At 40.4% G+C, this 141,624-nt stretch overlaps 13 protein-coding genes across 21 annotated transcripts in view; 8 read left to right on the top strand and 5 right to left on the bottom strand.

Annotated features, from left to right (window-relative positions):
- The window catches only part of shank3a (SH3 and multiple ankyrin repeat domains 3a), a 222,227-nt gene extending 222,132 nt beyond the window's left edge, over window positions 1-95 (bottom strand). For 5 of the 8 annotated variants that reach the window (XR_009925324.1, XM_062421367.1, XM_062421366.1 and 2 more), the window contains exon 1: window positions 1-94. This exon is cut by the window's left edge. The gene's annotated coding sequence lies outside the window, so the exon portion shown is untranslated. The other 3 variants (XR_009925325.1, XR_009925326.1, XM_062421368.1) reach the window with 2 other exon arrangements.
- Window positions 96-25,907: 25,812 nt separating this feature from the next.
- Window positions 25,908-30,762, top strand: arsa (arylsulfatase A). The gene is made up of 8 exons (XM_062420877.1): window positions 25,908-26,165; window positions 27,278-27,518; window positions 27,682-27,900; window positions 28,124-28,293; window positions 28,567-28,691; window positions 29,018-29,145; window positions 29,238-29,340; window positions 29,435-30,762. The coding sequence occupies exons 1-8, from the start codon at window positions 25,933-25,935 to the stop codon at window positions 29,728-29,730; spliced, it is 1,515 nt and encodes a 504-aa protein (XP_062276861.1). The 5' UTR covers window positions 25,908-25,932; the 3' UTR covers window positions 29,731-30,762.
- A 1,890-nt stretch (window positions 30,763-32,652) lies between these two features.
- Window positions 32,653-61,835, bottom strand: mapk8ip2 (mitogen-activated protein kinase 8 interacting protein 2). Its single transcript, XM_062421267.1, has 14 exons — window positions 61,771-61,835; window positions 48,456-48,561; window positions 41,191-41,430; window positions 41,018-41,096; window positions 40,399-40,602; window positions 37,344-39,564; window positions 37,020-37,228; window positions 35,673-35,748; window positions 34,816-34,988; window positions 34,609-34,718; window positions 34,369-34,491; window positions 33,806-33,876; window positions 33,617-33,715; window positions 32,653-32,725 (listed from the first exon to the last, which is right to left on the bottom strand). Exons 1-14 carry the CDS (start codon window positions 61,833-61,835, stop codon window positions 32,653-32,655), a joined length of 3,849 nt encoding a protein of 1,282 aa, XP_062277251.1.
- Window positions 50,416-53,330, top strand: LOC133981702 (gastricsin-like). The gene is made up of 9 exons (XM_062420526.1): window positions 50,416-50,471; window positions 50,636-50,777; window positions 50,889-51,006; window positions 51,337-51,455; window positions 51,895-52,094; window positions 52,195-52,311; window positions 52,433-52,580; window positions 52,956-53,054; window positions 53,175-53,330. The coding sequence occupies exons 1-9, from the start codon at window positions 50,416-50,418 to the stop codon at window positions 53,328-53,330; spliced, it is 1,155 nt and encodes a 384-aa protein (XP_062276510.1).
- A 1,857-nt stretch (window positions 61,836-63,692) lies between the features above and the next one.
- LOC133982141 (zona pellucida sperm-binding protein 3-like) lies at window positions 63,693-65,950 on the bottom strand. Its single transcript, XM_062421072.1, has 8 exons — window positions 65,517-65,950; window positions 65,267-65,385; window positions 64,967-65,070; window positions 64,660-64,834; window positions 64,450-64,567; window positions 64,271-64,353; window positions 64,029-64,186; window positions 63,693-63,819 (listed from the first exon to the last, which is right to left on the bottom strand). The coding sequence occupies exons 1-8, from the start codon at window positions 65,922-65,924 to the stop codon at window positions 63,755-63,757; spliced, it is 1,230 nt and encodes a 409-aa protein (XP_062277056.1). The 5' UTR covers window positions 65,925-65,950; the 3' UTR covers window positions 63,693-63,754.
- A 7,639-nt stretch (window positions 65,951-73,589) lies between these two features.
- LOC133981465 (zona pellucida sperm-binding protein 4-like) lies at window positions 73,590-76,267 on the top strand. The gene is made up of 8 exons (XM_062420156.1): window positions 73,590-73,943; window positions 74,106-74,290; window positions 74,379-74,476; window positions 74,689-74,846; window positions 74,928-75,120; window positions 75,218-75,425; window positions 75,765-75,840; window positions 76,078-76,267. Exons 1-8 carry the CDS (start codon window positions 73,637-73,639, stop codon window positions 76,179-76,181), a joined length of 1,329 nt encoding a protein of 442 aa, XP_062276140.1. The 5' UTR covers window positions 73,590-73,636; the 3' UTR covers window positions 76,182-76,267.
- A 2,113-nt stretch (window positions 76,268-78,380) lies between these two features.
- Window positions 78,381-89,341, top strand: chkb (choline kinase beta). The gene is made up of 11 exons (XM_062421008.1): window positions 78,381-78,936; window positions 80,443-80,551; window positions 80,760-80,873; window positions 81,551-81,684; window positions 81,786-81,890; window positions 83,573-83,631; window positions 85,299-85,386; window positions 85,543-85,651; window positions 86,837-86,931; window positions 87,053-87,134; window positions 87,286-89,341. Exons 1-11 carry the CDS (start codon window positions 78,437-78,439, stop codon window positions 87,340-87,342), a joined length of 1,452 nt encoding a protein of 483 aa, XP_062276992.1. The 5' UTR covers window positions 78,381-78,436; the 3' UTR covers window positions 87,343-89,341.
- Window positions 89,342-90,294: 953 nt separating this feature from the next.
- On the top strand, window positions 90,295-92,799 carry LOC133982089 (kelch repeat and BTB domain-containing protein 11). 2 transcript variants are annotated; one of them, XM_062421006.1, is made up of 8 exons: window positions 90,295-90,332; window positions 90,413-90,601; window positions 90,715-90,899; window positions 90,979-91,330; window positions 91,483-91,628; window positions 91,759-91,913; window positions 92,018-92,175; window positions 92,297-92,799. In XM_062421006.1, exons 1-8 carry the CDS (start codon window positions 90,297-90,299, stop codon window positions 92,477-92,479), a joined length of 1,404 nt encoding a protein of 467 aa, XP_062276990.1. In that variant the 5' UTR covers window positions 90,295-90,296; the 3' UTR covers window positions 92,480-92,799. The 2 variants fall into 2 exon arrangements, with proteins under 2 accessions (XP_062276990.1, XP_062276991.1); XM_062421007.1 differs by having other exon boundaries at window positions 91,793-91,913; window positions 92,297-92,420.
- A 745-nt stretch (window positions 92,800-93,544) lies between these two features.
- On the top strand, window positions 93,545-103,138 carry cpt1b (carnitine palmitoyltransferase 1B (muscle)). Its single transcript, XM_062421616.1, has 19 exons — window positions 93,545-93,559; window positions 96,341-96,493; window positions 96,662-96,801; window positions 97,030-97,201; window positions 97,297-97,398; window positions 98,561-98,698; window positions 98,784-98,861; window positions 99,095-99,202; window positions 99,371-99,455; window positions 99,812-100,007; window positions 100,113-100,298; window positions 100,403-100,508; window positions 100,594-100,710; window positions 100,814-100,978; window positions 101,109-101,243; window positions 101,770-101,922; window positions 102,057-102,170; window positions 102,309-102,401; window positions 102,514-103,138. Exons 2-19 carry the CDS (start codon window positions 96,353-96,355, stop codon window positions 102,637-102,639), a joined length of 2,355 nt encoding a protein of 784 aa, XP_062277600.1. The 5' UTR covers window positions 93,545-93,559; window positions 96,341-96,352; the 3' UTR covers window positions 102,640-103,138.
- Window positions 103,139-103,275: 137 nt separating this feature from the next.
- sephs1 (selenophosphate synthetase 1) lies at window positions 103,276-109,507 on the bottom strand. Its single transcript, XM_062420516.1, has 10 exons — window positions 109,398-109,507; window positions 107,832-107,954; window positions 107,620-107,716; window positions 106,353-106,456; window positions 106,072-106,179; window positions 105,778-105,932; window positions 105,571-105,661; window positions 105,341-105,440; window positions 104,838-105,050; window positions 103,276-104,632 (listed from the first exon to the last, which is right to left on the bottom strand). The coding sequence occupies exons 2-10, from the start codon at window positions 107,925-107,927 to the stop codon at window positions 104,418-104,420; spliced, it is 1,179 nt and encodes a 392-aa protein (XP_062276500.1). The 5' UTR covers window positions 107,928-107,954; window positions 109,398-109,507; the 3' UTR covers window positions 103,276-104,417.
- Window positions 109,508-111,555: 2,048 nt separating this feature from the next.
- On the bottom strand, window positions 111,556-115,506 carry bend7 (BEN domain containing 7). Its single transcript, XM_062421487.1, has 10 exons — window positions 115,443-115,506; window positions 115,169-115,255; window positions 114,478-114,555; window positions 114,038-114,391; window positions 113,643-113,759; window positions 113,200-113,552; window positions 112,464-112,571; window positions 112,190-112,307; window positions 111,960-112,073; window positions 111,556-111,641 (listed from the first exon to the last, which is right to left on the bottom strand). Exons 2-10 carry the CDS (start codon window positions 115,230-115,232, stop codon window positions 111,556-111,558), a joined length of 1,392 nt encoding a protein of 463 aa, XP_062277471.1. The 5' UTR covers window positions 115,233-115,255; window positions 115,443-115,506.
- A 903-nt stretch (window positions 115,507-116,409) lies between these two features.
- Window positions 116,410-123,329, top strand: prpf18 (PRP18 pre-mRNA processing factor 18 homolog (yeast)). The gene is made up of 10 exons (XM_062421255.1): window positions 116,410-116,567; window positions 117,233-117,310; window positions 119,362-119,463; window positions 119,545-119,658; window positions 119,925-120,071; window positions 120,312-120,380; window positions 120,669-120,809; window positions 120,902-120,973; window positions 121,080-121,235; window positions 122,353-123,329. The coding sequence occupies exons 1-10, from the start codon at window positions 116,502-116,504 to the stop codon at window positions 122,431-122,433; spliced, it is 1,026 nt and encodes a 341-aa protein (XP_062277239.1). The 5' UTR covers window positions 116,410-116,501; the 3' UTR covers window positions 122,434-123,329.
- A 3,507-nt stretch (window positions 123,330-126,836) lies between these two features.
- si:dkey-234i14.6 (uncharacterized) lies at window positions 126,837-135,187 on the top strand. The gene is made up of 5 exons (XM_062421181.1): window positions 126,837-127,718; window positions 130,024-130,200; window positions 131,759-131,968; window positions 133,614-133,827; window positions 134,313-135,187. Exons 1-5 carry the CDS (start codon window positions 127,233-127,235, stop codon window positions 134,489-134,491), a joined length of 1,266 nt encoding a protein of 421 aa, XP_062277165.1. The 5' UTR covers window positions 126,837-127,232; the 3' UTR covers window positions 134,492-135,187.
- The last annotated feature ends 6,437 nt before the right edge of the window (window positions 135,188-141,624 follow it).

Here is a 141,624-nt window from a genome sequence, read left to right as displayed (position 1 = left end):
CTTCAGTTACAGTTGAAATATGCAGCTGGAGTCAATTTTAGTGACAGCTGAGGTCTAATTTCAGTGCTCATTTAGCCCAATACTACTGCAATACTGCACTTAACACACACAAACACACACACACAATTTAAACCTCCCACAGTGGTTGGCCATAAGTTCACTGACCGCAGGGTATTTCGCAGGTCTCCACCCCATGTTTGTAAGAAATGTAACAGCAGTGAATAACACGTAGGGGGTGGGTGGGTGTGTGTGTGTGTGGGGGGGGGGGGGGACTGACTCTCACCCCAAAGTGCTTGTCTCATCCATGATAGGAAGTAGAGACAAACAGTAATTTCAGTTCAGTTCAATTCAATTGAACTGAGATATCCATTATTTTATAGATATCAAAAGAAAGACTACTGACAAAAAATAATGAGGTGTCAAATAGTAGGCATAATAATCGAAGCTTGTGAAGTGCAGTTCTATATCGTATAGGCTACGTCTTCTAAGAGCTATCGCTGTTGGGTTTATCCCTCGCGCACCTGCGCAGTCCTGAGAAAAAATAGTCAACGCCCACCCACAGGGGGCCCCACCTACACGGTGTATAAATACCCGTGTTGACCTACAATCAGCTCCCATTTTCTTTCAGCCACCAAGCTGCAAGTACTTGAGAAACTATTCTACAGAAAGAGCCCTTACTGACATCTCCCAAAGACCAATACATTGCTCGGTTGGCAGACCGGATCCACAAGTGTGCCTTCCAAGCCTCTGCTGCGACGAACAACACCGCCCTGCTGGTTTCCAGCATTCTTAAGATTGCAGCAGATCCTCTGATGCATCCTGAACTGGCCACGGAGCTGGGCAACGCGGCCAGCGCTGCCCTCACTCTCTGAGCTTGTCCCGCCGTCTGCATGGCCCGGCAGGCTGCCTGGGCAACTATGCAGCATCGTCGCCTGTGGCTGGACCAGACTCATATCCCCGAGGCGTCGAGACATGAGCTCCTCGAGGCTCCAATCCATCCGGACGGATTGTTCGGACCTCGTTTTCGAGCCATGGTTGATTCTATGAAAGCCACGTCGGAGGAAGCCAAGGCTATCCGGCGTCATTTCAACTGGAGCGAGCCGCCTGCGCGCCAGCAGCGCTTTCATGAGCGTTGCCCCTATAGTCCCAGCGGCGGCCGGTAAGACACCGAGCAGCGGCGGAGCCGGAAGCGACCCCCTGCAGCTTCGGGAGCGGCGCCTCATCCACCGGTCTCCTCCTTCACACCGGTGCCGGCCTTCCTTCCCACTCTGCTCGGCTGGTCGGCAGGCTTGTAGATATATGCTATGAATTGGCCACTGCTAAAATATCAGATAAGGGGATTAATTACTTTTTTGTTTGTTTCATATAAATATGTGGTCCTATGTGTAACAATTTGAAAGCAGTAAGCTTGTTGTGTAATAAGAATGCATCCCAGCTGGAAGACAGTTTACCCTGAAGTGTAATTAAATAGGTAGATTCTTGATGTGTGGATGAAGAAGGAAACCAGCGTTGACTCGTCCCACTTGTATAGGTTAAAGGTTTATTATTAACAGGAGATCGGGGTCAAACATTCAGTCAGAGCCCTGACCATCCTGTGTTAAACGATGCAGAACTAACCATAAAACCCCCACAGGATGTCTGGTGATTGTGTAGTTTCAGAAGAAGGGGGTCACATGGAAGTCACTATTGCGCCTGTTTAAAGGAGGTCACAGGAAGGTCACATATCCTGGACTGTGAGAAGATGGAGGATGGAGTCAGATCAACAGCCAATCAGGAGACGACAACACCTCACACATTACATCAACATTCTGTATTTTTGTATAAATGGGTCAGGGAAAGGATAGGAGTCAGACTTCATGAACTGACACACACTGTTGTTCATCAGGGACCGGAAGATCTCGACCCAGAGCTCTGTATGTTTTATTCATTTACTGCTAAATAAAATAGCCTGTGAGACCGCTCATCTTCTCCTATCCTTTCATTTAACGAACACACGGACTGAGCTAACACATAGGGTAAGATTTAGCAAGTAGAATTAGCTCAAGTCAAAACAGGCTCCACGGAAATGCCCAAAGGTTGGCCACTCGGGCTACGGCTGGGCAAACCCTCCCTCTGAGCCTCCGAAAAAGCAGAGCCAGAGAAGCTGACTTGTTTGGGGGACGTGTGTTAATGTTGCCGTTGATGCTGCTACTGCGGCTAATGCTGAATGTTTTGAAATAAAACGAAAACATCTTCTCCTAACGAGCAATATCCTACTGAACAAACAACCTACACCTGTCTCTGCTGATGCAGCTGTGGTTACTCACATGTTCCCCACACAATGCGAGCCAGCTCTCCCTAACCTGCTGGTTAGCAGACAGCTCAGCCTCGACGTTTTAAAGCACTACACATCCTCTGTTGGTCAAACAGAGTTTTCCCCAACACGTGCTTCTAATGGCAACCTGTGTGACAATTATCTTGCTTTCGGGTCGGATCCCCCGGAGGGCATCAGGGCGCATTCCACCAGGGGAATCACGTCCTCCACAGCCTAAAGGTGCGTTCAGACAGGGCGCGATGAGCGCGACAAAAATCGCGCCACAAATGAGAATCTGTCGCGCTATCGCTCAAGTTTCTACGCCTGACCATTTTGTGACCATAATGTAAAATTTGCGTCATCGCGTGTGACCCGAGACCGCCCATTCTCACTAGATAACAACAACATTGCTTCTTCAATCATCAACCATGGCTGAGATCAATTACTCTTTTCTCTCATATGTGTCCCTGAGGCTCCTGACCCAGCAAACACATAACGTTCCGGTGACCTTCCCAAAACGTTCCCAACAAGTTTTCTATTGAACATTCCCTAAAGAACATTTTAAGAACGTTGTATAAATGTTAGTGTCTAACGTAACATTCCCAAAACGTTCTAATAACCAGATGAAATAACGTTTTTATAAAGTAATTTTTAGAATGTTCCCCTAAAGTTCCCATTTGGTAGAATTTTGGGTAACCTTCCCACAACGTTCTAAGAAAGTTCTATAAATGACGGTTTTTATATAAAATTCCTAAAACGTTCTAATAACCAGATGAAATAACGTTTTTATAAAGTAATTTTTAGAATGTTCCCCTAAAGTTCCCATTTGGTAGAATTTTGGGTAACCTTCCAACAACGTTCTAAGAAAGTTCTATAAATGACGTTTTTTATATAACATTCCTAAAACGTTGTAATAACCAGATGAAATAACGTTTTTATAAAGTAATTTTTAGAATGTTCCCCTAAAGTTCCCATTTGGTAGAATTTTGGGTAACCTTCCCACAACGTTCTAAGAAAGTTCTATAAATGACGGTTTTTATATAACATTCCTAAAACGTTCTAATAACCAGATGAAATAACGTTTTTATAAAGTAATTTTTAGAATGTTCCTCTAAAGTTCCCATTTGGTAGAATTTTGGGTAACCTTCCCACAACGTTCTAAGAAAGTTCTATAAATGACGGTTTTCATATAACATTCCTAAAACGTTCTAATAACATGATAGTTGTAACGTTATTTGAGGGTAATTTTCTAACTTTCCCCAGAGGTTCCTGCACCAAGAGAAGTTATTGCACATATGCCATACAAAAATAATAATAATACAAATATTGCACCATTCCCCACAATATAATCATATTTACAATCGCCTCCAACTGAACACCACAAAGACAAAGGAAATGATAGTGGATTTCCAAAAGTCCAAGCTCCTTTTTCAGCCAATTCGTGGGGTGGATATTGAGGTAATGCTAACCTACAAATATCTGGGAGTTCACCTGGACAACAAGTACTGGTCCCCTAACATAGATACACTTTACAGAAAAGGACAGAGCTGCTCTTTTTCTTAAGGAGGCATCATATCCTTAGACATCTACAAAAATATGCTGCAGATGTTTTTACCAATTGTACTGTTCTATGCTGCAGGGGAGGCAACATAAAACAGAAAGATGAAAGACAGCTGGACAGGATGTGGTGGAGCAATGCACACACAAAGGAAGTTGGAAACCATCTTTTCGGAACTCTGACCATCCTCTTCATAGCGCCTTAGTGGAATGAAAGGGATGAGGCAGAGATCCACTGATCCAGCTACGTTGCTGAAAGATTCTGGAAATGTTTCATACGAACTGCCATCAGAATACATCATTTGTTTTGTTGAGCTACAAAGCAATTGAATTTGCCTTCGAGAATCATTGAGTTCTATTCTATTCTATTCTATTAATTCCTCTTCCCCTCCACCTCACACACACATCATCATTGTATCAGTTTGATTGAAAAAGTAAAAGAGAATTGTTACCTATTCAGTATATGGCAACATGTAACTTCCACCCAATGGCATCAGCTGATACTCTATGTAATGAATGTGATTTGGGTTGTACGTGATCCCTGAGGGTGGATGGGGGCAGCACAACAATGTTTTTGCCAGCCCTCTGGTCATATTTTGTTTGTTTTAGCTTTAATGGACAGGTTGCCATGTAATGGATAATGCACAGTAAGGTGGTCTCTCTTGGGGTGGCTGTGGCTCAGGAGGTAGAGCGGTCGTCCTCCAATTGGAAGATTGGCGGTTCGATTCCCGGCTCCTCCAGTCTACATGTCGATGTGTCCTTGGGCAAGACACTTAACCCCTAGTTGCTCCCGTTGCTGTGCCATCGGTGTATGAATGCAAGTGAATTGTTAGATTCCTCCTGATGTGCAGGTTGGCACCCTGCGTGGTAGCTGCCATCAGTGTATGAATGTGTGTGAATGCGGTGAATGAGTTGTAGTGTAAAGTGCTTTGAGTGGTCGAAAAGACTAGAAAGGCGCTATATAAGTACAGTCCATTTACAATTTGAGGATAAAAATCCTGATGTTCTAATAACCTTCTCAGGGAACATCATAATAACCTTCTGGTAACGTCAGGAAAACTTGCAGTTTTAACTTAGAACGAACGTTTGAGAGAAAACATTCTGGTAACCTTCTTAAAACGTTCTATTAACCTTCTCAAAACGTTCTGGGAACATCATAATAACCTTCTGGTAACGTCAGGAAAACTTGCAGTTTTAACTTAGAACGAACGTTTGAGAGATTCTGGTAACATTCTGGTAACCTTCTTAAAACGTTCTAATAACCTTCTCAAAACGTTCTGGGAACATCAAAATAACCTTCTGGTTACGTCAGAAAAACTTGCCGTTTATACCAGTATACTACGTTGTGTTGCAACGTTAAAAAAACGTTCCTACAACTAAAAAAAAACGTTCTCATAACGTTTTGAGAACGGAAATTTGTTTGCTGGGGAGGCTCTTCCATTTCCTGCGACACACATCAACTGACAAAAACATACGTAAATTAAATTGAATCTATGCCGGGAGAGTCAGCTGTTTGTTTTTTCTTCTTCTTCTGCTTCTTTTTCTTCTTCTGTTTAATGGCGGTTGGCAAACAACAATTGGTGCATTACCGCCACCCTGTTTGTTTTTTTTCTTTTTCAAAAGTTTATAAGGGAAAGCCAGCTGGGCTATACGTCATGACGTAAGTGACGTTCGGAGAATCTCAACGCTGATAGGCTATCACGGCACGGCGTCACGCAATGTCGCCGCAAAAGTTCCAAATTTTCAACTCGAGCGATGGACGCAATTTTCCGCGTCACCGCGAGCGATTTTCGCGTCACCCGGCGTGAATTTGCGTCTAATCGCGTGTTTGCATTGGCTTAACATGTAAACTTGTGGAGCGACATCGCGTCATCGTGCCCTGTTTGAACGCACCTTTACATGCCTGCGACCCATGCTGTTTCCTTAAATCCAACAGCAGCGCTTCGCTTTGTCGTGGACATCAGGCACCGGGATGCCTGCGACCCATGCTGTTTCCTTAAATCCGACAGCAGCGCTTTGCTTAGTCGTGGACATCAGGCACCGGGATGCCTGTGACTCATGCTGTTTCCTTAAATCTAACAGCAGTGCTTCGCTTTGTCGTGGACATCAGGCACCGGGATGCCTGCGACCCATGCTGTTTCCTTAAATCCAACAGCAGCGCTTTGCTTAGTCGTGGACATCAGGCACCGGGATGCCTGCGACCCCCTGCCGTTTCTTCACTCCATCCGCACCACTTCAATTCGGCCAGGATGTTTGATGTCAGCGACCCCGCCGTTTACTTGATCCAACCTTGGCTCCTCGCCTAGTTCGACAGCAGGCAGCTTTTATCAGGGACATCCGGCTCTAGTTGCCACAGCACCCTGCCCTAGTCAAGGCTCCTGGCACTGAGGGCTGCCAGCACTTTGCTTCAGCCGGGACATTCGCCACTGGGATACCAGCGCCCCCGCTGTCTCTTCATCGAGGTACCAGGATCACCCATATTCGACTACACTGATCCCTGCAGCTCATTTCAGCAGTGACACAGGGATGTCATGCCCCCAAGAGCCACTCCCGCAACTTGAGCAGACAGAACCAGCTCAGACCACCCCCTTTCACACGTCTAACGTTACCTACCTGTCGTTCTATCCTGTCACTACGACCATTTCATTATCAACGCCCCTTTCACACGTTCAACGTAACCTACATTTCTTTCTATCGTCACTCCGTTGATTTCATTATCAAAGCCCCTTTCACACTTTCCACGCAAACTACCTGTCGATCTATCTCGTCACTTCGACCATTTCATTATCAAAGCCCCTTTCACACATTCCATGCAACCTACCTGTCGTTCTGTCCGTCACTACGACCATTTCATTATCAACACCCCTTTCACACGCTCAACATAACCTACCTGTCATTCTATCTCATCACATCGACCATTTCATTATTAAAGCCCCTTTCATACGTTCAGCGCAACCTACCTGTCGTTCTCTCTCGTCACTTCGACCATTTCATTATCAACACCCCTTTCACACGTTCAACAAAACCTACCTGTCATTCTATGTCATCACATCAACCATTTCATTATCAAAGCCCCTTTCACACGTTCAACGTAACCTACATGTTGTCCTATTACATCACCATAACTATTTCATTATCGATGCCTCTTAGAGCCTCTCTTCATCTCCGAATTCAGACAAGCGCCTAATCATTTCCGGCTATACCAGGACTTTCTCCACGTATCATCGTCACACCATTCTTAAGATCCGCTCAGTCTTGGTGGAGGTTTCTGGGGGTCCTCGCTGCCCAGGTGCTGCAGCGGATCCTTCATTCGGCCTCTCGACACCGCATCAAGAACAAAAACGATTCATTCAAATCGTGTTAATAAATTTGTCAAGCGTATCTCATTGGTGGTGTGGTCCTTGCTCGTGAATAGACAGCCATTAATCTATAAATAACAACATAAAAACAAAAAGAGATGGTGGTGGTAAGAAGAATAGGGTAAGTATATTATAAATGTCTATCTGTCTATATGTCTATGTCCTACTGGTTGTCTCTTTTGTTGTGGCAGGAAGTGACATATTTATCAGCCAACACTGCACATTCTTTCTCTCCCCAAGACCGAGGGCTCATTTTTCCCTTTCTGCCGGACTTCAGAATTTGGAGCAATTTTGCAAAGAATTTCTCCTAATATTTCTGTAGCTTTGACATTGTGTTAGAAAGTGTAATTCTGTCTCTACAACTCCCTCATCACAATGACAACACAGACAGTCCTCTCTGGACAGCCAGGGCTGCCAGCATCTGCGCTTCTCTATTGCCAGACTACAGTTACTCAGTCTGTATGTTGTCAGTGTCTTTCTCAGTTTCTTATCAGTTACTCTGGTTAGATAGCCACAGTATACTGTCTGTTTAGAGCCAAATATTTTCTAGTTTATGTAGTGAGTGTATAATATCATTCCAATAAGTGATATATTTTTCTTTTCACTTTAGTTATAATTTGGTTAGGTTTGGCTGGGGTGTGTGACGTGAGGGTGAAAGTTCAGCCAGCTTCAGAACCAGTTGGCTAAAGGGACTGCTTTCTAGGTTCAACTCTTGGCAGGCAAGGGCTTCATAATGGTAACAGGCAGAGTCACTTTTTAAAATGGCTTCAGAGTTTTATATATATTTTTTGAATACGTAGAAGTAAAGGATATTGGTCTAATTCATGCAGAATTTGGGTTTTCTCTTTGCACCCAAACTCTGCAAGCAGGATTTCAGTTGTATTTTCATCCCATTTTTCCCAAGCATTTTGTAGTAAGGGGGCCCATACCTCATTACCATACAATGCAATCAATTTTGTAACTGGTTTAAATGTTTTGAGCTATATCCTAATTGTAATTTGGATTTGGACTGAATGCTTGATGGCATAGAAAACCCATTTTGCCTGGTCTTTGATTTCTTTCACAGCAGAGCAGAAGTGTCCTGTTGAACTAATTTAAAAACATAAGTATAGGTATTGGTTCTATTTAGGTCCCACTTATTTTAAATGTTGGGACATTTCTCTGTAACCTCGATCTTTTTGGAAAGTGATAATTTTGGTCTTTTTCATGTCAATCATATCAGTCAATCATTCTTTGAGGTGACTCCCCTTAGTCATCTCTCAGCCAATGAGAGGCAAAGCTTCACCCCAAGCTTCATGTCTAGAGAGAGAAACACAATATGAAACTGAGGAGGCGATTCTTCATTGTGAGATCTAAATGCTTATTTTCGAGCTGAGAAAATATAATGAAAAATATTAGATCATGCTTGTGGTTTGAGGGTTATTGATATTGCTCAGTTATCAGTTAGTGGTATTAACATCCATTTTTCTGTATTATGTAATTACTTTCCTACTGAGGAAATTGATGTGGGTGTATAAACCACACAAAGTCATAAGGATGCAGACGCCTCTAGTACAAGTTAGAGGCGTTTATACACTGTTGAGTAAGCTTAAAAATTGGCAGAAGCTTTGAGAGTCATTTCATTCATACACATTGTCTGATCTCTGTGTGTGTGTGTGTGTGTGGGGGGGGGGGGGGTTGAGTGTGCACATCTGTGTGTCTGTATCACACGCTGGGACATGATCATTTCTTTAATCATGGAAGGATTCTCACAGGAAGAGGCTGTAATGTAGCCAATTACTCTACACTCCACCATTAATGATAACAGATATTAGATTGGGATGTAGCAAACATTGGAAGCACATCCGTCACAGTTGAAACACAGAACTGCAGAGTAAAGAATACACTGCAGTATAAATTCCTTATTCATTTCAATCTAAATGAGTAGTTTCATTTTTGGGAAATATATGCTCTCTTGCAGACTTAAGTTAGAAGATTGATACCACTCTCATGTGAATGCTAAGTATGAAGTGTGCCAGCATAGCATCAAGACTGGAAGCATCTTACCAGTCCTGCCAGTCCCTGCTCAGAGCCAAGAAAGAGTATTGTACATAACCCTTTCTAAAATCACATTGTGTCATTTTTACAGTTAATTTTTTCTGGACTAAACAAACAAGCTACAATGTGTTATTAGATAACTTTAGAAGTTCTACTGTTGTATATCTTTACCTTTGAACAAAGTCAGGCTAGCTGTTTCCATCTTTATGCTAAGTTAAGCTAACCACCTTCTAGCTGTAGCTTCATATTTAGTTTACAAACGAAAATATGAATCTTCTTTTCTTGTTCTTTGTAAAAAAAAAAAATTAAAAAAAAGAGCAAAGAAAAAAGGAAGAAAAAACCTGTTGATGATATAGATTAGGTTGAAGCCAGGGGTTGCAAGGTGTTTAGCAGTAAACACTCACATCAGGCATGCCCCAGTGCAACTTTTTAAACTGTTATTATAGACCCTGTTAATTGCACAGATGCTGTTAATTGCTAGACATTTTTCTGTGTGCATTCGGAATAGCATCTTGTTACTCTGCTGTGAGATTTAACAAACTGTCTCCTGGCTTGCTAGTGACCAGAGAGATAGAAAGTCATTAGTGTTTCTCTCTCTATATCTCCTCAGTGCTTGAGGGAGAATGTCATTAGCATCGCTCCCTGTGTCTGACAGGGAGTCAAAAGAGCATCTGGCTCTGTTCTGTTGGTATCACATCCTCTATCACTCATCCCCCGAGGCCCTCAATAGTGCTGTGCCATTGGCTAACCTAACTGCCATTCATTAGACCAATCACAAACGTAGAGGTCCTTAGAGGTTTTATTTAGGTGGTGGAGCATGTAGGTCAAAGAGAGCTCTTTTTTAAAAATGTCCAAATCTTTTTATTGAGTTGTTTGCAGACACGACAAAGTCAGTACAGAAACTGTAGGACATGATAAGCTGTCTGCAGTAGAAAAACAAGGAAGAATACCACCCAAACTCCCACCGCCCCATGTTGGTCATGACCACAAAAAAATTAAAATAAATTTAAAAAATGAATCATAGTGTGGAATCAGAGGATGGAAGCTCCTTTGTTGGTAGGAGGCTGTAATACTCACAATATTTGCAGGGAAAACAGATGTACAGATCTAAGATTTTTTTGATTACCTTCATGACTACATTTCCAGCAGCCTGGGAGCCTTTTGCTGAGAACAGAGGGATGGATTCACGCCTGAAATTACTCAGTCACTTGTTACTGTGTGAGAGCAGGAACATGTATGTAAAATTATAAAACCACTCCCAAAATTTGGCCATAAAGTTTGACAAATTTCTGAAAGTGATGCAAATTTCAACTTTCAGCTGTTCAAAAGACTAAAGTATAAATTTTAGACACTGAGAATTCTCTCAACTCTTAAGTTTTGAGATTATAAGAAGCAAACCTTAGGAGCCAGGAGACGCCTGTACCTTCAAGGGATCCAAACCACAAGCTTTCTTCCTTTCTAAAACAAGAAGGGATGCTTCGTTCTACCATATGACAGGAGACAAAAACCAACATCTTAACTTTAAAAGTATTTTTTCTGACATTAAAAGATACAATTAGGAGCCAAATCCTTCCTATGGTTGACCAGCTGCCAACCAATGGCTACCACAATTTCCTCTGGCTTTAAACAATTATACCAAAAAAACCAAAATGGTGTTCAGATTCTTTTCTTGGCACAGCTTGTAAACTTTTGTATGTTGTTTAAAGCTGCAAAACATCACAAAGAACAATAATATATATGCAAAGTACAAACAGTTTGATCAGCAACAGGTTGAACCATCGAATATATAAGATGCTACTTGTAAATGAGTTAAGGACATTACACATCACATTAAAGATAGGTCCCAAAGTAGAACTGAAATGGGGCTACTGTGATTACCACTAGACCATGGGAATATCCACAGATTTTTCGTGAAGGTGAAAAAATTGATTGTTCCTTCCATTTTTTTCATCCAACAGTTAAACTTTTGACTGAATTATGTGTGGAACCTTGCATCTCCATGATTTACACTACTGTGTATCTTTCACAGAAATTAAAAAATAATCTGATTGTGTCTGAACATTACACACATAAGCAACAACTTTAAGTTAAGAACTTTTTTTAGTCCTACTGAGTCTTAATTGACAACATATTGAAGCAAGACTTTAACAGATGCTACATGTCCACCTAGAATTCAGCTATGCAAATACTGCTGGCGTTAAATGACACTGCTGAGGTTTAGTATATTCTGCAGGATATTCTCTATATTCTGCAGCACCCTCCCTCCTTTTAATCAAAGTAGCACTTAATTTGCATTTGAGATAACAGATATCCTCACATGCTGTACAGTTAGTTAATCTCTCTACTCTAGGATACACAAATTCAACACATTTAATACTTATAATGATTATGGTGATTTATACCCTTATATTTACACAATATACAGTCCAAGGACAAAAAGAAGCATGTGCTATAAACATCAAAGGTGGAGTGGATCCTCCAGTTGCTCTTATCAGGGTGCACCGTACTCGGCAGTACTAGAACACCAGAATAAAGCTCAGGGCAACATATTTACTGCTAATGCATGTTACAATGTAGCACAAACACACTTTCATACAGCAACACACTGATACCCTTACTCACGCTCAGTGAGAGTGAGTAAGGGTGGAAGACATAAGTAAGTGAGCAGTGGTGGATGCATGTGTGTTTTTGTGTCTCTGATGTTCTGATTGTCACTGACTGCCTGTCGCTGTGGGCCCAAATTGTCTCAGCATCCCACAAACACTCCTGGCAGCTCCCTTATAGTAATGACAGCCTCATACTCTCACCTTTGACAGCACACCCACTAACAGGCACAGAGTGACTCCTGTTTGTCAGCTGTGTGCTATACTGTAGGTGCACCTGCGGCTCTGTGCTTGTGTGATCGACCTCTATGCTCCACCCAGCACTCTGGCTAATTGAAACAGATGGAGGAGTTGAGGAGGGCGAGGAGGAACCCCGAGGGCAGCGGTGATGAAAGGAGAAAAGAGGCACAGAGCATGTCAAGGCCATCAGGAGAGGAGCCAGAGAGAACCCACTCACTTTCCAAGCACATGTAAACAAACACTATTTAGTAACAGACATTTCTTAATGAGCTATCCTGAAGGGGTGAGACATATAACACAGATAAACATTTCTTTGGAAAGGGGAGCTTATTGCATGGGCGTCGAAGTGGGGGGAGAAATTGGAATGGTGTACCAGGGCCCCAAGCACGGGGGGGCCCTGGGCTTTTGTTTAAATATATCAGTTATAAAAAACGACGTCATAAATATTAAACTAAAATCAAAGTTGCAATGAAAGTTCAATAATAAGGTTGCTTTAATCAAATTAAGACTGTCTGAGACTACCTGCACCCCCTTGCAAAAATGCAGAATGGTTCATTCCGCCTGGTAGGACTCGCTAACGGTTGTTAACTTGTTATATACAGTCTATGGTTGTTAAGCGACTCATTCCTACACAGTGCTCTATGCAGTAACGTGTCAAAGAGTAAATTAGGCTGCCAGAAGAGGAAGTAGAGAGGAGAAGGAAAGAAGCAAAGACTAGGCAACCAGATGCTTACGTTTTTTTCAAGGAAAGGTTAGTTCAGCCCAAATGTTAAAGCCCATTATGATCGATGAAATACCAGGTTTTAATCAGACCTCCCATGATTGGCGTGAGATCGCATCCCAATCTGCTGAAGGGGGGGAGGGGGCGTGTCAGGTGTGGCGTGAGAGTGTGTGAACTGCTTGAAATGCGTGAGACTGCTTTGAATGGAGACAACACATTAACACATCCAAGCTCACCAAAATCAATAGCCCTCTTAGGCTAAATAGACTTATAACAGTTATTATAAAATTTGTAACTATTGTAGCAGCCTACTCATTTTAAAACATGCTAAGCAGTTATTATTGATGATATTGATGCTGATAATAATTTAAAAATCTAGTTAATGGCACAAGTAACCTATCACATAATACAGCAAATGTCCATTGCCTGTTAGCAAATCTAAATCTTAGCTTTTCAATCAAAAGTCCCTTTCAGAAACAGTGGCAGAAAGTGGATCAGCTACTCCATTCTCCTCTACTGCAGACTTGAGTGAAGGTCATAATGACTATTGAGTCATGGTCTGTTTTTGGATGTAGAATTTTTTTGCCGTTTATTGTTTATTAAGGATCCAGAGTTTAACATCATCACATCACAGCAATGTTAAGCCATGTGTGGCATTATGGAAACCTGTTTACATTTCTTTTGAAAGTAAAATCTGACTGACTGGTGAGTCTTGTGTGGTTGTATATTATTGTACAGTAGCCTTAGCAATTTTTTTGAAGTAACCTAGGAAGTAAATTATAACAGGTGTGTTATAGTCTACTTTGGGGGTCATTAATAGGCCTTGTGATCTCCAATACTGTGAGCTTAAACTGAAAACAACACAATTCACAAACCACAGTAAAACAACTTAAGGGTAGACTACAGTGTGTGTGTTTGGAAGGCGGCGGGGGGGGCCCTTCAGGAAGCTTATGTATGGGGGCCCAGAATTTGGTGCTACACCCCTGGCTGATTGTACTGATTGATTTTCATCATAAATTGCTATTTTAATTTGTTATTAAATTGTAATATCACATATAGCATGTGAGGTTAGTAAGGGCCAAAAAGGTTGTAGTAAGTAAGGCTGTTATTAAAGACAGTACAGCCTGTACGTTTCAAGTTCAACTCCACAGAGCAACTTGGGAAATTGATAGAGGGAAAGTAATATAACAGCTGTACTTCTCATCTCTACTTTCTTTTCTATTATACTACCACCTGTGTTTGCCTTAAAAAAAAAAAAATTCTCATTTGGATCCTAACACTGTTTCTTTTCTGCATCCACATCCTTTAATCGTGACACTTGCTGACAATATTGCTGTTTTTGTGGGGAATATATGTTTTCTTTTTGTGTTATTACTTTGTTTTATTTTTATTATTCTGCTTCTTCTTCTCTTTTATTGAAATTACTTGAGTACTGCAAACTTGTGGGAATATATGCATGTATCCTACTCTCTTAACATTGTTGTATTGTCACTTTCAGTCCTTTAAAATGTGCGTTACTTATTTGTATTACTTATTCTTACAGGGACCATGTATTGTTTCAAGCTTCTAAATAGGGTGTTTCCTTTAATAGTCTGCTAGTTGCATGAGATGTTCATATAAATGAAATATTACATGTCAAGCTGAGCTTGTTTGTAGAGCTTAATATAAATATAAATAAAAAATCTCTTTACAGGCCCAACACATCAACAGGTTTTGACTCAACAGGTTTTGACTCCTTAATTTAAAAGAAAAAAAAAAAACCTGAATAAAACTTGGGAGAGGACATTAAAAAAGATATCCCCTCTTAAGTTGGCGAGGGATGCAACAGGATGTGCAGTTGGGTAAATATGAAATAAAATGAACTAAAATGTTCATACAGTGCACATTTGGTAAAAATACAGAATACAAATATGGGGTTATAACTCAACAAAAAGATTATAATATCAAACATAAATCAAAGTTAAATCAATACTGTGTCTTCATATAAATGTGATATATCTTAGAGTGATGCACTCAGTGCTACATCAGCATGCACTTGGTAAAAGTTTGGAATAAAACACATATAATATAATGATAATGCATTAATTTAAGAAAAGAGACTATTAAACAATGTAATTAATTCATCCTTTGCTCTGTCCTACCTGAAGAGCTGGACCCCAAACACCAGGAGGGAAGAACACTGCTGAATCCCAACAGCAATTTTACCTCAGAAATATACAAGAAAAAGTACAGAATGATTCTGTCATGAAAAAACAGCAAACTACAACCACCTCCATGAAGAAATATACTGTAACTGTGCTTCTAAAAGTCTAGAAATAACTTGATTCCCCTGCAGCCTTCTAGTCAGACGCCTGGGCAAATGAGGCTGCTGCTCTCAGGCTGTCGACCCAACTATTCAGTCTGTTCCTCTGCGCGTGTGTGTATGCGTTTGTGTGTGCGTGTGTGTATGCGTGCGTTCGTGCGTGTGTGCGTGTAAGGAGGGTACAGCGGCCCCTCTTTGTTGTCCATGGTAAGAGGATCCTGCTAATGAAACAATACCTGGCCATTCAAACAGAGACAAACAGACTTAACCGATCTTAGCCAGACTAGGATAGACAGAGCAGTGGGGGGGCTGACTGAGTACCTCCTCTGTGAGAAAAAGAAGGAGGCAATTTTTCATCAACTGGCCAGTCAGTAGCTATCAGTGTGTGTGTGTGTGTGTGTGTGTGTGTGTGTAGGTTTCATCATGTGGCAGGTTCAAAGGTCCTTTTTTGGGGAGTCAAAAGGGATGATATGGCTGAGGGGGTCTGATGGAGATGAAAGTGGGAATAGGAAATGGGGCAGATAGAGTGAAACAGATGAGATGATGAGTAAACTCTCCCTCTCTGCAGAGGTAATCCACACCTGCATTAATAATTGAGGAATGCTCTCTCTCTCTCTCTCTCTCTCTCTCTCTCTCTCTCTCTCTCTCTCTCTCTCTCTCTATCTCTCTCTCTCTCTCTCTCTGTGTGTGCCTGAGAGGAATCCTGCCATTGTTTATCTATACTGTGTGTGTGTGTGTGTGTGTGTGTGTGTGTGTGTGTGTGTGTGTGTTTCAGAGGAATCTAGCCATTGCTTATCAGTACTGTGCAGTAAATATCTTCACCCTGTATTTTTTTCTGCATTGGAAGTCAGCAAAATTCAGTTTCTTTGGCAACTTGCCAGATCTGAATTAAGGGAATAAGAATTTAATTCTGATAATTACCACTACCAAGCTCTGGTGTGACATCTTTATCAGTGCAGTTACACCTCACAAAGACACATTACACAACCACACATACACATACACACACACATTCACATAAGCTTGCCCAACTGTCCTAATATTCCGCTCACTCTCCTACCTGAGAAGGGCAGTGCTTGTCACTCATGTCAATGAGATTTCTGGGTATTTAACAGTCTGTGAGTCAATCCTCTTCAGTGTCAAATTGATCTCATCTCAAATTGAGCCAAAAAAGACAATTTACATATTCATGGTGAAATGGAACAATGCTGACTAAATCTGATGAGGGTCACCTTCAAGGGAAGCCACCACTGATTTCAGCTGATCAGTGTCAAGTGCTATCCACACAGACAGAAGATGGCAAAAGGAGAACAGTTAATGGGATGTCAGTACACAGCCAGCATAAAAGCTTATCTTTTACTTGCAGCTGTTATATGTTCTCCCTCACAAATGGAATATTTAGATTTTTTTTTTACTAATTTGAGCACTAATGTAATGTGCAGGAGTCTTTCAGTTATTACTAATAAGTACAAATTAACTTTTATTTCTATCCTTAGTTTTGCCTTTTGTTTTTAATTCACTTTAAACCAATATACCACTTACCGCACCACTCTCAATAGACCTCTTTGGATATGTTTTTTTCTTGCGCGTCTGTTATTATACTATCATGACTTTATCCCATGTGTGACTGTTTCATTTTGTTAACAATTTTGTTGGTGATGACAGCTATTGATCATTCTTGTTTGAAATTGTTGAACATCAGCATATTTAAACAGAGAGGGTTTTGTACATAAATGAAAGGTAATTCATTTCAAGTGTAGGAACCCACTGAAAGGGCATGTGATGAGGGGGAATGATATGTTTAGATAACTTTTATGTTAATGTAGCAATCAAATAAGATTTAGCAAGAAAGTGACATAAAGGTGTCAAAGAGCACTTTACTAAGCCCAACTGCTCCTTTCAACAAGATATTTGTCTATATTTGTAATAATTTGATTTGACTGTGAGAATAACAGTAGCCAGAATAAAATGACAAACTTCCTTTTTGGTTACACTGTCATTTACATTTCCTCTATTTCTACAGAGAGGATGAAGGTGAGTTCAGCATGTGAATGTGATGGTGGGTAAAGTCACACTTGAACTTTGACTTCCATACCAGCTGGAGTTGTCTCACTCCAGCCAGTGCTTAGAGTTATTTCATGAAAAAGTGAAATGGGCAGCACTTTCAAGATCTATGAGACAAATGAGAAGCAGCTTCAGTGCTGAGAGACAGACAATGTAGAAAGACAAGGAATACCTTTTATCGAGTGTGACACAGAGAAATGGGATCTGGGTTTGTGGCCGATGGAATGTTAATTGATTCAAGGATCTAGATGTGCTCTGAGGTTAACCCCAGGAACATTGTTGCGTGGGAGCTGATATGCAGTGTGATAGCTTAAATACCCATTTGACAGAGAGCAAGATTCAGCTCTGTGAAGAGTCACTCCTCAAGCTGATGTGGCTAATAGCTTGCCATGCTAATTCACAGTCAAAACTGTAATTAGACACTTTGTATTGTGATACTTGTTAATTATTTTACAGCCCTTCCCTGCCTCCTCACCAAATGAATTCCATGTGATTAAACCAATCTGGCACTGGAAACAGTAACAAGGATGATGAGCGGTACTGTACTGCACTAGAGTTTAAGTCTGAACACAGACCTGAGCCTCATTATGCAGTTGAGAAATTCTAATACTGAAATAGTAGCACTTCATTTTAATCATCCATTTAGTGTTAATAAGCAGCATATTAGCAATTAATAAATTGTTTATAACAAACATTAAAAACATTCAAGAATTATTTTAAGTGTATAACTGCTTCATAAACATAAACAGTAGGCATAAAATCATATTGTCTATAGATATGAAATATGACAACTGAGCAAATTCTATCTGCTGATTAAAACAAGAGATGTGGTTGAAAGCTCAGGGAGACCGTTTTGAAAACATTAATCAACAAGTGTTTTAAAAATGTGTATGAACAGTTAATAAGTGTTTATAACTAGGGCCCGATTGATACTGAATTTTTGGGGCCGATGCCAATACCAGTATTAGGTAAAAAAAAATCAGATATTGAAATATGGATAATATTTAATCATGTACACAGAATATACAAGTAAACACACAATGTTTTTCCAATGACCCATCAAACACGTGACAAAGATATGTAATGGAGGCAGGATATTTTACAGCAATAATCTTTATTGTGCTATCTATCTATCCTTTATTATCTGTTTATACACGAGTTAAAGATGCTTCATAGGAAATGTTATTACAAATTATTGATGACAAATACATAAATAAAACTTCTACATTTTCCTCATCTGCACTCGCAAAAATATTTTAGGAAGACATACTGTGCATCTGCATACTGTGATTCGCGCATTCAAAATAGCAGACATTCTGAAGTCTCCTACCTCTACATTTGTTTACATATTATCTCCTCTCAGGTTTATCAGATCTTCCAAGTACCCAGGACGAGCTGCAGAGGAAGTCACGTCTATCAAAGCTGATCAAGATAAACTCTTAAGTGGGGAAATAATCATAAAGTCAGCTCATGCGTTTTTGCATCCATTACTGTTTGTGGCTCCAAAGTCATTAGGAGTGATCTGGTCGCATACTGTAACTGAGCAGAGCACTGAAGCTGCTAATGAAGGACCTAACAATCTTGTTTACATCTTCTACTGTAACATATATTCTGTTTGCGTTTATCAATGTTTGACATCAGTTTGCTCTGTTCACTGAGTGATAAATTGTGTATTTGAATAGATGTATGTATGTTTTCTTACACAGAGGTGTGAATGTGTGATTGAACAAAATGGCCCAAAATCTGTAGCACAACAACTCAACTTGAAAGAAAGTACCAGCTTGAGCAAGGTAAGTCAAAATGTATTCAACACAAACAGTGCTCAGTGTTACTCTTTTTAATCAGTCACAAGAAGCAGGGGGAGGGGTACTGGTGCAGCTTAGTGGGTCGGCTGTGTCTGTTCCAATAACAAATGATGACAAAGCAAAATTCAAATTGGAAAATGAAAGAAATTACCATTTACTTTCGACAGCAGCATTTGCATGAATATGGAAATGTACAGTAGACGTGGGGAACTGGTCTTTGTGATTATACACTTGTGGCAGATGATAATAAATTCAGACAGAGTTGTTTACAATCACGGCTGAGAGTTTTCTGTCCCTGAGGACAAGCAGAGCCGCACATTTCAAGGTGAGTGGAACAGTGGATTTGGGGAGCGGAGATGATAAATCACAACACCCAACCACACTTTTGGAATTTATCTAACCACATGTAATCAGAATATTTTAAGCTATGCACTTAGCATTCACCAGTTATCTCATATCTCAACAAATGCAGCAGAAACTCAATTTTGAGTGTGTGTCATTTTACCCGTGCCAGGCCCGTTCCTCTCGAGTCATCTCTATGTATCTCTCAAGCCCGCCTGCTTGCATGACGAGAGCAGGGGTGAGGCAGGAGTCAGCCTGAAAAAGAATAAATCACTTGTGCAGCAGCTTTGCTGTGTGGCAGCAGATGACAGCTGGAGGGTATGGCAGTGGGCATGAGGGCCACTCAGACTGCCTCCCTTTATAATATTATCAGGCAGTTGTAGAGGAAATGGTTGCAAGGGCAGGTCATGCTTACCTCCAGTAGTCCATCATAAGAAAGCAGGGGCCACACGGGGAAACTGTGTATGTGTGTGTTTGTGTGTGTGTGTGTGTGTTTGTGTGTGGGGTAGTAAAGACAAATGACAGGAACACTCATTTTGGCCATAATGTCTCTTGAGTATTCTGTGCATAGGTTATGTTAAATGGAAGAGAACATTGGCTCTATGTTTAGTACAATAAGAGCTTCGGTGTGCGAGCCGAGAACGTCGACAAAAGTGCATATTACCCCAGCAGGTCTTCAAACATTTATGAGTTCTTCAGCTCATGTTGCTCCACAAAGGCCTGTTAGATTTCATTGCATAAGTCTCTGCTGTTCTAGTATCTACAGTATTGTGCCAATGAACCTCTGTTTATTTGCCAGGATGTTTTCTATCACTGCTCCCTCAGCTCACAAGCCAGAATCATGGAAAGGACTGGTTGATCCCTGCTCATACATTCAATTGTTGCAAATTGTTCTCATACAAATGCCTTGAGCAAATACCTCAGGCCATTTTCATAGTATCACGAATGCAATCTTGATACCTAAGTGAAATTAAACTGTTTTATTGTTAATATTATACTGACAAATAGGTGTAATAACTGTTGTTTGTCAGAATGAAGTGCTTTAAAGTAAAGTCTATTACACCATAGGATAAGAAACACTTCTTTATTTACAATCTCCAAGTTGACCTTATTCATCTCTACATCTTATCTTAGGAGTAACTTCAAAGATGTTGTGGTCTATGCTGCTCAAAATGAATTTGCATGACGACAAGATAATAGCAGGCATGCTCATTTAGAGATGATCTGCTGTCAGGGCAGAGCTAAATCAACGATTTAAGAGCTGTCCATGGTTCTGAATTATCCATTGATTTATCCTCATGCCTTCTTTTCTCTTTCACTCTCTCTTTTTATCCCCTCTCCATTCCCTTATCTCTATCTATCTATCTATCGATCTATATATCTATCTACAGTATCTATCTATCTATCGATCGATCTATCTATCTATCTATCTATCTATCTATCTATCTATCTATCTATCTATCTATCTATCTATCTATCTATCTATCTATCTATCTATCTATCTATCTATCTATCTAACTATCTATCTATCTATCTATCTATCTATCTATCTATCTATCTATCTATCAAGCAATTTACAACAAAGCAGAGACAGTATATGATTATATTATTCAAATGTCCGTAGAATTAACACTGAATGCTGTAAATACAATGGAGCATTGTTTACTTTACAATAATATTTGGTAAAATAATAAACCAAACATAACTGTTCATTTAAATAAATAATATGTTTAAAAAAACATATTTCTTTGTAGAAATTACCTATTACTGTAGTTAAAACGCAGAAAAACTGTAATACAAAAAGCAATATAATGCGGTTTAAATGACAACATGATAGTTTGTAGATTTTGAGGGAAATTTACGGAAAAATTCAGTTAAATGACTTACATTGTGGCATGAAATTTCTTATAATTTTATAAGATCTTATATCTTATATATCTTATAATGAGGCTTTTGCGGTTAAATAAGGTTGTTTGTTTGTTATTTTTCAGTGAAATAGAACAATAAACGACAACTAAGATCAGGCGGCACCCTTCTTTGTGGTACTCCGGGTACTCCAGCTTCCTTCCACAGATTACAGTTTTGGTTAATTGGTCATTGCCTGTGAGTGCTCTCTGTGATGGACTGGTGACCTGTCCAGGGTGTACTCTGCCTCTCGGCCAATGATAGCTAGGGTTGACTCCAGCCCCTCTGTGACACTCTAGAGAGGATAAGCAGTATGGATTTTTGATGTAAATTGGTTTAATAACATAATGGTCATGCTAATTCAGCAGAAATCCAATGTTGAATTTACTGGATTAAAAAGTAATTTTATACCATTTTAAACAGTTTTTTTTTTTTACATGTTGTTATGTAAAGATGGTTACGGTTTGGCCGTACTTTTGACAGAATTATTCTGGCAACCACAGCTGCCGGTTTTTTTCTGTAAAAACGACAGGACTTTTTTTTACAGTGTATTATTGTTCACTAAGAGAAATGACAGAAAGAGGTAAAGTATTAATGGCTACCTTCATGAAGACATGAAAGACCTGCTTTACTCAGCTTGGGGGGGAAAAACTGCAATTTACCATGCACTGCAGATACATATCAACCCTCAATTGCCCCATTACTGCTGAATGTATTGTGCAGCATAGCCTGAGAGATCAGATAACAGAGATTGTCTGTGGAACTAATGGTGAAAATATGACCGAATGGAGGTTGTTTCCCTATGAAGTGTATTTTAATAGGTAGATTCTTGATGTGTTGATGAAGAAGGAAACCACCGCTGACACCTCTCACCTGTATATTTTAAAGGTTTTATTACAAAAGAGAACAGTGTCAAACTTCCAATCTGAAAGAGTCCCTTGTGCCGATCTGAGACTCTCTCCCTTCCTCAGCCTTAGTTGCCCCTTATATAGTACCTTATCTCTAAAACAAACATCTTCTAAACAACTGATCAGTCAGATAAAGACAGCCCCTGACCTGACTTTTCACCTTTAACCTAAGCACAACATCTGTTTCAAATATACCAGGACACCAAGAGATGACTCAGATGTCACATAACAAGGGACAAAGGCAGGTTAGATACCACACCTACAAAGACATTGTTAGGAGCAGACGCATCTACAGAACTGTGATCCTTTGGTGCCCACTAGTGCTAAAATTGATGTCTTGCATTTTTTGGAGCTGATTTACACAGACTTGTGGTCCACAAACACTGCAGCATTATCCTTCACAGTTTCACTCACAGGTTCAGACTGTTAATATTGTGAGAAGTGCTAAACAGCAAACAGAAGACGTGAGAGAATGTTTTCCCCACAATGGCCTATGGGTACTTATTTACTGTAAACTGGCTCACATCCCAGTTATTACCTGCTGTGCTTTCTGTAAAAACCAACTAGCAGCTTGCGCAGAAAACTGTGAGTGTGATATGTTATTCATAAAAAGTGAAGGAGTTGAGGAGAGAGGGGACGAAGAAACTAAAGAAGAAATACTTTCCCTGCAGGTGTAAAGCTGGTTTCCATCTCTCCTGTGTCTGTCCTGAGGGAGGAGAGTGATGTGATGGTGAGATTCATTTTCCCCATCAGCTCTACAGGGTTGTGTTGTACCACCCCTCAATCTGCCTGAAGCAATATCATTACACACACACACACACACACACACACACACACACACACACACACACACACACACACACACACACACACACACACAACAAACAGGAATGCACAGCCGTCCCACAGGCTATGAAAGCAGATGTTCCAAACAAAAAGATACTCAAGAGTCACACACATACACACACTTTCTGTCAAGGGACATTAAATCAGATGAGTTTTACTGGCAGGACAATCCATCTTATACAAAGATTTCAATCCCCAAAAATGCAGCTACACCATCCTGAGCAACAGTCAACAGAACATGGCAACTGATGCTTAGCAAACACATTCACATGCCACACACACAGACAGAGGTGAAGACCTTTTTGTAACTTAAGCTGCTTCAAGATCTTGCTCTGTGTTTGTCACTGACCACAGTTTTCATTTACTCACAGGAAAAGGTCAGAGCAGTCATCTTTTACTGAATCACAGTGCAGACAGGGCTGCTTAGCACACAGACTGTCATTTATCTACAGTAGCTATCCTCATTTTTCTCCATGAGACAAGCTAGCCTATTAGATGGGCTGTCTGGGAAACACACTCACAAGTCATTAGTGGTGGCAAAACCTAAACGGTCATCATCATAAATGATTTGCTCCTAATGATGGTTGCTTCCAGGTATTCACATTACAAGCTACTGGACTAATGATTGCTTCAGCATTTACCTGAACTGAGCACAATGCCCGGAAAAGAACATTTGTGGTTTTAAATTAATGACTTTGCAATTTACTGTATCAACACGGAAAATCAACACCGAACCAGCAAAATGAGGAACACCAGTGCCCCCCTTCAGCACCATGTTGTTCCCTGTAGAGATGTTTCTAGGGCTCAGGTTTCAGAAGATTAGATCAAAGAAGCTCCTGTGGCACTGTAGTTCCTCAAAAGCTGTCAGTGATCACATTCTTTTTTTTGGCTTTCCTGCATACAAACATTTTCATTCTCACTTATCTTTCATGTTTGCATACAGTACGTATATTTGTGCATGTGTGTGTGTGTGTGTGTGTGTGTGTGTGTGTGTGCGTGTGTGTGTGTGTGTGTGTGTGTGTGTGTGTGTGTGTGTGTGTGTGTGTGTGTGTGCTTTTCAGTTCACTAGGTTAAATACTTAACATGCTGCCTTAAGCAGTGAATCTGCTTCTTTCCTTTCCTCCAAGGTCACACTGCTGGCTGAAGCCTATATACACAAATGCACACAACTCAAACACACACAGCTGTGTGAAAACATGCATGCATCCCATAAAATATGTGCAGAACTTCAATCATAACCAATCATCCATGGATGGCTGGGTGAGTGTGATTTTCCCAACGCATAAAAAAGAGCATGAGGAGCCAATTGGCAGAGAAACAGAAAACAGCTGATAAAATTGAATCAATAGTTGTGGAGCATCTGCCTTTTTATATTCCTTATCTCAATTCTCTCTTGCTCTTCTTCCCTCTCTCTCTATCTCTCTCTCACACACACACACTCACACACACAGTAGGTCTGAATGTAGGTCAGTCCTGTAGAGAGATGTGAAAGTGAATAGTAAATCAAAACTATCTATCAGCCGGTGCCACAGCAACGCTTCCCCGAGGCAAAACAGCAGTGCTGGACTGCACACACACTAAATGACACACACGCGCACATGCACGCACACACACACACGCACTGGTGTTTGTAATGAAAGGTACAGTGGATGTGTTGCATTATTCATCAGGACCAAAGAAAACAGCAGCCATTATCTGAATCCCAATAGCAGGACACTCCTCAGTGAATCCGTTTTAGGTGTCAGTGTTACTTTACATAAAATCACGTGGGAGTGAAGCATTCTGGTGTCTAAAATTACATGTGCTTGGATTTCAGTTTATTCTATCCACTCATTCTCTTTCTCGTGCACTTATACCGCGCTACCTTATTTAAATGCAGTTAGTGACCTCCTTTCTTTCCCAGTCCACCTCAGTGAAGCGGGTCTCTGAGAATAAATAAATAAGTAAATAAGTAAATAAATATATAAATACGCCTGGCATACTGGAGTATAGTTTATACATTAAAAATCAGCTGTGATGTCTATTTCTCTGCAAAACTGCACCAGTGATTCATTTGTCTTCTTGTTTGCGTAATTGACTGTGTGACGTGTCAGGTTGAATCAGTGGCAGTAACCAAGGTTATAACAGAGGACATAAGCTCAGCCGCAGGCCCTCAGACTAACAACTTCAGTCAAGAGGCAGACAGTTGGGCAGATGGGCCCAATACAAAAAACAGCTCTAGATAATCTGGACAGCCTCTGTCAGGGTGCAATCAGAGGACGTCTGTATGTTTTCCATCTATTTTATATAAATACAAAGTCAATACAAACTTTTATGTTTGAAGCTTTTGATGTGCAGTTGAGATTCTGTAATGAGTAAAATGCTTAACACGAACTTCGGCGTCCTCATGAAATGTCTCCTTTCCTTCTTGTCTGTCAAAAAATATAAGCATGAAATAACACAGACATGTTTTGAAGTCCTTTACTCATGGTGACACAATTACACCTCATAAATAAAGCTCCCATAGGCCTATTTTCACTTATTTTAAAACCACTGTACCGATACAAACCCCAGAGAGAAACCCCAATCTATTCATCTATCATATAGAAGTGTTGTTTGTTTGTTTTTTTGGCTACTTTTTCAAACTAACGATTGTTAATGTTATTATAAAGACTACACCTGTGCTGTTCTTGCTTTGACCATATATGTATATGAAAGCATAAAACACTTACACACCAACTGAATAAAGTATCATAGTCTCTTACAAAGTCTTCCACATTCATTTTTTTCTTGCTAGTTATGTGTCATTTGTAATATGTAGTCCAAATAATGTGTTAGACTACATATCCCAGTCAACCATGACGTCACCCATATGCGTCGGCTTCCGGAGCGAACACGTGACGGTTTGTTTTGGTTCCTCTTTTCTCAGCACTGAGGCACTGAGCTTCAGTCTGATGTGAGAGGAAGCAGAATGGGGCACACCCGCTTCGCCTTTCTCAGTATTTTGTTTTTTAGTTTGCTTTTTTGCTCCTGTGCTGCTTCACCGCCGAACTTCGTGCTCCTTTTCGCAGATGATTTGGGTTTCGGAGACTTGGGATGTTACGGACACCCCAGTTCACTCACTCCAAATCTGGACCGTCTGGCAGCTGCAGGACTCCGCTTCACAGATTTCTACTGTACCAGTCCCGTGTGCAGCCCATCCAGGTACTGTAGTGTCTGTAATACATACTACAGACTGACTCTGACTGAGTTATTGTCAGTATGTGACAAGAAGAGTCAGGATTAATCTCTACTGGACAAACACATCATGTACTTACTGCACAGTAAGTGCAGTAAGTACCCCTTGAATCCTAATACTGGACAGTTAAACATACCTTAAAGTGGTTAAACCCCTTAATCAGAGTCGGATTTAAGGGATCTTGTTTGTTTAAAACAACAACAACAACAAAACAAGGGCTAGGACAAATATAAAAATAGATGTATAACTGTTAGATGGGTTAATTATGGGATAACTGTGACAGGGAATTACATATAAAACTGAGAGTTAAAAGAGAAAGCACAATAAACTAACACCTCAGCCTGCACTTTTTCGGTAGTGTTTCCATCCTTCTTTGTTTGATATAATTTGTCATGATTTATCTGTGCACTCTTTTGTTACATTGTTGAATAAAGTAAATGATTTTTTTAAATGTGTAAGAGTAGACTGAGGAACTGTGAGTAACATACTTTTCCCACGCATTTTATTCTTATTATGCATCTTTCTGGGGGTCTAATGATTCCTGCTTCCTAGCATGTATTAATTCTTCAATAACTTTTTGAAAGATGTATCAGCAAAACTGTGAGCCGTTATTGGAATATTACACAACAGGAGACGGAGATAAAGTGGTTAATATAAACTCATTGTTAATAAGTAGACATTCACTCATTTGGTGTATGTGTGTGTGTGTCTACGTCGGAGGATAAAGAGGATATATTTAGAGATGTAACTGAACTGTCTGAAGTCACTTAATTAATTATATTACTGTTCATTACACAAAAACCTCTCAGTGCCCAAAACACTAAATGTATCACAAACCTGTATATCAAGCTCAACAAACAAATGAATGCTACAGTTTCCTGCAGGTACAATGTTTTGTAAAGGAGTAATTTGTGAATTTATTCACGTTTAACATTTTTAGCCACATTCTTTTAATTGTCCAGTTTCTATTGATCATGACACAGAAACCTAAACACTCAGTCTGTGCACATTTATACATTCTCTAGTCATTGTGACTTACCTTAATTAACAGTCTTGTTTCATTACAATTGTTTTCCAGGGCATCGTTGCTGACGGGGCGCTATCAGACCCGCTCAGGTATCTACCCAGGAGTGTTGTATCCAGGCTCAATAGGTGGTCTTCCCCTGAATGAGACCACCATTGCCGAAGTACTGAAACCCCTGGGCTATACTACTACTGCTGTAGGGAAGTGGCACCTGGGAGTTGGATCTAATGGGATGTTTCTTCCAACCAAGCAGGGGTTTGATCAGTACCTAGGGATCCCCTACTCCCACGACATGGTCAGTGCGGCTCAGTTTGTTCCAATATGAGTTTCACAAATCAGGTTTTGAAATGCTTTGATTTTTGTTTTCCTTTATTTAACCAGGAGAGTCCCATTAAGATCAAGAATCTGTTTTTCATGGGGAACCCATTTTAATATCTATCTCCCTGTTCCATTCCCAGGGCCCGTGTCATAACCTGACTTGTTTCCCTCCAGATGTTAAGTGTTTTGGACTATGCGATGTTGGCACGGTAATGGTCCCGCTAGTGTACAATGATGTCATCAAACAGCAACCAGTCAATTTCCTGGATCTGGAGAGGGCTTACAGTGACTTTTTAACCAATTTCATCACTACAGCAGCCAAGAAGAAACAACCGTTCTTCCTCTACTACCCTTCCCATGTAAGCAAAAAAACCCAACAATAACACACTTGTTGCAACATCAAAGCATTTCTTTTGGGAAATCTTTGAAAGTGCTAAAAATGTATTTTTAAAATGTGTAGCACAAGTCCAAGTGAGTTTTTTCAGAGCAGGAAAATCCAGGTTTTTTTTTTTTTACATGCTCTAGATACATCATGGTAACATAGCAGAACATGGTAACACCTTCTCCTCTTTCCTTCTTCAGCACACCCACTACCCCCAGTATGCAGGTCCACGAGCAGCCAGGCAATCTTTGAGGGGCCCATTTGGAGATGCACTGTTGGAGTTTGACAACACCATTGGAAACCTCCTAGAAACCTTGGAAAAGACTGGAGTGATAAACAACACGCTGGTCTTCTTCACATCTGACAATGGGTTGGTTTGTGTAGCTGGATATATGTGTTTGTATTCGCAGTTACTTTCATTATTCGATTTAATCATTTTATAAAAGATAGAACTAAGGAATAATGTTGGCCTTCTTATGCTGACATTTTAATCTCCCTCCACAACAGCTGTGGTACAGTTCTGTTCAAAGGTCAAGTTACATCACATCTTTGTCCTCTTGTATATTAGATTTATTGACGTCTTACTATATTTCATTTATTGCCTTTCATGAAATGGTGTGTTTATTCTTATATGCATGCATAGGCCTGAACTGATGCGCATGTCCCGTGGAGGAAATGCTGGCCTTCTGAAATGTGGGAAAGGCACCACATATGAGGGGGGCATGAGAGAGCCAGCCATTGCCTTCTGGCCAGGGACCATCCAGCCAGGTCAGTACACTTAACACTCAATAAACATCACAGCTGACACAATCTGTCCAATGAATCTGTTTCCCCATCCAATAAATGTGTATTTCTAGAGGTAAAGTTAGTTTCCCCTTTCAAAGATGATACTGGTGGTTTTAGTCACATTAAACTTTACTGCTGACCACTTTCAAAAGCATACCATACACTTTCACACTGATTTAATACATTCAGGCCTTCACTGGTCTCCTTTCATTTCAGTATGAAAATCAATACGGTAATAAAGTGAAAGGAGACTTTCAGTGATTGCTACTGCTTGCTTTTCTTTGTGAACTGCATCTGCATGTCTTTAGGTGTGACTCATGAGATGGCCAGCACTCTGGATATCCTACCCACTATCGCAAGCCTGGCAGGAGCTAAATTACCCCAGGTGCAACTGGATGGGGTTGATATGACAGAAATCCTTCTCAAAAAAGGACCGGTAAAGTCAGCGTACCTCATACTCAGTGGAGATTGCAATATAGTGAAAATCAAGCTGATGTTTTAATTTTCATGTTTGATTCTTGTTTGCAGAGCAAAAGGGAGACGATGATGTTCTACCCAACAGATCCCAGCGAAATGTATGGCCTGTTTGCTCTCAGGCTAGGGAAGTACAAGGCTCACTTCTACACACGAGGTAGGCTTCATATGCAGAAGTTATTGAAATGTCAAGATCAAACATAATCACACAGTCATAACTGAGATGGTTGTTTATGTTTTTTTTGCATCAGGTGCTACCCACAGCGGCACCACCCCTGACAAAGACTGTCCGGTATTTGCAGTCCTCAAGGCCCACGACCCCCCTCTTATTTTTGACCTTGAGGCTGACCCCTCTGAGAACTACCCACTCCCCTTGGTGGGAAGACCTGACCTCCAAACCCTACTGGAGAGGATTAAAAAAGTCAAGGAGCAGTTTGAAGCCTCCATGGTGTTTGGAGAAAGTCAGATATCAAAAGGAACGGACCCGCAGCTGGAGCCTTGCTGCAATCCTCAATGTAGCCCCAAACCCACCTGCTGCCATTGTTGATGGGACAATGGAGGTACTGCACTGATATTTCTCAAGATTGCTCAGTGAGAGCACTAAATGTTGATTTTGTAATGGTCTAATGATGCATCGCTACTTGTGGACAGTTGCTTTAATCATTGTTCATACTTAAAAGTTCTGTGACATTGCAAATAAACAGTTTCCTCAATGAGGAACATGAATATAAACATAATTTTTAAAAGGGTTAATAATGACTTAATTTACAATGAATGTGTAACAATGTACTGTATATATTTTTACTAGTTCTCCTTTACATGTTTTACTATGCACAAATTAATAATCATAAACATTTGAATCAGTTTATGGCATTTCATCTGAAAATGTTTTACAGATCATTTTAATTACAGAAAACAATCAAGAGCAGATATGAACAATAAAGACAACAGTAAAGGTTTTGGACATCAAGCATATATTTTATTCATAAGACCAAACTCATGACAATGCAGAGTGATTTTTTTTGTCATTTTTTCTTTGTTTTTTCCCTTGAATTTTACAAGTCCTTGCTTTTAAAGATACAAGATAGGATATGTTTTGTTCTGTCACATACTGTTTTGCTCTAGGTATACAGTGAAGAGTCTTGTTAATGTAATAAAGTCAAAAGTTTGGTTTAATTGTTAATGTATGTTTCAGCGACTATATGGGAATAGATCATCCTCAGAGGTTGTTTTTGTGTAGCTGTGTGGAAAGAAGGATTTGAACTAGGCTGTAACAAGATAGAAAAACATAATCAGAAGCAAAGAGATACAGATCAGAGATGGCTCAAACTGTTGGAGCTCAAAGGCAATTACTATAATTGGCAAGGCGCAATAATAGTTTTCCAACGGCAGCTGACTCAGTCACTATTCAGCTCTAACAGCAGATTGGTCAGTGGTCTGGTGGGTGTGTCTCACACTAATGATGTCACATCTCACAAATGCGCCCTAAATGTGCTGCTGAAGCCTATCTGTAAAGTTATGTAGCTGGCAAGAACCCAAATTTCACCTGTGTGACAGATACCTTGTGTAAAAACATAAGACACTGAAATAAAATTATTGCATATCACAGACAATGTTAACATGTTTTGTTTTTGTTTGTTTTTTTAATCGTGTTCTTTTAGAGGGATTCTGTCTGGTTGTGATCTTTTTTTAAAATTTATTTTTAATTAATGTACATATTCATTTCAATAACATACTCAACATAAAAGACACAGCACTATCTTAGATTCGCTATTGTATATACATGATCTAACTGACAGCGATACATATGTAGATAACACCCTACCCCACTCCTGCCGTATCAGCTTTCAGTGAACACTGAAATCCTGCAGATCTGAGGTGTTTGTTCTGGTGGACTGTGACTGAAAGCAACTGAACGAGATGGCAAACAGTGTCTGAAGGAACAATGGGGTTGGAAAAAGCCTGAAATATCAGATAACAGTTAACTGTGGTAGCTGCATTTTTCAAATTTTCCCCCTCCCCTATATATGATGTTTTACTGAAAGCTATGGTGTGCTACAATAACCCCAGAATACTGTGGGTTATTGTGTAACGTGAATGATGCTCAACCTTTCACCAGATTAAATGCAATAAATAAATATGAGAACATGTGGCCATCCCTCCTGCCCATCATGCATAAAAAACGCGATCAAAGTCTAACCATTTACATAACTATAAAACCTCCCTTTTATTAAAGGTTTGATTTCATTGTGATACCAGGACCAAGTATTAGTAGGACGCTCTGATTTGAAAGTAGGCACACTGCCATACAGCATTACTGACACGTGGCTACTGCTGTTTGTTAATCCTGTTCCTTTTCCCTCATTGAAACTTCCCAGTCAAAAGAAAACGGAGGCTAGGACATCACTAAAAAGTAGAGTTAAACAATCAGAAGGGTGAGAATATGGCTTTTCAGAGGGCCTTTGCTTTCTTTGACCTGAAAGTCACATCAATCATAGCAAAGCACACAGCAAACAGTTGAATCATTTCCTATGAAGGCTCCCTGTGGTGGAGGCTAGCGAGCAGTGCAACTTTGAGGACTGAACAAAGGTAAAAAGCTTCTGTCATATCATCCAAATGTACTGACAACTGCTGCACACAATCCAAATGGAATAAAATATCTGTGGGGCTGATGACATTCAAAGTTCATTCCAAGTCAGTACAGCTTTTTTTAAATCTTTTTTTTTACCTGCAGTTGCTCCTTGTCAGAGTGTTAATACCCACAACAAAGCTGAGAACAAGAATACCTCCATCAGTCTCAACTTTGAGTGTTTCTTAATTAGTCTGGATGAGGCGCCTGTATGTCTACTCTCTATACATATATTTACAACACACAATACGTCTTGTACGCGACAGAGGGGTAAGCTCGGACCAAGGACAGTTGACTGTACTCTCTCTACTTTGCTCCAATGTCACTATCAGTAGAAATCAAATTAGCAGTTTGTCAATATTGAACAAATACATATTTACAGTTAATTAAACCTCTTAATTCTACACCATTTCCTAACTGATTGTTGAGCTGCTTGCCATTCACTTGGATATGTGTATTTCTTGGTGTGTCTGTGTGCAGTAATCCTACTAGCCATGCATTGAAAAGTGAAACAGCAGTAGTAGGTATATTGTTTTCATTTTAAAAGAGGAACCTTTAAATAAACAGGTGCTCAGCGTCTTAGTTTTATATCATAGAAAAAGATCAAAGAAACAGGCAATCAATCCATCGAGAAGATGGAAATAAACAAAGGGGGAGAGAGATGAATGAAATCAGTCAAATGCCTAGCATACTGTAGAAATTAAGATCTCAGTGTCAGAGGGACACAGAAAAGTATTTTACAATGAAATGGAGAACCCTGCTGACAGTGCCCTCTGGTGGCAAACTTGATGAACATACATGAGCTGTAGAGGAAGAAGGTGGTCGTCATGGCAACACTTCTTACTCTAGGTAGATGTCCTCAGTGGGGCAGGCATACTCCAGATGTTCCTGGTAGTACTCCTGGAAGGCTCGTCTGCAGAAAAGACAGCCAGACAAGAGCATGACTAAGGATCTTTCTGCTGGCTAATAGAAAACAATTTACCATACTGAACCTTCAGTTGGTGACTGATTTACACTATTATCATTTGTTTCCAAAGATATATCTAGTTAGTGCCTCTCTCACTGAAACAAAGAGGAGTTTTGTTGGAGCAGGTGATAGTTTGCCTATCCCATGGTCTGCTGCCTGCATTTGCTCTATCCAGAGACTGAATTATCTGCATCTTTAATTATTCAAACCCCAAATGGCTGATTCAGACATGACTAAGTCTGCAATCATTATTAAACCTTACACTCACACATACATATGAAAGGATGGTATGCAAAACCAAATGGATGACTGCTCACTTTTCTAGCTACAGTTGAATGTGATTGGTGGAAAGATGCTTTGATTCAGGTCTTCGACATTGACGGACTACAGCAGTAAACTGTAATTAAAGATTACATGGATGGTCCAGCTAATTATGAGGTACAGCCGATAAGTGAGCATTGTTTCTTATCTAGTTTAAGGGCTGCTAGTTCTTTGAGCATATTGACATTTAGCAATTTAGAGTGTGTTGACTATTAAAGAGGAGGAAATTCTGTAAAATAATCTGGATAAATTAACTCCCTGCATTTAATCTGAGTGCTGTCTCAGATGCAGATATACATTTCAGGTCCCACGTTAACAAGATGACCAAAACATACATTTCTCACCTTAGAAACAAAGTATGACCATTTGTAAATCAAAAAGATGCTGAAAAACTGATTCATGCCTTAGTTTCAAGACGATTTGATTACTGTAATGCACTCTTGACTTGCCTTTAGTCATTCCTCTGTCTTAGTATATACAATATTTACTGTTGAGTAATTTATATATATGACTCACCCAACACACTCTGCTACAGGTCGCATTGACTCCTGGGATACAAATACATGGCAAGCAAATCTGTTCAGCATTGGGTGTTTAGTGATGAAGCCAAAGTAGCTGCAGAGAGAATAAAACAATATGATGCACAGTCAGATGTTAGATTGTACACTTGTAACAAGAGGGCAGAAGATCAGTATGTTTGTTTACCAATTGTTCCTTGGATGGCATCCGCAGAATGAGATGTTCTTCATCTGGAAGAAGTGACTACATCTGTCAAACTAAAAATAAAGAGAGATGCGTAGACAGACAAGAGGAGAGGGATTATCAATTATGGCTTCACAATCTCTACAACATACAACAACCTCTATCCATACACTCTTAGTTGTACTGGAGTTTGGAAGATAATTGTGTTTTATGGAAGATTTTTATGGATGATTTGTTATAGTCAACCCTGTTCCCTGTTTTTTTTTTTTTTTTTTTTTTAAATTTCACCTGCAAGCATCAGGCCTGCTTGACTCCACTAGTCTTTTGAACTACTGCTGAGTGAAAGAAAATATTTTATAACCTGCAGCACAGAATGGAAGCACATCTAAAAATGTGCATCAAGTACAAAGGAGACACATAAAAAAGAGGATACCCACATAAAATGTAACACTGCTCTGGAGGTTTATTCAATTTTTTTTTTTAAATTGATATTAATTCTCGATAGAGCATTAATTAAATATTTTAACATTTTAAATGGATGAGTGAGTCAGTAACTCCTTGCATACCTCATCGAGAGAGTCATATTCATCCTCCAGGCTCATGATCAGTTTAACTCCTTGCAAGCTAATCTCCAACTCACACAGGGAAGGAGGTCGCACGTGCACTGTCCGTTTCCTCGATATCGCAATCTAACAGAGAAAATACTGCCATATTACATCGAAAACCATTTCATGTTGCACATACAGTATATGCTTTTGTCTGTTTTGTGAGATTGCGCACGCCTTGTTGTTTTATACTTTGCTTACCTTCTGCATGGCGGCGCACAAAATGCCATTGCCTTGGTGATAAGGTACCTCAACAGAACCCAAGAACTGAACGCTGAAAGTCTCAATCCATGCTGGATTTCGTTTCATTCCTAAAGGGTGTAATGTGGACACACACATACCAACATGAGATGTTTCTATGAAACAAACAGATTCTAGTCTCAATCAAGTCGGAGTCTCATCACTCACCCAACAACTCCTTGGACTGGCCTATGACCTCTTGGGCATAGAAAGCAGGGAAGATTCCCCTTTCCCCTGTTCGCATATTATAGCCTCTGTACCAGTAGTCATCCTCTTCCTCCTCCACATATAGAGGATCATCCACATCCAGCTCCAGCTCATCTGCATGTCTGGGAATGAACCTGCAGAGGGCAGCAGAAAGTGAGAGGAAAAACCATCTCTGTCGAACATAATGTCCTTACATGGTATCCCTGCAGCTGAGTATCATATAGGTTTATTTGATTACAATGCATCTGTTTGCATTTTAGGTGACTCCCAGTGGAGGGCAAAGAGAATGGAGTGATTTAGGAATTGACAGAGAAAGATGTTGGGTGGGTTGAGGGAGACAAAGAGTGATAAATGTGGGGGCATTATTACTGAGAGAGGACTGTGGGATAGAAAATAGCGCATGTAGCTTGGTTACAGACATAGGTGGTGGATGATCTGATCATTAGGCCACCTAGCACTTCTTGAGCTCAGCTGTACCTTGGACATTTACACTCCTCCCTAACATCACCACAGATTCACTGTTGCTGAATGACCCTTAAAGCACACTAAAATACATGAAACCTTGAAGGAATATTTCACATGTTGATCTACACAAGACATTTTCCCAAAGACACAAAAGGGTAATTAGAAAGTTGGAGCAAATGATATTCACAAGTTAATTCACGATACATTTTTTACATCTACAACAGCAAGTATTACTTTCTTTTATCTACTCTTCTCTTATCTTTTATTATTAATCAGATCTGCTTTTTGCTGATGTTCATATAGCTTCTACTATTTTTCAACTGTGAAAATGACTATATGGAGGGTTGTCTTACCTGTATACAGCCCTATGTGTCTGGTCCCTCTCTTCTCCATTAATGGTGCAGGAAAAAAGTCCAAAGGATTCTGTGCCTACATGGCAAACAGACACCAGTTATACTGTCTCAGCATCTCAAAAACTAGTAAGTAAAACTGAATTCCAAATTAGAGAAATAGCACAGTGACCTTTGTCCTTTCTCTGACCTGTTATTTGTTGGGGTAACATTACCCATCTAAACGTTTTATGTGGAAGTCTTAATGAAGACTAATTGGATTTGTCAAACAAGAAATGGCAATAAAATCCATTGTAATGAACCTTTCATTATGTAAATCACCCTTCATTAGGGATATGAATCTTGAAGAGCACTGATTGATGATGGATGTACTGGGAAACAGAGCCATCTCATAGGTCTCGTGTAGGGCTGGGTAAAAAAAATCGATTTAATCGATTTTGGATCATGAGATCGATTTTTCCCATGAAGTTTTTTTTTTGTTTTAAAAAAAAATGTTTTTTTTTATAAAGCTTTATTGGTTGGCATCATTTACATCATGTTTTGAAACAGAAGTAGTAATATGAAAATAGGGAAACAAACAGATATACAATGCCAGGGGTTACTTTAATAAACAATGCCTTAATGCAGTTTGCAGTGATGGAATGTTGTAGTTCAAGTACACTTTCACTTGCAATTCCTTTCTAATTTCAAAATTGCACTTTTGAGACTTGTGACAGTTTTGTTTACAGCTCAAGTTTAAACTGTCCAATTTACACGTTTGCACTTAAAACCTGTTGTTTAATGTGAAGAGAAAAAATAAAGTACATTTGTATTTTGTAACACATTTGAGCCATTTTCATTATTTAAGAGCAGATTGAATTGAATTGAATCGAATCGACTCGTGATTAATCGATTCAGAACCTTATGAATCGAAATCGAATCGATTTAGGAAATGGCCACGATACCCAGCCCTAGTCTCGTGTGGGCTCCCTGCCAAATTTAGATCACATGGGGGATGAGTTGAACCTTAATACAGTATACTGATACAGTAATGCTTATAAACTTTGAATGGATAATTTTAGCAATAATTCTGCTGGGCTGTAACATGTAGGGTATATCATTTACATAGTCTTAAGTTAAAGAACTAATTTGACATTTTAGTTAATACTTTCAGGCCAATTCACTTTCTTGCCGATAGTTACATGAGAAGATCAATACTTCTCTCACGTAAAAAGTGGTATCAATCTCCTTATCTAACTTTCTACAGTAAAGTGAAGATGCGTATTTCCATTCCATCTCTGATTACAAGTACATATTTTTTACTTTGTTTAGTAGGCTGTAGTATCTGAACAGCCCTTGTGTTTGACTTACTGGAGGAGCGGGATGTGCTGTTGACAAACACATTTAGGAACTTCTTTGAAAATGGGAGGTCGGCCTCAGGGGATGAGTCCTCAGAAGAACTGAGGAGTTCTGGCCTCACCTCCTCTTCATCGCAACCATAGTTCACCTTTCCTGTTCCCAAAGGCTCCTCATCACATAGCGTGGAGAGCTCACTGTCATCGCTCAGAACCGAGGTGCACCTGCGAGGGCAAGATTTGTCAGTCAAATTCCAACTTAAAGGTAGGCATCCATATCTAAAACTGCTTGAATAACTAATAGAAGACATTTTATTGAAACATTATTGCCACAGCATACCTTCTGAGACTGACTAGTTCAAGTGTAGTATTCTCATCGACCACTAATGTGTACTTCATGGAGTCATAGGCCAGTCCATCATCTTCATTCGGCTGCCTCAGCGCCAGATCTTTCTCACACAGTGGAAGGTCATGGTCAGACAAGGGATGGTCTTGCACACTGGAATCAATGGGTGGTGAACTGTCAAGCTCTAAGTCACTACCCCTGTAGGACTCTCTCCTCAAGCCACCCATGAATGGATAAGAGTCACCGTCTTCCTCCTCCTCCTCCTCATTGTCTGTGGAGTAGGTGAGGCTGAAGCAGCGGTTAGTCTGAGTTGTGGGTATATCTAATGTCAGGCTGTGTTTGACCTCAGTGATGCGCTCAAGAGAGGCCATTGAGCGGCTTGTTGGCCTGGGTTCTGTCTCTCGTCCTTCATCCTTGTCGCTAACCACACTCTCTGTAAGGCTTGGTGAGTCCAGATCCTTTCTCCCCATCATTAAGTCATTGTTTGGCTCTTCGTCTTCTTCCTGTCTCCTGGCGTTCTTGGATGGTTTATCTGAGAAGTTCTTCTCTGAGTCTGTGGTCCCCCTCCCGTTGTTTACACAGTGCTCCAAAGCCATTGGGGTTATGGCGTCACCCGTAGGGTTACTCATATAGAGAGAGGGACTTTTCGATGCTCCTCCACTTGAAAACTCTGCACTCTTCCACCTGTCTCCTGGCTCTGTTCTTTCCTCTCTTATCCCTTCACCGTCCCTCTCTTCTCCCTCTGATCCATCCATTCCCAGTTTCTTCCCTTGGTAATCATCACTGAAACCATCTCCATCTCCAATGTCTGAGGATGGCGAGATGGTATCTGACACAGACGCTTTCCTCTTGAAGCAGTCCTCGGGACAGCTGATTGGGTACGAGCCCTCTGAGATCATCCTGTTGACCAGGTTGCTAAGCAGCCAGGGTGAGTCTGAGTTTTCACTCAGGTCATCTTCACTTTCTGATTCTGAGTCTCCTTCGCTGGTTCCATCATATTCATCGGCACTAGGCATTAGCCTGGGTCCCACTGGCAGGTAGAAGGAGCGTTTGAAGCTCTCTAGGCTGTGGTCTGGTTCTATCTGCAGCACCATCTGTCTGGACAGACTGTCCTCACAGCGCTGGGCTGGAGGCAGAGTCTCATCTGGGTCAGCCTGGTGCTCGCAGGACAGATCATCATCCACATTCTGTAGCCCCATCAGAGCTTGCCCATCATCATATGACTCAGGGGGCAAGATAGGTGAGTCAACAGGAGACGGAGTGGCAATAGTGGGTGAGGGTAGAGGGGATGGTGAGGGCAGAGGAGAACCTTCTTTGATTGGGTCAGGCTGGCCCAGGAAAAGGGACGCTTTAAATCCTACAATACCACTGTCCTGCTCTAACTCTGTATCTGGGTCCAGTTCCTGATCTGATGTAGGTGAGCTGGCCTCCTCAATGGAGTTGGTGAGGTGAGATGAGCGTCCGCTGCTACTGTCATCACTGGTCAGATCTAGCTCTGTCTCTGAAATAGAGGAAATCATGTTGGAGACCACGGTACCTCCACAGGCAAATGCTGCCTCCAGTTCCCCTTCAATGTCAGAATCAGAGCCTGGAGAGCTGAGGTCCTTGTCCTGGTCTGAAGTCATGTAACCTTGCTGGTTCATATCTGCTATCCCTGGGTCTGAAGAAGGAGAGGTGGAGTCATTAGCAGCTGCCTCCATTGCAGACACTACTGGAGCATCAGAACTGTTGGACTGGTCCAGAGCATCTGAGCGGCTAGAGGACACGTAGCTGGAGAAGGAAGCAAGCTCAGAGGGTTCGATGGAGGGAAATTCCACATATGATGACTGATTTTCTTTACAAACCATATCATAGGTCTCCTTACACATGAACTCCACTTCAAAGTCCTTCTCCAGTTCCTCATCAGACAAGGGTGTGTCAGCACCATCGTTGGCTCCCATGGGTGCAGTGGATGACAAGCAGCGACTGGTTCCATCTGGGTCTAGATCATTCTCTGGCTCCATACCTGACTCACTGGTGATCGTGTAGGTGTCAGTGGCACGCCGGTTTGAGTGTTTGTGGTTGTGGTCGCTGTTGAGGTCATGGTCCACTTCTGTGTCCGAACACTGGGAATGCTCGTCTACAGAAGGTACTCTGGTTGTCTGGATTGTAGGGTCAGCCTTTTGTTCAGTCGCATCACCAGATCTTGGGTGGGACTTATGTTGACCAAATGAGCCTGGGAACATAAAAGGTGTGGAAAAACATGAAAGTGCATGAGAAAATGAGAATACATCATGACATGAAAGATTATGAAGCAGATGATGCAGATAAGGCTAAAGTAAAACTAGCTGGAGAAACCTATTGTGTATAATTATTGTGTAATTTAACACCAGGCTGAAAAGCAGTGTTTCACTTTGGTTGAAAGCTTCAGGTCGGTTTTACTTCTGACCACAGTATTTACCTGAGAAAGACCTGTAGTTGGTTGAAATGTTGCAAATAAAGTATAGGGAATTCTGATTCAGTATGTAGTTAATATTTGTATCTACTTGTGACCACACCAGGCCACACTGATGGATTGGGTTGGGTGTGGTCAGAGATGTGCTCTATTGCATGTGTAACCACACCCAACATTGATGTCAATGCGGTGCACCCCTGAGTGCGCTCCACCATCACCACAGGGGGTAAAAGGTTAAACCACAGCTAAAAATAAGATTTTTAGTTGGTGTTAAGTTACTCTTAAAAGGGAGGATCAAAAGGAAGAGCATAACAACAATAAATAAAGAGAAAATCAAGGTGCAGGAATTTTTCTTAAGTTCATAATCAGTTGAACAAAAGATGTAGAATGAGCAAGCTTGGGAAACTGTTCTTCATTAGAGACATAATAATTTGACTCCCTGAATAATACAGTCTAAATTGGTTTATGAAAATTAGTATAACAATGTTTGCTGAACTTTGTATCATAGAACAAGTCTAATTCATATCACTTCACACAAATTTCACATCACGGCACGACACGACACAGATGTTAATGAAATGAACTCTAATCTTGCTGGGCTGGCCTTTTCGTTACCGTATTCGAGCCTCTCCCGCCTGTTGCCCTCTATGTCGCAGAGGAGGGGTCTGTGAGGGGACTGGGGATTCCCGCCCTCCCCTGTCTGTTTTGGTGGGGTACCTTTGCTCTGGGACCCTGGTGTCTGGGAAACTGGAGAGGCCGGGCACTGGCCTGTCACATGGCTACCATCATCCAGACATGAATGGGTTGGAGTCAGACGGCCTGGAGGTAGAGTAAATATTTATTTTCTACGGTGTAGTGCTTACTGATTTTAAATAATAACTAAAAGTAGGCATTTTTTAGGCAACAAATAACATGCCCATGTGGATCTGTGTTATATTATATTATATTATATTATATTATATTATATTATATTATATTATATTATATTATATTACATTATATTATATTATATTATATTATATTATATTATATTATATTGAGTATACCAATCATGACATCCCTAGCTGATTCATTGTTGTCCAAATTAATTAATTTATATTGTAGCTCTGCACTAAGAGAAATAAGTTGTTTTGTGTGTGATTGACAGACATATGAATACAAATACAAACAAACAAATGAAAACATACCCACAGTCCACACCTACTTAATGAAAGAAAACTAATCATGTTCTCACCCTGTGAGGTGGGGTTGCGTAGAGACTCCTGCCAGCTTCCTTTCTTTGGGGACAGACTGCTGTTGTTGTTTAGTGAATCCTAAACAGAAGACAGACAGCAAAAGATATGCAACAAGCTCTTATGGGTCCATTATAAAGACAGATGTGTGTTTCCACTGGAGCTTCAGGCTTACCTGTGACACAGCAGTGGTGAGATTTAACGTGGTGGGTCTGCTCTTTAGAGTGCCAAGAGTAGGAGAGAGAGGAGGGGAGGCAGAGGGGGACGGTGGCGCATCAGGGTCAAGCTCTTCATCTTCTTCCTCTTCCTCCTCATCGTCCTCATCTTCATCATCAATCATCTCAAACTCCTGAAAGTCATCCTGAAAGGAGCAGACTGGGTGGTGCATGTCATTCTTCTCCAGAATAAGGGAGTCCTGATCCCAGAAGAGAGAGAGAGAGAGAAAGTTAGTGATGTTTTATGTTTTCACACCGTCATCATAATTCAGATGATAGCCTCACTGATTAAAGCTTTGACAGCAGAGGGAAAACTATTATGTGATGAGCCAACACAAAAGGAAAAAGCTGCTACCTTCAGTTGTATATGTTATGTTTTTGCTAGGAGCAAGACTGTCTGAGATGAATAGAAAGAACTAGGAGAGCACAGATGGGCAGCATACAACACAGTATTCTTTGATTACACAGAGGACATTTATAATGCAGACAAACATATATATGCACAAACAAGGTATTGTAGTGGCCAATTCTGCAAAAAGGATGCATATAAACAGTTACTGTAGATTTTGCTGATATGATATATTTTGTAGACTTGGGTCTTGTGTATGCAAACCATGTGTGTCTATGCCTAAATATACTAAACCTTCAGCATTATCAAAGTTACCTCCATGTGAAAAGATACAATGTGGAAAATGTGGAAAAAATGTAATCACTAAATACAAAGTCACCCTGCAAAACCCTGCAGAGAGTAGAATAATGCAGAAGCCTTGAGGGTGGACTGTTCAGAGGAGGAAGGAGTGACAAATAGTGCATGTGAAAAACAAAGATGAAAGTAAAAGGCGAAAGGAGTGAGGAAATCAGGGTGGATCAATCTGACTTCTCTCAGGTTTCATCTGGTTTACAGGAAAGGCTTGCACTAAATGATTTTGAGGTTTAGTAGACCACACCTTCATGACTGTATGTGTTGCTGTGTAGCCTTTCTGTTTGTTAGATACCAAGTATATTGATGGGATGAGGTCTATAATGTACAGAAGCTTATTGAATTAAAGCTCACACTGTTCACCAAAGACACCAGAAAAGGAAATACATTTGACTGATTTAAGAGCCATTTGTATGCTGAGGAATGTTATAATTACTCCAATAATCTTGAGTATGAGGGTATGTCGCAGTAGCTATGAAAACTAGTGACATCGCACCAACATCATCACTGTCTGATGAGCCTGTAGTGTTGAGTGAGAAGCGTTTGTCATGCTAATATTAATACAAGATGCTTGATCATCATATCCATGAGCAGAGTGCACTCTTCAGTCACTCCAGCAAACATTTGTGGTTTAGTTGTTCTCCCCCTTTCTTCTCTACTTGGAATTTGACAATGCAAACACAGCAATTGATTTATCTGGTTTGCAGTTTGAACAGCGCAGCAGTTTCACTGCCTCTCAGTGCAGTCATTTTAATGGAGGAATCAAAGCTCACCCTCTCACCCATCCACCCCATACAATTCTGCTGACGCCTGGTACATCCATATTATACCACAGCCAACATGCCATTACCTGGGGGAGTACACATGAATATGTATAAGCTACTTATAATTTAACATATTTCTCCTGTAATTTAGCAATTAAGATGTGATGATACCTACTGTCAACATTCAAAGTTTTGTTACCTCACACTGACCAATTAAAATCCATCACTTGGGATATGCGATCTATAACTCAATGACAGTATAAAAATCCAGAGATCCATCAGCCGGGTTGTGGAAATGCCACATCTGCCTGGGAAAATAATCTGCAGTGTCAGGAGACATCCTTTTAGCAAGGCCACATGACAGACAGCAATGCAGGCTTAAAGAAAAAGAGAGAACTATAAATAAGAGTTGTGTGTCGGCGAGAATCGATCCCTATGGTCTCCAGTTCCCAAGGACAACCCATCCAGCCCCATGACTGTCTCTCAGTTGTTACCCTGCGGACCTATGTAAGGCATGTTGTGGCAGGCAGGGGACGTGTTGAAAATGTCTCTTTCACATTCACAAGCATCAGAGAATAAATTAACTGAAATCAAAATGGTTTTTCTTTTTTCCATATACAGATACACCTGGACATATGCAGAACTGTACTTGTAAAGACAACCAAATGCACACTAATGTACAGTTTTATTTAACAGCTCTACTTACAACTAACATTTATACATTCATATTTGCTCTTCTGCAGCAGCAAATAGGGTCTCTGGATGCTGATCAGTTAGAAAAGAAATATTACTGAATATAATATAATACAAAAAATATAAAGACAGAGCATGTTTTTGATCTCTAATTAGCAGACCACAGGCTTGTTCAGAATGGCTAATTATATACCTATTGACTCTGCTGAGACACATCGGAAGATGGCAGCTCTAACACAGCACTGCCCTCAGCAGTAGTGAGACAAGACTGGGCCATATTGCTTTTCTGAGCTAACCAGCTGACATAGCAAAGCAAAGCACTGGACAGACGAGAGTAGCTGAGGACATGATCCTCAAGTGAACACCAGCTGCATGGCTGTGTGAGTGAAAAGGGTGCCAGGGACTCGTAAATCTCAGAGAAGCAGAGGCTAAGAATTAACTTTTCTTTGAAGATCTAATGTGCAGAGTGCAACAGGAATAGTCTACTGGAGGTGCCATGACTCCCCACAAAGAGACTGATAAACATCTGTTAATTGACCACGAATTCTGTTCCTATGTGTTTTGGCTGAGTGAGTTGTTCAGCTGGGTGTTAAGGTCTTCCTGGCTACATGTTCACTGGTGTATGGTTAGGCTCCACATAATCACGCAAAGCAATTAGGGCTAGATCAGTCCGGTTAAAATATTAGATTTACTGTTTTACTGCTATTTATGTCTTCTCGAGAGGGGTTGGACTCTCTTCTACTCTGGAGTTGCCACTGGTGAGAGGCGCCGGGCAGGGGTGGTAATACTTACTGCCCCCCGGCTTGGTGCCTGCATTTTGGAGTTTTCCCCAGTGGATGAGAGGGTAGTCTCCCTCCGCCTTCGGGTGGGGGGACGGATCCTGACTGTTGTTTGTGCCTATGGTCCAAACAACAGTTGTGTGAGCTCTCCTATCTCTGGGCCTGAGGTCGCCGAGATGGTGGATGAGACCCGCTTGGAGTTCCTCAAGGCCCTGGATGTTGTGGGGCTGTCATGGTTGACACGACTCTGCAGCATTGCGTGGACATCAGGGACAGTGCCTCTGGATGGCAGACTGGGGTGGTGGTCACTCTTTTTAAGAAGGGGGACCAGAGGGCATGTTCCAACTATAGGGGGATCACACTCCTCAGCCTCCCTGGTAAGGTTTATTCGGGGGTACTGGAGGGGAGGGTCCGTCGGATAGTTGAACCTCGGATTCAGGAATTGTGGAGCAGCTCTACACCCTCTGCAGGATCCTTGAGGGTGCATGGGAGTTTGCCACATGTGTTTTGTGGACTTGGAGAAGGCATTCGACTGTGTCCCTCTGGGAGTCCTGTGGGGGGTTCTCCGGGAGTATGGGGTATCGGACCCCCTGATACGGGCTGTCCGTTCCCTTTACGACCAGTGTCAGAACTTGGTCCGCATTGCCGGTAGTAAGTCAGACTTGTTTCCAGTGGGGGTTGGACTCCGCCAGGGTTGCCCTTTGTCACCGATTCTGTTCATAATCTTTATGGAAAGGATTTCTAGGCGCAGCCAGGGCGTTGAGGGAGTCTGGTTTGGTAACATCAGGATTGGGTCACTGCTTTTTGCAGATGATGTGGTCCTGTTGGCTTCATCAGACCGTGACCTCCAACTCTCACTCTCCGGGTCGGGGATGAGATCCTGCCCCAAGTGGAGGAGTTCAAGTACCTTGGGGTCTTGTTTACGAGTGAGGGAAGGATGGAGCGGGAGATCAACAGACGGATCAGTGCGGCGTCTGCAGTAATACGGACTCTGCTTAGATCCGTCGTGGTGAAGAGGGAGCTGAGCCGAAAGGCAGGCTCTTGATTTACCAGTCAATCTTCGTTCCTACCCTCACCTATGGTCATGAGCTTTGGGTAGTGACCGAAAGAACAAGATTGCGGGTGCAAGCGGCCGAAATGAGCTTCCTCCGTATTGTGGCTGGGCTCTCCCTTAGAGATAGGGTGAGAAACTTGGTCATCCGGGAGGAGCTCGGAGTAGACCCGCTGCTCCTCCGCGTTGAGAGGAGCCAGATGAGGTGGCTCGGGCATCTAGTTAGGATGCCTCCCGGACGCCTCCCTGGTGAGGTGTTCAGGGCATGTCCCACCGGTAGGAGACCCCGGGGAAGACCCAGGACACGCTGGAGAGACTATGTCTCTCAGCTGGCCTGGGAATGCCTCGGGATCCCCCGGGAATAGCTGGACAAAGTGGCTGGGGAGAGGGAAGTCTGGGCTTCCCTGCTTAGGCTGCTGCTCCCGTGACCCGACCCCGGATAAGAAGAAGATGGATGGATGGATGGATGGATGCTATTTATGTTGTTTTGTATTTAGCTCACATCCTATGCATACATGTTTATTGTCATAAATGTATCGCTTACATTTGTTTTGTTTGTGTGTATTACTATGGGTGCATGTATGCCCACATAAACCCCTGTACCAAATATAACATTTAATCTGAGTGGGTTTTACACAGATGTCGACAGATGTCGATTAGCCCCCCAATTAATCGAGACCACCTAGCGAGTAATGGCCTCCATCTATCAGTGTTTCTGTAAATTTCCACACTTTAAATTCAGGGTAGCGCCACAGCTGAGACACAGACACCACAGCTCTGTCACATACTTAATTATGCATGTGCTCACAGCGTTCATTCAGGGCTCGGGGGAGACAGAGATGGATATTACAAAGAATGGAAGTGAAAAATCCGGTGAGAGACAAGGGAGAAATGTGTTTGTGTGTGTGTGTGTGTGTGTGTGTGTGTGTGTGTGTGTGTGTGTGTGTGTGTGTGTGTGTGTGTGTGTGTGTGTGTGTGTGTGTGACTCAGAGGAAAAATTAACCTCCAATGATATCACAGATAGTAGAAGTGGACAGCCTGAGCCAGAATTGCTGTAGCATTTCGGCATTTGACCAGCAATTAAGAGAGAGGTGGGAAATCAGACATTCATGAAAAACCCATGTGAATAATCTTTAATTGCCTGCCTTTAACTCTGGATGACAGGATGACAGAATAAGCCATGTTCAGGCAACATGTGTGTCTATTTGTTTTGGTTTGCATGCATTTGTGACCTCAAAGGTTAAGTACTGATCTAAAGGGTTATGCAGATTAAGACCTGAACCCCATAACCAATTGGAATTAATCAGAGCTGGGGATTGGGGCTAGAGGATCATCTAACTGTTTAGATTGGCTGTTCTTCCTAAACATCGAAGACAAGCTGCCCAATGTGATCAAATCATACTGACACAAAAACTGAAAGCCTCTCTCTTCATCAGCATGTTTCAGTGTGTGAGGGAGGGACTGCTGCTGCTGATGAGCTGACAACATGTCACCAACCCTACTGATGCAGGCAAAATTAGACACTGTGTGAAATAGCATGAGCATGAAATCCTCTGCTTCGCCTTTCTTTCTCTATTATTTGAATGTACACTCGCAGACACATCTAGAGGGTAACTGTGTGTGTGTGTGTCCTATCCATCCCATGTCAGCAAAATTACTTCCTCTGGGCAATGATGTCATGTAATGAGGACCGACACTGTCTCTGCCCTGTGCTTTCTTGTTTGTGAAGTGAGCAGTCAGGGCCTCTGCTGGTGTCTGTCTGATGTGCGAGTGTCTTTATGTGGGAAGCAGAGAGGAGAAAGAGGGCACTGATGCATGGTTTACTACTGTATGACCTCTCTTTCTCTGGAGGTCTTTTCACATGCTATGCAAAAACAGCTTTGCTAGCTAACCCTAATGTGTTTGGTTGGTAGATTAAAGCAGAGGAAGTAAAATATCTATCTGCCACAGATTTATTCTGAGAGCTTAACCCTCAGAAGCAGCCCTCCCTGAGCTAAATCCCCATTCCTAGTTACCTCGGCAGAGAAGAGAGAGGAGCAGAGAGAAAGTAGGTGAGGGAGGGAAAGCTTTAAGGGGGCAGGGTAGTGGAGAGGTGGCAGAGAACAAGAGGGGAGGGAATCTTAGCTCTGTCTCCGAGCAACACTCTGCATAGCAGGGAGGGAAGGGAAGACACATGAGAGGGAGGGAGGGAAGGAGGTTGTCTCTGCATAGCAGCAAACTGCACTGGGTCACCCACCCTCTGCTGCAGCCATGGCTCCAAGCCACAAGCGTAAAAAATTTACATCCCACAGGATGATAGAGAGAGGGAGAGAGACAGAGATAGAGAGAGACAGAGACAGAGACAGAGAGAGAGACAGAGGTTATGAGATAATAATACTTCGAAATTAAGGTCTAAGCTTGTTGGTGCGATAACAAAGCTAATGACTTGATTATTTGCATATACAGAACTCCATAATACAGTCACTTGTATAGGATGCTTAGTGGAATTTCTACATGCTGAGGAGTTTATGGTATTCATGCATGATAATGATCTGTATGATAATCACAAGTATATGGAGAATGCTTTACTCTGTTTCAGTTCACCAAAGTCATGCATGTGTTACACTTTTTTCCTGCATTCAGCTCACTGGTGTAATATGGCTAGCTGCGACTTATAGGCATTACTGTAATGACTGCAATGCTGGTAAGCTAAGTAGCCTGAAGAAGATTTCTTTCTTTCTTTCTTTCTTTCTTTCTTTCTTTCTTTCTTTCTTTCTTTCTTTCTTTCTTTCTTTCTTTCTTTCTTTCTTTCTTTCTTTCTTTCTTTCTTTCTTTCTTTCTGCCACCATTGCACTTTGCAGTTCATTCTCACTCTGGCTTGTTTGGAGCTACATGTTTTTCTTGTAGTTGCACTTGCCTTTTTTTCCAGCCTGCATACCCTTCAGCTTGTTATTAATCAGCTATCAGCAAATGCAGAGGAGCAACAACAGACAGACAAGGTGCTTGTCTATGGACCATTATTCATACTGTACAATTAAAAGAGCATGCACAATTCAATTTAAAGTTCCAAAGTCACACCATAGTCTACATTTGGAAGCAGTGAAAAAACTTGCACTGTCTTTCATGCACAGCTGTACACTTTATGCCGACATGATGTGCCTTTACACATCTTTGTAGGTTTACATATTTAAATATGCACAAGAGTGTGCACAAAAAGGTCAAACATCATTTAAGGAAACAACAAACGATGGAGTCTCACCTTCTCATAAGGATCAGAGTCATAGTTGAGTCCAATCCCACAGTCATCTGTGATTTCAGAGAGATCTTCATCATCAAACTCCTCCAGACTGATGTCGTGGGCTGGCCTGGAAACACATGAGACAGTATATTCACAACATGTTGTAAATAAGCACACCAATATCTGTAATATTCCTGTTTCATCAATGAACACTCCAGAGGCGAATTTCTCTATTGATCTATGCCCACACACTGTGCACTGTTGTAGGGGAAACCTGCTGTAACTCATGGCCTGTCATCATCTATCTTGATCTTAGTGTCTCATATACAGGACACAAGGAGCCACACCAACACCCATGTCCTCTATCTTCCCTTCTCCTGTAATGATCCCACTAAGAAGGTGGGACACACTTCAGTGGTGTTGGATAATAGCAGCAACACATAAAGCATTGATATTAAATGCCAATATACCAACTGACATTAAATGCCATATCAAGTTGGCAGATTTTTTTTTGTTTACATAATGTAAGTATAAGCTGCTGTATTAGCCTCTTACACCAGAGTTTATGAACTAATGAACAGCACGCTAAAGCGGGGACATTTATGTGTCTCTGTAATGAGCCGTGGCATTGCAAGTTTTCTTGATTAGGCTCTATCTCATCTTTGCCCCATTAGTTTCAGCAGACACTTGGTTCTATAGCAGCTGGCTTGCAATGTATTAAAGGAAATGCTGCATTGCAGTGTCCCTACTGAGAAAAGGGCACTCCACATATTACGTATGCAAGCTTACATCATACAGTCATAAAGGGTCCTGTCTATACAATGTCACTTGTCCCATGGAGCAAATGAGGACATGCTGATGCATCCAAAAGTAAAACTAAGGGGGTAGTGAAGAAGTCACAGTGATCATAGTGCCTCCATGCTACTGTGTTAATGTTTCTACAATGTGAAAGTGACATGAAATGCAGATAGAAGATACATACTGTATGAATGCAGGGGATATTGAAGTGTGAAAGAGTAGCTACTAAGAAAGGATGTAATTTAAGTTATATGGAGTGTATGACATCTGTCACAGTAAACCTTTATAAATCTAAGAAACAATGTTATAAAACTAATTTATAAAATAATTAATGGGCATAATCAAATTCATATTTTAATTGTGTGTCTTTCAGCTCTGAAAACTATGTAGCAGTACAGTTTTTGAAAAAAGCAAGCACTCAAGTTTAGGACCTCTATCAGAGGGGGAAAAGCTAGCACATTTAAACAATATGATAAAGGTGATAAGAAAGCTATTACATGCGATAAAACGGTTGATATTGATACTGAAGCCTAGATATAGCACAGTCATTCTCTATTTGCGGAAAATTCCAGTTGCACACAGACTCCTAAGCTTAACCTTGATGTTGATATGTTTATATAATTGGATAACATTGTGCTAAATCTGCATCTTGAGGATTTCCCAAAGCTTGCAGGCAGTTTGTGAGGAAAACAAAAGTACTCCTTTTACAAAATACTAGAAAATCTGAATTAATAATTTAAATCCACTGCACTGTGCTCAGCATCCATTTCTTTGAAAGACAAAAATTGTGAGTAATTCTCAGAGCAGACATGTAATGATTTGTATGCGAAACAAGCAATATTTTTCACTTGAGTATTTTGCCTCACTTAAAATGCTAAATTGAGAGATTCATATGAATTATTCACCGTGAACACTAGATTATTTCATCACATACACCCAACTGAATAACATCTTATATTTTTACAATAAGGAGATTTTTGGCTGTATTTGTGGAGAGTTGCTGGATGTGCAAATTAAGTATATAGATTCTAAGAAAAAAGTATGGGTCACCTTGACTCAACTGATATGGCTAGATTTGTGATAACAGTCTGGCTGATAGCATCACAGGTGTACAGTATATAAAGTCTGTTCAGCTCCACATTGAGTTGTACCATTCAGGAGTGCTGAACGTACAGAAGGAATCATGAAGTGTCTCGTTGTTGTTTTGGTCTGTGCGGTGCTCGCTGAGGGACTCGTCAGGTATGTACTGTAAATTTCCCCATCGTGGGACTAATAAAGGAATATCTTACTGTATACTTAATTTTTTAATTCTGCATTAAACTTATTGCATCTGTGAGCAAATATGGCCTTTAGATTTCAAAATCCTCTCTCCGCTAAAGTGAACATTTTTGTGTCTGCTGCAGGGTCCCTCTGATAAAGCACAAGTCTATGCGTGAGGCCCTGAGAGAGAAAGGGATCGAGTTGCCTTACCAAGACCCTGCTCTCAAGTACCAGCCAGCTGAGCTTGCTAGCTCATCCTACATGTACATCAACAACTACGCTGATGTAAGAAATCACTACTTTCACAAACTATACTCCCAACTTTTTACTAAAGCATTAGCTTAGTGATGGATTTGTATTTTCATTTATTTTTCTTTTAATTAATGTGTCGTCTAGACCACCTACTATGGAGCCATCAGCATTGGAACACCCCCCCAGTCCTTCCAGGTGCTGTTTGACACTGGCTCTGCCAACCTGTGGGTTGACTCCGTCTACTGTAACACTCAGGCCTGCAGTAAGTACAAATCAACAAGCTTCCCACCACGACATCCCTCATCTGTCACTTTCTTCAGGGAATATTTCCATGTGAAGCACTTTAAGAAGACTTAAAACAGATGTAGGCTAAGCATGCAGATCTCTGAGTTTGCCATCTTGTTTCCAAAAGATTACACGTAGATTTTGAGTGTAATTACAGTCATGCCATTAAGCATTTTTGATCATTGGGATTTTAGCTCATGATTTCCATAATCAACTGAATTTCCAGTATGTCGGAAGGCTCTGCACAGCATGAGGACATATTTATGGCACTGGCTCCAGAGATAATCCTGATTTATGCCATTTACAGACACACACAAAAAGTTCAACCCCAAGCAGTCCTCCACCTACAGTGCCAATGGCCGGTCTTTCTACCTGCCGTATGGAGCTGGAAGCCTCAATGGAGTCTTTGGATATGACACTGTCACTGTGAGTCTAAACCACAAAACTAAGCATGTACACTGGTCTGAAGGTGTCACCGTTTTTTAAAATTAAAATTAACTTGGAGCACACTAGATTAAAGTCACATTTGCTGAAAAAGAACAATCAAACTACAGTGTTAAATTGGTGAGAAACAGTCTCACAGTAAAACATCCAGAACAAAAGTGTAGCTAGAGTGGCATCCTGCTGTAAAATGTCAACGCACAAAGAGCAGTGCAGCAGTTTTTGTTTTATGTGTTTATTAAGTGTTAAATTAGTGACAAGACAAGAACAATCTATACATCACACAGAATTAAAAGACACTTTGTAAAGATTGTAGTGATGGCAGCAGTCATACTTATCTTTACTACACTACAGGGTGAATGCGTACACGAATATGTGATTTTCTTGTCACACAGCATATTGCTTTGTGTTTTGGACCTTGTAGGTGGGCAGCATTCAGATCACTAACCAAGAGATTGGTCTGAGCACAGATGAGCCTGGTCAGAACTTTGTGGTGGCCAAGTTTGACGGTATCCTTGGCCTGTCCTACCCAACCATCTCTGCTGGAGGAGAGACTCCCGTCATGGACAACATGATTTCTCAACACCTGCTGGGCTACAACATATTCTCTTTCTACCTTTCCAGGTACTGTGTATCAGACACAAGACCTCTAGAGGTAGTATACAGATACAAATAATTTAATATTATATGTAAAACCAGCTAAGTTTGGTATTGTCTGGGTTAGGGGAGGTCAACAGGGCAGTGTGCTGTCTTTTGGAGGAGTGGACACCAGCTTGTACCAGGGCCAGATCTACTGGACACCTGTCACCTCTGAGACCTACTGGCAGATTGGCGTTCAAGGGTCTGAATCTTTCAACACTTTTATCAACATAAATTGTCAAATGCCTGTGTAGATTACTGATTATTTTGTGGGACTGCATGAGAAACTAACTTAGTAACTTGATATGTGTGGTGCACTGCAGCTTCCAGATCAATGGTCAAGAGAACGGCTGGTGCTCTCAGGGCTGCCAGTCCATTGTGGACACTGGAACCTCCATGCTGACAGCCCCAAGCCAGTACATGAGTTCCATCATGCAAGCCATTGGAGCCCAACGGAGCCAGTATGGAATGGTAAGACAGACAGACAGACAGACAGACAGACAGACAGACAGACAGACAGACAGACAGACAGACAGACAGACAGACAGACAGACAGAAAGACAGACAGACAGACAGACAGACAGACAGACAGACAGACAGACAGACAGACAGACAGACAGACAGACAGACACTCTTTCTCTAACACACATACAAAGATGAAGTAGCCACCATTATTCCTCATATTTTGTCCTCAGATTGCACCATTTAAAAGCTATGAGCAGTCAAGTCAAGGTCCCACAGCACACCTGTCCATTAAGTGATTGATGTATAAACTGGAAACAGTTTGTTTCTGGTTAAGCTTCTGTCCCTTTCACACAGTATCTCTTTGTTGCTCTATGTCTCTAGTACATGGTGGACTGCAGCCAGATTGGTAACTTGCCAACTCTCAGCTTTGTCATCAGTGGCGTTTCCCTCCCTCTGCCACCTTCTGCTTACATCATTCAGGTATGCATAGCATTAGCATGTATTTCTGTGTGTCTGTATATTCCATAGCTTGTGTTTGTGGCTGTCCATACAATGATATGCACATTCCCTATCTCCTGTCACTGCCTCCAGCAATACCAGAATGGATACCAGTCCTGTTCTGTGGGAATCACCCCCACCTACCTGCCCTCTCAAGACGGCCAGCCTCTGTGGATCTTTGGAGACGTGTTCCTCAGAGAGTACTATTCCGTCTACGACCGCACCTACAACCGTGTTGGCTTTGCCACAGCTGTCTAAGTGTCATCAGTGTAACCTAACCTCACCATAAACTGGGTCAGATGGCGATTATTAAGTTTGCATCCACTCAAAAACTACTAACAGCCTGAGGGTTTGGTATATCAATCAATTCACACAACCTGAGTTTCATTTGTCTCTGTCAATTACAGCAAATATACTTGATAGATATATGTCTTTTAAATGCTTAAATTGGTATATGCAGAACTTGACAAAGATACTATAGTTGGCTTTGTATATTCAAAACAGAGTACAATTAAATATGTCCATAAAATTGCATAATTTTCAAGCAGAATAAAGGTGAAAATACTGCTACTAATTGTTTAAATGTTTCTTTCTGAATGAAATAGATAGATAGATCCTGGTCTGGGGGACTTCAAAGGGTTTTCTCCTTTTATAATTTTCTTTTAGGCTGAGCAATACCTTGCATGTGTGTGTGTGAGTGCCTATGTTTGTGCGCATGTATTAGTAATAGATATAATAGACCTTTGTCACAACTGACATATTGACTTGTCATAGCAGGAAAAGAACAGGTGAAACTGATTACATTGACAATGGCTCAGTTCCATTCGAGTCTCCAACAAACTAGTGAACCATCATGCATTGCATCATGGGATTCAGCCATAATTATTGTTATTAATTGAACCTGTGCTTTACCTTTGACATATCAAAATGTGTGCTGTGAAAAAAGGTTTATTACACCCCACAAATAGTGACAATTTTAAATGCTATAAAATCCTGGGATGACACAATTCAGAGGATTAAATGAGGATAAACTATGTTATTTATCAGATGGACAAGACTGTTTTTTTTTTATGACTAGTTACGTAAAAGCAAATGTTCCAGTTTTAATTTGTCTTTTATGATATTTATGATTTTATCATTTCTATGAAGCTGTCAAATTATATGTACTGAATATAGTGCACCAGGGGAAAACTTTATTCACCTTATTGCATTACTGTAATGTGGCTACTGATGCCAGACATTGTGAAACCATATTATGGCCTGAAATATGTGCCACTAGAAACTGAATTTGAATCATTTATATTTGAATTTGAATTGCTCAACTTGATTAATTGCATTAAAAAACTGAATTTGAATCACATAATTTGAATTTGTATTGTTCAATTTGAATCATTGCATTGAAAAACTGAATCTGAATTGTATAACTTGAAATTGAATTTATTAGTTTGGAACTGAACATTCAGTTCTCACAATTCATATTCAGTTCTCAAAATTCAATTTCAATTTTCTGTGACAAACATCCGGGTAGTTGAGACAGAGCAATCGAGAACCTAGTGTTTCTAGGTGGCGCTAGAGAGTTTGACATTGTTTGTTTTTCCATGTTATCGAATTTTTCGCCAGACCTGATGTGCCTGCCAAATTTGGTGAGTTTTTGAGCAGGTTTAGGGGGTCAAATTGAGGCTCAAAGAGGCGGTAGAAGAATAATAATAAACGACACAAAAACAATAGGGTCCTTGCCTCCAGGCAAGGGCAGGACTCCTCTGGAGTCCTCGCCCTCTTGCCTTTCGGCTCGGTCCCTAATGATTCAAATTCAGTTTCTGGTGGCACATATTTCAGTCTATACCATATAGGCTTATTTTATAGCCAAATGGGATGTTTTCATTACAGAATTAACATAGTGTAAACCTCAGTGTGGTCTGTGGGTGTGGGAGCATCAAGACTTATCCATCTGGATTCACATACAGATGGAGAAGTTGAAGGCTTCCTATCTGTCAAAATCCTAAAATAGTGCCTTAAGCAAACCTGGAGAAAGGAGGTCACTAATGAGCTCCTCACCCACCCAAGTCTTCAGGGAAACTGTGTTTGTATGTGTGGGTGTGTCTGTGGGTGCGTGATATACAGTGGAAAAACACCATATCAGTGCACCCGTATCCAGGGCAGCTGCCATCAGCACTCAAGTAGAAGGAAATCCCATGTTTGGTTTTGGGTGGAGGGTTGGAGAGAGATATTGAGAAACAGAAGGATACAGGAGACAGGTATTTAAAAAAAAAAAAAAAGGGATTGGGAGTGAAAGTGGACAAGGGGGGAGGAGGATGAGAATCCTGTAGCAGGACAGTTTTGATTCAAAAAGTGCAAATACAGTTGCGAAATAAAAATCTCTATTTGCTTTATAGCACAATCAATACAACAGAGTTGGCTATTGCCACTCCGTGTAAAATGCAGTTTTGAGTCTAAGTACAATAAGGTCCATCAATCAATTAATCTTTATTTATATAGCGCCAAATCACAACAAAAGTAATCTCAAGGCAATTTTCACAGAGACCAGGTCTAGACCGTACTCTTTAATTTAATTTATAGAGACCCAACATTATACCATGAGCAAGCACTTGGCGATAGTGGCAAGGAAAAACTCCAAAAATGAATGTTGTAATGATTTACGTACATATATTGTTCCATCTTTAAAAAGTTGGTTCACCAAAATTACTAAAAACTCCACCTCTGTTGGTATCTAGCCATGCTAAATAGTTTAGATTTTATTTGTCAAGGTTTTGAGATACCAGTCTCTCTGCTGCGAACCCAGTTTGATTGGTGCTCAAAACATTGAAAATTTAAAATATAAATTTTCACTAGCAATCTCTCTTTTCAGAGACACTGGCACTTTAATCTGGATAATCCACAATATAAGGACCAGTAGAAAGTACAATAATTTCCATAAAAAGATGGAAGAAAAGTTATATTCCCTTTAACTGGGGGATTGAGGCAGATATCTCAGAGACACATCAAAACCTGGACAAATAAAACCAAAACAATCTGCATGGCTACATCCTGTACCAGTAATTGAAATAACATGAGGTGTTTTTTTCTTTTTTTGGAGGCTCTGGCCCTTTAATATTGCCTGTTGTCTGTTTTTCATTTCCTTTCCCCTCATCCCTTTTCTGGCCTGCTCCATTGCTCCATGTTCTTCTTCTCATCTGTTTACAATTGGATTTCTCCTGCAGCCCTGCAATGCATGTAACTACAGAGTGTGTCCCCATTTCCCCTAAACTGCAAAGTGTAAGTAATGTGTGTCAGTGAAAAGCTGCAAAAACACAGAATTATGTCCAAAACTAAGGCCTCTGTCCCCCTTTTGAAGGGTAAAAACACAGACTAATCCAAGCATATATTTTTCAAAAATATTCTGTGTTATTTAGATTTCAGAATACATATGAGTGAGATGCAGCCACCACTGCAGTGTTGACACTACATGTCCGTGCTCCTGCTTGGTGTTCAGACAGTATCCAAGTGAGCCGTGCAGTGCCTGTCACACCATGTTGCAGACACCACACTGTAACATCCATTGCATTGAGCCCATCCGTTTGTAATCATTCTTAATTATTAAGATTTGAAGCTGATGCTTTAAAGCTGGAGAGAGAGTCATATCCATACTCCATTATCATGCTGAAAAAAGGCCTGCCTCAAATCAGTCTCTGTCTATTCTGAAATGTGACAGTCTGAGGAGCAAAATGAGAATACTACAGAAAACAAGTCAGCACAAGATTAGAATTTGCTGATGCAGGTCAAGTTGCTGCAATGGCACACCCCGATTCACTGCCACTACTAAAGTGCTGCGACCATCTCTGTGTCCAAGGCTCTCATTCCTTGAGCTCATTCTCCCTGCCCTTTTCATAATCTAACAATCTCTCCAACACCACATTTGTTCATTTGCACAGTTCTTCTCTGTGATCTCTGATACTGTCATTTTCACACCAGAAATTGTCAAACCAGCACACTATCATCTATGCTTGTCTAATACTATACATACTGGCTGCCTGTTCACACACACTCACTATCTCTGTTTTTGTGTCTGAAAACAGAAGCTCACACAGCTATTGAATAACTCTTTAATGATACAATAATCAATTTAGACACTGTATAACTTCCCCAAAACTCAAACCTACAAAGAAATGAAAAAGATACTCCAATACAAAAATAAAAATAGATATGAATATAAAGGGGGAAAGGGGTGGAATCTGTTTTTATCAATTTGCCTTTTAACCATGAGCGCCTACTTCAGGGTGACATCATCATCTTTAAAAGCCAAGGACATTTGATGTGGTTGTTACTGACTGATTTACAAGATCAATTTCTTAGGCTTTTCCACCTGCACACACACACTCAGGCACACGTGAGTATGAGTCATGCATTTAACCCTTATGCTACCAACATATTTAAAATACAAAGACTACTGACTGAGGTCCATGGGGACCCCAAGAATAAGCTACTGTATGAAACAACCATCATTGCAAAATGTTGACTTATTTCATTTCAAAACATCATTAGCTATGTAATTATTGTCATCTGTAAAAACATACAAACAAAAAAACAGATTCCCTCCCCTTCCTGGTAGTATGTGATACTTTAAATTAGGAGCGATGGTAAACATGAGTTCAATAAATTGTTCCATCTAATCAAACTGCATAGACAAAATTGGGTGCTTTTGACTGGGGTCCCCCAAGACCCTGATACATTGTTGTTGTTGTGTTTTCAAGCACTAATTAAAATATAAATGGAAAAGAATGATATGAAGTTATTTGGAACACATTGATTGACAAAGTCATGAAAAATTGGAATGAAAGAATAAAGCACCTCTGAGATATGACCCTTCTGGGGTCTGTGGGTACCCCAGTCACTAAGATTAAGGTTAACCTAATGAAGCACTCACTTATGGTCTGTGTCACATCCAATCATGAAGATCCTGCCATTTTTTTAACTAAATGTGGGGATGATGCATCGGTTTGCTCAGAGCAGATGATTTCATGTACTGTAGATTTGGCAGGATTTGGATTAATGCAGTCATCAGATGTAAAGACAGCATTGCTAGTAGATGGGAAACATTGGCGTCATACTGATCTCATGGGCTGTGTAAATATGACTTGTTTAATTATTTTTGAATGAAAAAACAAAGCTACATGAACAGAAGGTTGGAAAGTGGTGGTTGTGCAGAGAGTAAAAGAGAGAGACAGTGAGAGAGAGACAGAACAGTATGGGTCAGAAATACAGACCACAAAGAGCGAGCAAGGAAAACAGCAGGGGGGAAGGCAGAAATGGAACGCTTAAGCTAAAACAAATCTGTATTTGATTTAAGCCTCTTACCCCATTGTAACCATACCCACCACCACCCACTTTGCTCCATCTGCCTTCAAACAGTCAGAAGGCAAAAGTAAATGGATATATGAGAACATCTGAGTATCATGCACAGGGAGATTGAAAGAAATTCAGAGGGATACGTTCTGGAAATTTGTGGTCTAGTTTTTAAATATTGATGGTGTACTATGCAAAACAGCTGGGGTTTGATGGAATTTAATATACTTGAATCCAGAATCAAATCATGTTATAAAACCAAATACCTTTTAGATCCATTGTCGAATCTGTAGGGCTGCAACCAATTATTATTTTTATTTTATTTATTAGTTTTATCAGTTAACATGCATACTGATTATTATTTTCCATTGTGAATTTGAAAACAAGAAAAATGTCCATCACATTTTTCCAAACCTCAAGATGATGTCCTCAAATATATTATTTATTCAGACCACCAGCCAAAAACACAAATATAGTGAATTTAATATTACACAGGACTGAGAAAACAAGAAAATACTCACATTTGATAAGCTGGAACCAGTTTACTTTTACCTTTTTGCTTAAAAATTGTTTCAGTAAATATTTGCTTATTTGATTGACTAATATCATGTCTGCACATGTGGAATCCATATAGGTTTAACTTTCATCAATTTTAAGTGGTAACAACTTAATATTTAAGAATAAAACATGAGGACTGATGTCCAAAGTGAAAGTACTAAAGCTGTTTTAAAGATAGAATGCCTATATACTGTTTAGCTGAACCATATGTGAATGTTTTGTACATTCAAAATACAAGTGATACAGAGTCAGTAATAGATTTTTTTTTACTCATAATAATGTTAACTACCTAGCACTGGATCCTGCTTTCAGAGTCCAACCATCCTACTTAAGCCAAAACAATGACCTCCAACCAGATTGCATTAAGACTGCTGCCTCAGTAAAGCCACTAAAGAAAACACACACCAAAAATGTTTTTAATTGAATTGCTAAATTATATGGTTGGTTTTGTATGAGTCCCACATTTTGATATGTCAACATATTTGTTTTAGGCACACAGCAGAGATAATTTATGCTGAAAAATCATAGAAAACCTGAGAGGACTTCATTTCTTCATAAAGTATAATGAAGCCTTGATGGAAAAACTGTGACTCCTTATATATTATTGGTTAAGTTCAACCCTGTGTCTTTATGATTGAATATTGTACTCATATTTTTCTCTTATAGCAGCAGAAAATAAAATCTTATATACATTAATTGATTAGAGAACTGAAAAGACTGATGTACTAATGCATCTTTTACTGTTTATGATTCCTTCAGTGCTCCCTCAGAGCAGAAAATATTATAGCCTGTCATAAATTTTTGGTGCTCTGGAGAGAAAGACGGGCTCTCTTACGGATTATGTTTCCCATTAGAAACAGTGTTGGGGTTATGTAAGGCAGATTATTGTAATGCACCATCACACCACCGGTGGTTTCATCCATAAATCAGTCACAAAGAAAAACAAAGAGAAAGACACACACCCACAAACACACACACACACACACACACACACACACACACACACGCACAGAGTGAGAAAAACATGGGTACATGGACGTATTTGTAGATTTGAAAACAACTCTACAAATACATGTTTTTCATTCCAATGTGCTTCGCACATTAATATTTCATGAATCAGATTTATTGGCATTTAGCTGTCTGAAACTGATGATCTATAGGTGCCCTAAAATAAACATGAAACTAACTGAAAACAATAAAGTTAAACTGATCAGTCCCTCCCACTACAATGAATAGAGTAATGTAATGTTCTTCACATTTCCTCAGTGATCTAAGACACTGGCTTTATTTTTGATGGTTGAGAAGTAAAAGTTGTCAGTGAATTTGGGGTTAGTGACACAGTGTGTAAGCAATACAAATATATGAAATATGAAAATACATGTACTCATTATTGCTGTGAATTAAGAATAACATGCTCAAGCTGTTAATTCAAAACACTGATGTAATGGGCAAAGCTTGACACTGTACTCTGAACTGAAGTCACTGGTAGGTAGTCATGCAAAAGTCAGGTCTATTGATCTGATATGATCTGTCCATGACATGAAGCTGCAGTCTGTAACTAAATCCCACATAAGTGCTTGTTGTGGATATAAAATCCTCTGGAACCTGGCCTTCTAATGTGATTGCATTCTGCAGGACATGGCACATGTGGAGGCAGACTCAGGAACAATGAAATGCTTTGACATTAAATCCATTAGTTCAGAGACCCTCCACCATCCTGTATATTTGACATTTCTGGTGCTCTAAACAAGACGAAAAAACATTAACTTTTACATTACTTCATTTCTTCTCTTTCAGCAGTTATGTGTGAGTGACTTAACATTACTATAGTGTAAATCTGCAGTGAAATATATCGAAAATCGTTACTACAGTTAAAGAGCCTAGAATGATTTTGTATTTTTCTGATTTTTCTTGCAGCTGCCATAGGCAGCATGAGATTATTGCATATATGGGAATAACATTAAAGCAGAAATACAATGAGATCTGATATCTTTTACATATTCCTAGATATACCTGCTGTCTAAATCAGACCTGAATTTTGCAGCAGCCCTCACACAATTCCAAATCACTCAAAGTTGTGGCAGTAGCACACATCTTACACATACATAAATCAGCTACACTACCAACACTCCATGTCTTTCAAGCTTACAACCTTGCCCTTGCCTTACTGTTGCTGTATCACTGATTATTCTTAAGTTATTGATCACTGGTAACCGCCAGAAGTATCCCACTCACAATTTTACTTAAGTGATAAACACAAGCAGATTTGTCCTATTGTTTGTCGCAGAGATCAGCTAAGAGGCGTTTGAAAGAACATCAATATCAGTTCACTTCCGTAAATCATTGTTCAGCAACATGCCCTTGCCTGGGCTGGACTCAACAGGGCGTGGGCCTCACACAGAGAATGCGCAAGGCGGGTGACTGTCGCGACAGCTTGAGATCAATCATTTGTCATCTCTTTTGCCATTTACCGTCCCTCATACTATTCAGAAAATTCAGCAGCTGTCTTCAAAGATACTGTTGGCTTAACTTAACGCATCAGCTCCAACAACAACAACAACAACCAGCCCTGTTCAGCTGCAGCACCAATAGGCGTGCAGGGAGGCAGTAGCAGGCCTGGCAGGTTATTCAAAATATCTATTACTACCCGCACTGGCTAAGTGTGTTCGTTTTACTGCAGTCATCAAAACATTGATATATGTCTTATATCTTGTCTTTACTGTCCTTTCCTTTTTTAATAAACCGTGCGCATCGTTCCTCACCATCCCTGCCCTGTCGCTTTGCATTTATAAGGTATTACCTGCAGCCAGGAGGAGAGAGGGAATGGAAAGTGGATAGGGAAAACATCTCAGCCCTGTCCGCCATCTTCTTCCACAAATGACTCAGAGCGACTGCAGAAAATCACGAAGGGAGCGCAGTCCATTCACAATGACAGGACAGAGGACGGGCGCAACCGTGGACAGAGGTTTCTCTCTCTACGGCCCCACAGATACCCCCCTGGCCGCAAGCCTTCAATCAGACGAGCCTGCTCAGCACCATCAACTCTGCAGTCAACCATCCACACAAGCAGGGTGGAAGGGGGTGTCAATGCAGAAATGATCTTCAGAACTGGCGCACAGCACCGCGGAAATGAAAATAAAATCCTGTTTTCCCCCCCCCCGATACGTCCAAGCGCAGCGTGAGCGCACGATATGCGACCGTTTTCCCCTCGCCAAATGTCTGCCGCTGTGATGCTGCCTGTGACACAACGGATACGGGCCAGCAGTGCGGAGACAGGCAGAGCCGGAGGAGGAGGGGGTGTGGAGCAGAGACGATATAACGTCAGTGCCGTTATCGTATGAGCAGGCAGACGCAGCCTGCAGGCTCGGTACGCAGCAAAACAGAGGCGTAGAAAAACAATTTCCACAAAGTACTTATGTTGACATGACACGAAATTTAAAATGTGCTGCCATAGCAACCGTGATTTCCAAAGTTAGGTCCGGGGACCGTGAGGTCCTTGAGGGGGATCCAGGGGTTTCTCCGAAAAAGTGATGCGTTTCAATGTAGTGCCTGTTTTACATTTAGCTAAAGTATGGATCTTTTTTCTATTGCTTTACGTTTGCTTACATGAACCAAATGATCATCCTGCTTGTTTCAGTCATCTTGATCCTGATAAACAAGAAGCAGAGAGACTGTAAACATAGCAATGTACTGAGTGCGCATTGCAACAGGAAATTAACCAAGGAACAGACCACAAAGTGCAGAAGTAGACAATATAAACAAAAAAAACAAAAACAAAAAAAGTTGGAAAAGGATTTAAATGAGTTTCGGGGAAACAAAAAATATATAATGATACAAAACTTATTGGGTGGCACATATAAAAAAGACGTTCAAAGAAGTTTCACTTTGCTCCCCTGTATCATCCATACATATTTAAAACTTCTTTTTTATTTACCTAATTTACCAGCCTTTTAGACATGGCATGATTGTTCATTGCTTTAAGAAGACGAAAGACTGAAGGTTACCGTTCATTCCTTTCTGTTTTATTACTGGATGAGTGATTGTAAATGAACAATCGATCAGTGAATCGCACCTCATACTTCTTTGGTACCGTACTGCGCAGAGCAGGCGCAGTGGGGAGCTGTTCACCGCCTGTGGTGCTGAAACTGTGTACCTTTGCTAGGGTGCAGTGTTCCACTTGTGCCACACTGGGGCATCCCATTCTCACTTAGACTGGAGTGAAGCTCTAAGAAACTGACTAATTTGCTAAACAACAGGGTTAAAAAAAAATTATTGAGCTAACAAACAAGAATAAACGGAGAATAAAAACCCACCCAGTGCTACTTGACATAAACTCATCTTAGACTGCATAGATGGTACATTTTTAGTGTCAACTAAGATAAGACTTATGGAGTTTATGTGTGAATTCAGGGTCTTAAAGGTACTTAATGTTTCTCTTTTGAGTGTTTTATTTATTTATTTATTTTTACTTTATTTCTCCAACAATCTACGATACATTCAGTGCACAGCTTGAGAAAAAATGGGCAAAGGTTGCAAACAATTAAGCATTTATTTCCATCAAATGGAAGGATTTACAATCTGTGAAATGGGTGGTCCATATGTGACATGTTTATATAATTACACAGTGGGGAAGGCAAAATAAGTTACACTGAAGGATTCTGGTTTTCTTATATGTACGTCTTTGATATTTCAAAGCATGGGCAAGAAAATAACATACAGGCATTCATGAACCAATGAGTTTATTTTGATGGTCATAGTCATAGCAGGATATCGATTTAAGCCTTCTAAGAAACCACTTTCTCTTCAATGGGGATGGGACCCAGGGTGACATCACCTTCCCATTCAATTGCTGAGAAAGAAAGAAGACATATATTACCACAGTGGCTGTCTTACAACACAGTCAGTTTTTCAGTAAAAGGTTGACATAACAATGACACATTATTATTATAGTGGTAACAAATCATTAACTCTGATATAATGTTGTAATGTTGGCTGTTCAGTTTTCCTATTGAAATATCAAATATTTCAAATAATTAATTTTTATACAGTATAACATACTTTCACTTTGGGACACATCACGGATCTTCCTGTCTGATCCACCGCCCCAGTAACCAGTTGAGGTGCCAGTTTGTCCAGTGCCCGATTTTCCTGGTGTATCAACTTGACCAGATTCACAGGAACCACAAGCTGCATCAGTTCCGCCTGCCTCCTTCCACCTTGAAAGAAAGAGAGACGAAAACAGTAAATACCATATCAATTTATCCAATCACACTCTTTCTTTAACACCCATGCAGTCTCACCCATTAATGTAGGAACAAGCTCTGTGACCACTATCAATGGCATGGGCGGCAGATGTTGCTCTCAAGTGGCAGGTAATGTAGAGCTTGAGAAAAAAAGAGAGTTTTTGTTATTGTTAAATATAATTTTGTTCCATTTGATGTATAGCAGAAAACATTAAATAAGTCTTGTAGATGCTGACCATTCCACTGTCAGCGTTCTTGAACCTAAAGGCCTCCAACTGGAACTGAAGCTTGTTGTCTGCAGTGCGAGGCATGAACTTAGAGTCAGAGCCTGTAATCCTAGCATCAAGTAAACACCTGTACACAGAAAAAAATACAGCACAATATTAGAGATGGACAAAAACATGTTGGTGGAGAGCAACCTTCAATAACTCATTAAACTACCTCACCCGCTCTCGATGAAGCCGTATTTGGGGTTGGAGTTCATTTCAGGTGACAGAGTAGCTACACAGCTTTCCACATAAACACGGAGGGGCACATGGTGATACAACTTGACGGTAGCCTCCATATGAACGAGGTCTCCCAGGTAATACTGGTAGCTTGGCCTCTCATGTTGAAAGTCAACTGTGCAGTGAAATAATAACATTTTAGCAAAGTTGTCAAGTATATATTTTAAAGACATAAACACATAAACACATAAACACATAAACGTAAAAAAAATAACCAGATAAAGCTTTTTCTGTTTTATAAATTTACCAGTCATGAGTTTGAGGGTGAAATATAAGAACTCCTCCGCAAACTTAACAGCAGAGAATGGGATCCAGAGGGGGTCAAGAGGCAAGCTGCTCACATTGTGCTTCCTAAATGATGAAACGTGTTTAATTAGAATGCAGAAAATTTAAGTAAACTTAAGAATAATGCACATTTACAGTTGTAATAGACATATAGAGGTTGGTAAACCATTGTTACTGGATTTTAACCAGCCAAATGCTATGAATTACATGTCATTTTAAGATTTTAATATTATTTTAGATTGTATTTGTTTAGTCTACACACCTTGGGTAGTGGCATTCCACAATCACAGCAGCTTTGGTGGTCCTCACCACAGGTGATGGACCCAAACTTTGGGGATCATAATTCAGTTGGAAGGTATAGATGAGAAAATGTTCATCCATCTGGCAATATTTAAAGAAACATTAGTAAAAAACAAACAACATCATATACAAACACATTTTCCCATAATTTTGATCAATATTCATTATTTTACAGCACTCTTTCAGTAACTAGCATTTTTCATTGTGCTTACCCTCAATGAGCTGCCACAATCATGCAGCTCAGATACATAAATCAACACTTGAGCACCAGTATCTTCTGCAACAGGACCACAGGTTCCCAGGTGAAGGTCGGCAGGATTGATTAATTGGCCTATCCCAAAAAAGTCCTTCTTGACTTCCACATGAGCATCCTTCTCCCTGCACTCAACAGCCACAGTTTTAGCAGGAACGGGATGCCTCAGCTCAAAAGGCACTGTGGGTCCAGGTTCAGGCTCGGCCAAGAGAGGGTATTCCCACTTGAGTGGTTCGTTAAATGTCTGCTTGGTCTGTTGAGGTACCATGGCTTCCTGATTCTGCTTTTTCTTGTTCCACTGAGCATCACAGAAGCTGCCAAACAAGGCCAGTGCAACAAGGCACACAGCAGTCCACTTCATAACCATGGCTTCACAACAAGTGATCAGCACAGTTCACTGCTGTAAGGATGATGAAAATGCACACCCACTTTTATAATACAGGCAGCCTACTGACATTCCCACCCCCTCTATTGAACATTACCAATCAGACCTGATAGGCCTAACTCTCAGCCAATGAGATGATTGTAACTGCTGACCACAAGCTGTGACAATACCATGCTTACAGCTCTACTGATGCATCTTTAATTTGGTTTAGATTATTCATTCTTCCCATGTGTAACACATGCCTGTGCCAAGAAAATACATGTATCTTCAAAAAAAGGATAATGTACCACATGAAATAAAATATAGCACCATTGTCTTAATTTGAAAGTTACTATTACATTTACAAATATTTTCTTTCTTCAAACAACTTATAGAAGTTATAAATGGCTGACAAACGCATGCTCAGAAAACAGTGGTCACAAAAGGTTATGATGACAAAAGGTTAGGTCAACCAGCCCCTCGGTATGACATGTTAAACTCTATGTTTTGCCAAAGTACATATTGTGAAGGTCTGAAAATAAAGTCTCCAACCAGTATGAGTTGAAATTAAGCATGAAATACAACAAGAATACAGAAGCCCTTAATCCAAAGGCCCAGAAGGTGAAGAAATATATCATAAATATACAGTACCAGTGAAAAGTTTGCACACACTCTCTCATTCAAGTAAATGGGAAGGTGTGTCCAACTGTTTGACTAGTACTGTACATGTAGTTATGTGGTTGGGCATATTGTTTTATTTGTGTAAAATATAGACCAGCGACCCTATGAAGACCTTGTGAGGTTGAAATTTGTCAGCTTTTAAAAAAACAAAAAAACAACAACTTATTTTTTCGATTCAACTTTTCTAGGGCACAGATACATTACATATACAAAAACAGAGAGAGAAGTGAAAAAGAAAAGAAAAACATTAAACAATGATGCTGTGTGTAGAAGGTTTCAAAAGTAAGGCACCATAAGGGAGTTTAATTGTAATTGGTGTATGGACTATAGTGTGTTTGCACAGTTGACATGTATGACAGGCCATTTAGGCCGTAACTCATACTTTCTCCCAAACACTTTATAATAATCTTGCACGGACATCAAATCATAGTTACTCACACACACCACTGTATTTTTTCAGAAAACGCTGTCATTCCCCATACACATTCTCATTCATACATTATAATACTCTCTAGTGTAGCGTAGTGTCTAGTAGTGTAAGAAGATAGAGAGCAGCGCGTGTGAGAAACAATGATAATATTTACATGAGAGAAGTTATACTGCAAGTGAGAGAGTTTTATAGTGTGTGTGAGAAAGAATCTTGGTGTAAGTGAGAGACAATTGTTGTGTGTGTAAATTGGTATAATGATGTGTGTGTGAGACAGTATGATAATGTATATGACACAAAATAAGTCTAAGAATGTCTACGAATGACAGTGTACATTATGTGAAAAGAAAATAGTGTGTTTGAGAGAATATGATGGTTTATGTGTAAGGGAATTGTACTGTGCGTGATAGAGTATAATTTAAAAAAGTTATTTGATTGAACAGGAAGGCAGTTAAAATTCTCATTCCCTGGTCCATTTGACTTGGAGGATTAAATATGTTTTCACCTATACAATGCTGTGTGTTCAGGACATTATAAGAGAAACTGACAGTATGGGACCTAACAGCATGATTTTAGATAGATTATTCTGTGAGCTTGATGGATACACCCAGAAAATGTTTTCCTTTCTTAAAAAAGGAATACATTGAGAGTTTAACTGTTATAGAGGACCTGTATGTATCTGTTTGTTTCATTATAAATTCAAATGAAAGCTCAAAATCAGTGGGCGTGAAAGCTACATCAAATACAGGAGTCCTTCCAGCAATCAAAACCGGTCATTCTGGTAGCTTAGTGGTTACAACATATGCCATATATATGCAACATCTCTGGTTCGAATCCAACAAGGGATATCCTCTGATTTTGCATATTATTACTCTTGCAGTTTATAACGCTGTATATAGCATGTATGTTTGTGCACACTGAAGAGCTGTAAAGTCACAGGTTATCATGACAGCCTTACCACAGCATGAAAATGTGATTTGGCTTGAGCATAGTGCTAAAGGGCAGGTCAGGATGCCATTAAAATCATGCGGATTCACCTTTAATGTCCAGTGTTAGACAAGATAATGTCATCTGTTTGCATCATGGTTATGATGGATATTATATTATTATCATGGTAATATAACTATGCAACCCTTGTATAAACTACAGTAATAGAGTAATAAAATGACATACTATATCTGATATTTTATCTTTACAATATGACATTTTTGAGAGCACTGTGTTGTAACTCATACTGTAAGTAACAGAAAACCAAACCGCTTTAGTGTTCTGTAATGGGTTAGTTTACCTAAAATACAGATAATAATTTTCTCACTCTAGTAGTGTCAAGCCAGTTCAGTTCTATTTTTCCAGTTTTTGAGGGTTCCTTTCATTTCTGTCACCACCACAATACAATTGAAGTAAATGGATTTGGAGGATAAGAGAAGTAAAGGAGTGTGTAATGCTCTCGGCATTCAAAAATTATACTTACAAAAATTCAACAGGATAATCAAGAGAGCTTGGTGTGAACAGTATTCATTGGAACTACTTTCCACTAAAAACTGATGAAAAATAGGAGCGTCCTAGTGGACGAGTGGTTAGAGCTCATGCCACATATTTTTTTCTTCCAGTGTTTTTTAATATATTTTGTACAATCTGGCACAATTATGCTGACTCTTTTCTGTTATGTTAGTTATAACTACCCTCTGTTAACTATGGACTACCCTGTCACTTATGTGTGACACTAAAGACGGGCAATTATCTGAGATGGAACCCATGATCGAAAGGTAGGCCACATATTCATTATTACTAGCTGATGGAATCTGCACAACTGTGGTTATACTCTCTAAGTCAGTGGCTTGAACACTGGATGCTAGCTGTAATGCAGTGGGCTGGTTCACTCTGCGACAGTCTCTCTTGTAAAAAGATAACTGGAAACTTCCTGTGTTGATAAAATGATTTCCCCTGGCACTTGTAGTCATGCAGTCACTGTTCTGAAGAAGAGGTGTGGGTGTGTTGTGTGGATGCTGGATGCTGATGTAATGTCAACTTCCACATAACGGTCCTCTGAATCTGAGCTGTCAAATTAAAACAAAGCAAAAAAAAAGAATAACATAAATATAACAATAATTTCCAAAGAAATGAAGGGGAAATGCCATTCAACTTCAGAGAAACCAATTTGTTTTCCACATGAAATCAAGAGTTCAATACTAACCATGAACTATTATGCATAGTCTAAATACTCCAACAATATCATATCTCAGAAATTCTGTTCTTGATTCTCTGCATTACTGTCCTGTAGTCCTATATTTTCCTAATTTCAAAGGCACTTAAAATATATCCACTTTCGTGCAGCTTCCTTTTGGTTTTATGCTTCACCCAATTTTGGACAGCAGTATTACATCCTTTTTGAAGCTAAGGGTGGTAGACTTAAAAAAGAATGCATTATTATGTAATTGGAATCATCAGTATTAAAACTACTATTATCATTATTATTGTTGTAAGTGCTGCGGTAGCATTGATGGTAATAGTACTAGTTGAAATAGTAGTATTAATCATGAAAGGGACAGCAACACATAATACCTTATTTTATGCATAAACTGACATGTCTCTGAGAAAAATAAAATGAAAATCTACCACGGGAGCCCTTGTCTTTAAGCATAATACATTAACAATTCAATTTCAATCTCAAATAGTTAGCCTTGTTTCTCCCAAAAGTGCGAAACTTGAGACCCATACAACACATACAAAGAAGCTTAAGAAATGTTGATTTGCAAATGCAATAAAAATTGAAGCCGCAAGCGGCAATGGCGGGCCCTCGCTCACCCATGCCACCGCGGGGCCTGAGGCATGGCGGGGCTGTGGCGTGAAGCAGAAAGTGAGAAAAAACCTGGAAGGAGGCCAAAAATGCAATGTTTCGTTCATCCAGTAGGGGGCAGTCACAGGTAGTTACACATATGGTCTGGTGTGGTCTGGCGTGTTCAGGGCGGCCACTCATCAGTCATGTGAAGTTTGGAGTGAATTGGACAAAGCATGAAGGAGTTATGAGAGGTTGATGGTTCATCCACCAGGGGGCAGTAGAGTGTAACAAAACACAAGCGGTTGCGTTCAGGGTGGGACAGTGATTACACATGTGAAGTTTTGTGGAAATCGCACAATGATGATGTAAAATATGGCACTTCCTGTTTCCACTAGGGGGCGACACGAGTGAGATCGCCTATAAGCGAATGGAGACGTTGAGGTCGGCACCCTGGACCTGTGTACCAATTTTCATGATGATACGAGTTCAATAAAGCCATCAAAAAGCCAAACTTATTTTCATGGCGAGGAATTGATGGTCGCCGCGTCGCCACACGGACGCCATTACTCGTAGCTTCACAGTCTTCATAATGTAGCTTCACCAACTGGTTCTGAATGAAGTTGATGGGGCAAAGTATGTAATTTTAATGAATCTTAGTTAACTTCCTGTTACCGGGGGGCGCTATGAGTTACGTGGGAAGTTAATATATCGGGACGTTCAGGGCGGAGCCATCATCATGTCCAGCAAGTTTGAAGCTGATTGGATGAAGTATGTGGGCGTGAGAGCCACTCGTATGTACATGGCGAGCACGCCAAAGTTAGTTGAGCCCTGGCAGACACGCCCTTTGACCTACGGATGCGCAGAGCACAACTTAAGCTCAGCTAGGTCTGGAGATGTTGCGTACCTAATTTGAACTTGATCGGGCGAACGCTGTGGGAGGAGTTAATTTTAGGCGGGAAAAATCAAAACCAAAATGGCCGACTTCCTGTTGGGTTGAGGTCATGAGGTCAAGAGGCTTTTTTGCATATGTGGGTATAATACTTATGTGTACCGAATTTTGTGAGCATAGGACAAAGTTAGCAAAATTCCCTATGGGCATTTTTGGACTTTGTAGGGGGCGCTATTCCGCCATTCTGCGTCGACCATGTGCGACCACCCAAAAAATATCGAATTTCGGATGAGGCCGGACGTCCGTGCAAAAGTATAAGCATTTTCGCATTTGGGAAAGGGGCGAAATTGGGGCACGAAATGTCGGAAGAATAATAATAATAATAAACATTACAATTTCAATAGGGCTTTCGCCAGGCGACTTGCAGTCGCCGCTCGGGCCCTAATAATAAACATTACAATTTTAATAGGGCTTTCGCCAGGCGACTGGCAGTCGCCGCTCGGGCCCTAATAAACATTACAATTTCAATAGGGCTTTCGCCAGGCGACTTGCAGTCGCCGCTCGGGCCCTAATAATAATAATAATAATAAACATTACAATTTCAATAGGGCTTTCGCCAGGCGACTTGCAGTCGCCGCTCGGGCCCTAATCATAAACATTACAATTTCAATAGGGCTTTCGCCAGGCGACTTGCAGTCGCCGCTCGGGCCCTAATAATAAACATTACAATTTCAATAGGGCTTTCGCCAGGCGACTTGCAGTCGCCGCTCGGGCCCTAATAATAATAATAATAATAAACATTACAATTTCAATAGGGCTTTCGCCAGGCGACTTGCAGTCGCCGCTCGGGCCCTAATCATAAACATTACAATTTCAATAGGGCTTTCGCCAGGCGACTTGCAGTCGCCGCTCGGGCCCTAATAATAAACATTACAATTTCAATAGGGCTTTCGCCAGGCGACTTGCAGTCGCCGCTCGGGCCCTAATAAACATTACAATTTCAATAGGGCTTTCGCCAGGTGACTTGCAGTCGCAGCTCGGGCCCTAACCAGGAGTGTAACTGTCACACTGACATGTATTTGATCAATATGTCTTGTGCTGTTCTAATCTTATATTGAATTTGTACCTGCAGCACCTAAAATCACAAATCTTATATTTCCAGATCTAAGAAGATTTTATTTCAAAATTTAGATATTGAAAACTCAGATAGAAGATATATCAAAACCCAAATCCAAGATATTTGTTCAACACAATCATAATTTCAAGTCAATACATTTTGATTCCTCACAAAGATATTTTAATCATAATTTCTAAATCTAAAACGTATATACTTACTACTGAAAATGCTATTGAACATAGAGTAAGACTAATCAAAACTAAGCCAGAGATATGTTATGATATAGACATTTACTTAATTTAATTCATCTGCAAACATTAAGTTACTTGTATAAAAGAAAGAAAATACACGTGGGTTTACAACATTTTCCCTACAATGATCTGTGGAACAAAGTTGTCAATAACCACAAACTCTTTGAAATTTCTATGAGTTTTCATGATCTCTGGATAACATATATCTCCAAATATCATTTGGTATGTGTGTGTCTTTGAAAGGTGTTTTGACTAGTAAAAATGTCATGTTGTTTTGAATTATCAACCTGTCATGTAATAATGTTTATTCCCAATGCATTTGTAAAAAAAAAAAAAATGCATAGCTGATCCTGTTGTAAAAAAAAATCACATTGTATAATGTTTCCAGTATCCTCCAGATATGTATATATTTTGTTGATTTATGAAAAATAAAATCAAGATACAGTACTGTGCAACAGTCTTAGGCCATCACCATCATACAAACAGAAAATACAGGAACTATGTACACAACATTTTACATTAATTAGTAATTATTATTATTATTATTAATAAAGGTTCCATTCCATTCAGTTTTAAGAGAGCCAGGTTCCTGCTATTGCTCAAGCTTAAGGGGAGATCACACTAAATACTTGCCTAAAATCCTAAATGGAATGGAGTCTCAATTAATAAAAATATTTAATAATTAATGTTACATTTTGTGTACATATTTCCTGTATTTTCTGTTTGTATGATGATGGTGGCCTAAGACTTTTGCACAGTACTGTATCTTCTTTAGTTTTGCCTAGTCATAACTCTAGTTAAAGTTCCATACAATCTCATTTGAGCCAGCATGTTTAGATATCAAAAACAGTCATTAGAAATAACTTTCATTAAAAGAATGATTCATGTCTTTACGTATTATGTTTTATGCTCAAGTTAAAGTTGAGTCAAAACTGAACTAGATATTTCATTAATTATGTAACTCCAACTGTTACTTATTCTTTAAACTGTGGATGCTTGTCAGTTGGGAATTTTTATGTTTTGTCTTGCACAACGAGGAGGTATGGCTTCATTATTTTGTACATTTTTGCAATGGCAAAATGCTCTTAAAGATAAGAAGAGTATTTGTTTTGTCAAGCCCTGCTGTGCTAATACATTGTGACCAGAACTGTGTAGGTCATACAGACCCTGTGAGGGTTTGTGTTTTGAAATTGTTTACACAAGCTGGTATTTCATTGATTTGGGATCAATAACAATAAGTGGGCTCTCTGTAGAAATCATGGTACAGATACCAATCAACATGTGGACTAAATAGTGTGTTTTCTATTATGTATGCTGTTAGTATCCACAGATGCAACGTCTCTGTAACATTTCTGTAATTTTGTTTCTGAGTTTCCTTTTAAACATTGTCTCTGTACTCTTCAGTCCTTCCCCACAGACCAACTGGTAACTGAAACATTTGATTGGCAGGTGTGAGTAGCAAATAGGATGTGAGATATCAACAAGTCAGCATAACCCTATCTTATAAAAGTCAGCGTAGTTGCACCATATCTTTCACAGCACCTGGTGTTCCTTGCTGCTCGTGTGAAACCATGGAAATGAAGTTGATTTGTGGCTGTCTTCTGGCACTTGCTCTGTTTTGCTGTCTGGCTGATGCTCAATATCCCAGTCTACAGCTGCCTCAGAAGCCCAAGCCAACTCAGGATAACAGGCACCATCAGAAGACTCAAGAGCCCCAGATAAAGAACCCTTCAAAAACATCAGACCCAAGTGCATTTCACACTTGTGAAGTAGAAGAGCAATACAAGATAAGGTGTGGCGCTCCAAGTATCTCGGGTTCAGACTGTGAGGCTATAAACTGCTGCTTCGATGGACGCACATGCTTTTATGGCAAATCCGGTAAGTATTACCCTACTCCTCACAGAACTTCTTGTTGCAAACTGTAAAACATTCAAGTTAAGTGAGTGGTTTTAGAATATTTTATATTTGAAACTTAAGGTGAACTTTAATGTGTTTAAATGCATGAGCCCTGATGATTGCTCTCTTATTTGTTCTATTCAGTGACTCTTCAATGCACCAAGGATGCCCAGATCATTCTGGTGGTGGCCAGAGACGCCACCCTACCTAACCTTGACTTGGAGTCTATTACTTTCCTTGGAGATACTGGAACGTGCAACCCTGTTGGCACCACTCCAGCTTTTGCCATCTACCAGTTCCCTGTCTACGGCTGCGGCACTGTCATGACGGTAAGGGTTGTTACTCATAGGACTTTAATTAGATTTGCGATCACTTTTGTGAGGTAATAAAGACTGAAATACTGCCAATTAACTGTAGGAGGAGCCAGGTGTTATAATCTATGAGAACAGGATGTCCTCCTTTTATGAAGTCGCTGTTGGACCCCACGGAGCCATTACCAGAGACAGCCACTATGAGTAAGTGTTTTTCTTTCTTTAACACTGAGTGATGACTGCATGTTAAGATGTACACTGGAGCTAAACATATTCAGATACTGCAGTGGTGTAGGTAGGGTAGGGTAGTAACCTTGAATTCTCCACAAGGGGTTAGTTCATTGTGATGTTTTCAAACCAAACCTCACTCAGATGATTTTCTAACTGACTCACACAAAACCTTATTTTTGTCTCAGATTGTATATCCAGTGTAAATATATTGGCACCACAGTTGAGGCTTTGGTCATTGAGGTTGGCGATGTTCCTGCACCATTCCCAGTTGCAGCTCCTGGACCCCTACGTGTGGAGCTCAGGTTGGCCAATGGACAGTGTACTACAAAGGGTTGTAACGAAGGTTAGTGTGAGGAAGGTACCTTGTGCAGGTAGTTTCTTTTGGCAATGACTGTGTAACCAACAAATTCTTCTGTTTGTGCAGAGGAAGTGGCTTACAACTCCTTCTACGTAGAATCTGATTACCCTGTCGTAAAGGTTCTCAGGACACGTGTGTACGTTGAGGTCCGAATGCTGGAGAGGACTGACCCCAACATTGTCTTGACTCTTGGAAGATGCTGGGCAACTATTGACCGCAACCCTTTCAGTGATCCTCAGTGGGACCTGCTGATTGATGGGTAAGAGTAAGAGCTAGTTAGACTTGAGAGATGAGCACATATGAGCCTTTTTAATGCTCAACTCAATGTCCCTTCCACCCTCTCTCCTCTTTTCTAGCTGCCCCTACCGGGATGATCGCTACACTACAACCCTGGTTCATGTGGATGGCTCATCAGGACTCATGTACCCAACCCACCACAGGCGTTTCATTTTCAACATGTTCACTTTTGTTTCTACTGGACTTTCCAATCCTGGCAAAGGAGGCTCTAAAAATCCTGGCAAGGGAGGGGCAGATCCAGAGGTTATGACTCCTCTCAAGGAAAAGGTATGGGATGCAACTACAGTATGGGATGCAACAGTGGTCAACCCTGCTCCTGAAGAGCTACTGCCCTGAATGTTTTAGGTATCTCCCCACTCTAACACACCTAATTCTAATAATGTACTCCTTATCAAGTCCTGACAAGCTTCAGCTACTTGATAACAACCCAATAATCTGAATTGGGTGTGTTAGAGTAGGGATATACCTTAATCATGCAGGGCAGTAGCTCTCCAGGAGCAGGGTTGGAGACCACTGATCTAGAGAAAATGTGTTTATGGGGGAATTTGCTTTTATATTAATTTCAGTATCACTTCATTTACTAACATTACATTTGTTTTCGAACAGATACATATCCACTGTGATGCAGCTGTGTGCAAGGCCTCTGCTGTAGATAATTGCGAGCCCAGGTGCTTCAGAAACAGTAAGTAGCATGGTGCTTACAGTATGTTTCGCTTAATTATTACTGAGATTAGTACAGGAAGTTAATGTTTGTCAGGTGTTATACATGAACAGCATGATCTGTGGTGTAAGAATTAGAAAAGCTCTTAGCTGAAGATATCTTTGCCAAGAGAATAATTGATGTCTGATATTATCTTATCTGTGTCTTATTTAACCTAATTTCTGACTGCAATTGACCACTGTCTTGTATTGTACACAGGGAGGGATATTGCTGCTTCAGCCAAGAAAGACACCAGGGCTGAGACCACTGTGGTTAGCAGTCATGAGGTTGTCATCGTTGACCCAAGCTTGAGTACTCAGTAACATCATCCAGACAGAATTTATCATGAAATCTCTGTTCACAAAGTGTACTGAAAACTGATTGAGTTTGAAATAAATCTTCAAATGGCTGGTGTTTTCTGATATCATAAATTCATCATTCAGAACAATTATTTACACTGTGACCTCACAGAAGGACCCATAAAAGCTAATACTAATGCAACAGAAAATATAAGTGATAATCGTTCCAACTTCAAATCAGTAAATTAACTGGCATAGCTCTGTTACATACATATTAAGCTAATAAACATTTGAGCAGTTTGTCATTGTTTTGAAAACCATTATACGCCATTTGTGTTATATCCCAATGCTGTGTGTTTTACTTTACACTACACAAGTTCTTAAAGGATATTCCTAGTGCTCTAGAATGTCCTTACCCATTTGCTGCCACTCAAACTATATCCTGTTGCTCCCAAACATACTGGACATTAAGCATGGCTTACTAAATAACATAAATACAGCGTGACAATTAGCATGCTTGAATTTACCAAAGAAAAATAATGTTTTGAAAAACCCAATCAGTAATGCTTATATTCTAATATATATGGCTTTTAAAAATGTTAATGCAACAATTCACTCTCATGGAAAAGAAAACTGGGAAATAGGCAGATGGCTCCTCACATGGGGGGGTTTCAACCTCTTTAATAGGCAATGAATATATAATATATATACCCAACTTGAAAAACTTAAGGAGTGTCATGACCAGAAACAATAGGACCCCAGAGCAGACCAGAGACGAGCAAACAAACTGGAGGTAACTCAAAACAGCAGGGTTTTAATAACAGGTAGAGTAGGGGTAGTGAGGGAGCAGTGGCTGGGTCTGGGGTAGGGTTCCAGGGAAGGTTGGTGAGGGAATGTCCACAAGGGGAAGGCAGTGCACAAGGACAGGGATCCAGGGGACAGAGGCAGGGCACCAGCAGGTGGGGAAGGCAAAAACTGTGGAGGGGACAGGAGAGAGCGGTTACAAACAATAATCTTCAGCAAACACACCAAGAAATACAGCCCATATAAAATAGTGTTTTCAATGTAAATGATGGGGTCCAAAATCTACAGTGTCCAAACAGTCAATTTGTGCAAAATGCATTAAAATGTTTATCTGAAGCTCATTTTAAGGCTTCGGCAATCTGAGTTAGTCATATCAAGTTGATATCTGCCACATTTAAAGTCTTAAGCAAAACGTTCCCTCTATAGGTTCCTAGGACAGTGTTTCCCTGTGAGCTGTGGTGGAAATATATCAGCAAAAAAAGAGACTTTGGCACTAAAAACACTATAACATTGAAATATAGTGACTTGGTTTGACTAATTTGGATGGCGGAAGCTTCATATTAGCTTCAGATAAATGCTTAATACATTTTTGCACAGAAGGAGGACAGTGGATAATGTCACTCATCACTTACATGGTAAGTGCATTTTGAAGGGATCTTTGAATGTTAGTATGAACAGGAGAATTCATTACAGCAAGAAAACCCTGTTTCAATGTTCATTTGGACACCTTGCTGTTGTTTAGGTTTCTCTAAACAACAGCAACCTGAACCCATCCTTTAAACCAGCTCTGATTGGCCAAAAATAAGACCTCACAAAAAAACACATCATACAAGTATTCATTAACTATATATTCAGACCTACATTTATTGTGACAACAGAAATTAGCGATGTCATTATGTGTAATTATAACACATTACTGAATAATATTCAACTCAGCACATATATTTCTTCAATATAATGAACTCTGTTACATAACCAAATTAATGAGAAAAGCTCACAGTTTGTTGTGTTTTTAAAGGATAGCTTCAGCGTCTGTTCCAAAACAAAAGTCGGCTGACTGAAGCAAAGTTGATGTAGGGCCTAGATGTATTTATTTAGTTATTAATGAATTCATTCATTCATTCAGTCAATCAGTCGGTCATTCACTCTTCGTTGTGGCCGAAAGTAGGTAAGGTTGACGTTGTGTGCATTGTGTACCCACGGTCTGATGATATCTGAAACCGCAGCTCATCGCCGAACTACATTTCCCAGAAACACTCAGTGTAAAGTGAAATGACATGTGACGTTCCCACTCAGAAACAACCAATCACTATATCGGGTGAACACTGAGTCGAATTGTGATTGGACGGTGAATACGCCCGTTTTGCTAAGACCACTTTCCCGGCCGCTGAGTGTGCTAGCGCAGAAGAGGAAGTAACAGTCATCTGCATATGATACTTTAATGGTTGCTATCAACCGCGCCCCCCCTCCCTTCCATGCGACTCAGACCATCCAGCTATGTTTGGCTCTTCCGGTTAAGTAGCTTTACCGGTGAGCTGCCTGCGAGTCCCTCCTGCCGTTTCAGACCAACTCTTCGGAGCGGTCTTCCTCTACTCTTCGCCCGGAAATTCACCATGCAGTCTGGTCGCAATGTGACCAGCAGCAGCGGCAGTAGCAGTAGGGAGGACTGCGCACTTCAGACCGAGCCTGAGCTGTTCTGCAACAACATTCCCGCTGTGACAGTAGAAGAAGCTGGTCCTCCGGCGGAGAAGACACGAGTGGGAAGCTTGGTTGTCCATGAGAGAAACCTGAGGACCCCGAGTCCCCTCTGCGGGGCCAACTGTGATGACGACTCGGAGGCAGAGTCGTTCAGGGATGGGAGAACCGAGGAGGTCGACCGTGACACCAAGGGCAGGGCGTTTGCCTGGTGTCGAGACTTTCTGTCTGGGCCGTGGAAGACCATCCAAGAAGAGGATTTTCAAATCAGCATCGTTAGGTGAATAAAGTCAGTTACAGTTCGGGGGTTAAGGTAACAGATATTGAGCGGCTGATTCGCCGTGTTTTCACCACGTACACTAATGGAAAACTATTAGACATCATAGCAAAAACCTTAACGCTGTTTAAAGCCATTTCAGATTTGTGAAACCTTTATTGTCCTTGCGATCACTTTTGTGATTCCCCTTCCCGGCAACATAAAACAAGGTCTAATTCAAAAACCACAGCACTAAGACGTATCAAATCTGGACTAGATCATCAAGGAGACTCCAAAGAGTCACAGTTTCAAATTTGTGAAACCTTTATTCTATTTGTGAAAACTGAAGAAAGGGCGATTTCACTATAATAATTCTCCGCAGAGCATGAGGCCAGGTCCAGTTCAAAAGCCACTATAGACTGAGACTTGTCAAATCTGGACTATATTATTATTCAGATGTAAGTATAGTGGGTTTTTTTTGTTTTAACAAATGGAATAAAGGTTTCACAAATCTGAAACTATGTTTCAGTGAGTCTCAGCAGTCTCCTTGGTAATGTAGCCCCGATTTGATTTGTCTAAATATAGTAGTTTTTGGACCTGGTCAAATGTGGACAGGATGGAGAAATGTCAGTAAAATCACAATTTTTGCAGTTCTAATAAGAAAAATGAAAGTTGCACAAATCTGAAAGTGGGTTTAATCAGTATTGAGGTTTTTACTACATTCTCATTATCAAGTGTATGTGGTGCAAAAACAGAATCAGCCTCTAAATATCATTATTTGTTTCCTTTAACTTTTCCCTTAATCCCTGAATTGGATGTTGACTTCAGTGTTGTCTTGTACTGAGGGTAAAAACAAGAGTAAGTTCATCATAATCGCAGACTAGGAACTTAAAGAAATACGTGTTACTATTATGTGTCTTAGCTCACTGATTATTTCCATTTCCTGTGGTGTTGCTGTTATCATGTTTTTCAACATATTTGTGATCATACAAACTCACTGAGCACTTTAATAGCCTGTGCAATCTAATGCAATCCAATTTAATATCTGCCATAGATTCTACTTTTACAAACTCATACAGATAGGTGACTGTCGCACTTTAGTTTTATTATTGAGGTCGCAGTGGGTGGTGGTGCGTTATAGCCAAAAGTGTTTCTAATAACCCCTCCCCCTTCCCCAATGTATATTCAAATATGAGGATGATCATAATAAACATACAGTAGAAGTATCACCTTTCTGACAGTGTAAATACAAACTGAAAAAGTAGAATTTATGGCAGAGCTGCTGAATATTAGATTGCACAAGTGTTTCTAATAAAGTGGTCACTGCATGTATATATTCATTAAAAACTCATATCCACTCAGCACCCTTCTAACATTGCCATTTATTTGTGTAAAGAGCTCTTAACTTAACCATCCAAGGACAAATGCACTCTTTTGTTGGTGTTTTCTGGGTAATCTTCATGACATTCTTCTGAAAGGTCGTACTAAACTTTTCACCAATGAGATAACACTGGTTATTTTGTTTTTCAGTGGTGGACTAAGTAACCTGCTGTATCTGTGTAGTTTGCCTGACCATGTGCCCTGTGAGGGAGAAGAACCACACCAGGTGCTCCTCAGGATCTATGGTGCCATCCTGCAGGTTGGTCTGTCTAGTAGAGTTCTTCAAGAATTATTTTTTGTCCTTGAATATGTGCTGTTGTGCTTTATATCATGGGGAGAACAATTATATACCATTATTATAGCCAGTCTAGTATTATGGTGTCGTTGTTCTATACATAAAAGCATGATAGAAGCTAAAATCACCATCAAACTGTATCTGTCTGTCATTCTGTGTATCTCTGTCACAGGGTGTGGACTCCTTGGTGTTGGAGAGTGTGATGTTTGCAATCCTGGCAGAACGAACTTTAGGGCCCAAACTTTATGGCATCTTTCCAGACGGACGCTTAGAACAATATCTTCCAGTAGGGGACACACACACATACACACACACATACACACATAAAGACTCACTGACATAATGCATTCCCTAGCCCCTTACACTAACCTTAACCATCACGACTAAATGCCTTAATGCAAACCTTACCCTAAACTGAACCTAAACCTAATTCTAACCAAACCAAGTCTTAACCCTCAAATTGAGGGATCGGCAAAAATATCCTCACAACACTGGTTTTCAACTGAAATTGATTCTCTTAAAGATAGCACATAATTGCACAAATGTTTGTATAGCTATCTTAGTGAGGAAACATACAGTCTGTTTCATATGCTTTACGTTGTTGTTATCTTTAGCCAAGTTGTATGAACATGTTTTAAAGTGTATGGGGAGAATTGACAAATGTCCTGACTTTCATTAGGTACACACAGTTATATGTGTTATTGTCACATCTGTTCCTGAAAGTATTTCACATTCAATGTCAAAATGTAATGTCCATTGAAAACTCTTTGTGCTTTAATGTAAAATGTAATGTAAGTGTTTTAGAAATGCATTTAAATTGAGCAGTACTTTTTAGTTGCCTTGTGAACACCATCACATTTATGCCTATATTAATGACCTTGTATAGTTACTTGACGTCGTTCTCAATGTAGAGGAAGCATTTTGTAGTAATGAGTAGTCATTTCTGCTAATCCATTTTCACAGAATACCCGAATGCGCACAGATCAACTTTCGGACCCAGCAGTCTCAGCTGAGATTGCCACCAAGTTGGCACGTTTTCATGATATGGTTATGCCCTTTAACAAAGAGCCCAAGTGGCTGTTTGGGACCATTGATAAGTAAGGACACCTCTATATCACTCCCTCTCCTCTCCTAGAATTGTCAGTTTATTTATAGGTAAATCAGTTACATGAGCTACCTGTCTGTTGTTTTCCATTAGATACATGGATCAAGTGATGAAGCTCAAGTTTGTTCGGGAAGCACATGTGAAGAAGTACAACAAGCTAATGAAGTTCAACCTGCCTGCCGAGTTGGAGAGCCTCCGGTGAGTCATGTTACAGGCTTCAAATAGACAAATACTTTGTATTGCCGCAATAGGAATGGCCACATACATATGGCATACATAACACCTTACAGTTATGGTAGGTAAGGTTCATGAAAATGGTCAAATAAAACCTAGCATCTCCTGTCCCCTCCATCCAGCACCCACAAAGTTTGTGGCAAATAACTTATTATTGACTTTGACTCACAGACCTGGAAGACAAATAGCAGAGCGATGATGCAATCATCATAGCTTTAGCCAAGTGCCAACTAGATGTTGTTTCGTCAGAGACATCTCACATTACCCACTGTAATTTCCATCTACACTTTAGGCAGCAACAGTTTGCCCTGTTTCATTTCTCACATTAGGCGGCCACCACCAAGAACCTCAAGAATGGTAGAATCCTCATGTCAAGGAACACAGTTACATGTGAACTCTGAAAACCAATATAGTTATATATTTATCCAATTAACAACAGGTTAGCATAAAACTTAACCATTGGGACTTTACTAATGTGATTTCTGTTTGAATAGTCTTTATTGTAACAGATAAGTTAGATCAAGGACACAGTACATATACAGAAAGTACATATAATAAGAAAAGTACACTATGTCATCACTACCAGACAAGATAAGACTACCAGTAAGTAAAATGGTCAGAAATATCATGCTAGTTGTAAAATAGTGTATGCAATCATTATTACAGTATTGTAGTAATTACAGTGTTATATTGCTGTGGCTGGAGATTGATAACACACAATACTTTAATCTTAGGGACAGGACTAGTGCTATGTTTGTTGCCACTCTAACGGCTGACCTTTGTCCCAGTGCCTCCACGACTTCAGTGCCGAGTCCTCCTGGTGGTCTGACCTCAGCAGCCAATAGAGAAACAGCCCAGTGTTTATTGTCTATGATTATCTATGAATAAAATTGCTATCTTGAAGATATGCACCAATCTCGCAATGAAGCCGATATACTGTAAGATGCATGTACATGTCTTTATTATTTGCTGCTGTCATCTGTAGTCTTAAAACCTATCACAGTTGACAACGTAGCTTTTGCTTGCACAGCTATACTGTTTTTCTTAGCCTGCCCTAGGCAGTTCAATCAATCAATTTTTTTTCTTTCCACAACTAGAGCTTCAGAATTTCAGATGCGTCTTCCTGAGCCTCCAGAGAGTTGTCATTTTCCACTTTTCTCTATCTGTAAATACACACTAAAGGGTATGGGGTTATCTGACTGGGTACATAGGTAATCAGAATGACCGAGTATGTACTCTATGAACTGTATGTCTCGTAACCCGTGTAATTAATCACTTCAAAATATTGACAGTTAGATGAGATACAGTACATACATACAGTATATTGCTCCTTGTATGTTCCTCACCAGCAGGAATGAAATTGTAATGAATGTTATGTAATTCAGCCTGTAAAACAGTGAGAGGTATAGATAATGTTTGTGTCTCATTGCCCCAGTGTAGTTTCTATGGTTTATGGTTTTAAGGTTGGACATCTCTTCTTTTGTACTTGAGCCTCAAGTGAATGTCTTATCTATAGGCCTAACCCTAACCCTTTTCATTACTGAGTAATAATAATGCGTGAGTTACTCTACCTGCATTTGTAACACTGGCATACTCTTTCCCTCATCTTCCTTTTTGTTTGATTGACCACTCCCTTCTCTCCTCAGGGCATTGCTGGCTGCGACTCCATCGCCTGTGGTGTTCTGCCACAATGATGTCCAAGAAGGTAAAAAACCTCTCCCCTCATAAGGTTTCTCCCTATAGTCTCAGTCTTCTAATGAGGACTGATTGATCTGCCCTCTGGCTTCACTTTCAGTTTTCCTAGAAGAGCGTTAGATTACATAAGTCACAGGAAGAAAGACTAGGATATAGTTATTAATAGGGACAGCTCATGTTCATATACATCAACCTATGCCAAAAGTATATGTGCACCCAAACATTATACCCATATGTGACCATGATGTACTAGGGATGTCCCGATCCGATATTTGGATCGGATCGGCCGCCGATATTAGCAAAAAAATGCATATCAATATCGGATCGGCCTGCACGGGAAAATCCCGATCCGGACTCCCGATCCAGTTTGTTTTCAAAACTCCGGTCCGTGTTTTCCAGCGCACCGATGTAGGTAATCCATTCCAGTTTTTTTCAGCTTTTCTCCCCAAATCCGGTCCGCGTTTTTCAGCACACCTAGCGACCTGTCCAGCATCCCACTATTTATTTTCTACTCAGCTTTTTTGTGTGTTTTGCTTTTTTCATACAGTTTACAATATTGTTTGCACTGATGGCTTTTTAAGCCTTGGTTTACACTCTTCTTGTTCAAGAGCAGAGCACTGATGCCAATTCAGTTTGTGTGGTTAATTGACTATTTATTATTTTGTCTATTTTGTGTTTATTTAACCCTGTTAAGAATAAACAGGTCAGCTTCTTATTACCAACCATTGTGGATTATTCAAACTAACCTAATTAAGTTGGCTAGTTGTTCTTAAGAGTAAAACCCTTTTCACCATGAGTATAACAACAAAATAAGTAAATATCTTTAATCTTTAATACATGCTTGGATCGGCCGGTATCGGTATCGGCCGATGCTAAAAGCTACAATATCGGTATCGGATCGGAAGTGCAAAAAGCTGGATCGGGACATCCCTATGATGTACATAAGTATACCCATTTAATGTATTCCAAAATCTTGGAATTATCATGGTGTTATAAGAGCCTCCAGTCTACCCAGATTTTGGAGTATGGTTGCATTAATTTCCTCAGCCAAAAAAGCACTGACGATATCCCATTTGATGCCAAAGGTGTTGGGGGATGTTGGCATCAGGACTCTATTTAAAAGTCGCATTTAAAGTCATGTCATCTGAAATATCACTGTATTAAGCATTAAGATTTACCATAATTGGAACAGTCTATCTCAGTTGATCCAGATTGTTGTCTTGCCTCCATGGCTGCAGTATGCTGTGTTTGTGTGCCAATTTTTCATATTTGGCAACCTTGGGTGTTGAAATGGGAGTCAATCTGATCTCACAGAAATACATGAAATGACCAGGAACTCTTAACACTGCATTACGCGGTGCTGGCACATAATGTGTTAAAAACACTGCATTACGCGATGCTGGAACATAATGTGTTAAAAACAATCAGGTTGAATGGGCAGTGGGCCAAATCACACAGGCCAAAACAAAAACAGCACTGGAATGCACATTTCAAAGGAGAACATACTGACTGTAGTGTTATAGTCACAGAAGCCAGTATTTCAACTTAGCATGTTCCCTTAATCTCTGATAACATATCATGGTCATTTTATGAGTTAGTACTGTCTGAAGTAATTAGAGAGTGTGAATTATCAGTGTGGGGGATTTTGTTTTTTCACTTTTTATTTTGCCTCTCCAGGTAACATTTTGATCCTTGACGATAGGGAACAAACCCCAACAGACAAACTCATGCTGATAGACTTCGAGTACAGCAGTTACAACTACAGGTGAGTTGTGAACTCCTAGTCATAGATTTGATGTTAAGGGATTGATTAAAAAAAAAAAAATCTCACATCAACAGTGTCAAACACCATTCAGAAATGTGTGGTCTGGGTTAAATTTTTAATTGTGGCTTGATATGTTCTATATTTATTTTTGTTTAGGGGTTTTGATTTTGGGAACCATTTCTGTGAGTGGATGTATAATTACACTTATGACCAGTGGCCCTTCTACAAAGCCACACCAGAGGACTATCCCACCAGAGAGCAGCAGGTCAGTGTAAATAACTTGTAGTCAGATAAAGATACTGCCTTTCTTTGACCTAATGTGCTTGATTGCTCTTAATGAAGACCCGTTAGGTTAAATTACATATAATGGTTAAATGTTCACTTACTGACACATATGCTTATAACAGAATTGCCATAATACCTTTTAAATGGGAAAATTAATTGATAAATATAAATGCTCACATCATTGTTACAATTGAAAACCTCAAAAAGTAATTGTAAATGTCAAAACTTAAATTTAAACAAAATTCAAATTTTTTACTTAAGATGATAAAATAGGTCAAACAGAAAATTAAACACAGTGTCAGTCTAGTTCAGGCAATTGCAACATTTAAATGAGGAGCATTGGATATATTACACGAACACGGTGTAGATGTTTGTTGTTTTCCACTAAATTTACATTTATACTCATCAAAGATCTTAAGATGGTGCCCAGAATTTATATAGTAACTCTCTCGTATTAGTTGTTGATAAAATGTTTTTCTCCTCACTTATTTCCTCTGAGTCTCAGACAGATTCACAAGTATCGTGCCTTCATACTGCCTCCTGGTGGTACTACTTGGTAATGCAAGTTTGAGTTTGAGACAGAGCTGTGTATATTAAATACAGTGGCCCTAGCAGGAATTCCAATCAACAAATTGAGTTGTTTTTTATTTTTAATGGAAGTCTGTTTGTTTGATATATTGTTTAAATCCTGATTTGAACATTGGGTATTGCAGTTAAGTGATTGTTTTTGTTACTAGGCCTGCTGCGAACCAATTCTGGTGCATACTAGAACTCGATTACAATGTCCCACAATAGTTTGCATCATATAACATTGACATTTTTTTATTTTATTTTTTTAATTATTGAATTAATTAAATTGTCCTAGAAACTGTTTTAGTGCAACATCTAAAAAGTACTTTTGAGTATTGTTTTATCTGTTGCTGAAACTAAAACCACTGCCTTTAAAGATAATCAAACATGACAATAAAATAAATACATATAAAATATAAATAATATTACATGGAGTGGAGCAAAGCTAAAAATGAGTGTTGGGGTTATTGCCAATATTTACTGTTGCTGGTGAGGAACGTAAGGGACAAATATGCCTGTAACAAACTGACAACAAATGTGAATATTTAATAATATATATGAAAAATGTCACTCATAATTTTACTCTATATTGCAGCTTCATTTCATCAGAAGTTATTTGGCAGAACAGAGAACAAACTCGACAATGGACCAGAAACAGATTGAAGAGGACATGATAATAGAGGCTAACAGGTAATGTGTGTTGCAATGAAAAATTGCAGCATTATAATGACTGTGTAATAACAAGTTGTATCTGAATCAGCGTTGACCTTTATTTTGTTTTGTCGTCATCACTTTTTGTTTTGACTGGTAGGTATGCATTAGCGTCACACTTCCTCTGGGGTTTGTGGTCCATCATTCAAGCAAAGATATCTAAGATTGAATTTGGATATATGGTAAGTGCATTTTTCTTTCTTTCTTTTTTCTTTCTTTTCTTAAGTCTGGTGGAATTTGTTAAATTTTTTACACACATTCTTCACTCTACAGTGTCTATCTAGTGATAAATGTAAGTATACCTTCCTCACAGTGAACCATATTGTTTTGCAGGACTATGCCCAGTGTCGGTTTGATGCCTACTTCAAGCAAAAAAAGCTCTTCTCCTGAATTCCACCTCAGTCAGAATGTACTGTACTGTCCATTTGATCTGTCCATATCATTCTTCAATCTCACCTTTTTGGTAAGGATTTTTTTTAAGCTGTGTTATTAAAACTCCAGTCCTAGGAGTGCCTTGGTAGCTGAGTGGTTACTCGCATGCCACATAATGGCAGCGTCCCTGGTTCGATTCCAGCAAGGGACCTTTGTAGGTCATTCTCCTCTCTCTCCCAGTTTCCTGTCGCCCTCTAAGCCATCCACTAACACATAAAGGCAAAATGCAAAAAAATATATCTAACAAAAAAACAACTCAGATAGCCATGTTAAGTAAAACATGGCTATCGAATCTAATCTGTAAAGAATCCTTTTTATTAAAGCACTTTTTCCTATATTGTTAAATTTAGTTATAGCAGGTCTAACTCATTGAAGGTTGTTGTCTTTCATTTAAGGGGTAAGTTAATTGGATGTTCAGCTATTTTAGTTAATTTTATATCCCCCATTTCTAGATGCACTCACTCTTTGGACCACTTTTTATCACTGGCATTGTTAGTTCTTCATTTGGTCTCTCTACATGTGATGGGTCAGTCATGGCCTGTGCTGGTTGCCGGAGAATTCATGTCGTTTAATGTCAATGTATTAATCTTACTGTAAGACTCATTTTGGTTTACTAATCCAATGATATAGAGTTCAGTGTGGAAACCTTTTATATAGCTCTTTGCTTTAGTGTTTTTCTAGTCATACTACCTCACTTCTCTCCTCTGATGTTCAGTCTGTTTGGTGTATAGATCGCATAAGGGTTGATTGTAGAGGTATCTTGTCTCATATGTTGCAGGTAGTTTTACTGAGGAGCATGCAAAAAATACTCCCCGCCAACTATTGTTAAGTTCAGTAAAGTTAAATTATATGATTACCTCATTTCAGTAAATAATAACACAAGGGTTATTTTTATATGGTGTCACTGTACTGAACGAAACGTTTATTGAATTATCAGAACCGTTACAAAGTTTAAGGCATTTAAAGGGGAACCGCAAATGTGAAAAGAGTTGTATGAAGCTTTTTGTGGCTTTCTTGTGGAGGGATCTGTGTGAAATCTGAAAATTACTTAATGGTTACCAGACTTCTGTAGCCCACTACTCATCTCTGCTTAAGGCTAGTGGCTCGAGGCTATGTAGACACTACTAGCATAACACACCCAAATATTTGCCTGAAGCGCTGGTGGTCGAGTTGCATTGTTGGTACTGTAGGTATCCAGTTTTGACAAAAAAGAGGAATGCGTGGAATAAAAAAGACGATATATCTGGTTCTACCGCATCGATTATGATAATACCATCCTTTGTGTCTGATTATGTTATAGAAAGGCAATCTGAAATTGGTGGAGTACTTTTTTAAGCCAGCAATACTGCATTTGTCACCATTTAAATGTGAGTTTTAACCATACATTTCTGCTTTACCTGTAACTGCCCAGTTTGTTTTACCTTTTGGTTATCTATGTATGATTTTATGTTGAAGTTATTCTGAGATGTTTTTCTGTTCACCTTTTTTCCAAGAATCATAACTTGAAATATGTAAACATCTGACATTTATACGTATTGTATTAGGTTAACTGAAATGTCCATCTGGCACATTGCAAAAATTCCAACAATTGAATGTGTTGGAATAAAGTCACACAACTATTTTCTTTCCTTCTTAGCATAAGTTGAACATATGTGGTTTTGCTTTTCATTTCCTATTGTTGTAGGTCCCTTTTACTTTTCTATTTATTTAGACTGCTATATTTGAACAAACGCATTGCCATTCATTAATGTGTCAGTATCCTTGTTTTACACTTAGCTGCATCAGTTTACTCATGAGAAGATGCTACAAACTTAACTGTGCCTCATTGACTACCTGTAGATATTTTTAAAGCAGCGTTGCTCCAGTTTAGAATCATTGTTAAAGCTTATTGTACCATTCTCTATTTTGTTTTGGTCTCTTTTCACTACTAAAATATAATTTAAAGCTAATAAACTTAAGTGCTTAGAACCTTTGCCAATGTCCTTTTGTCCAATGTCCAAGTGTCTGTCTAAATCTTCCTAAATCTTGAAGGATATTTTAATAAATTGATATATTTCATGACACATAAAGTTACTGTCACCTAACTGCAAAGTAACTTGAGTGCCCCATGATGACGTTTGGAGCAGAGTGAAGAAGGCCATGTTTCATCCCTGAGGGCTGACTGTTGTCCCACCTCCATGTGCCAAGAATAGATCAGCCCAATAGAACTACACTGCTCTGAGATAGAGGGAAACTTATGAATCGACTGGATATTTTACAGAACAAAAAGGAACTCTTGACATTGAAGATTTCGATTTTTTTTAATATATATAACATGCTTTCTCTATTGGTTTGTGATCTTAAATCGTGCCTCTCAGCGGTTTCAATGTTAATGTCAAAGAGCATGTTACTGTGAGAGCTGAGACAGGGAAAAGAAGACGAGCCGGTGGTACAAGAACTAAACTGACCGTTCTGTCCTCTATTCCTGTATTTTCCATTGCTGTAGCTGTTTGGAATTTATGGAATTTCTATTCAGGGAGCTTGTCTTGCCTTGAGTAGAGAATTTACAGTCTTTCTGAATGTATGAATGGATCACTGGTTGCGCAAGAATTGCACTTTTTCAGTTTTTATTTTTTATTTTTTTTAGAAATCTTTAAACAACATCTGGAACAAACAGTAATAAAACTAAACCTGGATCTAACACCACTTTCTGTCAGATGAATTCTTTCAGGCAATGTTTTATGACACTCATTGAGTGGATACGTGTATGGCTAGAATATGGTCTCATGAGACTTTGTGGAGCTTTCCCAATAGTTAATAGTTGGACAGCATCCCCAGGTATAACAGGTGGAGCATCATGTCAAACAGACTCAGAGAACTGGAAAACCAGCGAGGCACTCCGCACATATAACCTTGCAGATGGAGGGGAGCCTATGGTTACAGTCCAAACCAGCTCATGTGCATTCCATGTAAGTTAAACCTCAGTTTAGGTTATTCAGAAACTACCTGGAGGCCATAGCAAACTTGGTTTAATAATTATTTTTTTAAGGTGGACCTTGGAAGACTTTCAGAGTGCAGCGAGTACTTTCGAGCCTTGTCCCAGTCCAGAATGAGAGAGACCTCAGAGAGCCTCATCTACCTGGACCATGTGTCATCCTCCATCTTTTACAATCTCCTTGAGTTTTCCTTCTACAATAGGTTTAAAGTCCCTCAGGAGGAGTTGGGCTCACACATCAAGGTATAAAGACTTCATATTTCAATGTGTATTTCTCCTTTTAGGGCATTGCATGTTTGTGATTCACTTCAAAACCAACTTACCATGCTTTGTTTTCTCTCTTTGTGTCTCTGGAGGTCAGCAGCTATCTCTTGGCTGAGGCCTTCCTCTCAAAGTGTCTGTCCATCCTAGCAGACGAACTCAGGCCAGATAACTGTTTGTCCTACCTGAGTCTGGCTCAGAAGATCTGCTGCACCGAGCTGAAGATGACAGTTTTCACCTATCTGAGTAGAAATCTGTTGGAGCTGCCTCACATTATCAGGTATGAATGAATGAATTGTCTAATAACATAATTTGGCTTCATCTTCATCTCTCGTCAATAAAACAAATTCATGCCCTAGGTATCTTAATGATGAGGAGAAGGAGGAACTTGTCATCCTGAGGACACAAGGTGATGCACATCTTTGCAGTCTCAGGAAAGAGAACCTGACAACTTGGAATGACCCAGAAACAGAATGTGCTCGACATATCTTCACCCTGAAAGGATCAGAGGAAAATGGATATTGGCATCCACTTACAGAGCTTCCTTTCAGGGCTGATAAGTGGTGTTTCACTGCAGTGGTCCTGTATAATTACCTGTACATCATAGGAGGCTACAGGCATCGTGTGAGGAGAGGATGGGAGTTCAAACTAGCTTCCTTTAGGTATAATCCATTCACTCATACATGGGTCGCCACAGCCCCTCTGATTAAGGTACGCTGACTCAATCAAGTAATCATCATCCATCATTCAAGCTTGTGAATCATTTTGGTGACATTTCTGTTTGTCTTACTCTAAATAAAAAAATCTTGCCCGGTCATTTTTATAACACTGATGAAAACTGTCACCATCTGTCGAATCCACAGCACAGAAGGCATTTCAGTGCAGTGGCCTGTGAAGGCTGTATTTATGCTGTGGGAGGCTGGTACTTGGACTCCCTGGTGACTCCAGACTCCAGAACAGCTCTCTATACAGCTGTAGAGCTCTATGATCCATGGGAGGATACATGGAGGTTTGTGTCCTCTTTGTCAGTGCGGTACAACTATTTTTTGGTATTGTTTTCTAATGGATTTTTTCACCTCTGAAGACATCATTACCTTGATTGTTGGTGTATTAGTCATTCAATATGATCTTTTCCTTAGGTTTGTCTCCTCATTGCCACTCACTGATTTCCAGTTCACTATGTCCTTGTCCCATGATGTGCCCCTTGCCACTAGCCTTGGCAACTATATCTATGTGTTGGGGAGCATCCAGAGGACTGGAGAGAAACTGCTGCTGCAGTACAATACAAGACAAGGTAAAGCAGATCAGCACAGCCCTGTTTGATAAAAGGATATTTCCATTTCAATCTCATCTATACGTATGAAAACTATGTCCTCCTGCATTCTCTTTGCACTTTAGACTTGTGGTCTGAACTGCTTCCCACCCTCACCAGAGCTGATGCAGACCTCCCAACTCTTTACTTCCTGGGTGCCACTGACAGGCTGCTTGTGTTTGGTGGGAACAACTCAGATAATGTGGTGACATCATTTAGTGTGCAATCACAGAAATGGGGACAGGTAAGAACTTATGATAAGAACAGACTGAGGTTGTTAGCGTAAAAGCTATCACTACTCCCTCAGATTTAAAGACATTTGAGTTATGTAGTGTGTATCTGAAGTGCATTCTTTTTTTCTCCAGGTGCACAGAGCTGAGAAAGTGGCATTTGCAGGACAGGGGACAATTGTAGATGACCAGGTCCTGATGCCAAGTATAGAGCACAACACTGTTGCAAAGATGAATCTTCAATCTCTTGACCTCAGAGTCCTTCCTCCTCTACCCATCTCCATCTGCTATGAGGCTATCTTTTATCTGTACTTCTGATGTTACAATTTGAGCTATGATGTACATGTTTTTGGAGTGATTGTTTTTGTGGCCAAAAGACCATAGGTCAATTGTCATCTTTTGTGCATATCACTCTTCTTATATTCTCCCCATGGTTATCCAGTGCTTAAGTTTAATATTAGTCTGTAAGCACAGACTATACTAAGGACTTTTATTCTAAGGGGTAAATTACCCTGTATACCTGAATATTAACGACCTAGTTATTAAAGGTTATAGGCTACCCTGAAGGTAAAGACCTAATCAGAGAGCCACAACTGCTGCACCAGCAAGTAGCTTTCTTTATGCCTTGTTTAATGTTAATGTTGTTTAATAAAATAAATAATTTTATTGCTTGTAAATAAATACATTTCTCCTTCTTTTGTCATTGCTGGATCTGAGGGTTTTGATGATATAACCTAAACTAAACAGTTTCAAAAAAACATCACGCCATTAAGCCAACATATACAGAAAGTGGTGCACTCCTTTTTCTTTTTCTTTTTTCCTCTCTTTATAAACCCCATTAGGTCCCTTTTTTAGACTTTTATCAAATCAAAAGCATGACACTAAAATCTTCAGATAATTTTACCTACATACACAGAGTTGTCTGCTGTCATTCTTATCACATTGTTATATTTTTTTATTGATTATTCTCATAGTAGAATGCTGCTTGCAAGCTCAGTTAGTAAAAAGGAAATGTCAGGTTGCTTTCAGTTCCACCATAACACTGGAACTGCAGCAGATATGGTTACATAGCAGAGACCTCACAGCACATGAGGTTAGGCTCTGTCTATGTTTGGTGTCTTGTTACAAAAAGAAGCATGTCATGGGTCTGAGAGGAAGAGACAGAAAGAGAGAGGGAGTGTATGTGTTGTGTTGTTAGTGAAGGGGGGAAGGAGAGGGGGTTGGAAAGCACAGGGGACGACAGCTCTGATCTCACTACCTGAGTAAAGCCACTTCAAGGGCACTGGAGTCACACAGAGTGAGCCTGAGCTCCGAGGAATGTTACAGCCTCACTGACAAAAACCAAAGTCACAACCTCCCTCAGCCTGAGTGGATTATACTGACTCTGGTCTGAAAAAGGTAACGTATGGCTCTGCCTCTTATTTGTAATTATTATCAATATCTGCATGGTGTGTTGGCTGCAGGATTTTTCTATTCCTTGTTATTATGTGCGTTTCTTAAAACTTTGTGATTTAATTGCATCAGGATATGACAAAATAGGGTCAAAATGCTAAAAGAAGAAAAAAAGTACATTTCAGGCTGTTGTCATTGAATTAGCTAAACTGTTGTTGTAAAGATCATATTAAAATCATTATGAGGAAGTTCTATGACCAAGTGCTGAACAATAGATTTTAGCACTTTTAAAGGTTTTTTGAAAGGGTGTAAAGAAATAATGAATGCTGACTTACTTGTCCAACATATTCACACAGTATTTTGTAATAGCAGAGGGCTAAGCTCTCATTTGTTGGTTGTGTTTACATTTTCATGCCCATCTGAGGTCTGCGTACATGCTCAGCCGGTGCACTGCTATATCTGGCCAATGAACTTTGTCCCACTTGGTGACTGTTCAGTCATATGACATGGAAAAAGAAATCCTAGACCTGTCACTCTGGCCATTACACGGAGTGGTTTGTGAACTCCATGAACGCAAATATTATTGATTAGGCCATTGCATTTAAAAGACAATGACTGAACCCCTCACACTTTATAGTACATTTCTATTTTTTCATGCTGACATCTGTGTATCCCATATCACATTATGACCAAACACTACAGATGAACAGTGCAGCTCTCCTTTATTTTTATTTTTGTTATTTATTTAGTTTACCAATTATTGGGAAATGCATATTAGATTATTTTGGAGGTAATTTGGTAAATAATTATAAACCCCTAAGTCACTTACATTGTTGGCATGGTAATAGTAAATCAGTGAATGCATAACAGTGAATGAAATACTGGGAACACTTTACAATAATTAAATAATACTACATTAATTAACATTAGTTTATACAGTATTAAGCATGAACTAATAGTTAATTAACAGTTGGCTAATGTGTCTGGTAATCATTTACTAATGGTTTTCATGTTCACTATTTATTATTTTTTTATTTATACATTAGTTAATAGTTACTAGTTTACAAAGATTCCATCAACATTAGTTAATACGGTGAGAAGAATTCAGAAGAATGCAATAATAAGCATTAAGTAACCATTAACAAATGTCTCTTGTTAACATTCATTAAGGGTTGACATGTTAATTAAGGCACTAACTAATATTAGTAAATGGTTGATAAAAATGTTAATTGACATGTATGTCATGAAATTTAAAGCTGAGCCTGGAAGAATGGATACCAAAATGGATTCTAGCGCGGCTCAATTCTGATGAATACTGATTGGCTGAGATGGGGTCCTCTTTTTTCTGGGCAACTTTATAATAGATAATAGAATAAGAATGTTCTATCTTTAAACATATCATATTATACATACATGCATACATGCATACATGCATACATGCATACATGCATACATACATACATAGAGATTTTATGACACGTAGAAGTCAGAGGTGACAAAAACAAAATGGCATCAACAATTGAAGGAAATTCCGCGTCAGAATTAGGGAACACATATTGGAAACAGCAAACATTGGCTATGGTTTTGCTCAAGGCATTGTCCTGGGACCTTTACTGTTTTCAATTTATGTTCTGCCACTGGGATCAATAATCTGTCACCATGGCAAGTCCCTGAGGCCAGATGACCCAAATGCTCCGTCCAGTGTTTATCAGCCATTAATGTATGTATGAGCAAGAACTTCCTAAAGATATATTTAGATTCTTACCTCAATTTTAAAGCCTATTTTAATTCGTTGACTAAAACTAACTTTTATGATTTTTGTAATATAGCAAAGATGAGACCTCTACTGAGCCAGAAAGATGCTGAACAGTGTCTTCATGCTTTTGTTTTTGCTGTCTTGATTACTGCAATGCTCTATATACTGGCCTACCAAAAGCAGCCATTGCAAAACTACAGACTATTCAGAGTAAAGCTGACAGTGTTTTAACAAAAAACAATGATACATCATATAACTCCTGTTTTACATGACCTACACTGGCCTCCCGTATCTTTTAGAATTGATTTCAAAGTCTTTCTCTTAGTTTTTCAGGCATAAAATGGCCTTGCCCCCTTTTACATCATAGGCTCTGTATTATTTTCTAATCGTCCATGTCCCCTAAGATCCTCCACAGCCGCTCTTTTAACTGTTTCCAAGGTCACCACTAAAATCTTTGGGGATGCTGCTTTTAGCCACAATGCCCCCAAAATATGGGACACTCTGTTGTTAAATATTAAACTTGCTGACTCAGTGGACAATTTTGAACAAGAATGCAAAAGCTATCTTTTTAGTATAGCATATAACTGGCTGCATTCTCTCTCCTACTGTTTTAATCTTTGATTTTCTCTCATTTCTATTTAATGAATGTGTAACTGTGTCTTTATAGATAGTAACACTGATTTTCTCATTTTCAACCATACACATTCACAAGGGGAAAATGAGTTTGGTGTTTTGTTTTAAATGCTGAATTGTAAAGCACATTCAGCTGCATCCTATGAATAAATGAAGTTCATTCATCCATTCAGTATTGAATTACATTCATGACATTGCAACTTGTGCAGAGGGAAAACAGTTGTCTGGCTGCCCAGTGAAATCATATTTCTATTTGTAAAGCAAATATAAATAAAACAACCAAGCTTTTAACAACACCCACAACTTCCACTGACATTTTTAGATTATTGTTATTGCAGTGCTGTTTTCTACTCTGAAATGTGATGAGTCAAAAAGCTTCCCTTCACTGTCATTCGCAGTAATATTCAGAGATGGCTGAGGCGCATCAGGCGGTGGGCTTCCAGTTCACCGTGCGCCCAGATGGTGTTGACCTTAAACTGAGTCAAGAGGTAATCAAAAACATCTACCTGTCAGGGGTGACAGCATGGAGGAAGCGAGCCATACAATTCAAGGTACAATAGCCAACACTTCTAGCTGTGGTTTTTAGTGTTGTACAATTTGAGTCATTGAGTAAGCAGTGGAGTATATTTAAGATTATTATATACAATGGTATTTATTGTCACATTATGAACATAGATAAGGGAGATTAATCTTGGTGTGTTGTTATTTTTCATTCACAGAACAGTGTATTGACTGGAGTCTACCCTGCTAGTCCGTCTAGTTGGCTGATTGTTGTGATTGCAATGATGAGTACCTTGTATATCCGCATAGACCCCTCTCTAGGAATGATTGATGTCATCAAGGAAAATCTGCCACACAGGTTAGTGAGCAAGTCCCCTGCAGGCAGTATTGTCTTGTCAATGATTGTTGTGGTTCAGTTTTTAGATATTTTTCTGGAGCTTTAGATGAACTTGTCATTTATGACAGCAGATTACTTTGAGAATGTGCTTTTTAAAAAAGTAACTGCACATATGGTTTCTGTTTGATTTCACCTTTAACTCTATGAGTCACAGTGTAACAAGGGCAGTGTTGTGCCTTTTCTGAGCAGAGACTGTATGTCAGTCCAGACCCGAGCAGTGCTGAGTGCCATCCTGTTTGCAACTGGACTGTGGTTGTTCCTCATTTATCTCTTGAGATACACTCTGAAAGGTTTACTGTCCTACCATGACTGGATTTTTGAATCCCATGGAAAAATGTCCACGTCCACCAAAGTGTGGTTGGTATGTCTGCTTTTCTGTCTTTTATTCACTCTGTTTAAATCTCTAAGCCACTGAATTGCCTTTATGTTTATCAGATATTGTTTCTTTGTTCCCAGAGCCTAGTGAAGATGTTCTCTGGCCGCAGACCGCTGCTTTACAGCTTCCAGGCCTCCTTACCCAGACTCCCTGTGCCCAGCGTGGATGAAACAATTCAGAGGGTGTGTAATAATACATTATTGACCCTTAATGGCCAGAAACGTAATAATGCACAAGTGCATGTAGCCCAAGAGTTTACTGAAATAAATACATACTAAATATATCTGTGGTTTTGACAGGGTATAAAAGAGGGTTCTCATCTAGGGTACATTGAGAAGTTACTTATGAAATCTCCCAAACTCTGATTGATCCAACTTAAAAAAATTTTAAAAATTAAAAATCACCATAATTGAGTTAGGCAGCAAGACTGATAGATGGCAGACAAGTATTTTCTGAAAGTATATGTCAGTTACTAATTACAGTTCTATATACTGACTGCAATCCCATTGCAAATCCATTTACATGTCATAATGTGTATTCTGATATCTAAACAAACACTTGATCATTACTAATAACAAATGTCTAACCATTTGTAACCTATAAAGCCAATCCTAACAAGTGATACAATACAATACTAATGTTACACAGTGCGCAGTGATTTTAATATACTACCACCTGCTGTTCAAGCTGCATTTCTGCAACCTCTGCAAGTTAAATACAGTCTGTGCCCTATGAGTTGGCAAGATCTGGGGCTAAGCCCGGAGCACCCAGAGACAGGGCCAATAATTTTTGGATGGTTCACATATGCAGAATTTAATTGTATTGCATTGTATGACTACTGCAAACATTAGTAATAGTAATGATTTATTTTGGTCCTTATTAACAATTTTCCAAAATGTATAAATAAATAAATAACAACAAGGAATTAAATAAAAAGGAAAACAAAAAAATATTACATTATTTTTTAATTACATTTCACTCAGTCACTCTACCTCAACTGAAATGTCTTCCGAAATTTCATTCTTAATCACAATAGTTAGGCTATTAATTTAAAAAAAAATGACTTCAACCAGATTTAATTTTTTAAAATTTTAATAGATTCGGGGGTTTGGAGAAAACATTTGAGGCTGCAGCCCCTGAAGCCCCACCCTAGCTCCACTCCTGCTTTGCCCTTGGTTGCTCTTCTAAAAAATAAATACCATAGCTTTAGCTGCAGTGTATGGATGTTTTTCAGATATATAATTGTTTTTCTTTCCATTAAGCATGTGAATGTGTGTCTTAGCTGCTCTGTTCTTTCACAACACTGCTCTCTTGTCCTGACAACACACCATGTTTTTCCTACAGTACCTTGAATCAGTACATCCTCTGCTGGACAGTGAAAAGTACAAGCAAATGGAAATTTTGGCCAATGACTTTAAAAATACCAAGGCAGCCCAGCTCCAGAGATATTTAATCCTAAAATCCTGGTGGGCAACAAATTATGTGAGTAGCATTTGAAGTATTGATATAACGTTGGGGCTCAAATTCAGATGTGTCATGTTATGTAATAAACTGCTATATTTTCTAGGTAAGTGACTGGTGGGAGGAGTACATTTACCTCAAGGGCAGGAGCCCTATCATGGTCAACAGTAACTTCTATATTATGGTAAGATAAACTATGATTACATCAGCTTGTTATAATGGTGGATTAGTATTGTTCGTTTTTAAATATAGCAATATAGAAATGATGAAGTAAGGAATGGGAAAAGGTATATAAGACACATTATAATGAGAATTACAAAACAAAACATTCCTTTAATTCTTGAAACCTCACTTTTCCAAATTCCAGTAACAAAAATAATATTTATAAGAAACATGTTGTGTTTTCTTTATGTGAAGGACCTCTTGTACATGACCCCAACACATCGACAGGCTGCACGAGCAGGAAATGTGGTCCATGCAATGCTGCAGTACAGACGCAAACTGGAGCGTGGTGAACATGCACCGGTAATACTTGCCACTACCACTACCCCATTACTACTCGTCTTTTATTTTAACCTTCACCACCCCATTAGGTTGTAATTTACACACTGTAAAATCATCTATGCAGTACATTTTCCTTTTCCTTTCCCACATGTTTAAACTCAAAGATAACTTTTTCATTTGTCTCATCAGCTGAGGGCTTTGGGGACTGTTCCTATGTGCTCCAATCAGATGGAGAGGATGTTTAACACCACCCGTATCCCTGGCATTGAGACAGGTAAGCAACTGTTCAGGATTGTTGTTTAGAGTTTAAAGGCTTAATCAATACTTAATCTTATAGAGTTCACATCTCCTGCAGTCTTGGTTTTAAACTTTCCAGCTATTTTGACCACACCTGTCATCAGTAGTGTCACAGTGCATGTGTTCCATGAGCTGTTACTACATACCTAATTGAGGTATGGTCAAAAATGCCCGGTTCCATGTGTGTCACTGTTGATTTATTATCTTACAACTGCATTGAAGGCACTTAGGATTCAGTATCGGAGCTGAGCTTTCTGCTCTTTCCCTCTCATTCTGTCCTTTGTTCACACAATCATTTATTTTATTTTTCTTGTTGACCCTTGTTCCGGGCAGATTTTGTGCAGCACCTAACTGACCGTAAGCACCTGGTCGTCTATCACAAGGGCCGATTCTTTCAATTGTGGTTGTACACTGGAGGGCGCCACCTCTTACCCAGTGAACTTGAGACACAATTTCAAAGGATCCTCAATGATATATCGGAACCACAACCCGGAGAACTGAAATTAGCTGCACTGACTGCAGGAAACAGGTATATACTGTATAAAGACACATTCATAAGAGACATCCACTTAGATATATTCATATATAGACACAAAGACCTAATAATAAAATTGTATCTGGCATTCCCTTTTAGAATCCCATGGGCACGGACTCGGATTAAATATTTCAGCCAGGGAGTGAACAAAGTGTCCCTGGATGCCATTGAGTCAGCTGCCTTCTTCCTGGCACTAGATGAGGAACCACAGGGTTATGACCCTGCAAAGACCAATTCACTTGACGGTTATGCCAAGTCCCTGCTTCATGGAAAATGTTACGACAGGTAAGCAGCGAAGTCAGCCATTGAGTGCGGTACTGGCTTGACTTTTAGTTACTGGTTTTTCTATATTAAAAAAATAAAAAACATGGTTCTTTCTTTTCTTGCAGGTGGTTTGACAAGTCTTTTACCCTGATTTCTTATCCAAATGGAAAAATGGGTGTAAATACTGAACATGCTTGGGCTGATGCACCAATTGTAGGACATATGTGGGAGGTATAAAATCCCTACTAATATTGTTTGTTAAAGCAATGATTCAAAGTTTGAAGGATTTTTCAGCTGTAATTTTCTGTCTGTGTAGTATGTCCTTGCAACAGACTGCTTTCATCTGGGCTACACAGAGGAGGGACACTGCAAAGGAGATGTGAACAAGGGCCTGCCTCATCCCACTCGACTACAGTGGCAGATTCCAAAGGAGGTACAGTTGAGCCTAACACCATTGACCTGTTTGATTTTAACTTAATCACTGTGAGGCCATCACAAAACTAACCAAGGTATGTTTCTATTTTCCCTTCTCTCAGTGCCAAGAAGTCATTGAGACTTCATACCTATTAGCCAAACACATAGCTGATGATGTGGACTTCCATGGCTATGTGTTTGCAGACTTTGGAAAAGGCCTGATCAAGAAGTGCAGGACAAGCCCTGATGCCTTTATTCAGCTGGCCCTGCAGTTGGCACAGTTCAGGGTAGGATTCCAGTAATCCTCTGGCTTGTCAGTAGAATCACATTACTGGCAGTGCTGCTCACTGTTGTCTTGTGAATATTTCATTGTATCATCCGCCTTCACTAAATGATCTTAATCCATCTGTTTCATAGGATCAGAGAGTGTTCTGCCTGACATACGAGTCATCAATGACTCGTATGTTCAAAGATGGTCGGACAGAGACAGTACGTTCCTGCACCTCTGAGGCTGTTGCATTTGTCAGAGCCATGGAGGAAGTAGGTGCAACGGTAAGCAGAACACACAAAGACATAAAAACACTTTTAGAAAATCAGGATAAAACAACATGAAACCACAGATCTTCAGTAAATAAAGTTATTTGTGTTTGAGCAGCTGTAGTAGTGGAATCACAGATGTACGTAACCCAGCAGGATTGAGGAGAGACTTCATTGGAGTCAATAATCCCAGTTTTGTACATATTTGATGTAAAATATTAATGATATCAGTTTCACAATGTCTGTTAGTTACACAATACCTCTAGGTATAAAAAGTCATTGTCATTGGTCACACTGTCAGAGGGCACACTGTGCTGCTTAGGTCTTGGTCACCAAGACCTACAATGGAGGCAATTCAGTGACATGGACCCTGAACCAACTGATATTCTGGCAGGATTAAACTGACAGGTTAACATAACACAGATAAGGTAATTGATATGAGGTGAATGTCATAGGTACAGTATGTATAGGTCTGGATGCAGTTTTGTCATCAGAAAAAGCATATATACATTGAGTATATGTTTGTTGTTTTTGTGAACAGAAAACTCAGAGACTTGCCCTGTTTCGAAAGGCAGCAGATAAGCATCAAAACATGTACCGTCTGGCCATGACTGGTTCTGGTATCGACCGTCACCTCTTCTGTCTCTACATAGTTTCCAAATATCTTGGTCTTGACTCCCCATTTCTTAAAAAGGTAAGAGCCATGATCATCGATCATTTCACTATCATTGTCTGTTCTTCTGATTCAGATTTTTTTTAACCTATCACCAACTTTCTTCTTTGTAATTGTACCTTTTCCATTACAACATTCAATGTCCTTGCTTCTAGGTGCTTTCAGAGCCATGGAAGTTGTCCACCAGCCAGACTCCTCAGCAGCAGCTCAACTTAGTTGACATCAACACGTTCCCCAAATATGTGGGTGCAGGTGGTGGATTTGGCCCAGTGAGTTCAATCATTGTATTTTGGAGATATGCATAAGATGAACAGTTGTAGCATTTCACCCTGTTCTTTTTTTTAACCCTTTTGTTATCTGCAAGGGCTTTCTTCAGTGAAATAATAGAATCTCTTGTCTACCCCTAGGTGGCTGATGATGGTTATGGTGTGTCATATATTATTGTAGGTGAAAACCTCGTCACATTCCACATCTCCAGCAAGTACTCCTGCCCTGACACAGTAAGAACCGTGCATATTATACTAATTTTTGTACCTTTTATGCCATCTTTCAAAACTCAGCATTCTTTTAGTATGTCTGTCTCTCATTATTCCCTCTCTTTGTCACATTAAGGACTCGTGTCGGTTTGGTCAGAACATTCAGAAGGCCATGATTGACATCCAAGCACTTTTCAAGCCTGAAAACGATAAGAAGACAGCTGAGCATGTGCAGCTGGAAAATGGGAAAAAGCACATATAACAGAGACTGTGAGATATACTGAATGTGGCACACATACCATACAACTTGTGAGTCTATCTTTGTTGTGCTTCATTTGTAAAAGGAAAACAACGTTCAACAGATGTATAGATTTGTCAAATTATTTGCCGGTGACAGATGCAATTATGATTTTTGTGCTTTCCTGGTGGGTCACATTATAGGAACAGGTCATTCCACTCTGTCAAACACAAGGAACTGTTACTCCTCTAACTTATTTCTATTTCTATTGTACTTTGTTTTGGTGCAGAGGGAATGATGTAATCTTTAATGATGGGATGTTTAAATTTGTAATCATTCTTTCTTCCTCCTTTAAAATTTTGTCAGTTTGTGAATATGAAACTTGTAAATATATCTGCCTGAAGAATTCACTGTTTGAGAACCAATGTAACTTGTTATATGGCAGTATTTATGAATTTGCTGTTGCTCTAAGGCTTGATAAGAAAATAAAACGACTTTGCACTCCTTACATACAGATCACCATCATTATCTTTGGGCAATATATTAATAGTAGACATACAAATCAATAGAAATTCATCATTCTGGTAACCTTGCTGAAAACTGTTATTGTAAAATTTTATTAACCCTATGAATACACAAAAAATGGACACACAAAACCAATCTATTTTAAGATCATTTTATTTTAAGAGGTGGTGTGGAGGTTATATCTTGTTCCTAATTTCCATATGAATATTTACAGAGGCCGTCGAGATACATCCTAGCTATTAGGACAAACAAAAAAAGATCTGGACTTAAATCAGCTGGAAGCTTCATTACAGTAAGTCAGATTGCTCTCAGAAACTTCTGTCAACACTGAGTTAGCAAAACTAAATGCACCAGATCTTAAACAAAGGCAACAGGAAACAAACTCACTGAGTACTTCTTGGCAAACAACCCAGACTGCTTTTTTTTTTTTCATATAAGTCATATAATTCAATTTCTATACATCATAATACCCTAAATATGATCATCTATTGGGAACTCAGATGGCAAAAGGTTCCTGAGGCGAATGCAGATTTCTACTCATGATTCATCTATGACTTCAGATCAATGTGCATCTATTGTTTCAGTCAAAAAACAATCAATCTGCACTTTTATGATGTAAGCAGATAATGTCACATTAGATTTAGCTCATTCAGATGAGTGCAGCTCCTCAATAGCGGGCAAGAACAAACCATCTTCTATTTGAATATTTATTAGTTTAGGTGGGGACAATACAAAAAGTCAAAGTAATAAAAAAACAAACCATTCTGGTCACACTGAGGTTTCTTTCAAGGCATCAGTTACAGCAATGAACTAAAACTAGGCTTTATAACTGTACAAAGTGAACAAACAAAAACAACCATCACACAGCACGCTTGCTGGATGAGAGCAATTTTAAGAGCCAAAGAGGCAACAGACCACAGACTTCCTAAGATTCAAAATGAATCAACAGTATCAGATCATTGTCTTCATTGGCCTCTTACCAGAAGTGAATACATTTAACATAACAAAATACAACAGACACGAAAGGCAAATGGATTTGAATTATGCACTGTTTCTTACCAATTTTTATCATGGGCATATTGTAGGTTGAGTCCACTGGGTGATGACATGCCGCCTTGGCCCCTGTGTGGGGCTGTTCACCTAGATACACGCCAACCCAGTCTTTTCTGTGTACATACTATTCTGTGTATACACTCTAGGATGGTTTTGTAGTTTATGTGTCTAAAATCACTCAGCAGAGCTATTGTGGTTCCGGTCTATGATGCAGGTAAAGAGGATTAAGAAGTTGCACCAGGAGTTGGGTTGACATTCTGGGTGGCAGCTTGTGGTGCCACTTCTATGATCCGTGGTTTGTCTATGATGCGAGCAGTGCGGTTTCCCTTCTCTACAATCCCAATGATCCATGCTTGGTGGCCCTCACCATATTTTGGGGATTTGATCTCTGCACAGAAGCGGGCAGCCTGCTCCCGAGGCAGACAGATAAGCAAGCCACCTGTAAATAAAAAAGGAGATGTGGTAAGGCACAATGACCATTAATTATTTATTATGTGTGATGATGTTGGGGAGTGCTCAGCCTTACAAGCATGCTGTTCTCTAAAAAAATATTCTATGTGCTGTAAATTAATATAGCTTAAAATAAATAATGGTACGGGAGGTTACTTAGACGAAAATAGACCCATGCATACACACACACATACCTGATGTTTCAGGGCAGGTGCCGTGCATGAGTCCAAACATGTTCCCACAGGCCTTTGACACCGCAGCCATCTTGGCGAGCACTGGGAGGTTGTGGATGACAAATGACACTTCACTTCGCTGTTGTCGTGCCAAAGTCTGAGCATGGCCAAGGATGCCAAACCCTGTGATATCGGTGGCTGCGTGAGCATTGAAGGTGTGCATGAGACCAGCGGCTATAAGGGAAGACAGAGAGGGAGACTTAGGTTATGTTTGAAAACATGGCACATTATCTTTGAATGTTTTTAAGTTAGCCCAGGTTTTCTTTGGCATTGAGCCTCACAATGTTAATTAGCAACAGAGAGTGCAATAGAGCTCAATTACAGTAGCTGCAGCAGTATTCAATGTATTCAAGCATGCTTATTCCACTGAAAATAAAGATGATAACCAGGTAAGTACAAAAACATTGTGCTTGACAGTTATGAATGAACTATCAGTTAATTGGACACATTCATAGTACTTTTACCTGTCCTGTTGAGGCGAGCCATGTTCATCATTGCTTCATGATAAGCAAGTTCTACATCTTCTTGGGTTACCACCAACTTGATCTTGTTCCACTTTTCAGGCTGAGAGATGAAAGAGAATATAAAGAAGCAGTGACATCACTGGTTATCCTAAACAACAAGAGGTGTTCTTGTTATGCATGATGTGAACATTTTTTGACAAAATGAATAGTGAGTAAAGAAGCAAACTTACAATATCTAACCACTGATGTACTGCAACAGCCACTTGTGTCCCTAATGGCTTGGTCAACACCAACACATCTCCTGGCACTGCATTGTCTGGCCTGAGAAATATCAAACACATCATAGTTTGTTTTTTTTGTTACAACAAAATTATATGCTTACCGAAGCAGCTGTGAACAACACAGCTAAGGAATATGTTTTAGAAATTCATCCCTACATGATGAATTCGTTCGGCTGGCAGACTGTTGTTGCAACTCCCCCCATCACCACCCAGGGGTTGAGTACCGTCTGTCCTCCTGTTACAGATGTGCCTGCCTCTTCTGATGCATCTTTGAAACCCTGAATGATCAGCGGCATAACTTTGTCTCTCTCCTGTAAAGACCCAGGGAAATCAGAAATAGAGAGCACAACAGGATATCATTCATGACAACAACAGAAACCTTATTATGTGTGGTATTATGTTTGTTATACCATTAACGCAAGACATAAAAGTGAAAATATCAACTCTTACCTTCTCTGACATTTTGTTGCTCACTCCCAGAAGCATCAACATGTTGTCACACTCTGTCACTCCCATGGCATACAGGTCACTTAGAACATTGGCACAAGCAATTCTCCCCTATGAAACAGAAATGCTAAAAAATTAATTTAAGAGCTGGCATGTAACATAGGCCATCAGACCTAAAAATGCCTACAAAGACATATAACAGCAACATCATTTAATCTGTCACATTTATTTGTAATTAATAGGACCACATTGTGGTAAACAATTATAAAAGAAAAGATTCATACCATCATGTAGGGGTCATCCACTATAGGATAGATATAATCTGTTGTCTGGACAAGTGAAAGGCCTCCATGTCTGAGAGGGATCACACAGGTGTCCATGCCTATGCCTTCAAAAATCATTTTGTAGACATTTAGGTTCCATTGGTGCATGTGTGACATGGTACTGAACAAACAAAACCTTAGCAAAAGAGCAGTCAGAAAGCTTCAGGTTGTACAGAATTTGTATATCAGGCTGTAACTAGATACATGAAAAGAAATTAACCTTGTTTCAGTGTGTCTACACTAGGGATGTCCCGATCCGATATTTGGATCGGATCGGCCGCCGATATTAGCAAAAAAATGCATATCAATATCGGATCGGCCTGCACGGGAAAATCCCGATCCGGACTCCCGATCCAGTTTGTTTTCAAAACTAAGTAGTATAACTGAGTATAACTGAGTATAACAACAAAATAAGTAAATATCTTTAATCTTTAATACATGCTTGGATCGGCCGGTATCGGTATCGGCCGATGCTAAAAGCTACAATATCGGTATCGGATCGGAAGTGCAAAAAGCTGGATCGGGACATCCCTAGTCTACACTGGTAGGCTGTTCATTTCAGAATAGAGGTTAAGGTTTTACTTAAATACTTAAAGAATAGTTTTGTATCCTGGTATTCTTCTTAGTGCCATTCATGCAAGACTCCACCATGAAATAGAGTCATCATTGTTAGGTAATTTGGGGTTTATGTATAATACAGACTTTCATATGAGCAACTATTTTTTCAATGCCTGCTAAAAACTGGTTTCAACCATTGCAGAGAATAAACTTCTCTATCATAACCGCTGACTGTATATACATATGGACAGCTCCCCAAAATATCTCTACCACCCACTGGTTGCTGGCTGCAGTGTGGGTCACAAATCCCGCCCCTTTGCCATGGGCTAGCCAAAATAAAAAGTAAAAAATAAAAGCACACGTCAAAAATTTTCCCCCAAAGATGATTTCTGTCATTTTAGGTAGTTCTTATCACACTGATGTTTGTCCAAATGCTAACTTTTCCTGATGAGTTTGTTTTTAGTAAGTTTTTTGACAACATTAAAAGGGGGTGTGACGTCACAATCGACAGCTGTGACAACTGCTCACAAACCTCCATCAGGCAGCAGGACGGCTTTTTTTCCTATTATGGTTATAGAAGTTACTGTTGTTTGATGAAGCTCTGTTACTCTTAAGCACTTTGCAACTTGTTGTATCTGTAAATATGGTACTATTTAAAGGTTATAATTACCTAATCGAGGCATAACTGCTCCCAGGAACTGTTCATCTTCTTGATAGTGGTTCTCTTGTAGGGTTTCTAGTAACTTCTGTAAAACTTCTTGGGGCACCTGTGCCCGAAGAAGACAATTTTCACACATTTTATCAGCTCTGATGCTTAATAGTTTGTATAGTTTTACAAAGACAATGATGAATTCAAGGCAAATTTTAGTAAAGAGAGCCAACCTTGCAGCCCGTGCCCTTGAGCTCAGCAAAGCGTGTGAGCCTGAAGTTCTTGTCCAGCTCATAGCTCTCGGGGTTAAAGGACTCCCTCACAGACATGTCTGAAAAAAGTCTGGGTCCTCACCACTAGAAGCACAACAAAGACCAGAGGAATCATCGAGATTAGAAACACTGTCCAAACGTGACAAGGACCTAAAAGAAAATCTTATATCTTTCTCAGAGTTGAGTCAACACTTAATGATGGGGCTGCAATGAATTTATATTTTCTCGATTAATAATTTAATCTATAAAATGTCAGAAAATGGTAAAAAAAAAAAAAAAAAAAAAAAAATCACATTTGAGAAGCTTGAAGCAGACAATGTTTTGAAAACATAATATTAGGTACACTGTATTTACAGCCACAAACAAGATGAGAGTTTAATATACACTCTAACAGTCTGTATGAGTATACTGGTTGTAAGGTAAGATCGAAACTCTCCAGGACACCGATATTGTATGAATTTAGAATACAATTCATAGATATCTTCATTTGTACGCTCAAGATTTAATTAATTCTGTCACTTTAATAAGACAAAGTGTTGGTAGGAGTACACAAATGAATGATGCTTGTTACAAACATTGCAAAGCACCACATCCAAGAGAGCAATAACATCTCTCTCTGACGCACAAACCCACCACTGGCAACATGAAACTTCTCAATGAGCTGCTGCAAGCTTTAGTTTTACGTTAGTATCAAATGAATGGCGCGCTTTAACGTGGAAATGTGACACATTTGGCCAACTGACAGATATGTCAGCTTAGACAATGGTTACTTATGACCCGATTTGTTGTAGTTTTTTTTAAATGTTAGCGTAATTGTAAGTCACTGAGGGGGTCCTAGGTTACTACCCCGTGGGAGTGTTCAAGAGACAAACTGCTGCCAAGTTCATTCAACCCTTAGGCACCGGCTAACAATATTATAAGGACCAGGGATTAGACTTCTATCTATTCAGTGTTATGTACACTACACAGTAACTGCTACAGCCTCTACTTTAACACAAACACTCTGCTAAACACATCTTTCATGTTGGTTGTTTGTTTTGCTGTAGATGCAGTTTTCGTTTCCGTGCTAGCCCTTGTTAGCCGGTGCTGATCCATGCGTGAGGTGATGAGCATCAGCAGCTCTGGGCAACAAAGAGCCGAGAGCCCGAGTATGCAAGCTGTAACCTTAACACATCTAAAAACACACGCACTGTGCACTCCGGGGTCTGAATATGAGCTAATGCACAGTTTGTGACACATCGCAGTGGCTCCTTGCACACATCTAAGTTAAAAAAGTTGCCGTAGAGCGCCGAACAAAAATGTCGGCGGCGGAAAAAATTAACCCTTTGCTGTCCATCGCCATGCGATGTGTGCAACATCAGAGTCGGTTTCAATAAAACAACGTTCAACATGCAACTTGTGCAAAGTTTGTAATGCTGTGGTACATCAGACGTGTTTACAATTGCCCTATATATAATTTTAGGACCAAAGCGGAGTTATATTCTTGCAACATTTCCCCTTTAATTGCTCTGACCAGTTTATCCTTACCAGCTTCACGTTAGCGGTGGATCCCGACACAAGAGCGGGGCCGCCACCAGCATGCACTGGGCCTACAACCGGGCGTCCTCCGAGAAGGCCTGAACGAAAGTCACACATTTTTGATTTCTACAGTTGTAACGGGAGGGCAGACATCCAAATTATCGTGGAGAACTTAATCCTTTAGAATAAAAATATGTGTCCGATAGTGATTCCTCTGAATAAAAATAATATATAGTTAATAATGCAAAGAGGAAACTCACGCGATGTCACAGGGTCCTGTGCCTGCACAGTGGCGGCTTTAACATCCCCTTTAACGAGCTGTGAAGTATGGCAACAAAATCCCTACAATGGAGTGTACCTTTAATTTGCTGTTTTCCCTCCAATTACAGCTACAGCAACATGACATTACTTGGATGCAAATGTAGATACCTAGGTTTATTAACTGCTTGTGACAGTTTATCTCATGATATAATCGTGTTAATATTGCCATACATTTTTTAAATTAAAAGTGTTTTAATAGTATTCAGTCTAATATTATTTATCAAGGATGTTTCAGGAAGAAATATAGCGTGGTGTCCACTCTATGTGCCTTATGCCTGCTCTTACCTTAACTGTAAAAACAACACAAAACGAAATTGTCAAGAAACTACATTTAATGATGTTAACATCTGTTTTCATTAAAGATATACAGTGGGCAGAAAGTTTTGCTTTACTTCCATCACAACATGAACAATAGCACTGATATGCATTGCCTAAAGAGCCTAGTCATGAAAAGAAACACTTATTGACAGAATACTGGATATTTTGATATTTTCAGCCAGATGCCTATCAACCTATTTTTGATTGGAAAAATGTGATAGAATATATCAAATATACTTACTTTAGGATGAAGCCTAATGTCTGGAAATAAGGTGGATGCTACACTGCACAATAAACCCACTGAAGAGAGCTACTGGTCAATCAAATGGCACAATCCACAATGTACACTTTCCCTTAAAATATAATTTGTGCAAAATATGTGGATGTTATACCTTTAAAGAACAGATAGTCTCATTTCAAATCTGTGAAGTTGATAGTAATAGACACATGAGAACTACGTGAGTTTGCTTTTAAAGCTGTAGACTATAATGTAAACAGTAATTCACTTCTGAATATGAAAGTGACCTGAATTTTCCTAACCAGTTCAGAATTCAGTGTCTATTACAGTAAGTCCACATCCCTGTTGCTTCCACATCAGTTCATCAAAAGGTTGTTTGAAAGTGTAATATGTTTGTTTGTTCATGTCCTTCACACTCATTTGGTTTTGTTTTCCCCCTTTACATCCAAAACAGATCAGTTAACAGCTGCAAAGGAAATATCTAAAGTGGAGGAATGCATCAAGTAAGAGACGTAAAATATGTTGGAAGGCTATGGTGGCAGCCCTCGAATCAGCCACTCATGTTCACTACTGCCCCTTCCACATTTACTGGCTTGTTATAGGTGCAGCCTATAAGAGAAAATAGAAGGTATTAAATTTTGAAATATCATCATCAAAAGAGCCTCTAATCATTTGTGTGCATGCATAAGGACAACATGTTTTCACATGTATGTCATATGGGTCTTATTGCTTTCCTCAAGGAAAATGAGACAGCAGAAAGAGAAATCCTTTTGTGCTAGCAAGGGTGAAATAAAGAGGTGAAAGAGGGGCGATGGTGCATGGTGTGAAGATAATTAGCTGACATTTTGGGAAGTTGCATGAGAATGTCAAATGTCACTGCGACAGCGTGACAAAGGCATACGAGCCAATGAGCAAGCCAGCAACAGCAGTTTGTGTGTGTGTGTTGTGACAATGAAGTGGAGCGAGGTAAATGCATTGTGGGCTCAGAGGGGGGCTGATGGAAAGATATAGTAAGATGGAGTTCTGATGTGTGTGTGCGTCTGTGTTTTTGGTCTGTCATTGGCTATACTTTTGGGGACAAATTTCAGACTTGGGACCAGTTAATTGGGGATGGGTTGTCCATCTGGCGAAACAAAAACCATGCCCTAATTGGAAAAAAGCAGATTTTTGGGTCAGTGGTTAAGGATGAGGTTAGGCAAGTAATGGCGATGGTAAGTCTCCAGGAAATTAATGTAAGTCTATGTAATGTCCCCAAAAGTGACCATTGTCTGACATGCATGTGTGTGTTTGTTAGCTGCCCATATGTGTGAACATTTTTAATGTGTGGTTCATACTTGTTGATGGTCCATTTAAGACTTCTTCTGCTTCTGCAGCATCTGGGGAGTCAAAAGAAAAACAAGGTTTGCGTGACGTATTCACAGAAAGCCTCTTCTTAGGCATATAATTGTAAACATAATAGTAATAACAACAACAACAACAACAATATTAATAAGAAGAAGACGAAGAAGAAGAAAAGAAGAGGGAGAAGAAGAACAATTATTGTAACAATAAAAATGGCATTGCACCCCCTTTAAAATACATATGTATATTCATAAATGAGTATACAGTAAACAGTATACAGTACAGGATCAATTACTTCAATGAAAAAAAAGAGCAAAAATAATACAGAAGCAGACTCTATAATAATACACTACCTCTTTTCAGCCTCCTCCTGGCAAGTTTGATTTGATCTTGAAGGATCTGAACCCAGTCTCGTGGCCCAGGCAACTTCTCTATTCTGTGCTCAGTGCAGTATTTCTCTGTAAATACTGCACACAGATAACACAAATATATTAATATTTCCTCAGATGTTGCAGTGTCACATTCATCATTAGTGTACCCTGCCAAGAAACTGATTAAACCTTTTGAATATTTTCTAACCTACCTTTAATGGCACCCACGATGTTCTGGTCTAGACCTTTGCGGTTGTCATTGAGTCCTCTCTTCCTTTTACCATTTGGCAAAGAGTTAGCCAGGATAGCGTCATTAAAGAAGGCACACACCTGAGACACAGCACAGTTCACCATTACTGAATCTTCAGTGAACTCAGCTTTTTAATAAGCTTAATGAGAAGATGTTTGTGTTTGTAAATTGTAATTGTAAAGTTAACCACAATCAAAAGGCCAATGAAGTGGCTCTTTAAGTTTGTAGATACACACCAGTTTGCGGAACAGCAGGCTGCCAGAACGTGTATAGTTGACCAGAATGGAGTCTAGCTGAGCCTTTGAAATAAATACATCATATTCCTCTGCAAGACGCACGTCAGACTGAAAGGGAATCAAAAGGCATGGAGTGTAACTTATAAATATTATTGGAAAATTATAAATTACAAAATAAGAAGACTGAGTCCCCTTTTGAAGGAAAACATGAGAACACACACAAATGTTCTACACAAGTCATTGTCATGACTTTTAGCTCTAACTCATGATGTCGAAGAATCTCCATAGCAACAAATCATGCCACAGGGCGATAGCTTATAATATCATAAATGGAGTCAAACATGCTAGAGAGAGAAGAGGCAGGAATATTTTCTATTAGAAACTCATCTTATTTCTTATTTATCTCAATATCTTCATAAAAACCTGGAAGAAAATGAACGCAGCATTGTTTACTTGGGTAATTTCAACATACATATATTTACACCTGTAATTTTTATGATTTTTTTATATGCATGCTAAATTGGGTTAAAACAGAAAAACAGTATCAGATGCACACATATGAAAAACGTGGAAGATTAGTATAATTAATTTGTATTAAAAAATAAATACTATATCTGTGGGGGAATGGAGTGCACACCTAAATCATTAATTAAAGCTAAAAATGTAGCATTTTACACAGAAAAGTCATGTGACCACATACACAAATGGTATATGTACAATACCACATGAAGATTACCTGTTCTACTATGGCCTGAGGTGTCCTACGTTGGCTCAAGAGAGAATTGTGTGTGTTGTTGACAGTTACTACATTTTTCTGGGGTGGCTGCCCTAAAACCTCATAGGAGATGGGATGACTGTTGGTTGTGTTAGAGTCTTTATCATCATCTTCCCTCTTTCCAGATTCTGCAGGTGTAACAGTGAGTGGTGATGCTTCCACAGTGGAAAGACCAGATCTTCTAGTACTACACACAGTCAGTGGTGCCACTTTATAGATTGGCCTCCTCTTGCGGGGCCTACGACGAGGAGCAGGGCCAGGACCGAGGCGAGGTTGGCATGGTGATGCGGCCTGTTCCTGCCTTTCCAAAGATGCTAGAAAAAGCCAGTAGCAAATGGTATTTTCACTCTCTCGTTCTGTCTTCCTCTCTCAAAGTCTGTGAGTATTTGTGTTCAGTTACTGACCTTTTTGAGTCTGCATCAGCCTCCTCATGGCACGCAGTTCCTGCAAAATAGCCTGCAAGGAGCCTTTACAGTTACACATACAGCAGGGTGTTTCTGGAGGAGCAGGAGGGTCTATGTCTGCTGGAAAGTCAGTAAAGTATTGGTTAGTTATTTTCAACTCAAACGTGCATGCATACAAAGGTGCAATTGGCTTTTGTGCCATGTCTCTGACAATGATGTGTGTACATGTGCGCATGAATGTTTGACTAGCACTATATTAGCAATGTGCCTAATACGTCCTTGTCTGTCATGTACAGCTGTGTCTGCTGTACACACAGATACCGCTGCATGAGGTTTGACCTTCTGCTTGTCTGGTGATCTCTAACAAAAACATTCAGTGAGTTTTGGTACCCTACCATTAGCCTCAAACATTTTGTTCAGATCCTTGGTATTGTTGAGGATCCGCAGGGCTTTGGAGCGGGTGCTGTACTGGCCACAGCCTGGACCGTTGGGGATTGGGGTGGATATGGATGAAGGTGAAGGCTCCAAAACCCCTGTTGAGTTCCAGCTGTTGATCTGGTGGTCCTCTGAAGCAAGAGATGAAGGTGGAGGCTGATGTACCCAAGTCAGATGCCTGTCCGGGGGCGTTATTGTTGAGCTGTCTTGCTCTGTTCCCACACGTTGATATACCCTGCTGCTCTTATCACTCAGAAGTCTCATCATTCCTGTGATTTGCTTCTTGATCTCCATGCCCTCATCCCCCAGCCAATCTACACAGAGAGATTGTTGGTATACTGTATTATTAGTTAGATCCTCCATAATGTATAATAGAAGTAATCCTTAAAATGACACATACCATCAGGCACAGAAGCATCCTTAGATTCTCTGTTTGCATCTTTGCAGCTGGAATTCATGGTATATGAAGAGTTAAAATCTGCAAGAAAAACAGTGAGAATTTGCAATGAAGCAATAGTGACAATGTTACAAAAATTAAGTTAAATTAAATTATACAATAACAACTATGTGACAAATAGTTGCAATATGATAGTAATGCAGCCTTGTGCGTTTTAATGATATAGCTTGTGCAGGCTGATGAGGTCTGTGATGTTAACTAAAGCATAACCCCCCCCCCCCCCCCCCCCCCCCCATCCCATGAAGAATCCACCTGTAGGTAGTATGAAGTAGTGTAGTGAAGAGAGGTGGCCTGGAGCTTATAGCTTCAGCAAAAAGTGAACAATATAAACTGCGTGTTATGTGATCAGAATACGCAACATATTCTCATATTCTGGACCATTCGCTTTATTAATTCTTAGGAATCTCCTCGCTGAGCTATGTTGAGATTGATCCTCAGGAATGTTTTACCATGTAAGACTTAAATCAGCAGAGTTAACTGTGAGGTAAAGGCGATGCAAAGACTATGGGCATTGTCGTGGCCATCGCTTTTGTTTACAGGGTCGTCCGTAATGGCACACAGAGCCAGACAAACAGGCAGACACAGACGCGCGTCTTGTAAGGTCTTACATTCATTCATTCATTCAGCAGCCTACCTTCATCCGTGACCAATTTAAAGCTCTGTGACTTCCTTCTCCTCTTCCTTTCCCCAAACTCCATCTTCAGGAGGTGTACAGTCTACAGTAAGTCGTGTAGTCGAAAATCGCTCTTCAGAAGACGAAATCAGTGACTGGATCCACTCAGCAGAATCAGTGTCCGTCTGCTTTATTAATCAGTTAAATTTCTCCCCAGGCTGCGCTACACATCCTGTCATCAGCACATTTTCACCGCGTTAAGCTTAAATGCATCTGATTAATTAGGTTGTATGATCTATTCCCGTTTCCATTATGATGCTCGATCTTCCCTTTCACCATGTAAATAAATTAATGAGTTTAATATTTGAAGAAAAAAAATCGTCACATATTCCTTTGCGCCACCTGATGGTATGTTCTCATCCATAAGGTCGACACAGACATTTGCCACTGTTGTGTCCAGACAATGGACTAGCATTTGAACAAGTGCAGATATGAGACCACTGTATCATTTGATCAGCTGGAAACGGAAAGTTTTTCTTGATTGTTAAATTAATATCTTATGATTTATGTCACCAGAGCGTTTATTGTTATCAGTGATTAGGGGAAAACGGACGAGACAACATGTCTTTGATGGCAGCCAGGGATTAACTTGAATCTCACTTTCTTGAAGCATGTAGTGTGGATATCTCACTGAAGCTGATGTGCAATAAAGGATGATTTCCCCTCCTTACAGTCATGATCTGGTTCCAGGCAAAGTGTGAGTCACTGGCAGAAAATAGGATGTATAGGACCTGGTATATTAGGTATAATTTTTTTCCATCATTTCCTTCATTATTCTCAACCCAAAGAACAAGTTATAATGATACATTTTCTCTCAAAGACCATTTGTGAATGGTAATCTAACAAATCTAAGACATGTTTGCAGGAGGGGCTGTGAATTGGAGGAGATGATGTAGGGGGTGTTTGATAAATTGCATGACAAGTGGAACATCAGATTTACGTATGGAATTGAGTTTGAAATTATTTGGAATTATGTTTTGAAATATGCAAAAAAATCTATCCAGTGACAAGACATGACAAGTTCATATCAACAGCGGAAAATACTTCAACAGCAGAGTTTACAAAACAAGTAAAATCTGCTGTTGTACTCAGGCAGTATTGTTTTATTTTATCCAAATATACATATAAAAAAAACAAAGTGAATCTCTTCGGACTCTTATACTGAAAGTATGTGGTCGGCTGTTTCAGGTTAACTTCCGGTATTGGCGACTAGCTCCCGTTAACGTTGTAACGAAAGGCTGAGCATGTGTATTTGTAGAGCCAAATAGTTAACGACCACTATTACTTTAATAGGATGGATATACTTAAAGCTGAGATCGCAAGGAAGCGGAAACTCCTCGAAGACAAGGAGCTTGTTGACGTGAGTTTCATTAAGTTGGTTGTGTTGTTTGCTAGTTAGCCCTGTTGCTAAAACGTTAGCTAACAGTTGGTTCAACACAAGTCAACTTTCCGTGTGTATTACATGTAAATACATTAGTTTATGGATGGGTATATCGACACATTTTTGAAAAAGCTAACCTAGCAGATTATCAATATCGCACTGTAATCGAGGCTAATGCTCTGCTCTACTCTAACTGCCTAAATGATCATTGGCTCTTCATAATAAGTTATCTGTGTCTGTCGTCGTCTGCAAAGACTGTGGAGTTCAAACCCACCCACAAACACCCTATGAAGCCTCACAATTACGCATTCTTATTCCAGTAAAACTCAAACTTAATAACTGTAAACTGCTTTATTGAAAATAATTGGGGTTTTTTTATTAATTGAAATTGTGAAATGCTTTCATTCAGTGTGTCCTCACTTTCAGCCCAACATAGGGCAAGAAAAATGCTTTTGATGTAGCATTGTGTAAGAAATGTATGTCTTCAATGCCATAGTAAAAGGAGAAAAGAAAAATATGACATCAGCGTCTGTGTTGTGAAAGTGATGCATGCCACTCTAGGCTTCACCATCAGTATGAATTATTCATTGGCTTGTAGAGTTTGGTAAGAAATGCGAAAAAGCTAATTAACTTTCTGTTTCCAGGACACCAAGAAATTCTTCAAGAGGTCTGATCTTGCCCGCAAGGAGCAAGAAGATTACTTCAGAAGATGTGGATATAAGGTTGTTTATCATTAATATCTCTCTCTCTCTCTCACACACACACACACGCCTAACTACGTCTCTTTCTTGATTTCATTTATCTTGTGTTTGCCATTCAGCTCTATCCTGTATGACCCTTCAGTACTGTAGTTAAACTTTTTTCTCCCCAGGAAATAGAAAAGCTCAGGTGTAAACTAGTGCTTGTATCTGTGTTTACTGTGCTGTTTCTCCCCAACCTGCCTCTGCTGCCTGCATCTGTAGGTTCAGAGAGAGCCTCCTGAGAGCCAGGTATGGGTTTGCACAGTGAAAGTAGCTGACAGGATGCATGATGAAAGGATAAAACACACTGTGTCCCAAAAGCTTCTACTTCCTTGGCATCCCTTTTCAAAGTTCACAGAAAAAGACTGGTGAAGAAATAAATAAAATGGTGGAGACATATTTATTTTCTAGTCTCTAACAGGCGACTCAGTCAATCTGAAAACACTTAGTAATTTGATATAAAGTCTTTAGAAATTAATTTTCAGCAGCTCTCCCCTGCTTACTGTGCATAATAAATTTAAGCTGTTCATGGATTATTGTGTTGTGTAAAAAACAATTTGGCGAACCAATACTATTTTTAATACTGCTTTTAACAATTAATTTATATGTGCTGTAACCACTATGACAGAGACTGTAAGCTGGACCAGTCGCATCTTACAAATTCCACAGTCAAAAAGAAAGTGAACAAGGACAGGAAGCCTCAAAGCCAAACAGGGACAGGGGCTCGGTGTGGATTTCAGCATGGGATACTTTACTGAAATAGAAGATAATTCTGTTATCGAGCTGCGCTTTTGTTTTGCATTTAATCTGTGACAGCAGCTTTGTTGTTTAGAACGACTATGAGTTTTTCCTGGTGTTGTGTCACTAGTTTGCATTGCCTTGTAACAGTGGCTCAATGGAAAACTGCATTTTTGTTTTACTTTGTGCAAGGCTTAAGATGTCAGACATTCTGGTCTTTGCACACATGCAGTGCACTGTGTTTATTTGAGAAAGGGTGATTGTTTGGAAGGCTTTTGGCATCAGTTTCTTATAGATTGTGCTGCTTAAGTCACAATCTAAGAGTGCCGAGATGCATGCGCCTATAAAAGCATGAGCTGGTAGCATACTTTGAATTTCTTTATTGCAGTATTTCATATTGTTAAAATAGTATGTTTGCCAGTGATTAGGTTTTGGTGGTGCAGCCAGCATGAAAATGAAAGCTTTGACATTAATTGTAATACTCAATACACTTGCTTTTATTGGTAAGTTTAAGTTATTAGGTGACTGCAGGTACGATACGCATGTTAATCTGTGCAGTCCAGTTTATTATAGTGATACACATCCCCTTTACTCCTGAGGTCACATCTCAAAAGGGTATTGGAGATGCTTTTCACACATCCCACCTCTATTAGTTTTATCAGCACCTGCCCAGAAAAAAACACTTTTCTAATATTATCGAATTCTGGCCTTTCATATTACCTCCACATCCCTCTATCAAAGCTGGAGTGCAGGATTTTGTCTCTCCCTTCTGGCAATAAGACAAATTACAAAAATACTGTTGACACATGCTTAGGTCATAGACTCCATCACTATTGTGCGGCTGTAAAACGGTGGAGAAATAGTTTTGAGCATCAGACGATCCCAGCAAATAGACTCTTTTCACTATTGGAATTTGTTCCATTAAGTCCAATAACATTTGGAAAGTCATGAGCCACACAATTAAATAATTAGATCTCCATTCAAGTTGGCAGAGTGCTAACCGGAAGTTAGTCGGCCTGGCCGGTGGAAGTCTATGCTGTGCATGCTCTTCCCATAGAGCATGAGCAGTATGCACTCATCCGGCCAGCGTGAGAATGTCAAACCCCACTCCAGAGTTAAAAAATCTGAATAATGTGAAATACAAATATATTTATCTGGTGTTGATCGGCTTAATCAGCATTGAGTGAACCTGTTTAATAACAGCTTGACTGTTACATATGTTCATTTATATGTAAAAGTCCTGTACTGCAAGTTTAACTTAAGTGTATTTCTGTTCCCTCCGTGTTCTCCTAAAGATTGATAAAAAGGAGGAGGATGAGCCATCCACCTCCGCTAATCCAGTGTTAGAACTGGAACTGACAGAGGAGAAGCTGCCAATGACACTGTCACGACAGGAGGTGAGTTAGTATATAATATGAAGACTTCCTTCTCTGTAATTTTCTTTACATACAACACATTAAATGTCTTTTTTTACGTAGGTAATTCGGCGTCTGAGAGAACGAGGGGAACCAGTCCGCCTGTTTGGAGAGTCTGACTATGATGCCTTCCAGAGACTCAGAAAGATTGAGATTCTGACCCCAGAAGTGAACAAGGTAGGACTGAGGGTGTCTTGGGAGACACTATTACAGTATGTTTATTCAGGAATAAATACACACTGCTGCCTCTGTGTGTCATTACCATTCACACTTTTCAATGAGCTGTCACCTTACAGAATCATGTGTTCAATAAACTCTGAGTTTTATTTTAACATCACAGTTTTTCACATTGTACTCAGTTGAGAAAAGGTGGAATTTATTTTTCATGGTGTTATTTTGCTGATTGATGCTTTTTTGACCTTTGCTACTGCTTCTGTGTGTAGGGTTTGAGGAATGACCTGAAGGCAGCCATGGATAAGATTGACCAGCAGTACCTGAATGAAATTGTCGGGGGAACAGAGCCAGGAGAAGTGGACACACAGCATGACTTAAAAGTGCACGAAGAAAACACCACAATAGAAGAACTGGAGGTACATGGTATACTGTACAACATCAGTGAAGAAGAATTGGTCCAGATTATGAAAAAGCTTTCTTTCAGTTTTTTATGACTATTGACTGATGTTCAACTCACTGGATATTATTTAAAGGTTCTAATAAATCACAGCTGCACACTGATCATGAATGTATCATTTATGTAAAATATCAATTTTCAGCCTTAGTAAGTTAAGTTCTTTACTCAGTTTTTCTCTCAATCATGATTTCTCCCACAGGCTCTTGGCAATACCCTAGGCAGAGGAGATGATCATGGAGACCAGGATGTTATTGACAAATTTTTGAGGGTAAGACAAGAAAACCATATTCTGCCTTTAATCTAGAGGGATCTATTGGATAAAAAGTTTTGTTGCTGCTATTCATGTTGTTTTTGTTTAAATTACTGATTTGTGTTGTTTTTAAGTCGATGAATGGTTGTTAAAGAGATAAAGATATGTTATTTTAAAGTTATCATGTTTTATGTAATGCATTTATTACAACCAGGCAAAAATAAATAATAAGTAGTTTTTGTCACCATTGCAACTCTTGGTAATATTTTTATATAGTTAATAACCATATTTTCTGTTTTATTCCAGTTTCTTCTTGGAGTTTGGGCCAAAGATCTGAACAGCCGAGAGGACCATGTGAAGCGCAGTGTTCAGGGCAAGCTGGCCAGTGCAACCCACTCACAGACTGAGTCTTACCTCAAACCTCTTTTCAGGAAGCTCAGAAAGAAGGTAACATTTGTTGAAAGGGAATGTGATTTTGATATTTTATTTTTTATTTTTTTCATCTTTAATCATTTTTATTTCAATATTATGTCTTTCAGAATTTGCCCGCTGACATCAAAGAATCTATCACAGACATCATTAAGTTCATGTTGGAGAGGGAATATGTTAAGGTTAGTCAAGATCTGAAAAAATGTGTTTTTTGACTATGTTAGTTCCTTTTATTATTACAATAAATCCTAAGCTACATGTTTTAACAACTTTGCACCATTTTTCCAGGCAAATGATGCATATCTGCAGATGGCTATTGGAAATGCTCCCTGGCCTATTGGTGTGACCATGGTAGGTATCCATGCCCGTACTGGGCGAGAAAAGATCTTCTCCAAACATGTGGCCCACGTTCTCAATGATGAGACGCAGAGAAAATACATTCAGGTGAGACCCTGAGATTTTTCCCTTGCAGATGTTGTTTAAATCTGATCAAATACAATCCAACAGTGAATGCAAGATAATTACACTGACAGTGTTGGCATTTATCCGTTACATCTTTGTCATACCCTCTAAATTCTCAGACATCATATATGACATTTTATGACATACTATATGTGACAAAACAATTAAAGAAATAAATCCTTCAGTTGTGTTTCTAAAATGTTTTTCATCCATGCCAAAAACAATTAAGCACCATTGGGTGACATGACATGCATGGTAATGACTACATTACTTTTCTCCCACCCGTGGAACACATTCTGTCTGAATTTGATGGATTATTAAATGGATTGCCATGAAATTTGGCACAGATATTCATGGTGTCCAGAGGATGTATCATTGTGACTTTGGTGACCCGCCCCCCCCATCAGCAGTTCAAAGTTTTCACACTTCCTCTGAAATATCTCAAGATCTGTTTGATGGATTAGCACAAAATTATGTACAGGGGTTCATTGTTCCCAAATGATGAATCCTGCGGATGTGATGATCCCCTGACCTTTCCCTTTGCGCTACTATGAGGTCAAGATTTATGGTTTTGAGTAAAATGTCACAACAGCTAAAGATCCTTTTTACGGCAGACATTTTGACTTGTCAAAGTAGGAAGACCACAGTTGTAAATAATAACGTTAACGATGGCTCTATTCCAGTAATGTCCTACTATGCCATGCCTGTTACTGAGCATGCACAAGAGCCTAGGAACTGGCTCACTGACAAGGAATGAAGCCATCAATGTTATTAATTCTTCCTGTTCTGACACGTCAAAATATCTGCTGTGAAAATGGTCTGTTGAATGGATTGTCACATAAACAGATTTCAGATGTACAGATACGCATATTCCCCTCAGGATGAATTGTAACAACTTTTGATCCCTTTACTTTTTCTCTAGCGCCATCATCAGGCAGAATTTATACCCAAGTACTTTATGATGACTAATGGCCTATCTATCAGGTTCAGCTGTACTTTGTGTTTAGTGCTAGTTTTACTAGCTGGCATGGCTGTAGACAATATATTTCATTGACGACTGTATTATATTTACTTGTTTTCTTTATTTTTTTCCCTACAGGGACTGAAGAGGCTGATGACAATCTGCCAGAAACACTTCACTACTGATCCATCAAAGTGTGTGGAGTACAATGCTCTCTAATTTGTAACTCCATCTTATCTCAAGACAAGGCTTACAGATCCATTGTATCATAATCCAAAATAGGAATTTTTGTATTAGTATGATGTGAATGAGATTGTAGCAGAAATTTCTCAAAATCTTAAGTAAGTACATTTTCATCTGACTGGGGATAACTGTGAGAGAAAATGCATAATTTAAACACAATTAAGGCGAGTGAGAGAGTAAAAATTCTCTCACCATATTATTTAATTGACATTAATTTCACTTAAAAGAATGATAACATCACAGATTAAGCTGGAGAACACTCATCAACCCTGAGACTCATCAGCCTGGCTTTGTGAACTACTGGGAAAATAGATGCACCGGTCAGACCTTTTTAATAGTTACAAGTCTTCAGTCCTTCTTGTGACAATGTGTATTAATGGATGCTCTGAGGAGTCAAGACTGTTTTTGCAGGAAGAACCCAAGTATCAAATTTGAGTTCCTGCTGTTTTTTCGAGGCTGTAAAAATATATTCCTTAAGTACTAGCATACATATGTTTTCAAAGATTTATTTTGACGTGGTGAGAGATCCAGTGGTGTAAGTTTTATTACACTTCAGATAAAAATCCTTAACCACTACACATGCAGTTTTACACATTTGCATGTTTAAGTTTTCACATTTTCAGCAGATAATGAAACCAGTCTGTGTCCCTGCACCATCTTACTGAGAAAATAAATTGTCCTTTTATTAAAACAGCTGTCAGGATTGGTTTTCTTTATCATCTTTTTCCTTTTTAAAGTAAATGATGTTCTGTAATTGTCAAGATATGCTCTCTTTTCCTCTGCAGCTGCTCTGCTGAATGGGAGTATTCTAGAATAGTTTTGTCTTTGTAAAATATGTCTGCAGGGAAACAGTGCCTAATAAAGGACTCTGCAAATTTACACATGTTTCAGCAAAAGTTTTTATGACCCACTGAATATATTTGATTGACAACTGAGGAATCGGTGTGCAATTATGTTTTCTACTGAAAGGCAATCCAAAGCAACATTAATGCAAAAACTAGTCTCCTGATTGCTAATGGAAACCTTCCACTAGTGTACTAAGATGGTAACATCCAGCGTCACACACTGACCTTATTACACTGAGTTACCATGGTGATTTGATCTGTTCCTTGTGGTCATAAGTGTGTTCTCGGGTGCCTGAACCCACGTCACCACCGTTTCAGTCTGTCAGCTCTGAACACGTCATTAGTCGAGTCGCAGCTGGAGACAGATTGACAGTTGGCACTTTAAATGCTGTGAACTCATTGGATTTTCCTCTGAAATTTCTCACTTTGAGCACTGGCATCAAACCCCCAGTAAAGAACATTTTTATTTGAACAGTTGGAGAGCAGAAACATTTGAACTAAGTTATCATGTTTGGCTTCACACAGAAGGATTCATCTGTCCTTGAGATAAAGTCAGCTAAATATTTTGGCTTTTGTCCAGACTGCTTTGTTGCTCACTGAGCTGTGATGTTTGCATAGCCCTGGCCTTGAAATGAAAGGTATTTTCTGCTCAATGTGAATTAATAAGTGACTCCCTTGTGTCCTATCATACCTCAGGGGGGTTGTGCAAGTTATCTGCGCGCAACAGAAAGAGAATCATTCACTTAAAGTCGGCAGCCCAGAGAAAAGAAAATACAAGAATCAAAAACAAAATATGTATTCAGGTGCATCATAGAACAATCTGGTAGTGTAACTGTTCATAGGCAGAATAACACCAACAGCATGTGATAGTGTTTGGTGAGATGCCATGAGAACAGCGACGTGGGCAGATGTTTCACTCTGATCGGGCCAAAACACATGCTGACACAGTGGGCAGTAAGGAGGACATGTCTGGCTCAAATAAGGAGAAATTTACAGGATGACATATCTGGCTCAGACTGGGAGAAATTTGCAGGAATGGATGCTCAGTGTAAACATCCATTTAAATGAAATGACATCCACATTGCAGTATTTGGTATATAAAATATGTTTCCCCCCATCTAGCTTGGTGTGGTTTTAGAGTTTGCGGTTATGCAAAAGATAATATGAGTTAACCACTAATGAAAACTCAACTTAGTAAATTCACTCCATTTATCATCAAAATTGTTAAGACTACATGCTGAACTTCTTGTTCCTAACACTGATAAATTCTGTCTCAGAGTAGCTGTTGCATTTCTCAGACACATTCTGTGCATGTGGGATTAAAAATAATTAAAAATTAAAAAAGTCATTGTCACTATTTCCAGATTCTCCTCTTCAATTCACCTCAACTTGTACAAGCCATTCAAAGATTTTGTAAAGAGTGTAATTTCTCATCCCATTTTCTTGGCAGTGACCCTGTGTTTGGATGTACTGTAGTACCGACTGAAAACAACGAGGGTTTGTATTCTTTATGTGGGGGCCTTACTTTTTATTTTCTCTAATGACCTCAGATCTATACACAGCACCATTTCCTGACTGTAAGATGTGGGCAAGCTGATAAAAACCTGCTCTCAGTGCTCCTTTGTTCAGGCACACGGTTGTGTCAGAGTAGGACGTGTGAGGGATCCACTCAATGTCATTAACACATTCAAATCCCCAGGCTTCGTGGAAGGATTATCTCCATCTCCCCTGTGTAACTGCATATATTAGCATGCCAATGTGGAAATCGAAGCAAAAGTGTTGTTTAGACGCTTAATTGTTTTCTACTGTATTATTTCATGGTACATTATGTGAGGAAATACTTGGATTTGGTGAGACACTCTTCAAATAACCTCATCATTTCAATTTTGCACTCTGCATTAAGACCATGCAATTAAGTACATTAAAGTGATCACTGGTGCACCATTATGGAATATTTTAGCTCATCATTTTGTTTCCAGGTGACCGCTCTCCTTTCATTTCACAGGAAAATTCCTTGTCTATTGTCGCCCACCAGCTTGCAGGTCTTCATCGTAATTAGAGCTTCATTTTTCTTTTCATATGGACTGGCTGGACAGTGTGATCATTGCCAGGCACCTGAGCAGAGGTGGAAACCAATTACTGATGGAGGCATAGTGTATCACACACTCTGTGTTTGTGTATGTGCGTGTGTTTGTGTTTGTCCTTCAGTGTCCCCTCAGTTTGGATTTCTGGCAATTTAAGTGGATTTATAGATTTCTACACTTGTCTTTTCTGATGCCTAGACCAATATACCATTTGAAACTCCCTGTCAGTCTCCTGTGAAGGCTTTGGCTTATATCAAGAGCCACTTAGGTAAATTAATGCCATCACCACCTTAAAAGTGCAGATTTTATTAGCAAGGATTGAAATAGATGCAAAGGTCAAAGCAATAGTTAAAAATGCAAAATCGTCTGATAAATGTGATGCATTGGGGTCATTCAAGGGTAGCAGCAGAGAGGAGGAAAATGATGGGGCCATATGAAGAGAGAATATGGCAACACATGATGTTTGGCAAAAAAAAAAAAAAATTATCAAATCATTCATTTATTAAGCTTCTGTATGCCGACCTGATGGGAAAAGTCTAGATAAGTCCATTACAATTACATTTTTTTTTTTTTTTTTACATAAGATAAAAATGAAAAGAGCAACAGCACTGCATCATCATCTCTGTTCAATATGCCATTACAATTCTTTTTTGAGCAGCAGCACCAGCAGCATCAGCACATGAATGCATCTTTTCATATAAATTAACCCTGTCCGCTGAGGAGCCATCACCATGGTGAAGTGGCTTCATAGCAATCTCTTCCTTTGGTACAGAGAAGAGAGGTAGGGAAAGGAAATCCTGGTTATGGCTGTGCATTTATTATTTATTTATATATGTCATATATCCTTTACATTGTCAATAAAAATGTTAAACTCAATCAATCAATCACAGTCAAACACAACATTAGATGGAGACAATGATAAACGTGGTCCTGTAACAGACCACAGTCAATTGAAATGGAAATGCATGGCACAGAGGTCTACAGGGGAGATTAGAAAGGACATGAAGCTTGCTATGAGCAGATGTGATTTGCAGCAACATTCACCAGTATCTCCTTTGCTCTGGCTCCTGGGGCAGAGCAGTTTAATGTCTTGTCTTATTCCTCTGCCAGCAACATTGGATTGACTCTGTTGACTCTCATCATCCAATCAGATAAGTCAGATATGTCAAATCCCACCTTTCACATCCTCCCATTCCAAGGGCAACAGTATTGTTTGTCTCTACACTTCGTAATCAGGTGTGTGTGTGTGTGAGAGAGAGAGAGAGAGAGAGAGAGAGAGAGAGAGAGAGAGAGAGAGAGAGAGAGAGAGAGAGAGAGAGAGAGAGAGTAAGCGGTGGTGAAATCGACCTCTCTCATTTTAGCAACAGTAAATCAATAGTTTCTCAGAGTAAAACCAAAGCATACTGTCCTGCCCCTGCAGTTTGCTGTTAAGCATCTATTGGATTTTAGAGAGAGATAATCACATCACATGCCGCGGGAGAGTTTTCCATTTACTCTATTAAGTCCTGCGAAGTACTTTCAAAAATATGACTGATTTAAACATTTACGTTTCGACTGTAGATACGTATTAAACTGCCCCTTTTGTGCTGACGCTTTATTAACATACACCTTACTTAAGGCTAGAGAGAGAGAGACCAGCGTGCTGCAACGACTCAACTTGCAGAGCAGCGAGCATAGAGGACGCATGTGGCAAGTCGCAGCTGGTCTGATGTGCGTCTGCATAGAAGCTCCTCTCTTTCAGTGAATGCATAGACGATGACACGACGTTCCTCTAATTGGTAAGGGAGGATACGGCTCCCGGCAAGCATCGCCTGGCACACATTGCATAATAATCCCTGCACGCGTTATGGATGGATTGCAGTCAGAACACGCTGGAATTGGCGGCATTGGAGATAACGCGGAGGAAAAGTACCGCGCTCTAGCCTACGACACTGCCCTGAGCACTTTGGTGGCAGTGGCCGTGTACGTGGTGGTGAAAGTGAGTCTGGACGGCATCAGACAGTGGCGGGCCAGGATCTCGGTGCTCATCGTGGGTTCGGGACCCGTGGGGCTGACGGCCGCGCTGGTCGCTGTCCGCTCCGGGAAGGTGCTGAAACTGACCGTGATAGATGAGAGGTACCGGACTTCCCTGCTCTGCCGGCCCCAGCAGATTGCCTTAGATCCCCGTAGCGTGAAGTTTCTGCTGGGACTCGGGGTAGACTTTGATAACATGGAGGGCTGCTGGCACAACGAACATTTCTTCACCAGGATAGGCGTGTTTCAGGAGTACTTGCTGAGCATCCTGGAGCAGAAAAAACAGAAGGTGGACGTCAAGGTGCAGCTCGGCACCAAGGTAAAGCCTCTTCTTTGATTTCAACTTCCAGTTTGCTAAATATCCCGTGGTGTAAAATAGAAGCACATCACCTTTTGACATTATATACTCAAAATAACCCTAATGTACTATTCTAACCAGGCTATAAATCTTAAACTAAAACTATCAATAATACATAGACGTCACTGGTCTGGAAATAATAGGTGATTACTTTGTAGAGACGACAGAGAGACTACAAGTCTCATCTCATCTTGTGATTACTGTGCCTTTATGGGCTGTCAAAACCTGATCCTCTCTAAGTGGCAGTGGTCAAAGAAAAGATGCTGGTGTTTGTGTCTCCACTCCAGCAGGGGTCTGATAGCTATCAGCAGTGATGGTGACAGAGATGTTACTATGTCCAATCTGAAACCCCAGTCCCCTAAGGCTCTTGAGTGAACCTGAACAAAGCTTCTATTAGACACTGTAGCTCACTCCTTTCTTTACTGACATTTAAAGAGCCCTCTGATTTGTGTATGTGTGTGTGTATGAGAAAGAGAGAGTTGCTCTCATCATTTTTCCCTCAAAGCACCACCCTGAAACAAAGGGAACACATAGCCTAGATTAGAATTGTGTTCATTTATCATTAATTTTACATTCAACTTTCTGTAGATCAACCTACATACATACATGCTGTGGTTACTACTCTGCAATTCTCCTGTAGCTTCTCTTCGTACAACATTGTATAATGTCATGCTGAAAGCTAATCAGTTTAAATAACCTGTTATGTAAGCTGACCTCAAACCTGAGGAGAATCTTTGCTGCAGTTTTTAGGCCAGTGGAAAGTAAAAGACACAATTAGAGTTCACAAATTTGAAACATACAGTCAAACAGATTTCACTATAAATTCCTACAAGGGATTGTTGAAGTTATTGAGCCAAATCAAACCAAAAACATATTAAAAATGCTTGTGTGTGTGTTTTGGCACCTGACTCCATTACTCAGCATCAAATGCAAAGATTTTAATCATGATAACATCACACATTTGATCCCTGTTGTATTAAAAGGATACATTTATTTGTATAGACCTCACTGTGGGCTTCATAACTTCAACATTGTCAGAACAACAACATGAAAAAAACCCTGCCCCCCCAACAGTCCCCCTCACCCACCACCCCAACCCCAACCCCATCCAGACCTCAACTTAGGACAAAGAAATAACCCTCTAATGCGACAACCTCTGAAGAGTTTCTCAGAGAGAAGGCATGCAGTGTGTGCGCAGAGCGTGCAAACAATGATTAAATGTTCAGTGAATATTTGTGTCATGGCTGGAAACCAGAGACAAGACTTTATTGCTACTCTGAGGGTCACTGTGAATACTGTGACATTGCTTTTTTAAAACCTTGTTTTTTTTTTTAAACTTCTCATCAAACAGTAGAAAACATTATTTACTCTTTGAAACTGTTCAGTAACTATCTCAGCTGTATTTGTATTTGTTGCCTCCCCTCCCTGCTATCCTGTGACTCAACAAACTTTTGAAGATGGAAGACAAGGTCAAGAGGGGTATTGATCACAACAAACATTCATTTTTGTTTAGTCACTGCCAAATTCACTCTTTCTTCTTGATTAGACAGGGCATTGTGTTTCACGAATTTTCCCCCTGCTCCTATAGCCTGTGAATGCTTCAAAGATCTGACAATGCAAAAAGGGTCTTTTATAATACCTGTTCTCTGCAGTCTAAATGGATTAAACATAGATTGCTTCGGGTCTGAGACATTGTAAGGCTTTTCGGCCTGTCAGTCTTTCCGCTTTGTCCTGCTCTTTCTTCTTCTCTGCACATGCAAGTACCTGGTGTTTTACTGAGGGGCAGCGATGCATACACAGGCATGATAATAAATCTCTCTGAGAGATGTACTGTTGCCAAGACAAGCACAATCTCTGGAGCCCATTTTAATAGCTTGTATGCCTATATTACAATACAACCAACCAGTCTCTTATATAAACAGGCAGTGGTCGAATAGGAAGTCAAATCATTTTGTAAAATCTGTAATAATACAAAATTTGACTAACATAAACGTTTTAATCTTAAGTATAAAACTTTTTTTCAGAATGTTATTGACATGTGAACATTTGTATGAAAAGTATTTTAATGTTGGTGGTGGTCTAACAAGCCTAGATATGTGTAAAAACACTAAATAATGCACAATGATTTTTTAGCTTGTTGAATATCGAAAAGTCTTTCTATACAAAATATTTGATGACTACAGCGCAGTGAAAAGTACAACTTATACTTCCATACTGCTGTATGAGGCTATGAACATTAGCTTTTGTTTTTCTCTTGTTGTTCTAGTTCACAGAGGAATACCTGCGCCGGATCCCACACAATCACTGGCCGCGTGTGATTGTGGTGGCTGATGGGTCATGTGGTGATGCCTGCTCTGTGTTGGGCATCAGCTCTGACTACACAGTGGAGTCCTGCCATGCCTACGGAGCTAATGCAACCATAGAGAGACTAGACCAGAGACAGGTGTGGACACACACACATAATCTGTGTACACATGCATGTATAAATACACTAATAATACGCAGTATTCACTCAGCACACACTGTGGTATTAACCAACAGGTTGTTATTTGTGTAAAGAATGAAGGCAGTAGAAACAGGATATTGCAGGATATTACAGTGTAAGGCGACTTTATTTGTCTTCATAAAGCTGATTTGAGCAAACTGTTTTGTGGACCTGCCAATAGCAGCCGAACACAGTATCTGACTTTCACACAAACAGCCAGATTTCGGCATTCTTTTGGATCACGTCAGCATCAACACAATTCTGATTTACCCATTGAATTTGATAAGAGCAGCTGTTATTCTGATGGAGGCAGGTGATGGCGATAATAAAGCTTTCGATTCATTACACCCCCCTGGCCAGGAACATAATCTGTTCCCCGCCAGGTGAATATAAATCAAGATATCAAAACATCAGCTGTGATGTTTTTCACATACTGGGCCAAAGGTCACTTGTCATTTTATAAGCAGATGTTTCCTTGAATGATGACTGTGATATTACCAAGAGGCCCACAAAAGACAGAATAGATAGAAATCCAAGTTCCCATCATTTAAAAAAATGCCCCAAATCAATACTATTAATTATGCCTTTGACTGTCTGATTTTATACACGCTGCACATAAAGAAATAAAGACAGCAAACAAGACAAGAAATGTGAAATAAGTGGAATATTTTGGTGGATAACCAGCCTTTGGGCACTTACTCAGGCAGAAGTATTGTTCAGACAGACTGACAAACAAACATCATATCCCTGCTGGTCTACTGAGGAGACAGATAATATTTACAGAGGCAGTTTGCTCCTCATCCTGTAGATCACTATACATTCATGGAGATATACGGTGACAACCTGTACAATAGAGAGGATTCATTTGGAGTAAAATATGAACAGGTTGATGTAAAATGCTTTCAGACTGACTAATATGTAAACAAAAGTTGTCTCCTTTGCTATTTTATGCCATCATAAGCATTCATATAACGTTCTCCTCAGAGTCTGTGTGCCTGCCTTTTATTGGCCCCTTTTTTCCCTGGCTGTTTCCTGTAGTGATTGAATTTACCTCCCAGGATATGTGACTTGGTCGGCCCTACTGTCCTTTCCATCCCCTCCCAGCTGCTGCTCTGTTCCCTCGCTATCTGCCTTGGCTGCAGCACTAAATGCTGTTTGATCCCACTTGGCTGGTTTATGTCACTGAAAAGAAAATTGATCACTTGTGGCTCGAGGGAAAGTAGAGAGTCACTGCCAAATTGAAGTACTGAATAAAAATCAAGCCTTTCTTAATCTCAACTCAAATGATAGCCACAGCATGGGCATGGTGTATAGGTAATGTTTTATGTTGTTTCATAACATATCACAGAGTGCATATATGTTGAGAATAAGGCTTTCTAAGCAGATAAATAGTTAATGTCCAAATGATGATAGCGAATATGACACCAATCCTTTTACTGGTCGTTTTTTATTTTATTACATTCAAATTGTGTTTCTCCTTTCTCTCTCCCTTACTTAACCTCTCTCTTAACTCCAGGTGCCTACTCCTGAGATCCGCGCCCACAGCCTCTACTTTGACCTGTCCGCTTATGGAGTAGAGGCCCTCCGAGAGCACCGAAACCCCACAACCAAACCTGGCTTCCACTTGAAAATCTATGGCACCTTCAGAAACCGCTACATGGCCCTCGTCTGCCCCGCCTATGACACCAAGATGGTTCGCTTCCTTAGGCACACCGCCAATTCCTCTGTGAGCCTCTTGTCCCCTTTTGATAAAATCTTTTCAGAGCTTTGTGAATACTTGCTATTGTTGAAAAGGACTCTGGGTGTGAAGAATATGCAACTGCATTTCTATGTTAATGCAACGAAAAGACAGACAATAACTTTCCACAGCACCTACTTATTCCTCACCTTTCATTCAGCAAATGGACTTTGACTGCACTATTATTGGAGTCCATTAGGGTCTGCATGTGTTTGCGTGAGTGCTTGTGTGCTGTTGTGTGTGTGTGTGTGTGTGTGTGTGTGTGTGTGTGTGTGTGTGTGTGTGTGTGTGTGTGTGTGTGTGTGTGTGTGTGTGTGTGTGTGTGTGTGTGAGGGTTAGGTGTTTTAAGTCTGTGGATGTACTTGAGCATGAGTGTGTCTGAGCCAGAGAGCATAGGAGAGGAAGTGGTGTGTGTGTGTGTGTGTGTGTGTGTGTGTGTGTGTGTGTGTGTGTGTGTGTGTGTGTGTGTGTGTGTGTGTGTGTGTGTGTGTGTGTGTGTGTGTGTGTGTGTGTGTGTGTGTGTCTGTGTGTGTAGAGGCCATCTGTACCCTGCTGTTACACATCAGGACTTGGACTCCTGTGATCAACAACAGGTAGTGGGTGCAGTAGTTGCAATCCCTGCGGAGTCAGTGTTTTATTTAAGCTCAAGGTTTTCATGTCAAGCACTGCTCTGATAATGCCTGTAGCCCACAGCATGTAGTGTAGTCTAACTACACAGGTATGGAGCAAGACCATTCTTGGAGCGCTTGTTGCTATGTGGGTGGCCGTTCAGATGCACTGTTACTTGGTAACAGATGACTGTGCAAGTATGGGTCGAAGAAGAGCAGAGCAGAAAGAAAGCACAACATAGGCAGCCAAAGCAAGAGAAAGGATTGTCATTCAAAGCCTGCAATTACTGTAGAATTGATGTGATGTACACAGCAACTACTGGACAAAATTTCATCTTCAGTGTTCATGTATCAAACTTAAATCTTCAGATGGCAAAATTTGGTAGTTTAAAGGTGTGACATCGTCTTGTTACACAATTAAAAGCAATGTTTGATTAAGGGATGCAGCAATTATTATTATTTTATAATCGATGAATCTGCTGATTATTTTTGTGATTAACTGACAAACAACTGTTAACATTAACATTAATATATAAAGTGACCATGTTCCTGCTTTTTAAACATCCAATCTTACTCAATAAGCATCCCTCAAGCAACTTGTCTTTTAAAGGATTAAAGGATTTTGCACATTTTCATTGTAATTTCATTCTGTTCTCGTTGTTGTTTTTTTATACATACTTATCAGTATTCTCTTTATCTCCGGGGAATGCTTTACTCACCACCACCCAAAACTATTCTGCAGTCATGGTATAAGCAGTTGCAAGAAAAATGTATTTCAACCAAACGACCACTAATGCATTTCTTTTTTAATCACTCTTTTTTACTCTATGGCGCTATGGTTTGAATTGTGAGTGCATCATAAAATGTAATGATATAGGGTGATCAACAGAGCATTCATATGATGCTTGTATAAATGTAATGGTGTGCATTTCAGTTGATGACAAAATAAGATTTAAACAATTTTGGTGAAAAGGTGCTAAAAACTATAAAAAATATCTCATAATCGTCTCTGTTTTGTTTCCCAGATCATGAAGAACATTTTCCACCAGTCCTTTAATGCCTATAAGACGGACATAGAGCCTCGCCTCAGCGATGTGACACTCCACCACATGCAGTGCAGCCGTCGTCTCTTTGAGATTCAATTGTCACACAGACGCATCAGTGCTGCCTACATAGAGGGGGACAATGTCGCTGTCACAGTGGAGGGGGAGGCAGCGCGTGTACTCAACTTTGACACAGGTACTATATGCCACAGTAAATAGGGCAACAGTACATATGCCACCTTTTCTATTCTCAAGAGTACTGCTGAAGGTGAGACTTAACGTCAAAGATCCTTAATAGTAAAAAAGGAAGTCATTTTGACAAGAAAGAGAAAGACATAATCAGCAGATAAATTATTGTTTGTGACTCATTACTGCACCCAATGGCCTTTACACAGACGCTATTTTTGTCCCCATGCAGCTCAATGTTTATTTCTATGCTGCTGTGTTCTTTTCATTTAGGCTATAACTATGACTTCAAGGTTTAGGACTCTGAGTACTCAGCAGTTTAGTCTGCAAAAGGTTTTTAAAAAAATCAGAAATACGTGTTGTGCATTACTGAGGTAGATTACATTTTAGTATATATTATATGTGTGATATACAGTATGTGTTTCCTCTCCTCTCCTCTCCTCTCCTCTCCTCTCCTCTCCTCTCCTCTCCTCTCCTCTCCATCTCATCCTCCAGGTTGTGGGGTGAATCTTGGAATGCGGGGTCTGGAGTCAATGGGAACGTTCATCTATCGGACAGCCACTGCTGTGGACCGGAATGATATTTTAGAGGCGCTGTCAGCTAAGATGCAGCACTCCAGACAGGTGGCTGAGACCTTCAAGCAGACAGGCCTGGCTGAGTCGATGTATGACTGAAATAGGGCAAAAGCCTGGAGAATGCAAACTGCCATCTAGCAGTTTTGATGGAAACAGATTATTTTTGTTTACAATGAATGTTTGCAATGAATCATGAGCCTAATGCTTAAATGGGTTACTAATGGTCACATGCTGAATAGAACTGAATGTGTGTCAACTGTGAGCAGATGGACAGGCTAATGGATGTAAACATGTGACCAGAAGTCATAATAACATACAGTGAGAAGTTGGAGCAGATAACCAAGGCCACTATTAGTCAAACCTTGAAGCTTTTCTGATTTTCAGGTTACAAACTTTGTTAATAGGTTTTTTGGTACATCACATCAATGGTGCTAGGAGGAACATAGACTGTGCCTCACCATTATAGCTACAGTACAACTGGGAAATGTATAAAACTGTCATCGTGAACTGGATTTGACCAAGGAACAAAAGCGTAGTGTCAGACGACACAGGAGGGAGACGCTCCAAAGTGTTATAATCCAGCCTTTTGTCTTTGTGTTTGTTTGACAGTGTGGTGATAATTGTGTTGATGATGATGTTCTGATGTATTTGCTACAGTGACCTATTTTGAGGCAAATTTCAAAGATGATGAATACTGCAGCTTAATTATTACCTACTACTTTATTTTGCTGATGTCATATTTTCCACTTTATACACACACAAACACACAAACACACACACACACACACACACACACACACACACACACACACACACACACACACACACACACACACACACACACAGTAATTAAGATGAAGGAGGGTATGTTGGTAAAAATGTCCTGCTCCTGTTTAAGTGCCAATAAAGATGGTGACAAGCTATCTGATCTGATAAAAAGGATATGGATATAAAACATGGTCTTTCAGACATTCAGAGATTACATGTAATCAAATAAAGAGTATTACAATATAATTTTCATTCTACTCTAGGCTCTAATTTTTTTTTTAATGAAATAACAAGATTTGATGGAAATTGATATATTCTTCTTTAGATTAATTCATTTTCACATTTACATGTTTCCATTGCTAAACTGTTAAGCAGACTGACAAGCTACTGTGTGACAGTATTGTCAACACATCATGTTTGATATGAAGCTGTACTTCCCTCTAGTGGTGTAGCATCTCTGTTGCATCTGCCTCACCTCAGTCATGTTTTTGTGAAGTAGGACAATTCAATTAATCCTTCAATAATCCTTACAAGTCACTATGAATGAAATGAAACCAATGAAATATTGGTATATTGGGGGTTTCATTGATAGAGGTATTAGACATCAATTTTGTTTGTGAAACCTTTTTTTCTTTTTCATTTCTTCCTTTTTCTACCACTGCTAGTGTTACTCCAGCTATTTCTCCAGTTATGTTACTTGATTGCAAATGCATGAAAAGCCTTAAGAGTTTCAGAGGTTGAAGTTTAGTTCTCTCTCATCTTCTCTCATTTCCTTCTGTGTGGGTCTTAAGAGAAACAGTACATGTCGCTCCTTCTTTTACATTATAAAATGCATTGTAAATGATAAATATGTTATGAAATGATACAGTCTTATCTTGCAGAAAATTATAACATGATACTAGGCTGATAAGAGTCTAAGATGCTACAAAATACTTTTAAATGGCAACATATATCACTGAATACACCCTTGAACCAACACAATGGTACTTCAAGTTTACAAAAGCTTATCCATCAGACTGAATTTAGTGACATCTTCATTTGATGTCAAACTTTATAAGGATGATTGACATGATCATGTATAAATTTGAAAATCTAAGTGGGACCAAGACAGCTGTAAATGTTATTCAGAATTTTTTAGATTTTATACCACCCGCTTCTACAGGCAAAAGTCAGTATTTAGTGTGACCTCCCTTGCCACTAAGCACATCTTGAATTCTTTTGTGGAGACTGTCCTGAAGTTGGTTCAAGCTTATTTCTTTTTGAGAGTGGTCTTGCTGATGCAAAATTATGATTTTGTGTCAAATTCTGTGATCTTTGGCATTTTGAATGGAATGATATGATAGAAAGTTGGTCTTACACATATTAGCAAGCTTCCAATGAATCCATTCAGTTTTAAGAGAGCCAGGTTTGTTATGCTCTAAAGTCACAGTAGCCAAATGTGCCAGGTACCCCAGAGACAAAGACACAGAATTGTGGTGCAAGTTTAACAGATTTATTAAAGGGGCGTTACGTCGGAGTGGAGCTGGGCCGAGGAGGGAGAGAGGGGGTATCCTGGGAGAGGTGAGAGGGTGGAGGGTCCACGTGGTGGTTTGGTGGGGGTGAGGAGACACTGGGTTTGCGGAGGGAGCCTGGAACAAACACAAAAGAGAACAGGGTTAGCAAAGAATACACTACACAGTCTTTCACGAGCGCTGAAAATGCTGCTAGGACACAGCCGGCTAAACTGACCACAATAGTCAACGTTCAAGCGGCGGGCGCCTCCTCTCAGCCTCCTCTTATACTCAGGCAGCGTAGATGATGTGGAGCAGCTGGGCTGCTCGTCGTCCTCATTGCCAGCACCTGTGCTGGGCTGACTGGCTGCTGGCTGCTGGGCAGCCCCAACAGTACCCCCCCCCCCCTGAGGGGAGGCACCGGACGACCGCCCGGGGGCATCTGGGTTGTCCCGAGACGTGGAAAACTGGGTGAACCTTGAGAGCAGGAGGGAGAATCAGACGTACCGCCACAGGGCTAATGACGTGGTCCACAGAGTAGGGGCCAACATACCGGGGATTCAGCTTGCGGGTTGAGGTCTGGGAGGTCTGGAGGGGCAGGTCCCGGGCCAACAGCCAAACCTTCTGGCCAGGTTGGTAGACAGGAGCACGCACCCTCCGCCGGTTGGCCCCACGCTGAGCTTGTGCGGTGGCACGAAGTAGCGCAGCCCGGGTGGCCTTCCAGACCCGTCTACACCGGCGGAGGTGAGCCCTGGTGGACGGGACTGCCACCTCCAGCTCCTGTTGGGGAAACAGAGGGGGTTGGTAACCCAATGAGCATTGAAAAGGAGACATACCAGTTGCTGCGCTCTCCATGGTGTTGAGAGAGTACTCCACCCAGGGCAGGTATCTGGACCAGGTCAAGGGGTTGCTGGTGGTGACACAGCGAAGGGCCGTCTCAAGTGTCTGGTTGGCACGCTCTGTTTGCCCATTGGTCTGTGGATGGTGGCCAGAGGAGAGGCTGACTGTGGCCCCGATTCCCTTACAGAAGGCCTGCCACACCTTCGAGATGAATTGGGGACCACGGTCAGACACAATGTCCGAGGGAATTCCATGCAGCCGAACAACATGGAGGGTGAGCAGGTCTGCGGTCTCTGCAGCAGAAGGAAGTTTGGGGAGTGGAATAAAGTGGACAGCCTTAGAGAACCGGTCAACCACAGTCAGGATGTATTATTGCCCTGGGATACCGGGAGCCCTGTAACAAAGTCCATACCTATGTGGGACCATGGCCGATTGGGGACGGGGAGGGGTTGAAGGAGGCCCGCTGGAGGACGATGGGAGGCCTTGCTCCGGGCGCAGATGGTGCAGGCGGCTACAAACTCCCTAACATCCTTGTTGAGGGAGGGCCACCAGAATCTGCGGCTGATGAATTCTGCTGTTCGGCGTTCCCCTGGGTGGCAGGCAATGTGACTGGAGTGACCCCACTCCAACACTTGTGGGCGGACAGAGGTGGGAACGAACAGCCTGTTTCGGGGTCCATTGCCCGGATCAGGCTGGGTTCGCTGGGCCTGCCTTACCATGGAGTCGATAGGCCAGGTGACCACACCCACGACTCGGGTGGGGGAAAGGATGGTGTTTGGCACCTCTTGGATCTCAGGGAGTTTCCCAGTGGCCTGACGGGAGAGAGCATCAGCCCTGATGTTCTTGGAACCCGGGCGGTAACTGAGGGCAAAATCAAACCGGCTGAAGAATAGGGCCCAGCGGGCCTGTCTGGAGTTAAGCCTCCTTGCTGTCCTCAAGTAGGTGAGATTCTTGTGGTCTGACCACACTATGAATGGCAGCTTCGCTCCCTCCAACCAGTGTCTCCACTCCTTCAGTGCATCATGGACCGCTAGTAGCTCCTTATTACCCACGTCGTAGTTCCTCTCAGCGGGGCTGTAACTCCTTGAGAAGTAGGCACACGGATGCACTCTCTGGTCCCCCTCTGACCGTTGAGAGAGAACTGCCCCGATGCCCGTATCCGAGGCATCTACTTCGACGATAAACTGCCTTGTTGGGTCGGGGAAGACCAGCACAGGAGCTGAAATGAACAGGCTCTTAAGCTTACAGAAAGCTGCCTCCGCCTCCGCTGTCCAGGAGAAAGGGTGAGAGGGGGAGGTCAGGGAATTGAGAGGGGCTGCTATTTGACTGAAACCCTTGATGAACCGACGGACGAAGCCAGCAAACCCCAGGAAACGCCTTAGCTGAGTTCGGCCGTTGGGACGCGGCCATTCTTCTACCGCCTTGACCTTGGCAGGATCCACACATGTCTGTCCATTCTCCACTACATTGCCCAGGTACGTAACAGAGTCAGAGTGGAACACACATTTTTCAGCCTTGACGTACAGGCGGTTCTCCAACAGCCGCTGAAGAACCAGGCGGACGTGCTGGTGGTGTTCCTCCAGAGACTTGGAGAAGATGAGGATGTCGTCTATGTACACCACTACAAAGATGTTAAGCATGTCTCTCAGCACGTCGTTCACAAGGGCTTGGAAAACGGCCGGGGCATTGGACAGGCCAAACGGCATAACTAGAGACTCGAAGTTTCCAAGATGGGTGTTGAAGGCCGTTTTCTATTCGTCGCCCTCCCTGATCCGGACTAAGTGGTAGGCGTTGCGGAGGTCAAGCTTCGTGAAAACTCTGGCATGAGTAAGTGGCTCGAGGGTGGAGCTGATAAGGGGAAGAGGATATTTATTCTTCACCGTGAGTTTGTTTAGCCCACGGTAATCAATACATGGTCTCAGGCCGCCATCCTTTTTAGCCACAAAGAAAAAGCCTGCTGCAAGGGGGGAAGACGAGGGTCTGATGATGCCTGAATGCAGGGATTCCGCAATGTAGTTGCGCATTGCTTCCTTCTCTGGAAGAGAGATGTTGTAAAGCCGTCCCTTCGGGAAGGGGGCCCCAGGTAGGAGATTGATGGCACAATCATACGGCCGGTGGGGGGAAACGACAGAGCCCGGTCCTTGCTAAACACTGGGGCAAGATCATGGTACTCGGGGGGAACACCTGTGAGGTCTGGGGGAGAGGACACCGCTTTGGAACCACAGGGCGGGGACAGTGCAGAACGCAGGCAGGTTGCATGGCAAGTCGTGCTCCATCCCAGGATCCGACCGGAGGCCCAGGAGATGTGGGGCTCATGCTTCTCCAACCAAGGTCGACCCAACACCAAGGGCGCAGTCGGGGCATGAAGAACAAAGAAACAGATGGACTCGGTGTGATTACCTGAAAAGGTGAGCATGAGGGGCCTGGTAGAATAGGAGATAGCGCCCAATGGACTTCCGTCTATGGCCTGGGGGAACAACGAGTGGTCTAAGGAAACCAAGGGGACACCTGCTTGGCGAGCAAAGGAATAGTCCATGAGGCACTCACCCGCACCAGAGTCAATGAAGGTGCTGACAGAAAGTGTCTCTGTGCCCCAGGCCAGCGTAACAGGGAAGAGGCGGTTGGGATTCTTCTTGGGCTGGGGGAAAATCGTCTTGCTCACCAGTATAGCCCCTACCAGCGAGCAGGATCTTTTGGGCGAGTGGGGCAAGAGCGAATGAAATGATTTGACTCACCACAGTAGAGACACAGCCTGTTGTTCAGTCTCTGTTCCCTCTCCTCTGGTGTGAGTCGTGATCGGCCGATCTCCATGGGTTCCCCTGGGCCAGGTGTAGAAGGAGCCGGGGAACGCAGAGGTGAAGGAGGGGGCTGAGCTCGGCTGGCAGAAAACAGAGTGGGAACTTCCGTAGCTGGGCGGTGAGAGGGTTGGCGAGGAGAGCTTCGATGGACTCTGTCTGTGCGTCGTTCCTGAAGCCGGGAGTCCATCTGGAGAGCCAGGGATATTAAGTCGTTGAGGGTCTCGGGGCAGTCACGGACAATGAGATCCTTAATGGCATCACTCAGCCCCTTGCGATAAACACTGAGAAGAGCATTGGTGTCCCATCGGCTCTCCGCTGCCAGGATCCGGAACTCCAGGGTATACTGGGCCACAGAGCGAGACCCCTGACGGATTACCAGCAAACGACTGGCGGCGTCCTTCCCGTCTACAGGGTGATCGAACACTGCCTGAAACTCCCTCTTAAACTGTGCGTAGTCGGTAGCCAGAGAAAGGTTGCCTTCAACTGCAGCTATAGCCCAGCTGAGAGCCTCATCAACAAGAAGAGACATGACCAAGGCAATCCTAGACCCATCGGAAGAATATCTGGATGGCTGATGAGTGAAAAGTAACTCACATTGAGCGAGGAAACCCCGACAGCGGTGGAAATCTCTGTCGAAGGGCCTAGGGCTGACTAAGTTGGGCTCAGATTGGGGGTGCGCTTGGACTGGGGAGGCCGCAGAACCCGCTGCTACACTGGGAGGGCTGGGGCTGGTGTTGGCGACGGGATCTGGAAGTCCGCTGACAGGGGTTTGGGCTGTAAGGGTATCCAGGGATTTCTGAATGTCGGCCAAAGCTCCGGAGATGGCGCTCACTTGCATGGAAAGGGACGCCACAGATCCTACTGTGGAACGGGAGGCATTTTCCAGCACTGCAATACGACTTTGCACAGTGGGAAAGGCCTTCTTCAACTCCTGCTGCAGCTCGGCAAGGTCAAAGGCCTGCTTGGCAATCAAACCTCCTAATTCTGCAGGAGTCTGGTTCCCTGCCCCTGGGGACCCGGCTTGGCTCATATTGGCTTGAACGTTCTGTTATGCTCTAAAGTTACAGTAGCCAAATGTGCCAGGTACCCCAGAGACAAAGACACAGAATCGTGGTGCAAGTTTAACAGATTTATTAAAGGGGCGTTACGTCGGAGTGGAGCTGGGCCGAGGAGGGAGAGAGGGGGTATCCTGGGAGAGGTGAGAGGGTGGAGGGTCCACGTGGTGGTTTGGTGGGGGTGAAGGTGAGGGGCTTGGAAGGCGTGGATGGAGCGAGGAGACACTGGGTTTGCGGAGGGAGCCTGGAACAAACACAAAAGAGAACAGGGTTAGCAAAGA

Source organism: Scomber scombrus, chromosome 6, assembly GCF_963691925.1.
Source record: "Scomber scombrus chromosome 6, fScoSco1.1, whole genome shotgun sequence".
Taxonomy (NCBI): Eukaryota; Metazoa; Chordata; class Actinopteri; order Scombriformes; family Scombridae; genus Scomber; species Scomber scombrus.
This window is presented reverse-complemented; position numbering and strand designations above follow the sequence as displayed.

Coding starts and splice junctions, on each gene's coding strand:
- arsa (XM_062420877.1), top strand. CDS start 25,933: ATGGGGCACACCCGCTTCGCCTTTCTCAGTATTTTGTTTTTTAGTTTG. Junction 26,166..27,277: donor CCCGTGTGCAGCCCATCCAG/GTACTGTAGTGT, acceptor ATTGTTTTCCAG/GGCATCGTTGCTGACGGGGC. Junction 29,341..29,434: donor GGCTCACTTCTACACACGAG/GTAGGCTTCATA, acceptor TTTTTGCATCAG/GTGCTACCCACAGCGGCACC.
- LOC133981702 (XM_062420526.1), top strand. CDS start 50,416: ATGAAGTGTCTCGTTGTTGTTTTGGTCTGTGCGGTGCTCGCTGAGGGA. Junction 51,456..51,894: donor TTGGATATGACACTGTCACT/GTGAGTCTAAAC, acceptor TGGACCTTGTAG/GTGGGCAGCATTCAGATCAC. Junction 52,581..52,955: donor AACGGAGCCAGTATGGAATG/GTAAGACAGACA, acceptor CTATGTCTCTAG/TACATGGTGGACTGCAGCCA.
- mapk8ip2 (XM_062421267.1), bottom strand. CDS start 61,835: ATGGCGGACAGGGCTGAGATGTTTTCCCTATCCACTTTCCATTCCCTC. Junction 40,603..41,017: donor ACGCAACCCCACCTCACAGG/GTGAGAACATGA, acceptor CTCTACCTCCAG/GCCGTCTGACTCCAACCCAT. Junction 37,229..37,343: donor GAACTAGTCAGTCTCAGAAG/GTATGCTGTGGC, acceptor TTGCCCTCGCAG/GTGCACCTCGGTTCTGAGCG.
- LOC133982141 (XM_062421072.1), bottom strand. CDS start 65,924: ATGGTTATGAAGTGGACTGCTGTGTGCCTTGTTGCACTGGCCTTGTTT. Junction 65,071..65,266: donor GTGGAATGCCACTACCCAAG/GTGTGTAGACTA, acceptor TTCATCATTTAG/GAAGCACAATGTGAGCAGCT. Junction 64,568..64,659: donor TACGGCTTCATCGAGAGCGG/GTGAGGTAGTTT, acceptor TTCTGTGTACAG/GTGTTTACTTGATGCTAGGA.
- LOC133981465 (XM_062420156.1), top strand. CDS start 73,637: ATGGAAATGAAGTTGATTTGTGGCTGTCTTCTGGCACTTGCTCTGTTT. Junction 73,944..74,105: donor ATGCTTTTATGGCAAATCCG/GTAAGTATTACC, acceptor TGTTCTATTCAG/TGACTCTTCAATGCACCAAG. Junction 74,291..74,378: donor GCTGCGGCACTGTCATGACG/GTAAGGGTTGTT, acceptor AATTAACTGTAG/GAGGAGCCAGGTGTTATAAT.
- chkb (XM_062421008.1), top strand. CDS start 78,437: ATGCGACTCAGACCATCCAGCTATGTTTGGCTCTTCCGGTTAAGTAGC. Junction 85,652..86,836: donor ATCCCACCAGAGAGCAGCAG/GTCAGTGTAAAT, acceptor TCTATATTGCAG/CTTCATTTCATCAGAAGTTA. Junction 87,135..87,285: donor AGATTGAATTTGGATATATG/GTAAGTGCATTT, acceptor ATTGTTTTGCAG/GACTATGCCCAGTGTCGGTT.
- LOC133982089 (XM_062421006.1), top strand. CDS start 90,297: ATGGTTACAGTCCAAACCAGCTCATGTGCATTCCAT. Junction 90,602..90,714: donor AGTTGGGCTCACACATCAAG/GTATAAAGACTT, acceptor GTGTCTCTGGAG/GTCAGCAGCTATCTCTTGGC. Junction 91,331..91,482: donor CCACAGCCCCTCTGATTAAG/GTACGCTGACTC, acceptor TCGAATCCACAG/CACAGAAGGCATTTCAGTGC.
- cpt1b (XM_062421616.1), top strand. CDS start 96,353: ATGGCTGAGGCGCATCAGGCGGTGGGCTTCCAGTTCACCGTGCGCCCA. Junction 96,802..97,029: donor AAGGAAAATCTGCCACACAG/GTTAGTGAGCAA, acceptor TTTTCTGAGCAG/AGACTGTATGTCAGTCCAGA. Junction 100,711..100,813: donor AGTGGCAGATTCCAAAGGAG/GTACAGTTGAGC, acceptor CCCTTCTCTCAG/TGCCAAGAAGTCATTGAGAC.
- sephs1 (XM_062420516.1), bottom strand. CDS start 107,927: ATGTCTGTGAGGGAGTCCTTTAACCCCGAGAGCTATGAGCTGGACAAG. Junction 105,051..105,340: donor GGCTCGCCTCAACAGGACAG/GTAAAAGTACTA, acceptor CTTCCCTTATAG/CCGCTGGTCTCATGCACACC. Junction 104,633..104,837: donor CACCTGCCCTGAAACATCAG/GTATGTGTGTGT, acceptor TTTTATTTACAG/GTGGCTTGCTTATCTGTCTG.
- bend7 (XM_062421487.1), bottom strand. CDS start 115,232: ATGGAGTTTGGGGAAAGGAAGAGGAGAAGGAAGTCACAGAGCTTTAAA. Junction 113,553..113,642: donor GCTGATGCAGACTCAAAAAG/GTCAGTAACTGA, acceptor GGCTTTTTCTAG/CATCTTTGGAAAGGCAGGAA. Junction 111,642..111,959: donor CAGGAGGAGGCTGAAAAGAG/GTAGTGTATTAT, acceptor TTGACTCCCCAG/ATGCTGCAGAAGCAGAAGAA.
- prpf18 (XM_062421255.1), top strand. CDS start 116,502: ATGGATATACTTAAAGCTGAGATCGCAAGGAAGCGGAAACTCCTCGAA. Junction 120,072..120,311: donor CCACAATAGAAGAACTGGAG/GTACATGGTATA, acceptor TTTCTCCCACAG/GCTCTTGGCAATACCCTAGG. Junction 120,974..121,079: donor TGGAGAGGGAATATGTTAAG/GTTAGTCAAGAT, acceptor CCATTTTTCCAG/GCAAATGATGCATATCTGCA.
- si:dkey-234i14.6 (XM_062421181.1), top strand. CDS start 127,233: ATGGATGGATTGCAGTCAGAACACGCTGGAATTGGCGGCATTGGAGAT. Junction 127,719..130,023: donor AGGTGCAGCTCGGCACCAAG/GTAAAGCCTCTT, acceptor TTGTTGTTCTAG/TTCACAGAGGAATACCTGCG. Junction 131,969..133,613: donor GGCACACCGCCAATTCCTCT/GTGAGCCTCTTG, acceptor TTTGTTTCCCAG/ATCATGAAGAACATTTTCCA.